At 37.9% G+C, this 142,636-nt stretch overlaps 12 protein-coding genes and 1 long non-coding RNA gene across 25 annotated transcripts in view; 3 read left to right on the forward strand and 10 right to left on the reverse strand.

Moving 5' to 3' along the window:
- Positions 1-25,949, reverse strand: part of babam1 (BRISC and BRCA1 A complex member 1) — a 29,214-nt gene extending 3,265 nt beyond the window's left edge. The window contains exons 1-4 of one of the 5 annotated variants that reach the window (XM_077716247.1): positions 25,300-25,949; positions 24,169-24,253; positions 17,610-17,676; positions 450-883 (exon numbers count right to left, since the gene is read on the reverse strand). In XM_077716247.1, coding sequence (XP_077572373.1) covers positions 450-869 — 420 coding nt within the window. In that variant the 5' untranslated portion in view covers positions 870-883; positions 17,610-17,676; positions 24,169-24,253; positions 25,300-25,949. Of the gene's footprint in view, positions 1-449; positions 884-1,614; positions 1,760-17,609; positions 17,677-24,168; positions 24,320-25,299 lie in introns of those variants that run through there. The other 4 variants (XM_077716249.1, XM_077716246.1, XM_077716245.1 and 1 more) reach the window with 4 other exon arrangements.
- On the forward strand, positions 3,187-12,784 carry ushbp1 (Usher syndrome 1C binding protein 1). The gene is made up of 14 exons (XM_077717176.1): positions 3,187-3,358; positions 4,364-4,566; positions 5,495-5,622; positions 6,011-6,174; positions 6,262-6,441; positions 6,518-6,759; positions 8,274-8,414; positions 8,518-8,606; positions 8,709-8,835; positions 8,903-9,140; positions 10,779-10,937; positions 11,362-11,441; positions 11,616-11,726; positions 11,807-12,784. Exons 1-14 carry the CDS (start codon positions 3,353-3,355, stop codon positions 11,970-11,972), a joined length of 2,034 nt encoding a protein of 677 aa, XP_077573302.1. The 5' UTR covers positions 3,187-3,352; the 3' UTR covers positions 11,973-12,784.
- On the forward strand, positions 20,974-28,506 carry nr2f6b (nuclear receptor subfamily 2, group F, member 6b). Its single transcript, XM_077716244.1, has 5 exons — positions 20,974-22,403; positions 23,013-23,107; positions 25,364-25,701; positions 25,780-26,026; positions 26,713-28,506. Exons 1-5 carry the CDS (start codon positions 22,150-22,152, stop codon positions 26,985-26,987), a joined length of 1,209 nt encoding a protein of 402 aa, XP_077572370.1. The 5' UTR covers positions 20,974-22,149; the 3' UTR covers positions 26,988-28,506.
- Positions 28,507-28,796: 290 nt separating this feature from the next.
- LOC144196271 (occludin) lies at positions 28,797-41,329 on the reverse strand. Its single transcript, XM_077716251.1, has 9 exons — positions 41,073-41,329; positions 36,944-37,503; positions 36,227-36,418; positions 35,916-36,083; positions 32,945-33,108; positions 31,579-31,797; positions 30,401-30,572; positions 30,205-30,246; positions 28,797-29,695 (listed from the first exon to the last, which is right to left on the reverse strand). The coding sequence occupies exons 2-9, from the start codon at positions 37,499-37,501 to the stop codon at positions 29,594-29,596; spliced, it is 1,617 nt and encodes a 538-aa protein (XP_077572377.1). The 5' UTR covers positions 37,502-37,503; positions 41,073-41,329; the 3' UTR covers positions 28,797-29,593.
- A 781-nt stretch (positions 41,330-42,110) lies between these two features.
- Positions 42,111-48,830, reverse strand: mfsd12b (major facilitator superfamily domain containing 12b). Its single transcript, XM_077716516.1, has 9 exons — positions 47,816-48,830; positions 47,288-47,498; positions 46,390-46,510; positions 45,763-45,936; positions 44,937-45,029; positions 44,774-44,866; positions 44,384-44,557; positions 43,324-43,418; positions 42,111-42,388 (listed from the first exon to the last, which is right to left on the reverse strand). Exons 1-9 carry the CDS (start codon positions 48,081-48,083, stop codon positions 42,250-42,252), a joined length of 1,368 nt encoding a protein of 455 aa, XP_077572642.1. The 5' UTR covers positions 48,084-48,830; the 3' UTR covers positions 42,111-42,249.
- Positions 48,831-50,100: 1,270 nt separating this feature from the next.
- Positions 50,101-76,760, reverse strand: csnk1g2b (casein kinase 1, gamma 2b). 4 transcript variants are annotated; one of them, XM_077716518.1, is made up of 12 exons: positions 76,594-76,760; positions 72,368-73,109; positions 61,526-61,595; positions 58,108-58,256; positions 57,453-57,687; positions 56,863-56,948; positions 55,449-55,533; positions 55,217-55,362; positions 54,586-54,669; positions 52,950-53,051; positions 52,169-52,275; positions 50,101-51,272 (listed from the first exon to the last, which is right to left on the reverse strand). In XM_077716518.1, the coding sequence occupies exons 2-12, from the start codon at positions 72,593-72,595 to the stop codon at positions 51,218-51,220; spliced, it is 1,347 nt and encodes a 448-aa protein (XP_077572644.1). In that variant the 5' UTR covers positions 72,596-73,109; positions 76,594-76,760; the 3' UTR covers positions 50,101-51,217. The 4 variants fall into 4 exon arrangements, with proteins under 4 accessions (XP_077572644.1, XP_077572643.1, XP_077572646.1 ...); XM_077716517.1 differs by having other exon boundaries at positions 55,217-55,365; XM_077716520.1 differs by lacking the exon at positions 52,950-53,051.
- A 671-nt stretch (positions 76,761-77,431) lies between these two features.
- On the reverse strand, positions 77,432-87,984 carry dmbx2 (diencephalon/mesencephalon homeobox 2). Of its 3 annotated transcripts, XM_077717529.1 has the most exons (5): positions 87,041-87,984; positions 86,813-86,956; positions 79,594-79,765; positions 78,759-78,934; positions 77,432-77,896 (listed from the first exon to the last, which is right to left on the reverse strand). In XM_077717529.1, the coding sequence occupies exons 3-5, from the start codon at positions 79,724-79,726 to the stop codon at positions 77,444-77,446; spliced, it is 762 nt and encodes a 253-aa protein (XP_077573655.1). In that variant the 5' UTR covers positions 79,727-79,765; positions 86,813-86,956; positions 87,041-87,984; the 3' UTR covers positions 77,432-77,443. The 3 variants fall into 3 exon arrangements, with proteins under 3 accessions (XP_077573655.1, XP_077573657.1, XP_077573656.1); XM_077717531.1 differs by lacking the exons at positions 86,813-86,956; positions 87,041-87,984 and adding an exon at positions 81,564-81,607; XM_077717530.1 differs by lacking the exons at positions 86,813-86,956; positions 87,041-87,984 and adding an exon at positions 80,639-81,180.
- A 152-nt stretch (positions 87,985-88,136) lies between these two features.
- rexo1 (REX1, RNA exonuclease 1 homolog) lies at positions 88,137-98,896 on the reverse strand. 3 transcript variants are annotated; one of them, XR_013326452.1, is made up of 17 exons: positions 98,592-98,896; positions 96,249-98,020; positions 96,043-96,141; positions 94,462-94,675; positions 93,724-93,845; positions 93,015-93,152; positions 92,786-92,906; positions 92,452-92,577; positions 92,029-92,169; positions 91,323-91,436; positions 90,981-91,054; positions 90,753-90,863; positions 90,223-90,338; positions 89,985-90,123; positions 89,744-89,864; positions 88,609-88,888; positions 88,137-88,509 (listed from the first exon to the last, which is right to left on the reverse strand). XR_013326452.1 is itself a non-coding variant. In XM_077717528.1 (16 exons), the coding sequence occupies exons 1-16, from the start codon at positions 98,764-98,766 to the stop codon at positions 88,800-88,802; spliced, it is 3,669 nt and encodes a 1,222-aa protein (XP_077573654.1). In that variant the 5' UTR covers positions 98,767-98,896; the 3' UTR covers positions 88,137-88,799. The 3 variants fall into 3 exon arrangements, 2 of the variants coding, with proteins under 2 accessions (XP_077573654.1, XP_077573653.1); XM_077717528.1 differs by having other exon boundaries at positions 88,137-88,888; positions 96,249-98,017; XM_077717527.1 differs by having other exon boundaries at positions 88,137-88,888.
- Positions 98,897-99,415: 519 nt separating this feature from the next.
- On the reverse strand, positions 99,416-100,503 carry LOC144197168 (uncharacterized). The gene is made up of 3 exons (XR_013326477.1): positions 100,307-100,503; positions 100,107-100,143; positions 99,416-99,558 (listed from the first exon to the last, which is right to left on the reverse strand). It is a non-coding gene; the product is annotated as an uncharacterized LOC144197168 (long non-coding RNA).
- A 1,269-nt stretch (positions 100,504-101,772) lies between these two features.
- On the reverse strand, positions 101,773-112,039 carry mknk2b (MAPK interacting serine/threonine kinase 2b). Its single transcript, XM_077716684.1, has 14 exons — positions 111,898-112,039; positions 111,205-111,411; positions 110,862-110,952; positions 110,637-110,738; positions 110,468-110,565; positions 108,802-108,881; positions 108,588-108,661; positions 108,360-108,464; positions 108,185-108,240; positions 107,969-108,064; positions 105,011-105,205; positions 104,763-104,927; positions 104,635-104,675; positions 101,773-104,546 (listed from the first exon to the last, which is right to left on the reverse strand). The coding sequence occupies exons 2-14, from the start codon at positions 111,253-111,255 to the stop codon at positions 104,270-104,272; spliced, it is 1,431 nt and encodes a 476-aa protein (XP_077572810.1). The 5' UTR covers positions 111,256-111,411; positions 111,898-112,039; the 3' UTR covers positions 101,773-104,269.
- Positions 112,040-120,232: 8,193 nt separating this feature from the next.
- On the reverse strand, positions 120,233-124,829 carry mob3a (MOB kinase activator 3A). 2 transcript variants are annotated; one of them, XM_077717786.1, is made up of 4 exons: positions 124,604-124,829; positions 122,298-122,831; positions 121,305-121,507; positions 120,233-120,633 (listed from the first exon to the last, which is right to left on the reverse strand). In XM_077717786.1, the coding sequence occupies exons 2-4, from the start codon at positions 122,713-122,715 to the stop codon at positions 120,604-120,606; spliced, it is 651 nt and encodes a 216-aa protein (XP_077573912.1). In that variant the 5' UTR covers positions 122,716-122,831; positions 124,604-124,829; the 3' UTR covers positions 120,233-120,603. The 2 variants fall into 2 exon arrangements, with proteins under 2 accessions (XP_077573912.1, XP_077573913.1); XM_077717787.1 differs by lacking the exon at positions 124,604-124,829 and adding an exon at positions 124,434-124,586.
- A 1,406-nt stretch (positions 124,830-126,235) lies between these two features.
- On the reverse strand, positions 126,236-132,186 carry zap70 (zeta chain of T cell receptor associated protein kinase 70). Its single transcript, XM_077717158.1, has 12 exons — positions 131,651-132,186; positions 130,767-130,927; positions 130,559-130,697; positions 130,399-130,477; positions 130,180-130,202; positions 130,067-130,106; positions 129,085-129,271; positions 128,786-128,992; positions 128,137-128,329; positions 126,961-127,101; positions 126,769-126,881; positions 126,236-126,696 (listed from the first exon to the last, which is right to left on the reverse strand). Exons 1-12 carry the CDS (start codon positions 132,053-132,055, stop codon positions 126,585-126,587), a joined length of 1,800 nt encoding a protein of 599 aa, XP_077573284.1. The 5' UTR covers positions 132,056-132,186; the 3' UTR covers positions 126,236-126,584.
- Positions 132,187-136,236: 4,050 nt separating this feature from the next.
- The window catches only part of adamts10 (ADAM metallopeptidase with thrombospondin type 1 motif, 10), a 34,301-nt gene continuing 27,901 nt past the window's right edge, over positions 136,237-142,636 (forward strand). Inside the window, exons 1-2 of the mRNA XM_077717118.1 lie at positions 136,237-136,376; positions 141,161-141,552. Of these exons, the coding sequence (XP_077573244.1) occupies positions 141,450-141,552 (103 nt within the window). The 5' untranslated portion in view covers positions 136,237-136,376; positions 141,161-141,449. The remainder of the gene's footprint in view (positions 136,377-141,160; positions 141,553-142,636) is intronic.

Consider the following 142,636-nt stretch of genomic DNA (forward strand, 5'->3'; position numbering starts at 1 on the left):
TCTCTAAAACTGTGTTACGTGTGTGTCATCATCTATCTTCAACCTACACAACAGACTAAAGATGGAAATAAGCCATCAGATACAATCTTACATATTTACATATACTACATGCTCATTAAGATGAGTATAAATATGTTCATTAATAAGTGTTGTCCCTTATCAAAACAATCAATCAATCAATACGAGCCTATCTAAGCCTGTCAAAATGTCATTCTCCTGCGATCTACCAATAGTTCCTTGGCAATTTACCGGTAGATCGTGATCCATGTAATGGTCACCCTTGAATTAAGCGGTCAGTCCTTAAGAAATTCTGTCGTTAATTATTATTATTAGTATCGTGCTAATCATAAATATAGGGATTTATTGATTTATTTCTCTCAATTCTGCTGGGAAGTGGCTGATATTTAATATATTCCTGCAATTCTGTAGACTAATATATGTGAGCCTACCACTTTTTCTGGACAGTTGACACGAGGAACTCGAACTTGGTATTCTGCTGGTGGAGGGACAGGTGCCGTCAGTGCAGATGGCTTTGGCGTGGGTTTAGGCCTCTCCTTGGAAGCATTAGCCAGAGCAAGTTGTACACTTGAAGTGACAGTAGCTGGGGTGATGGGGGTGGCAGCCTGGGCCGCAGCTCCGGATATGGTTGCGGTTGTGGAAGACAGAGGGCTCTCAGTGGTGGAAGCTTCGCCCTCACCTTCGACACGGTTACCCACGGCCGGTTGCGGCAAACCGGGATTACTTCCGCCTCCAAGGCTACCCGTGCTGCTTCGACGGTCTTCTGCGCCTTCGGGATTGGAGCGGGTTCTCGGCCGCAGCTCCACCAGGCGCTCCTCGCCGTCTGCTGGGCCAGGATCCAGCGTCTCCATGGATGCACAGGCTTCTGTTAAAAAAATTAGTTTAATGAAGGGGGGTATTAAAATCACCCACATCTTTTGTTGAGGTCGCAGATGACAACGCATCACCTCAGATTTATCGGGCAATCAAAGTACAAATACATTCCAATTTTCCTTATTCACATTTTGAAGAGGCAGAACTACTGGTTCTAGTAGGTTTCCTCCTAAATATTAATGACACCTAATTAAGATATATACAAATGGCATTTTAAGATTATTCTCAGTTTAAAATGTGCTTAGTATTGCTCATAGTATGCACTGAATGAAACAGAAGAGAATTGCAAAAAAAAAGTACTGTCTTACCAAACAATACCTTATATGAGCATTTGAGTGATGGGGCTGTATAACACTAATTTTACAACATTCGGTCATCAAAGTTTTATTTCATTAATTTTCTGAACCGCTGATCCTCACAAGGGTTTGTATTTTTATCAGAAAAGATTAAATACATCGCAATCAAGGCTTTTGTGAGTATGATGTTCAAGTTATTCATGTTACCCAACTGTATAATATTGTGCACAGTCCACAAATCTTGACATATAAAAGAAAAATCGCAAAAAAATGAGTAATCAAACAAAGAACGCGTTGGGAAATGTTTGTTGATGGAGGAGTAGCAAAAGTGACGAGCAGTTAGCATGAGCAAGCTTTCATAGGAATTTTAAAGAGTACCCGGTTAAGTGGAGAGGTTGCAAGACACAGAATTAGTACGGAGACCTACCTGATTACTGGCTTTTATTGATCTCAGATGCAAATATCTTAAAACTCATAGAAAGTCACCCGATGAGTCCATGAACCGCGAACCTATTTTTTTTAAACTTCCGTGTAGGAAATGACAAGGAGTTGGGTCGCTAAGCATTGTGGGTAATGGAGTTTAGAACGTGTAAACAGAGAAATTATGGCAACAGTAAATAAATTGATAACACAAAAAAGGTGTGTATGTATATATGTATATATATATATATATATATATATATATGTATATATATATATATATATATATATATATATATATATATATATATATATATATATATATATATATATATATATATATATATATATATATATATATATATATATATATATATATATATATATATATATATATATATATATATATATATATATATATATATATATATATATATATATATATATATATATATATATATATATATATATATATATATATATATATATATATATATATATATATATATATATATATATATATATATATATATATATATATATATATATATATATATATATATATATATATATATATATATATATATATATATATATATATATATATATATATATATATATATATATATATATATATATATATATATATATATATATATATATATATATATATATATATATATATATATATATATATATATATATATATATATATATATATATATATATATATATATATATATATATATATATATATATATATATATATATATATATATATATATATATATATATATATATATATATATATATATATATATATATATATATATATATATATATATATATATATATATATATATATATATATATATATATATATATATATATATATATATATATATATATATATATATATATATATATATATATATATATATATATATATATATATATATATATATATATATATATATATATATATATATATATATATATATATATATATATATATATATATATATATATATATATATATATATATATATATATATATATATATATATATATATATATATATATATATATATATATATATATATATATATATATATATATATATATATATATATATATATATATATATATATATATATATATATATATATATATATATATATATATATATATATATATATATATATATATATATATATATATATATATATATATATATATATATATATATATATATATATATATATATATATATATATATATATATATATATATATATATATATATATATATATATATATATATATATATATATATGAGTAAGATGTTCAATTGTATGTAAGATGACAAAAACACACTTAAAATGTTAAAATCCAATTTAATGCGAGTATGGGCATTAGACAAAAGTATATTGTAAAGATTAATCCCTAAATTTTTCGCACCCAGCATTTACACCAGTGTAAAATTTCAAGGACAAAACAGGAAGGGACACGAAGGGACAGAAAGTGACGAGGAATGGGTGGGGATGACTTTCCACTTACATCATTCATCTGACTAAACACTGGTGGGTAGACATGAGGAGAGTGGCTAACATTCTAATGGACATGAAGCACCATGTAAAAACTTTAGTTACAATGTAGTATTTTTTTTTTTACTGTTAATTCACAGAGGGAAGGGACTATATTGCAGAAATTTCATCGCGGCTGTCAACTTCTCAATTGTCAAGTATGGAGGTAAGTCACATTAAAAATGATTCCCTACTTATTTTCAAGCTATATGTTTTAATACGTTGAAAAAACCTTGGAAATAATGACATCACAATACTTTTCAATTAAGCACTGAGCTAAAATGTTGTTGAAATGACAAATGCATTGACAAGCAAAATAAATCCCAATGTAATCATGTCATGCATGAGCAGAAACTTCTATAATTGTGCATTATCTTAATATTTCTTTTTGCATGCTTTGTTAAATACATTCCATATATCCAGTGTGTGCTTTCATGAAAACATGTCAGGTATTGGAATTCCATCTCGTGGATGTTTGGAATAGTCGTGCAGAACAGGAATGTAACCTTATTGTTCTCTCTCTGGATGCATTTTAATAGAGGAATTCAAGGATCTTTCCAAAACAAGTATAGTAGATGTGCTTAAACCTGGAGCTTCACTGTATTGGCTTTAAAAAAAAATCATATAAGTAACAGTGTTGCTATAATACTGTATAGTTTGTACAATTTTGTTTGATGCACAAATATTTTTACAGGCAGGAAGTTGGATCCAGGATGTTTTAGTTCCCCCCCCTTTCCGTTACTCAAAAACAATAGGTGCAAATAAGAAATCTTAGACATTTGAGAGCGCGGGAGATTTCACCTCTAAAGATCTTTAAAGACATGAACAGTAAATTGGTTAAACAAGTCACAACACTCCATTATCCTTAGTTACAAGTGTGAGTGTGAGGTTTGTCTCATATCACCTAATTCATAGTTTACCCCACCTATTGCCTGTTTTTTTGGCTCCAACAACCCCCGGCCGACCCTTGTGAGGATAAGCAGCTCGGAAAATGAATGAAAAATCACAGCGCCATTCAAAAAAAATCAGGGGCACACTTCTTTAAAACAAAAATATGGGATACTTTGCTTAACACTTTGGGTATTCTCTCTCAGCATGTCATGTATTTGTTTAATTTGAGTGGAGCATGTAAATTAGTACTAAGTTAAAATTAAAGCGCATGTTTTTGCAGGAGTTCAGCTTGGTCCGATGTGACAGCTTGGATAGAGGACCTTGCAGTGACAAGGAGCTGATGACCCCCTCGGACCACAGACCTTTTTACCCACAAGTGGAGCCTTCGCCAGCTGAGTTGGCTCAGTGTGAAGCTGAAGTGGGCACACTTCTCAGTATCATCGCTGAAGTCAGCAAAAAAATGGGCTCACTCAAGGCACCCAGGTAGTGTGAATAAGACACTGTTGTTTTAGAAACAAAAAAATTCAAATGAATTTGATTCGTGCCCTGCGATTGGCTGGCCACCAATTCTCCCTGAAGTCAGCTGGCAAAGGCTTCATCACCCCCCACGACCGTTGCAGTTCAGAAAACGAATGAATGAATTTTAATAAGATGAAATAGAAGGTTAACCTTTCGTTCTCATTGCTGTGGACAGTCATTCAAAATATTGCATATGGCTATTTATGTTTATGAAATATATATATATATATATATATATATATATATATATATATATATATATATATATATATATATATATATATATATATATATATATATATATATATATATATATATATATATATATATATATATATATATATATATATATATATATATATATATATATATATATATATATATATATATATATATATATATATATATATATATATATATATATATATGAACAATAATTATTGTAAATTATAAAAAAAATCTATATATATTTAAATGAATATTCACTATGGGTTTTGTCTCCCTTTTTCCACATCATTAGAAATACATTTAACAATTAATAATGTGTTAATAAAAGCTAAATTACAGGAATTACATTAAATAAATCCAAATTGCCTTTCGCCCAAAGTCAGCTGGAATAGGCTACAGCGACCCCTGCAAACCTTATGAGGATCCAGTCTGGTTGTGACACTAAAGTATACTTTGTTTCTCACAGTATTTAGCTCATTGCATGCCATTGACAACGACAGATGTCCAATTCATTTAAATGCATACATCAATTTTCCACCCAATACCACAACAGTAAACCACTGCTTAAAAAATACCCCAATCATAAAATTCATTGATTAATACAGTTGCTTGCTTCACAATAATCCCTGTTGTCATAACCTCCTCCCACCTTGCTCTTTTGCAGTGAAGCAGGTGATTTAAGACCACCCAGCCCTCTCTTTCCTGATCTGCTTTCGCACCGGCTAGTGAGAAGTAGACCAGAAAAGAACAGTGCTACTGATGTTAACTATCAACTTTCACGGCTTTACCAAGGTTTTGCACTTTATATTTGTCTTTTCACCTTTTTTTAAATTCCTATCCTATTCTACTCATTGGTTAAATCTGGGGTGTCTAAATTATGCGGATCAACTACATAAGCAGATTTTTGTCTTTATTATTCAATCAAAAACTTTCGCTATATGGATGAATAATAATAGTCCAAATGAATAATAAAGACACAACTCTACCTCAATTAAAAAAAAAACAGATTTGGGAATTTTTTTAAACCCCCTTTCAACCTTCCGTATAAAAAAATGAAAGTGGAACGAATTTTTCTAAATACTGCCTTTGGAGAAAAAAAAATTGAACACCCCTGGGTTAAATAAACAGCACGATTGAAGCATGACTATATGAAATTGCACCTCAACACATATCCCACTAGGAGGCAGTAATCTTATGTGGACGGAACTCAAGGGTGCGTTGACCGCCGTGGAGGACTCCATCCATTGCAGGAGGTCCTGGGCAGCCCCCATTGCCTTCTCTGACCGAGAAAAACCCAAAGAGCATCTGAGAGCAGCCCAAGACAGCTGGGCCAAAGCTTCCAAAGTATTGAAATAGCAACCAATGAACATTTCAATGCTCCTATGTGATCGCACATGCTTGTCAGTCATTTTAGGCCTTTGGTTCATTCAGGTTTTGGAGGAGATGGAAAAGGAATTTGGGATTTCTTTTCCATCAGATGCGGCGAAAGAAACTTTTCAGGAGATGGTCACGGAAAAGCATTTTGGCACTTCTCCCTTACAGGCTCAACGGGGAGAACTCCAAAGAGCACACAGTGTCAGTCACGTAGAGGAGGACAAGAGCAAGGTTGCTGTTTGAGAAACTTGTTTGATATGGGTTGGTCAATGTTGCACTTTTCAAAAGTCATACCCTTCTCTTTCAATAGGAGGGTCAGCACAGAGGATGGAGGTCTGCCATTTGCTCTCCTTCAGCCAGATCTTCGAGCATCACGGGGCCTCTTAATGCAGAAAGGGCCTGCTCTTCCTTTCCAAATTCTCCTTTACTTCTCAGAAGAGCTACAGGTGGATCATTATCGTCAGGAGGTGAGAGCTCCCCTCTGAGCTTTGTCATGTTTGGAAGTCCTTGCCAAAGCCCAGTTAGCATGGAGACTGAGGTGGAACGGCTCAACAGGTTAGTAGCATCGTCAATGTTGACAACTTCCAATTACTACTACTACTGCTGCTACTACTTCTACTAATTCTATGACTAGTACTACTTCTACTAATTCTATGACTACTACTACTTCTACTAATTCTATGACTAATACTATTACTACTACTACCACTACTACTACTACTCATTCTACTACTACCACCACTACTACTACTCATTCTACTACTACCACCACTACTACTACTACTCCTTCTACTACTCCTTCTACTACTACCACTACTACTACCACTAATAAAATGTAATAGGAGCAGCAGTACTACTGTAGTAGTAGTACTGCTGCTCCTATTACTACTAGTACTACTACTACCGCTACTACTACTACTACTACCGCTACTACTACTACTACTACTACTACTACTACCGCTACTACTACTACTACTACTACTACTACCGCTACTACTACTACTACTACCGCTACTACTACTACTACTACCGCTACTACTACAACTACCGCTACTACTACTACTACCGCTACTATTACTACTACTACCGCTACTATTACTACTACTACTACCGCTACTACTACAACTACCGCTACTACTACTACTACTACTACTACTACTATGACAACTTCTACTATGAGGACGATTACTACTACGACGACTACAACTAAATTACATGTTATAGGTGTTTTTATTATATTATTCTTTTCTATTAATAGAGGTCCAAGAAATTTACTATTTGCATATCAAAGTACTTTGAACAACCATCTTTTACACAAATTAGTTATACTAGGTGTTGCTGGTCCCTTTAAAGACAACAATCATGTCAATGATCTCTCCCAATAATGAGGAATCTGCTATATATGGAAGACTTTGCATCTGTAAATCTTTGTTTATATTTTGATTGGCTTTCGAGAAAATCAGATCCCATCAACATTGAGTTAAATTTACAAGAGCTACCTGGTGACCTCTGCCTTGCCAAATGGATATATTGACTAATTCCTGTCACTATTTTAATGAAAATGTCAGTCATATGGATCAAAGTAATGGTATGCATGGAACAGTCAATCAATTTGCCGCAACGGCTGAGTTGGGAGTCAGGATGTTTTATAACTAAATTTGGGAACAAGTTGGGAGATTTAATGTAGTAAACCCAAATACGAAAAGAAAATAAGTCAAAGCTACGAGACCCCCCCCCCCCCCCTCTTCAACTTGCACCTGGCCCTCAAGAATTTATCTTAAATAAGGTCATTTAAACTTAATATTTTTCTTTACAAAACAACAAGTTTTTCCGACCTTGTAAAACCATTCAAATCATGATTTCTCACAACATAAGTAGCATAAATTACATATGTACCCATTTTCAAATGCAAGGCACAAAAGTCTAAGCCCATCAGAACAAAACATACTCATGTAAAGACTATATACACCTGCGGCATTTACAGCAATGATATCTTTCCATATCTTGTAATTTCTCACTACACCTGGTGCACCATAAAAGTAGCCAATCATCCCTCTGGTGTTTTACAGACAAATTGAGGGTCTGAAGGCCAGGAATGATCACCTGACTGTTGCTTTGGAACAAAAGACGATGGAGTGCGAGCAGATCAGCGTGACGCTAAAGCGGCTAGAGGCTGACTGCTCTGCTATGCACCTGGCGCTCAGATACTGGTATACAAATAAAACACGCTTGAAACATAATATAACATAACCCTTTCCCTGTCTGGAACACAAAATCATGTCACATTATGCTTTGTTTTGTTCTTTTCACCAGTGATGAGTGTGAAGGTGCCTACAGTGAACTTTTGTCTCTTTATGACACTCAAAGTCAAAAAAGCCTTCTTCTGCAGACCGCCAGAGCAGGTTTTCGGACAATTTTAATTGTTTACTACCTATGTAAAAGCAATGAGGGTGTGCTTGCTGTCCATAAACAACAACTGTTGTTGATTTTTTTGTCCTTGGCAGGTGTAGATGACTCGCAGCAATTTGGAAATCCATTACCCCAACATAGGAAAATGGTTAGCGAGGAGTTGTCGACCTCTTTCACAAGAGGAGACGTGAACGAAGAGGTGGAAACGCATACAACCTGGAGGTGATGTTTTCAAGGAATCCATGGCACGTCAAGGTAATAATAAAAGCAATGGCATTTGTAACTGCAGAACCCCTGAACTGACTGATCGAGAGGTCGCACTCCGTCAGTTAATTGAGAGGCTGAAAGTTGACCGGACAGCCATCGGCCTCGCGAGGCCACGTCCACATCAAGCAGAAGTCAAAATGACCCTGGATGCCGTTTACCCTGCTGGGCTGAAAGTGGGACACTTATCAAAAGAGAGCAGCAAGCCTGCTGAAAGAAAGCGAGATAAGAATTATCTGTTCCATGAGCTGATCACAGCCAGGGTAAGAGTGTCCACTTCAGGGACATCTGTAATCATGGCAAAAAACAAAGTTTTGCTTGCAAACACATCCAGATTAACCTGTTTTTCTTAGCAAAATAAATAAAATGCCATTTATTTTCTAGATTATGCAGGTGTATATGTAGTTGGATGACATTTTATCTCCCAACCAATTCATCCCTATGCAGGACACTACAAAATGCAGTTAGTTGATTAGAGTAAGTTACCTCTTTTAAAATTAAATAAATAAGAATGATTGAAAATATTTTGGGGCGCCTGGTGAACGAGTGGTTACGGTGTCGGCCTTGCAATTCTGGGGTCAAGGGTTTGATGCCAGGTGGGTTCTCCCTGGGCTTGCATTGGTTTTCACTGGGTACTCCGGTTTTCTCCCAAATCCCAAAAACTTGCAGAGATGGCTGGTTAAACACTACATTGCACAAACACTAGGTATGAGTGTGATCATGAATAGATGTCCATCTCTAAGTGCCCTGTGATTGGCTGGGCACTGATTGAGGGTGCCTGGTGCCCATTGTTAGCTAGGATAGGCTCCAGCACCCCTGTGACCATTGTGAGGATAAGTGATTCGGAAAATTAATGACTAAATGAATGAAAATATCAAAAATACAGAATCTGGAGAGAGTCAAAAGCTTGAAAATAATTTCCCTCTGCAGTAAAATGTATATAAAAACAATAAAACTGAGTTTGAGTAAAAAAATGGATATTTGAAGATACATTTACTGAAGTAATGAACCGCCAGGGCCAGTAAAACCTTGTCTTCTAACCTGACATAACCAGTAACCACAATCATATTTATGTTATAAATATTGAAAAATACATTTTATGGGTAAAACTGAATTATATATGGTTGAACACTCTACATTCTCCATCAGTGTGAATTAAGGTCATTTGGTTCAATATTCTACAGGTACAATGATACTTATTAAAACAAAGTCAATTCAAAAGATTAGTTCATTTATTTAGTTCCCTACAGAATTAGCTGATTAAAAGCCACCAGAATGTGTAGTTACCTGTCTTTGGCAATTACAGGACAATTTAGAACAGGGGTGGGCAAACCAGTCCTAAAGGGCCGCTGTGGGTGCGAGTTTTTAGTCCAACCAATCCAGCACAGACAGTTAAAAACAAGAAGCACCTGCAGGCCTTTTGTGGAATACTTTGCCCACCCCTGATTTAGAACCTGTTCTAATCATTCATTTGCCTGGCCGCCCTTTCAAAATATTCTATATGCGAAATATTAAAACATATAGCTCATAAGAGTAAATGTACTTGTCCTTGGACCAAATTTTCAACATACCAAATGCGTCAAGACTAATTATGAAGATACTGAATAATCCAGCAGTACAAAAATGGGCAACAGTTTTACTGTTTCTAAAAAGCCATTTTAGTATCAATTCAAATAAATGTGATGTTGGAGCTGGAAACATTTATTTGGGATGGCATTGATTTTGTATTTTCATGTATTTTAGGCCATTTGTTAACCAGTTGCTTATAAATATAAACTCATTCTACCTCTGGTCAATGCGCACCTTCCCACTATGTTTTATGAACGAGTCACCGTCTTTGAATAAAACCGGAAAGACAGTTGTTGATTATCATTGTGAACGTATTTTCTTGCTTAATCCAGGAGGAAATGTCAGATCTGCGTGCTCTTATTCGTCTGAAGGAGAAAGAGCTGAGATGTCTAGAGTGGAGTGTGGCCACCCAAAAATCCCAAGAAGGTTCCGGAGCATGCGTTTCCGAAAACCTCCAAGAAGAGCCAGGAGAGCTCAAGACTGAACAACAGGTAGATAGTACAAACAGCAGCACATTTTGCCTGTACTTTTTCGAAGTTACACAAAGTCAAGGTGAAATGTACAAGAGGGAGCAGGACATTAGTCTTCGGTGACAGACCCGATTCAAATCTGGCTTTCCCACATGGGAAATTATACATTCAGCGAGTAAAGCAGAGAATCCCTTCAGGCTGAAAAGGATATTTTGGTTAAACAAGGTCTTTAGATTAGTGCTGCTCTTCACACCTCTGCCACGGTCAAAGGACAAGGACATAACACAACATATCTTCGTGCAGTTCACTCTTGTTAAAACAGTCTCAAATAGCGTATCAGTTGGCCATTAAACGCTCAGCGTACGACAAAAAAAACGCTGAATTATATTTATACAATCTGTGCAATGTTGTTAACCGAGACTGTGTATTTTCCTCAATGTTTCAGAGTAAATTGTGCAGTGATGACGACGTGATCGGGCTGAGGACGAGGCCTATTTTGAAAGAGCTGCAGGCGCTTCTTCATAGGTGAGCTGGTCAGTAATAAGCATACGGTTTCTTAGTAGTTGTCATAAGCAAGCTTGGACTCTTGTTAACTAGCTTAGAGGAAATAAAACGCGGTCCAAGCCATCAGTCCTGTTGAGAATGACTATTTGCCTCAGGAATGAACATTCTAAAATTCATCTCCTCTTTTGCTTTAAGGGAACAAGCCCTAAAGAAGAGATTGTCTTTAGTTTATGACTCAATGAATGCAACGTTTACAGACAGCAGGGATAGTGACGAACATGTTGCTTGGATCGCACAGGCTCACAGGTACAAAATCTACCTTATCCTGTCATTCCAGAAATGATGTGCTAGTGAAACTGAGTCGCATTGCAATGTTTCCATTTCAGTAAGGCCTTGAGTTCCTACAGAAACATTCGAAGAAAATACAGAGAGCAGGTGTGGAAGCTGGAGCAGAAACTGGCTGCCATGATGGAGAGTCAGCAAATCCAGAGAGAAACATCAAGGGAGACAGGGGAAGATTCCGATTGGAAGAGGGAAGAGACTATTCTGTGATGTTATTGCACTTTCGCAGAGTCAACTCATCTAACACCTTAAAATTGTTGCTTTGAAATAGTGACTATGTCAACAATTTCAAATTATGCACTAATGTAATTTTGAAAACAAATGTATCTGATTTTTTTAACCATTTCATCATTATTCCACCTAAAACTATGCACTGAAGATTGCCCACTTTTTCCCACTAATTCTGGTTGTGATGTCACAACCAGAATTGGTGTTAATATATAGATTTCTTGTGCTAAACTACCTAAAACATGTTGAAAGAATGACAGTATGATCACATGGCAAAAACAAAAATAGAAAGCCGACAGATAGCATGCTAACAAACTACAAACATTCTAAAGCTTATTCTGGGTGTAACATCATCTTCTCTTTAAAGTAGGAGGAGCCAAGGCATCTTGGAAAGGAGACTAATTAGAATTTTTTTCGATATTTGGTCTTTTTTGGACATTTCTGATATATTTGTGTTTACATTTTTGTCTGCTATAATTTTAAAGTCACTTGGTATGGTATTTCATAGCACCATTATGCTGTCAGGCTTACTTCTTTTAAAGGAAAATACTAGAAATGACCTATTACATTATATAGTATACATAAGACCAGTGTAATGTATATGTTTAAAGAAAATAGTGGGCAGGTGGTTTGGCAGCAGCGACCCATTTGTTTTTTAATGTGCATACAAATGCAAAGCACTTTGTGACGCCTCCTCTGGGAAAGGCGCAAAGTAAAAATATTTTGTATGCATGATTATGAGACATAACCTCCAAAAATGAAAATTTGGATAATAAACCTAACCAACGGCCAATAATATATTAGTATTTATTAAGGCAGACTTTTGTACCATTCCAGCCAGGGGGCAACAATACAGCACAGAAGTAGAAGTCCCAATATTAGTCATTTTTACTGACATGCTGTGTTTTGAAGTTTCTCTTATTTATGAGCATTTTTTTTAATTCGTATGATAGTTCTCCAATGTTAGTCTTCCCCACATTCAATATCCCCGAGTCATCTTTCGTTCATCTCATCCCCTCGGGCTGACCCAGTGCCCTGCCCCACCCAAACAGGTCAAATTCAGCTGTGAATGGCGGTCAGGAGGTTAAGGCAAAGGTTGGGTGTCACGCCCACAGGGTCAGGGTGATGCCTGGCTGTTGTGTAGGGCTGTGAATTGAAGCTTGACAGTGGCAGACGAGTCGGCCGGTCCCTGGCGCCCTGACTCTTGGTCGGGGCGCCGTTTCCTGAACAAAGGTCGGCGCAAAAGGCCACGTCCTTGCCGCTCCCCCATTGCGTCCAGGTCATAGCCACTATTGTTGCAATTGCTACCATTAGAGCAGATGATACAATTATCTTTCCTCTTTGTGTGCCTGCTCTTTAGGTTCTATGTCTAACGTTTGAGTGAGTCAAAGGTTCTTTTTTTTTTTTTTTTTTTTTAAGATTACACCATGGTCACAACCTCTGCTCAACTCTTGTTGTATCAAACAGACAATGTCGTGTGCAAACATGCTGTTGACCTTTAAGATAGAGCGAATGGTGAGTGCAGATTTAATGATGTCATACTAACTCATTTTTTTGACGCTAGTCTGGATTACCATCAATGAGGACTGATTAGTATCATTGCACCTGTAGACCCCATCTGTGTGGAGTTTGCATGTTCTCCCTGTGTGGGTTTTCTCAGGGTACTCTGGTTTCCTCCCACATTCCAAAGAAATACATGGTAGGCTGATTGGACACTCTAAATTGCCCTTAGGGTGCCCTCTGATTGGCTAGCCACCAATTCAGGGTGTCCCCCACCTTTGGCCCAAAGTCAACTGGGATAGGCTCCAGCACCCCCCGCAACCCTAGTGAGGATAAGCAGATCGGAAAATGTATGAATTGTTAAAGATGTAGGTATACATAATATCACTGTCAAGAGTAGCAGCTGATGAAATGAGCTAACGAGGTTACTCGTGGCTGCTAGATTACGCCACTAAGGTGTTTAACGAAGAAAGATTGTAAGGGGCGGGGTTTTCTCCTAATCACGTTAGAGCATTTGAGTCATCTTTACTGAGCAGATTAGGTTGATAGTCTTAAGAACCCTTATTTGACCTTTAGCGCATGTCTGGGGCACACTAACAGAGCAGATTGGGCAAAGATTTACAAAAGCGAGAGGTCAGAAGCTTGACAAAAAATGTTGTGGCTGCAATGAGTGTTATGCTAATACGTAGGCTGTAAAGCCCTTACATGGAGACAGTCGTCCAACTGGATTATACACTGAGAACATATTGACAGCCTGACAGCAGTAATCATTTTGGATTCAAGAGTTAAACATTAAATAAAAGCTGGTTGGCCTTAATTCTCCTAAAAAAATAAAAAAATAAAATGATTTGGATGCCCATTGTCCCAGCATAATCTGCGATAGTAATGGGAATTTTGGTTAACATTTTGTGAAGTTTAAAATCCAAATATTGGTGTTTTTTGGTAGTGTTTTGGTTCTTATTTGGGTGTGTAACTATAAGATGTAAAATTGAACTTTTTTGAAGTACTGAATGTAAATTTGGCTATATTTTTTTTTCCTTTCGTGATCATTCAGTGATATAATTAACTATATTACAAGAAACAAAAGATTGGAATATTTCTATTTTTTATGAATGATGAAAAGCATTTGTATTTCATATTATAGACGGCAAATATTCATCTACAATATAATATTGTCTGCAATATTACTTTATGCTGTTTTTGACATTTCTGAGCTTGTATTATTTTACTTTTACTGGACTTCAGAAGTTTAATAAGTACTTTTACTTTGTACACTTACACTGATGTTGCACCGATACCATTTTTGGCTCCTGATACCGACGCCCAGCTGTGTGCTATTGGCCAATGCCACTAATATAAAGATATTTTTTAGTAATAAATGCCTGCATACTCACTTAAATGTAAAACAATTTCTACCACGGCTTGATCAGACCTCACTTAACACATTGCCTGCTATTTACGGCGCAAGACATCCAATTAATTTGAAGTGGGAGGGTTTGCAGTGAATACTCATTCAGTGCCACCCTCCCACTTCAAATGAATTAGATGTCTACTACTGTTGAACTCATTCAAATTTTCATCAGAAAAATGATTTGATGCCAATTGATTGGACATCTATCATTATCTTGGGATTTTTTTTAAACGGTGGTGTGCATAACTAGCAGCCATCTTGGGTAGGGCGACCACCAATTAGAAACTACAATTGGAATCTCAAAAAAAATAGTACATATTACACAGTGTCGGCATGTAACGTCATGTTACTCAAGAATCGGCACTAATACCAACACTAATAGCCATATTGGATAATAAAATCTTAAAAAATGAATATGATATATCAAGTATTTGATTGTTTTGTATATACTCGATTGTTCATATAACTATAATGTGGTTTCGTAATGAATAAAAGGTGGATTTGGTTCAGTGAGTACACTTGTTATCAACAGATGTGCATGAATGTGAAAGTTTGTTTGCCTATGGACAAAATTTAACTGGGCTAAGGTCCATCTCAACCCAAAGCGCCACTAAAAAAGTGCACGTTAGAGAAAATAGGGGAAAATTAATTAACTTTTATGTTCCATTATTAACTATTTTTAACTTAATCTAAAAGATCACATTTTTGCGTGTGCTATTATTTTTCATTAAATGTGCACAAGAATAAATACAGTGGATCTGACATGAAAAATTAAGTTAAATCTACAACAAGGACAGCAAATTCCGCCAACCCTCGACAATGACTTTGTTGACAGTGGTCTTGAAGCAGTTGATTTGAATGACAACGACACACACCAAATGGGAACTTTCCCACCACTTGCAGCAGATTCTAAGCGTGGAGCAGGCGGACTATTGATTGGACGCTGTGTGGTGCTCAGTGCTCACCCAAGCAGATGTTTTTCTTTGGCAGGTTCCTTTGCCCTGTTTATTCTCAATTGCTCTATCATTGCCTCCAGGTCAAAGGCCTCTGTGTGGAGGGTGTTACGAGGGAATGAGAGAGCATGATGTAAAACAGAGAAAGAGAGAGAGAGATTTAGAGAGAGTGAGAGAGAGAGTAAAAGCTGGCTCTTTGGGGCAAAGGGTGTCTGTGTCTAATAAGGAAGGAACAGGGAGTCATGTGCTCTAACTATAAAATTACTTTTCCAAGTTAAAGCCTCATTAAACTGATCCCAAATCAATAGTCCAGGCATTACAGATGTTTTAAATACACAAAATGTGAATGGACAGTTATTGTACTCTGTTGAAACTATAGAAAACTTCATATAATATATAGCAACATCACAAGTTTTATGCAAGTTGTGATCATTATCATCACATCTTTCAAGCCCTCAAAGAACTGCACTCAAACCACAAAACATGCGCTTCCTGCTGCACCGCGTCATTGCCACATGTTGACCCCTGCTCTCTTAACCTTGCTCACCATACACGTGCACGCACACGCAAAGAAAGCAAGCATGTGCAAATGTTTTCAGACACCTCATTATCAAAAGGCTTTTGTTTTCTTTTGTCAAGATGATAGAAGTGGCCACAGCATGGCATTGCGCAGGGCTTCAACTCATTAAACCCTTACAGGGTTATTTGTTATATATTCTATTCTATTTTTTTACCATTTAAATTACCAAAGAGCCATGATAGTAATGACCCCACAGATATTGCCTATCATTGTGGGAATGTATATCATTAAAAAATATAATGCGAAAGGACTAGCAAATACTATGAAAGGATGAAATGTGTGTACTATAATAGAATATTCTATGGCAGGGGTCGGGAACTTTTTTGACAAAGAGAGCCATAAACAATTCATATTTTCAAACATTATTCATTGAGAGCCATACTCACAATTTAAAAGTAAAAATACAGGAAAATGTGAGCATTAATATTTATTTCACCACTTTGAAAGTTTAAAAAAGACGGAATTATTTGGAGAACATTATTTCACTGTTGCTAATCAATAAGAGTAGGCATGCAGCAGAGTCTAATAAAGAAAAATGATGATTTAAAAAGAGGAGAGCCGTATACACCCATCAAAAGAGCCACATATGGCTCTCGAGCCATAGGTTCCCTACCCCTGTTCTATGGTATGAAATTTAATTTCATGTTATTGTACGTAGCACAGCAAAAATATAAGGATGCCTTTCAAGTGCAATACAGTATCACATTCTCCATTTGAATACCCATTATTACCTGTTCTATGTACTACTAAACTTCTAATGCCATAACCTCTATGCTAATTTACATCAACATATCTTTAAAATTTTGAAGATGTCACTATACCTATTAAAAGAATACATGAACTTATTTACTTGAACATTTCCATTTCATACAGTGTTTAAATTTGAGGTGTTATCTTAGTAAATTTCAGATGAAGTATTTTTATAGAGTACGCAATTTAGTGTGAAGTACTCAAGTGGCGCTCTGCTACTGTTTTGTGAACTCCTGACTGCAAGAAGAATGTGACGACTCGGCTGAAGTTAACTTCATGCTGAGAGCAACCACATTCCTGACCTGCAGTTCAAAGAGCACAAGTCACTCTTACATAGTAGTACTTTATTTTTCTTCACCAGCAAATGAAGGCAAAGTGATACTTATTTGCCTGTTGTAACTCATTTACAAAACCCAAAGGCTTACCTGAAGGGTTGGTGAATGATCATGTTGCACATCCAATCCATTTCAAAGGGGAGTTTGACAGCAATCACTATAATAATAATAATAAAAAATCATTATAAATTATTATTATTATATGTTTTAGACACAACAGTAGTAAATACGAACTCTATAAACTTATCAACAGTGACAAAATTTGACAATATGACCTACAGGTCATTCTAAGTTCTTGGTAACAGCGTATTGACATTTGATCTAAACAGAGCATTTTGCAATGAAAGTCAAGAAAGGCCAGATTCTTAGAAGTGGCGATAAGATTATCTTGGTAGATTATCGTGTGGTGTAGAATTGTAAGGGAGCGATTTCCCCTCCCCTAATCTGCTGGGAATTGTTTATTCTGGTGGTGTAAGTGGTAGCAACCATCGTTTACGGAACCTACAGAGTTGTAGACAAAGACAAAGTAATGAGCGCGTAATTGACTGATTGGTGGAGGGCAGGACATCCGTTGTAAACAAAGATTCCAAATAATAAGCTTTTATACGCTGAAACTAATAGACCTTTCAAATGAAAACATTTCAGTTTAACCAATAAGAACTACTGTATTTTCACGACTATAAGGCGCACTTAAGTCTTAAATTTTCTCCAAAATAGACAGTGCGCCTTATAATCCAGTGCGCCTTATAATCCAGTGCGCCTTATATATGGAAAAAACAGAAAACCAAAAATGAAAAACCACCACTGTAGGATATTATTTCAAAAACACAAACGCCTGAACTGAAACAATACTGTTAAATATGCAGATGCCATCTTAGTTTAAGAAATCTTCCATCATATAGCTCCACCCCCACTGCAAGATTTTATACAAAAAAAATCCAAAACCTCAACAATGGCTGGCTCTAGAGGTGACTGTGTAGTGAGTGCTTCATACCTGGAAGTCAATAGCAATTACCGTATTATCACAACTATAAGGCACAATTTTCTCCAAAATAGACAGTGCGCCTTATAATACAGTGCGCCTTATATATGGAAAAATGTCATTCATTGAGGGTGCGCCTTATAATGCAGTGCGCCTTATAGTCGTGAAAATACGGTATGTCCGAAAAAAAAAACCTGTTTCTCTCATGTTTGTTGAAATGTTAGGGCCAAATGGTGAACTTTGAAGTCAGAGGTCAAAGTTGGTAATGTAGAACACTTTCTGGGGCCATCGCTTGTTTTAAACTTTTTGTTTTTGGCAAAGGAGTTAAACAACAACGTTTCTGGACCATTGTTCTTTTGGCTTAGAAATAGAAAGAGACAACTTTCATATGTGAATGCCTGAATGTAAACAGTCTTGATGAGTCTGGTCAACAAACTTGTTACCTCCTTTACCAAAAGTGGAAGCAGCAACTTGGTGATTACATAGCCTGATGTCTCTTATCCCTGAAGTCTTCCTGGTGTTGTACAGCATGAATAATCTCATTTCCTATTTTGTCTTGAAAGGTGAAAATGAGCCACAGTTCACGATGCCTGCTTTTGCAGCAAGCAGCTTAAAAGGCAGCACTAATTCAGCTCACAGCTTAGCTCAACTGATAACCTCTTCACTAAACAAAAGGTCCATCCATGCACAATGAGTCTGGCTGTGACAGATGTATAGGCTTAAGTTACCTTATGTTCATTGTCTAAAGCCTCAATCAAGTTTACCAGTAGTTTTGTTGGGGAATTGAATATAAGGCTATAGTCTCACTGGAGATCTATTCCGCTTTCTTTGCCTCCGATTTTTTTGTTATGCAATGTGCACACTCCATTTCGGATCCTTACCAAGTCAGATCTGGGGTCCATTCATATGTCAATATAGATCTGATCTCTAATTAATACATCTCTAGTATGAATACAATCTGTATGCATGCGACCTATATTTCAACAGGTAAAAAATGTCAACAAACCAAATGACAAATTCGAATATTGGCAGACAAAGGCGCACAATAAACCATTTTTCTTTTTAATACCACACATGAAGCTATCAATTTTAGTTCAAAATTGACTCTTTCATTCATTTTCTATTCCACTTATCCTCTCAAAGGTTGCGGGGGTGCCGGAGCCCATCCCACAATAAACCTTTTTTTTTTAATACCACACATGAAGTTGTCAACTTTTATTTTAAATTGACTCATTCATTGATTTTCTGTACCACTTATCCTCACAAGGGTCGCGGGGGTGCCAGAGCCCATCCCACTCTAAACCTTTTTTTTTAATACCACACATGAAGCTGTCAATTTTTGTTTTAAATTGACACATTCATTCATTTTCTGTACCACTTATCCTCACATGGGTCGCGGGGGTGCCGGAGCCATCCCACAATAAACCCATTTTTTATATATCAGATAATGTAGACTAGACATGGACGTGATTAACAAAAATTATTATTGATGTTGTTCTCTAGTATTAATTGTCCAAACATGAAATTCAGGTTTTTTTTATGTTAATATGTTCAACAAAATTCTTTCCAGTGCGACAGAATAGGACATAATGAATTACAATATAGTGGCTATAGTAGTTGCTATGGTAATTCACTATAATATGTAAGAACAACAAATGACTTCTTACCCTTGCATATAAATAAAAAAAAAAACTGTGTGGGCACTTTGAACCTTTTCAAATTTCTTCAACATTGAGCGCCCTCGTGACCAGCGCGTGCAAGCCGGGTGTTGCGAGGGGGATTTGGGACCCCCCCCTCAAGTGAGTGTGAGCAGCAGGTGTGAAAGGAGCCCCGTCCTTATCGCCTCGCCTTTTCACAAGTCGTGCTACAATAACAACAGACCCTCTCTGATATTATTGGGTCAACAATGTCGCAGGAAGTCTTGAGGATTAGAGCCAAGTGGGCAAGACGAGCATGGCGTCCAACGGCTCACTGTGACCGTTACACCCCTTTTTTGTCTTGCGGCAGTGTTGGGGTTAACTCCTCCCGCGCTCTCTGTGGCCTGAGGTCAGGGGGGGGTGAGGGGGGGGGGGGCAAGCAGCTAGTCAGGCATTCTTTCTCTAGGACTGTGTTCTGCATTTGTGTGTGTATGTGTGTGTGTGCGCCATAGCTGTGGCCCACTCTGTGCTCTTTGACTCCGCTGGCCTTATAAGGCATCCGGCGCCATGGCAACGGTGGGGCTTGAATAGCAGTGTCAAATCCCTGAGCACACAGACGCACGCTTTACTTAGGGGGAGACCGAGCCGGCCGGGCAGAAGCAGAGAGGGGCCGACTAAGGCCGAGAGGAGGCTGGCTTGCTCTTGACGGAACAGTCCGCCTTCCACTAGAGCTCCGTGACCTGCTTTTTCCTGCTTGATTGACTCATTTATTCCTATCGAAGGAGGAGGAAGAGGAGGAGGAGGAGGGCTGGGGTGGGGGGGTGGGGGAGAGGACGACAGAGTGCAACAGTACACCCTGACTCCCTGGCAGGGAATGTGGAAAGGTTCTGGCCTCTGCTTGTAACCGCCTGGATGGACAGTGACTTAACAAGACAGGGAAGAAATAAGCGTCTCAGGGGAGGTCGACTTTGTTTTGGTCTTTCTCTTTATTTGTCCTGTGACATTTGAGCCTTTCCAGCAGAGTTGGAGGCACTCTGAGAAAACAGAAGTCAACTACAGACAAGAGGACTAATGAATTTAGTTGCCGCAGAAACCGCAGAGGCATTTTAGCAGGAGAAAGAGGGGGTGTGTTGTCTTTCTCAGACCGCTCTCCTTTTAATATAATGCCTGCAGCTAGTGTCGGCATTCTACGCATTTTTTCCTTCACTTTTGGGTCACGGATGCGTTGTTTGCTCCAAAGTTCAAGCTTGCCACTCATCTTCGTTGGGTTCCATCGGAGGACCTCCCGAGCCGGTACAAATTTCCAGGTGTCTTCGCCCCCTTTCTTCGTCAATGTCATCTCTGCCTCGACAAGTCAAGAGTGAGTCTGGACTCGAACTGGCCCAGATCGTCGGATAACGCGGCGACGCTACGCAGAAACTGGTTGGACGGGTTTAGAAGTGGGAGCAGAGGGCAGGGTAGTTTAACCCTGCCTGAAGGCAAACTCACTTAATTTTCCTCCCACGTGTCCTTTTGGGTGAAAGCGCTCTCACACAGAAGGCCATAGTGACTGTTTTCTTTCTTTGCCACTAGGCTGAGAGGTAGCCCAGTTTGCTCTTCTTCTTCTCCCAGGGACGGAGTCTGAATGAAAGAAAGTAAGAGGGAGGGAGAGACCAGAGTGGGAGACAAAGTATAATTTATTGTTTCCTGGGTTAAAGCAAGCTGCACCCTTTTTTTTCTTCTCCTGCCTGAACTCTGAACCACTCAGTGCTTGTGTAAAGTTTTCTCAGGAGTCATTGAGTGGAGGTCAGGGCAACCAACGGAAGGGCAAAAGAGGCAAGAACAGAGCGAGAAGCCAAATTACACGCAATCCAACGGGAAGGATCAATCCAAGCCGACAACCAGGAGGGGAAAGGTCATCACAGAGACGACTTTCCATCCCAACTCGACTCGGAACTTTGAGAGAACCCTGCATCCCTCGACTTTGAGCGTACTACTTTAAAGCCAGAGTCCGGTCAGTGTATGATCGAATATGGCCATGGTAAGCGGGGGATGGGGCAACCCCAACGGACTGGAGGAGAAGGTGTACCTACGCAGGGAAGAGGATGGCTCGCCTCACGCCGGAAGCAGCGATGTGGATGTCGCGGACGAAGACAAGGCCTGCGTCCTGGATTGCGTGGTGTGCGGGGATAAGTCTAGCGGGAAGCATTACGGCGTTTTCACCTGTGAGGGCTGCAAGAGCTTCTTTAAAAGGAGCATCCGACGCAATCTCAACTACTCCTGCAGGTAATATTGCTTTTATTTCGAGCACATTTAGCAAACGGAACTCAAATGTATATTTCTCTATTCTTCTTTTATCAAACTTGCTGTAAGTTTGTCATTTCCTCGCCACTATATGCCTTACGCACATGTCACAATCAACCTTGGCAAAAAGGAAAAACATGATCACCCGGAAGGTCAGGATTGCTTTACAAGGTCACCGTTGCCATTATTTTTGCAGCACAACTGTTACTAGCTCATTCCTTTGCATTCAGCCCGCCTGCGTAGCCTCTAAACAACATATAATGTGGTTATATATCGCTTTTTTTGCCTAATAATACACTAACCCTGAAAGGAATGTATCTTTTTAATCTGCGTGTCACATTCAGGGTTGAAAGGAATGTTGCCAGAGCTCGTCTCGCTGTAAAAGGCGACACAAGGGCGTGTAGGGCTGATGATTTACAAAGGTCACAGCCTTGGAGAGCTATTCAGTCACGCCAGCTCACACTTTTCACTCATCGTAGAGGTCCGTGAGACCGGAGGGGGGGTGCAAGAGGGAAACGTGAATGCAAAGTGATTATCGGAAAAGCAACATGTTAGGTTTTCACAACTTTACATTCTTTTTTGTCATTGCAGATCAAACCAAGAATGCCAAATTGACCAACACCATCGTAACCAGTGTCAGTACTGCCGACTAAAGAAATGTTTCCGAGTTGGCATGCGCAAAGAAGGTCAGTCAAACACAATTGCCGTCAGATTAAAACATCAGTTTTAGCGAGGCGGCCTTCGAGCAGATACAAAAAAAATACAATACAGAAAGATATTTGGAATGTGAAATTCTTTCTTTTTACTGAAAAGTGGCCCTAAAAACACGAAAAAACATGTTTAACTCAATTATCTGCTTATGGAACAGGATTGTTAGATCTAGAACAGTGTTTTCCAACCTTTTTGGAGTTGTGGTACAATTTTTGTATTTAAAAATACTCAAGGCACACCACTAGCTGAAAATTTTCTCATTTAGAATTTTAGTGCCTATATTAACATTATAAAGTCATTCTAGTCAAAGCTTTATAGCATTTTGTATGGTAAAAACGAGTTAAAAATGAGTTAAATCTCGTAATATTACGACTTGTTTACCTCCCCATATTACTTCAACCACCTAAAATTACAAGAGCCAGTTTACTTTACATAAAAAGAAGCAACAAAATGACTTTAATCTCATGATATTACAGTTATATGATTTCATATTTCAATTTTGACCTCATGATAGTTCAATTTTAACACTGATCTAGAACAAGTAAAATATATATAGTCTCAAAAAAAGCCTCTAACCACAAAGTTTTATAACCTGAAACCTGTTTTCACTACTAGAATTAAGGTATTCTAAATTTTAAAAAATAATAAACCCATTCAGCACGCATGTGATATGTTTTGGGACTTTTTAGTACACCATTCAGTTGCAGGATATATTCTAAAAACTTTTGACATTTGCCAGTGACCCAAATAATATTTATACTGTCAACGTAAGGCATGTTTTCGGCACATTGTTCAAGTACAGCAGCTGTTTACGATTGATGATAAGCAGGCAATTGAGTGCAATGAGCCCATCTGAAAAACTAGGGGAAAAGTGGCTGCTCTCACAATTACTTTCAATTCAAGTAAACAATGATTACAAAACACCAAATCCAGCCATTCTTTCCTGAGGGATTTAACAATCCTATTAGGAATGCTTTCATCAGATGAATCTTTTCTTCTCCAGCCTTTAATATTTAATTTTAAGAACTTTACTCACATTCATGTTGACGTGTTGATGTAGAGCAGGGGTTGCCAAATCCAGTCCTCCAGTCTGTTTTCCATATCTCCCTCCTCTACCACACCTGAATCAAATGATCAACTCATCAGCAAGCTGTTCAGAAAGAAGCTTGATATCGATCCTAATTATTCTATTCAGGTGTGTTGGTAGAGGGAGACATGGAAAAAAGACTGGATTGGGGCTCTCTAGGATTTGATTTGGCCACCCCTGCTGTAGAGTAGTGACCTATGGTCCCCACACCTTAATGCACAAAGAAGAGTGACATGTCACGGAGTTTATATTGGGCCAGGTCAGTAATGACTTCCTGTGGCTGTGACGCACGTTGTTGCCCTTTCCAAATTACCTGGAAGTGTGCAGCTCAACTTGGCCCAGTGAAAGAAGCATTAAATTTGATGAGATTAAGGTATATATTCTACAGCAGGGGGAAATTAAATGTGCTATATGTGGAAATGAGTTTTCGTTTAACAACATTTTTGGCAGTAGATGTGTTTTTTTAAGAAAAAACTGAAAAGGCATGGTATATGATGGTACTTTATGATTATGGTATATGATTATGTTCGAATCATAGACATTTTTCCCCAGGATCATAAATAAAAAAGTGGTGCAGTTATGAATGTCTGCATGGGAGACTTATTACATAGAATAAATAAGTATACTTTTGTTGCCATTTATCTATATTTAAAGCAGGGGTGGTGAACAAGTTAGACACAAAGAGCCAGATTTTTAAACTGTGAGAGTCAAAGCATCATTAAAAAATCTAATCTGCCATATAATTTTTCATAATATAATTATTTGTTTTTAATGGGACATAATGAATTTGAGTGTATTGTAAAATAAGAGAAACATGAAAAGAGAAAAAGAGACACAGTATACACAAAATATGATAGGAAGCAAAGAGCTGCATGTGGCTCGCGAGCCACAACAATCTTGCTATCATTTACCTTGTCTGATTGAAACCTCCTCAAAGAAACTATTCTTGAATTCATTTAAAATGAGCCCTATCATGTAAATATGTTTAAACAATCAAAATAGTTTTATGTTGGCCCTTAATCAAAGAATGTCGCTATAATTTTTCCAAATATGGATATCAAGTACGTACCAGCAACATACCTTGCATATTTACACGTATGTTTGCGACCTGTGACAGCCTCCACTCGTTCCTGTGTCCTTGCAGCTGTCCAAAGGGGTCGAATCCCACCTTCCCACTCAGGTATCAGTCCCATCTCCCAAAGGCCCGGTGGAGTGGGAAGCGTGTTGTCGGGTCACCTCGGGGCGGAATACTTCAACGGCCAGCCGGTGTCGGAGCTTATCTCTCAGCTGCTTCGGGCCGAGCCGTACCCCAACAGTCGATACGGGACACCGTACGGACAGGCGCAAATGGGGGCTACAGCTACCGGAGCCTCCGTCATGGGCATCGATAGCATCTGCGAGCTTGCCGCTCGGTTGCTCTTCAGCACCATCGAGTGGGCCAGAAACATCCCTTACTTCCCAGAGTTGCCAGTTTCGGAACAAGTCAGTCAAATTCAATTTTTCTAATAGTTGTCAAAACTGGGATGGAGTTTTTAGTACTAATAACTTTTTCCTTTGCAGGTGGCGCTGCTGAGGTTGAGCTGGAGCGAACTTTTCATTCTTAACGCGGCCCAGTCTGCTTTACCTCTGCACATGGCCCCCCTGCTGGCAGCGGCTGGCTTTCACTCGTCCCCCATGTCTGCTGAGAGGGTGGTGTCCTTCATGGACCAGGTCAGGGTGTTCCAAGACCAAGTGGACAAACTCAACAGACTGCAAGTTGACACTGCTGAATACAGCTGCCTGAAAGCCATTGCTCTATTTTCTCCAGGTATGTCCACAGGGTTGCCAGATTGAGTGAATAATAGCTGCAATTTTTTTGCATCAAGTTCTGATACATTTCAGAGGATGTTGAGATGATTGAAAATGTCTAACTTATTACTAACCGCTTATTGAAACAAGGGGAACGTGGGGGTGCTGGAGCCTATCCCAGCCAACTATGAGCACCAAGGGGGGGAGACAACAAACTATTGAAATTATACAATGAAAATAATTAATGTGTTTGCCTCTGCATAGTTGAAACCGAGTCAAAAACTGGGACTCTGGGAGAGGCTGTATGACTCAAACAGTAGTCAAAAATCAGGAAAATAAGAGGCCTATGTCAGCTGTGTTTATGTTAGAGCAATTTCCCATGCTATTAAACCATAAAAAGATTGAATTTCTTGTAAAAGACAAAACAAAACAACTAAAAGTGCGGGCCTGCACACCAATGAAACTCTGCAGATTAAAAAAAAGACCACCTTCTGCTAATTGATACCAGCAAGGGAACCTGGCTGACCGCAAAATAGGATTAAAAGTTTTTCCTCTTTTTTTGTTAATTTCTTTCATAGGAACGGCATGAAAACCCCAATCATACCAGGAAGGGGGACGGACTGTATTATGAATAATGAATGCCGATAAAAGGCAGCACTTGAATGACAGAATATTACATTTTGGTTTCATGCATGTCTTTTTCAGACGCGTGCGGTCTGACTGATCCGGCGCACGTGGAATCCCTACAGGAGAAGGCCCAGGTGGCCCTGACTGAATACGAGAGGTTGCAGTACCCCAACCAACCACAGCGCTTCGGCCGTCTGCTCTTGCGCCTGCCGGCTCTCCGCGCCGTCCCTGCCAACCTCATCTCGCAGCTCTTCTTCATGCGCCTGGTGGGCAAGACGCCTATTGAGACGCTCATCCGAGACATGCAGCTGTCGGGGAGCTCCATCAGTTGGCCCTACGCCCCCGGGCAGTAGGGTGGGACGCATTGAGATCTGCTGGAAAGATACGGAGAAAACATCCAAATGCTGAATGCTAGGTCAATTTAACTGCAGCACTTGAGTGTTGAGCCTATGATCTCATTTTGGACTACCACAAAAAAAAACTTGTGAAACAAAAGGCTTATTAAATAGCACATACTACCTCCACCAATAACTCCCTTAATGTGACACTTAAACTGTTTGTTAGTGTTTTCTCTGCTTTGAGTGCAAGCAAAACCATTGTGACACTGCATTTAATCACACAAAAATACACATCATGAGCAGTCGATATGAAAGCTTTTACCATTTGTATTAGATATCTGGAGTCATGTTCTTATATTATTTTTCTGTCGGTGGCCGTCCGATCATTCATTTTTACCTTCGTCTTGATCAGTTTTCCATATAATATTCACTACTTCATTTTAATTCAATGACTGCCAATGATGGTGATAGCCATCCAATCCATTTTAATTGGGATGACTGAAAACTGCCATTAAAAATGAATTGGACGCCAGTTGTTGTCAATGGCGGTCAATCCGTTAAGGCTCTGTCACCCTCTGAACTATAAGCATATTTTATTCGGGATTTGCTGCCCCCAGATGGCCAGATCGTTTTGCACAGACAAATATAGTGGCTTTAATGTACAGTAAGTAGTTTTCAGGTTGCATGTAGTTCATCAGAAAGAGTTGGACTTTATTACCTCATGTTTTATTCTCTTAAAAACAAAGCTTCTACAGTGAACACTTAATAAATGCACCTTGCGAACTATAAATTTAAAGGGTTCAAAGGCCACCATTGTCAGAAAGCATGAGTTGTATTCTCCCAAAGACAGACATGCAGTGATTTTTGAAAATTGATTTGTATTTGGAAATGTCATTTTGAGCCATGATGTAGTGGTTTGTTCACCTGACTTGGTGGAAGGCAGTGGGGGATCAATTCCCACTTAGTGGCGGTACGATTGTGAGTGGAAATGGTTGTCTCTCTCTGTGTGTCCTACGACTGAGTGGCGACCAGTCTCTGGTTTTGTCTGCTTGACCTGAAGTCATCTGGGATAGGCTCCAGCACCCCATACCCAGTGTTGAGAATGAATGAATGATATTCAGATGTTGCCCCAAAGTTGTGCAGTCCCTACATGAAAAAGTACGACATTTTATTGTTATTATTTTTTTGTAAAGCAAATGTACATGGCCTTAATGACAGTTGCAAATTATGGTTGGGGTCACGCAAAGCCCGCATCGGTACTACTAAAACTCTTGTTGAGAGCATGACCATATACTACTCATTTGCCAAATTTCAATGCTTTTAAAAGGAGAACTTTATATTTCTATGTTTTGTATGATCTATCAGATTTGCAGAAGATTACAACTTCAAAAACTCCAAATGACTTTGGTTGTTAAAATCCAATTATTTGGCTGCTTGGCTTAGTTGGATTCGTGTAGTATCACTTCAAAAATATACAGATGAATGTTTGACTAGCTTTGTTTGCAATACTTGAAATAAAATTATTGTATGCACACAGAGATGTCAGTTCTATGAAGAGCAATTTCAGAGATGGTTTTTTTAAAATAAAAATAAAAAATATACCTCATGGTGGATGTTTTTGGGAGGTGGGAGGTAACTGGAGCACCATGGGAAAACCCACACAAACACCAGAAGAACACTGGGGAAAAAAAGACAATGTTTCATTTCTAATCCGAATCATTTTACATTTGCAATAAGGCCATTTATTGATAATAATCTGCAGATTGATCAAACTTAAATGTTTAATCTCCTTTTCTGAATTTAGGAAAAATAACAATTTCTTTTTAGAGAATTAGAAATGTTTATTTTAGGAATGCAGTATACTTTTTTTTAGACCATCGGTTACAAAGGTTTGTAATATCTTAAAAAATTCATAAAAAAATAAATGGCTCACAAATGTATATATCATAACAATATTTTGCGATCGCACTTGTGTCAATTTAAAAATGTACAATCGATTGTAACATCCTGCAGTAAATTGATCGAGAAAACATTACCGAATATAATCGTCTTCATTGGCCTTGAATTACTTATAAAAATATTTGCATAGATGATCAGACAATGTTCTATTGACTAATTAGCATAGACTAGTGACTGCAATGGTGGTCTTAATAAACAAAAACAACACAAAGTACAAACATTAGAAATGTTCCTTTGACTCCTGCAGTGCATCAAAACATAAATCACTAAAATGTCCACTGAGATTAAACCGAACATGAGATTATTTACAGTATGAGTGATAAAAATGTCCCATTTTACGTCTCGCTGAATCTGGTAATCAGCGATGATTTAAAGTTGGATGAAATATACAAAGTGAAAAAAAACGTTATTGCCTCAATAACATCAGGTGACATTGATGCCATACTATTGTGTACTTACTTGTTCCCTCAATGTACAAATGCCTTTCATATAAAGTAAATGGCAAGGGAAGGTATAAAAAAAATCAACAATTCATTCCCTGCCTGCACGCGAGTCCTTTGAACATTGGCAGTCTCGATCCTGGTTAGCCAGTAAATGTGATCCTAGCAAAACAGAGCACGAGTGAAGCTTTTTGGAGTGTTTGCGTATCATTGAAAAGATGGCTAAGAGTTGTTCTTGTCATAATTCTTCACCATCCGTTTGATATGGAACAGTTTGTGCCTCAGCCTGCGACACTCAGTCTTCTTTGACTGGTATTCCGTCGTCTAAAAAAGTAACAGGAAAGTTTAGATGACTGAACACGCAAATGTTAATTCTAAGAAGCTTAAAATTAACATGATTTCCCCTGGCCATATTTTGGGTTATGACGTCTAGAGAGATGCTCATTTTTAATAGCTTCATGATGGTTTAGCTGGGTTATGGAACAAAATGGTGATCAAATTATTTATGTTCTGTGAATGATTATGCGTGAAGAAACCAAATTAAAAACAGTGCATGAAAAAAGTCAGTGTATAAATAAAATATTTGAATCAAATGTATTAGGATTAAACAAATGACTAAAAAAAAGACTAAAACATATCCACATTGTAAAATAATAACTAAAATAAACACTTCCTGACCCGCTTTAATGTCTTTCAGTATATTATGTTTACGTATTGAAAGACAATTAAAAACAGCACATGAAAAAAGTCAGTGTATCAATAAAACATTTGAATCTCCTGCATTAGAATTAAAACCAAAACATATAATAAAATAATAACAAAAAATTACTGACCCGTTTATAGTCTTTCAGCCGATTATATTCTTCTGCTACACCCTAGGAGGATAAAAACAAACATTTATTTTTATTGTTTTTTTTGGAATCGGATGCATACAGCTGTTATATTAAGCAGTCTATAGTAAAATGTTACAAATATTGCTAACATGTTTTTTTGTGTATTGTATGAACTAGCAATGTGTTCCTGTCTAACCTGGTATTTAATGGAGGATTCATCGAGTGTGTCCAACTGCCTGCTGAGTTTGTTGATCTGATCATTGATGTCGTCCATGTCTGCACACATTCGCTTGTACCTCTTTAGGTCGCCATCAAACTCAGATTTATAAACATGGCGTTGTTCATCAGATGCTATCTGAGGGTACATGCTGGGAGGGAAAGCAGGACATATTATTCTCATAAATATGTGCGTACTGTATTTTGTTACTGTAAACTACACTAGCCCAAAAATACACAATGTAGAGGAGAATAAGTGGCTTTTTGGAAAGGGCAAAATTTTGTTGAATCAGATAGAGAGAACAAACATTCGTTAAAAGTTTAAAAAAAAGGAAAACAACAGATGAAATAATGTTAAATATGTACTATATGTTGCACTGGACTATTATTTGCAGAACAAGGCCAAATTATGAAAAAGTGCAATTTATAGTCCAGAAAATACAGCGTGTCATTTCAACTCATCTGATTTTCTAAACTGCTTTATTATCACTAGGGTCGCGGGGGGTGCTGAAGCCTATCCCAGTTGACTTCAGGCCAGCTGTGGGGGACACCCTGAATTGGTGGCCAGCCAATCGCAGGCCACAAGGACACGGACAACCATGCACACTCACATCCACACCCAGGGGCAATTTAGAGTGTCCAGTCAGCCTATAATGCATGTTTTAGTAATGTGGGAGAAAACCGGAGTACCCAGAGGAAACCCACGCAGGCCAGGGGAGACCATGCAAACTGCACAGAGGTTAACGTGACCTGCATTTGAACCCAGGACCCCAGAGCCGTGAGACCGAAACGCTAACCACTTTCCCCACCGGGCCACCCTATATCATTTTTGCAAAGATAAAAAAAAAGTTTGCGTCACAAGATTAACTACTAATACTCCAAACAAAATGAAAAACATATAGCAGCATCTTTTAAGTGAAAAAGTCATCTGCTGCGTGGCCATCTGCTCCACCTCAAATAAATATTTTGTCTGGAGTCAGCTGTAAACAGAGGTTCCTTCTCTAATCCCACATTCATCTATTCAAATCAGAGAATTAAGGTCTGGTCCTGCGAGAACAGCAAAATCTGTAATCTACGTGATGTGCTCTTGGCAAAAGGTCATCTGCACCTCTCTAATCCTCCCTGCGTGACGGGTGGTGTGGTGGGTTTACATCTCACCTCTCCCACTCTTCCATGTCGAGCTCGTTGCCCGTCTCGCCTCCTGTGGTGTACTCAGTCTCATACTGAGACTCGTCCATGTCTGGATTTCGTCTTCGTCGTTTGCCCCTGTTGGCGGAGGGTTTGCGGAGCGCGCTGGTTTCTTCGGAAGGGCTGGAGCTGTTCCTCCCTTGGTGAGAGAGAGCTTCTGATGGTCGAGAGGGAGTCCGGTCTGAGTATCTATTGTATAACCCCCCAAAAAGTAGAAGAAAAATTAAATGGGAGAATTATTGATTAGGCCAGAAAATGGCAAATTACAGACAAATAATGTTACAGTAATCTTGAATGATTACTTGCTACAAAATGACTTGATCCATAAGTACCGTATTTTCACGACTATAAGGCGCACTTAAGTCCTAAATTTTCTCCAAAATAGACAGTGCGCCTTATAATCCAGTGCGCCTTATATGTGGAAAAAACTGAAAACCAAAAACGAAAAACCACCACTGTCGGATATTAAAAAAACACAAACGCCTGAACTGAAACAATACTGTTAAATATGCAGATGCCATATTACTTTACAACATATTCCATCATATAGCTCCTCCCCCACTGCAAGATTTTATACAAAAAAAATCTGAAACATCAACAATGGATGGCTCTAGAGGTGACTGTGTAGTGAGTGCTTCATACCTGGAAGTCAATAGCAATTACCGTATTTTCACGACTATAAGGCTCCCTTAAAAGTCTTAAATTTTCTCCAAAATAGACAGTGCACCTTATATATGGAAAAAAATGTCAGTCATTGAAGGTGCGCCTTATAATGCGGTGCACCTTATAGTCGTGAAAATACGGTACACTTTTAGTTGTCATGAATTAAGAGATGTTATAATAGGAAGGAATTGAATAAGCTAATAAAGTTTACATTTAGGTTTATGGCTCATTCAAACAGGTCAGCTTTTTTGCCCTGTGGGGTTTGTCCGTGAAGGGAAGTAGTAGCCGTTATTTTAATAACATAAACAGGAAATATGTCCAATTTTGTGGGCTTGCAAGAGATTTGTAAAAGAATCCAAAGTCAAAAGTAGAATTATATCAATAACCCCAAGTTTCTTTCATGTGAAGAAATCGCCAACTGTTTTCACAATTTTGCAATTATATGCTTTTTTTGTCAAACCCTTTGTCAGCATTGAGACCAAAAAACACAACGCCTAACCTGAAATGCAAACTAGAAGAAAAATCAACACGGGGGAAACAAGGAAAAAGATAATCCTTCATTGGCTCAAAGGTCAGAGGCACGGCTCATTCTGCGGGTAGGGCAATATGTTTTGCTCTAACAGAGTAGGTCTAGTCACATGTCTAAAGGAGCAATGTTAAGCAATACACCCACTCATTGTTGTCGTAGTGGTCCCCATCTGCAGAATGGCGCTCCCCCTGGGTTGGCGGAAAGGATATGACACTGTTTGCCGAGGCGTTGAGCAGGCCTCCTCCTTTCTCGGACACCAGTAGGGTAGGAGCGTCCTGAATGCTACGGTTTTCCTCCACATTGTTCACCTACAAAGAAAGAGGTAAAAAAAAGGTCCAACAAAATAAACAACACAGTCCTAAACATGGTACACCCAATTCCCTTTCAACTGACATCCTCCCTAAAAAATGTATTCATCACATTGCGGTACTTTACTTACTACTTGCTAACAACACTATGCTTTATTTTTGGACTGTGTACTGCAAGCGCCAATTTTGTATTTGTTTCTTATATAGAACAAAATACTCATCGAGCCCAAGAAATCCAAGTAGAATAATTAATGTTCCATGTTTAAAAGAGCAAATCAGTCATTTAAGAGAAGTCAACCAACGTTCACTCATTCAAATTTACCCTTACGCCAAAGCAGAAGCAGGTATCTGTACCAACACAACAAAAAAATTAAATTAAATTGATCGCAGTGTGTGTAGTAGTGAGGTTCAGCTGTATTAGAATTGTATTTGAAGGGTGCAGCTCATGCAAAAATCCCAAAAATGCCCTCCGACTGAGCACAACTAAACAAGAGCTTCCACGGCCGTAATTCTGAAAATATGATAGTTCAAACAAAATAAGGTGTAAACGTCACTTATTTGAACCAAAGCACATAAAGGAAAAATTCAAAAATAAAATTTTACATGGAAAAAATACAGAGGGAAGGTGCTAACGTTAGTGATGACGGGAAAAAGTGGAATATATATATGTATATATATATTTTTTTAAATGTAAATAACTGGATAGTATTTCCAACCCTACTCTGGGCAATAAACAGGAGAGACTCTGAATTAGTTGTGTGAAAAATCAGATGGAAAAAAATTGAATAAATAAAAATATAAAAAAATAAATACAAATAAAAAACATGGTACAATTGGCCTAAACGATATGACAAAAATAGATTTTTTTGTCGATACCTATAATTATTATGATGACTAACATATTTGAAACTTAAATACTTAGATACATAAATTACCTTCCTTATGCAATTATGAAAGTAATTATGTTACCTTAATTTAAAAGAAAATATAAAATATTATCATTTTAAAAATTAGTTTTGTTGTGAAATAAAGTAATTGTCTGTGTCTACTGAACATTGGTCCGGAAATAGCGTTCACATCGCAGCAGCACCCCTGTTGTTTGTGATTGTCCGGGTGCTGTCATTGCAGTTTTTACATTTATTGAAAGTTTTAAATATAATTGTTGAGGAAAAAAAAATTGCTTGACAATAACTATCGTTTTATCACCCAGGTCAAGGACAAATAGTATTGCGTTATACTTGTTGTGACAGTTTATATCGAAATTTACTGTTAATATTACCCAGCTCTGTTATATCAGACATATTTCCTCAATATGCAAATATACAACCCAGTCCCATTTTTAGCATGCAATACTTTTGTCTTAGTAGCACACTGACACCACTAATGACCTCATAAATTAAACACAATGGAGCCCAAGCTGAGCAGAATGAGACCAGTGTGTGAGGTCATTGTCAGTCACTTGGTCCAATGTCAAATCATGTCCAATGACTCATAGTGTGACACTGCATTGCACGTGGTGCAATAACTATGAAAAAAAGATATAGCGGCATAAAAATAAATACTTTTTAGTACCACACCTTTGTGCTTTGTAAATATTTGGCAATCATTGCCGAGGTAATAATATTGTTTCAACATTTAAGGCCAGGCCATAGGAATGTCTAAGCAGGGGAAAGTTGGATTTTGCTTGCTTTGAACTTTTATGTATTAGTAATTGTTCATTTTCCATCTTTTAGGTACAATATGAATCTGTAAAACACGTGGATATTAAAAGTTAAATATATGCGGTAAATATGGAAAATGTATAAGGAAAATGTCAAGTTAAAAAAAAAAAAGAGTAGTTATCGAAACTGTATTATTTTATCACCTTACATTTAAAAAAATGTGTTCCAAAAATAAAAACATCTGCGTTGGTGTAGTATTATCTGATTGTTTTTCTTTTCCCCCGCTTTTTTTCTTTACAATCTGAAAGAAGAACGTGATAATGATTTTATTTAATTCAAAATCATTATGAGTTTTTTTCCTTCATTTCACCTACCCCTACATGTACTCATTATATTTTTTATTGATTCAGATTTGTCAGGCTTGTACAGTGTTTTCCTTTGCGCAATCCAACAAATGATTAGTTTTTACTTTGAGTCAACAGCACCTTTAAACTTGCATGAAATTATCCAAAAAGACCGTTACCGTTGGCTTTCATTGTATCTAAAGCTAGGAAACGCATTACCTAAATAGAAGCCGAAAAAGTAAATCATCAATCCTCATTTAAGGTGCGAGCCTCATTTGAGTGATGTTTACGTTTATGAAACCCCGTAGAAACCACCTGCTTGCCTACTACTATGCACGTATGTTCTAGGGTAGTTAATGATCAGTCTGAGTGAAACCGAGTAGTAGACCATGAGCAAACATCCACTAGGCGCAATCAACCATGAGATTCCGGGCAAACATTGTAACACTGGCACAACAATCTGCATTTGAAAAGAAAAAGGTTATGAAAGCATGTAGCAAATGAAGGCTGCTACAATTAGAAATAATGACAACTTTGAACAAATGAATAAAATAAGGCGCTTGCTCCTGTGTCACATACAACAAAAGAACCATTTTTTGTTCTCATTGGGAAGCAAAAATAATTCAATTGTTGTGACCTCATCTACTAGTCAGAATAAAACAAGCAATGAAAGATTTCATCAAGGCTGGATGGATTAAGAAACTAACCCAATCCCTTTGCTAAAAAAGTTAAGAACTCTGCGTCATTTGTGATTTCTATTCATCAGTGCAACATTATGCAACAGTGGGTGCCAGGCTCTTACCCACTCCTCCACATCTCTGCCTTCTGATGCCTTCCCTCCAACCAGTGGCTGATCCCAGAAAATATTAGGTTTGCCATAGCGCCAGATCTTGCCCCTGGTTTTGTGTGCGAAGAAAGTCGCGACAGCCAAGGCGATGACAATCAGGAATCCACACCCCATCGCGATTCCCTATAAAAGCCAAGGACACGAGAGTCAAAGATAAGAAACCACAAAGACAGTTTGTTCTGGTATAAGAACACAAATAAATACAAAGTATCAGATTGCGCAAAATGTTTTGCGACCTGAAAACAAAACAAAAAAACACCACAAACCTCTTGAGGGTCAACAAAGCAGTAATGGTAGAGGTACTGGTTGTATATGGGGAAGCCCCCAACCCCTCCCATTTGGGAATAGCTTGTCTGATAGAGGCTTTGGCACATCATGAGCATGGGGTTGTACATGACATTGGCCGTTCCCTGGGCCATTGGATTCACTCCAACTATATACAATATATTGATGATGCCCTGTAACACACAAAATTGTTGTTTACTGTATGATTAACACTCATGGATTGATCTCAAACAACACCACATGAAACTTTCAATTGCTTTCTAGCATTTTTATATTATAATATAAACAAGAACAAGAAAACTAGGACATACTGAACACTTTAGTGGAACTATAAGAATAGTAAAACTCTTAATACTATACAAAACTTGGTTGGTTGAACAAGGCCATGCCAAGTCTTTTTTTTTTAAACCTTCCATACGGTTTTAGTGCAGAACTGAACTTGTCATGATCAAAAAAAATTAATGAAAAGCACCATATGACCCATTAAAGAAGTAACCATGCTTGTGTAGTAAAATTGTTTGTTTTGACATAATTTTCCTTGGTGTATTATTTTTCGAATGAAAAAACAAACAGCATTTCATGACAGCTCACATGATTTTCCACGGCCCGTGAAAGCAACTCATGGGAATCAACTTGATATTTCTTGCTAAAATACCATAATCATCCCTACTAAAACATTACGAGTGTCTGACTCTTACCTGCAGAACGGCCATGATGATACTTGCGATAAGGAGGGCCAGAAAGTACTTTCTGCTGCGGACGGCGGGCGTCTTTGAGAAACTGGCAATGAAGAAAGCCAGTGCCCCAACAAAGTTAATAGCAACCATAGCAATCATAGCTGTTTTGGCCGAGGAAGGGGAAACGTAGGAGCCCTGGTAGCCTCCGTAACCGCCATAGCCGCTGTATCCCGAACCATAGCTGCCTGAGCCATATCCGCCACCGTAGCCAGATCCGTAACCATAACCCAATCCCATTCCATTGGCATACTGCATGTCCCACATGAGAGTGGAGGCAACGCAAGCAAATATGACCACACACAGAAGGATGACAACGCCCATCATGGCCTTCACAATCCCCGGAGGCGACGACCATTTGTAGAAGAGCTGCGGTTTGTCCTCGATGTAGTATGATCCTGGTGGAGGTGGGTAAGCGTTGTAATCACTGAGAGGAGCACTGAAGCTGCCTGGTGCTCCATAACCATTATTGGACGGCGGTGTGTACACAGGTGGGCTATCGTAAGGCTGTTTTTCAAACATCTCTGTAAGTGAGAAGAAACAGACCAAAGATGAAATACAAGAACTGAGAGACACCTTAAATGTGCCTGTGAGTTTCAGAAAGCAAATATGAGTGATATATTCCAGTTCAGGCTTGATATGGGAAAGAAGGGCGTGACTGTCCTTCGTTGTGAGGCTTAGTAACTCAACGGCGTAAATAATTGACCCTTTGCGAGGGCTGATTACTTGGTGGAATCTGTTAACAAAGTGTGATTGCTCAGCATACCCAGATAATGGAATGATGAAACAGAATTATTAAAACTACACGTCAGCCTCTTCATTGTAACACACAACACAAAAGTGGGATTATGTCAACAGAAACTCGGGATGGATGCATCATGCAGGTGTAATTTACAGCACATTCTAAAGTTTCAAATATTGTTGTTAAGATACTAAGAATTTTGAACACAATATTGATTTTCAAAAAGTGCTCATACCATAGTTAATGCTACATGAATTGGGAAGCTTTGATAATTTTTAAAGGGTTTGGTTGTTGTTGTTTTTTAGGACCGTAGAAAGGATTACAGAATTTATACATAAAATACTACTTTACTTAGTTACAATCGAAGTTACGAAACAATCTGAAACCCATTAATTTTGTAAGTAGAGGTACCACTGTAAATGCAAACAAATGAGGGCACAAAGACCTATATATGCTGTAATCAGTATATATCTGTGTTTTATTGGGGTCAGGACGTTCTTTTATGACCTCGTAATGAACTAGCTCACACCTGTTTTTGAATTATCAGGAGAAAAAAAAGAACTATGAGTGGAATGATCTCAGCTTTGAAAGCTTTTCACTGAGCAAAATCCAAACCAGCGCGGTGATGTCTGTACCAGGGCAGACAGGGAGCTGGGCCAAACAATACTTTCATTTTTTGAGTCTTCCCAGGCAGTCAGAGCCTTTCTCCTGCCCACGCAAAGTCCAGGCCTTGAAGCGTTCTAATTTTCCGCCTTCACTACATTTTTTTCTTCAAAAAAAAAGAAAAAAATCTTACAATGGGGTAAGACCCAACTCAACAATAGCCATTCTTTTACAGCAACAACTGTGCAGTCAAAAAGAGAATGTTTGTGCTTTTGCCAAACGTAATCTCAGCCAATTTAGACTTTAGTCCCAGAGGAAAAACTTGCAGTATTGGAGTAGAAAATCTAAAGTAGCGTGCCTTTGTTGACCACTATAAACACGCAAACCCATTCTTTAGCCGAGACATACTGTAGATGTGCTCTATACCTCCATAACTCTTTACTGTCTATGGGACAGTGCATGTCTCGCCTCATAGCCTTCGTCCCAGACACCCTACTATCGCGCGTCAATGTTCTTACAACCTCCTGCATTCCCCCTGTCCTTAATGCCTCCCTTTGTTTAGGGAGCTGGAGGGGGAAAAGTTACGGCTTCTCCTCACAGGAAGAGTGTTGTCATGGAGTCGGGGGCTTGGAAAAAAAGAAAATTGAGGCACTGTCCTGGGAGTAAGAAACAACAGTACCTCTCTCTGTTTGTCTTTATGAAAAGAGACAAGAAGCCAATGCAGGTGAGGTAACCTATGGTACAGTGTTCTTTGGCATTTGGAACACAATTGAGTAGTACATGGTCCTCCCTTCATTTATTTTTTGCTCTTCAATAAATGCATTTTGCAGGATAGTATTCAGCAACAGAGGTCCAGTCCATCTCAACTGAAGAATGGTGTATTTATAAAGTTTATCTCTAAACTCCTCAGCTTCCTCTAGTGGACACGGATTTGTGTTTTACTTAAAAGATGTTTAAGGGGGATGTTTCAGTTGTTCAGTCTGCTTGAACAGATAGATGGATGCACAAACCCCCAGAATGCAGATATGAAACGGATACCTGCATTCCATAAACATTAATTCTTAGGTATTTCTCTGCAATGTGAGTCATCCCAACGATAACATCGTCCTGAGCTCCAGTAGCATTTGGGTTACATGGTCAGGTCTACAAAGCCACTTGGTTCAGCCTGGGTGACACTACAAAAGCAAGACTATCATTTGGGGCCACTTGTGGAATTTCACTCATATGGTCGGTCACATGTCTCCAGTTTGTCAAAAGCAGTTAGGCCCATGCCTCTTGTGGACTGGGAAACACTGGATTAACAACAGGACTCACCTGAAACGTCCAACCGAAGGACAGAACAATCAAAAGCCATCGGGTGCCACATATGTACACACTCATCCATTCATTTTCTGAACCATTTATCCTCAGAAGGGTTGCAAAGGGCGCTGAAGCCTTTCTAAGCTAACCAGAGGCACCAGGCAGGGGCCACCCTGAATTGGTAGCCAGCCAATCGCAGGGCACATAGAGACAGACAACAATTCACGCTCAAACTCATATCTAGGGGCAATTCAGAGTGTTCAGCCAGCCGACCCTGGACGTTTTTGGGATGTGGAAGTACCCAGACAAAACCCACACAAGCCCAGAGAGAACATGCAAACTCCACGCAGTGAGAAGCCACCTGGGATCGAACCCTCAACCCCAGAACTATGAAGGTGAAATGCAAACCCCTCTTTCGCTGAGTGAGAATCAATCCCACGCTTCCCACATCAAAGTCAGGCAAATGTACCATCAGCAAATTACAATTTATTATTATTTATTTATTATTTTCAATTATTTTGAAAAGGCTAAAAAAAACGACTCAAATCAATAACGTTCAATAGATTAGTAAACTAAAATAAGAGCTTACTTTTCAGCCATGTCACCCAGTTCTGATACAATACATAAACTAAATATTATGATCTTGTATACATATTTGCCTATCACTTGTATTTTAAGTTAAAAGTTATAACTTGTCATCCGTCCTATGAATCGCGAAGGAAGGAACTGAGGGAAAAAATGGGAAAAGGCTTCAACAGGTGTTTCATCACATATAATGTATCAATAGACTCCAGCATTTCATTTCTGTTGACCAATACTGTGGTTAATAATTCATTCCTAGGGTTTTGAAAATTGCACGGACTTCCTGTTCATCACTGAAGTAGTATCAGAAAATGTATTTTATGAGGATTAGACTGTGCCTGGGAAATAAATATAGGTCAAGTGCACCTTGGGCGTTATTAGCCACACTGTGATATACTGTTATTCTGCAAAATAAATAATGAATACAATATCATTAGAACACAATCAGACGCGTCACTTAATTTTATTTCGAGAAAACGATGAGTCCTTTGCGTGTTTTCATAAAAGGAGTAGAATTGTAAGAAATAATAAACGAGCAACCATCAAGTTTCAGGATTGTTGCGCTGAATTACCAGCGTTATGTTTTAGCTGCAGGTATATTTTTGAGTGAATGTTAAATAACTGTAATAATAACTAAGAGCCACTCGGTTGGTTACGAATTAAAATGCAAATTGATGTACATAGCCATTTTAACGCTTCAGTCGATAGGAATTAAACATTGAAATCAGAGTTCATGGCAAAAGGACAATCATCAATTCAATTGTAAACTTAATAGCTGAAGAAAGTCACTTTTAAAAAGTTGCATGATGTCATAAAATGGATAATGAAAGTGCCGTTTTGCATCTTTGCATGGTTTTGTATATTTACCTGAAGACTGTTGGAAGGCAAAGTAGTCGTCGTTGTTTCCAGCTCCTCCAACTTGAAGTAGTGGCTTTAAAAAAATCAGACACTCATGTTCAGTTATTATAGGAAAAGACTTTTGAATTTAAAGCCGTTAAAATAATAATTAAATAAAAAGATTAGAAACGTTATTTCTTTTGTGGTGCTGGAATGCGTCTAACTCAGCAGGCTGGAGCCAAATGCCACTTGAAGGTACAGCAAGTGCGCGGTGATGAGGTCGGACCGCACAACACCCACAACATGGCATGTGTTCTAGCGCCCGAGTTCAGCCTTGGTGCAATAATCGTTGACACTGAAGGAACTTCCCTGAATTGATCAGCCACAGTTGACAGTGGTATGATTGACACTATGTTGACATAAAATCTATAATAATAATAATAATAATAATCCAAAATAAAATTTTACCCCCAAAGCAAATGATACATTGAAAAGACCCATTATTAAGATTGCTTCAACAAAAATAGAAAACCAGTGTAGTAATTCCTTCAATGTTTTTTTTTCACTTCTGCATATGTACAGAAAATTAATGATAATATTGTATATTTGATGTAAATTTCCTGTGTTTTCCTATGAATTTCAGAGGATACAAAGCCAGAAAAACTAAAATTTGAGTCACTTACCACAATTGTTTATTTTTATTCCCATTGTTCTCTGTGCAGATTTCTGTAATTTAAGGGAATATCATATAATTTAATCCTTGAATGGATGTCACATCTCTCTAAAACTGTTCAATCATATAATTTCACTAAGCCACCTGAGAAAAAAGACTGACAACATAAAGTTACTAAAACAAACAAAAAACACCTGTACTGCATTACCACAAGGTTGTGTTAAGTATTACAACATTAATAGTTAAAGTTGTATTAGTGTTGGATTAGCGTTAAATTTTAATTTAATTAAAAAAAGAGAATTGATATCTAACAATTATGTTGGAGTTTGATCTAATTATACATTTAAAATGGAATATATATTTAAAAAACAAGAACAACAAAAAAGCAAGGTGAATTGTGCACAAATATCATTTAGTATGAGAACACATCCCAAAAGATGTCAAGCAAACAATGAATGCATTGAGCATCTATTGGATATTTCTTTCTCTCTTGCAATCTCAAAATAACATTTCAGGAATTACGCCAATAATCCATCATTGGTTTTTCCTCGTCCTGAGTGGCCAGATGAGAATTGTTATTAGGCCAAATGTTGCCGCCAACGCCACGCCGCCAGTTACGGTTGCCATGACGTCACGATAAAACCAAATACACGCTGGGCAGCATGCCTCGGTGCTGTGGAGGGGGGGGGGGGGGGGGAGATAAAATAGACATTAAGGGTGTTATGCATCTGTAAGGAAGCTAGCATTATCATTATGATTAGTGAATACCCTATAAAGCCAGATATTTAGGCATTTTTTATCCACCACTGGTTAGGATTGTATAACAAATTTAAAAGGAAAAAAACTCTAATAAACTGTAAAATGTTAAGCATAAAAAGAAGGTAAAATAGAGAAGTGGTAAAAAATAACTACTTTGGGGTGTTTTATGCACAATATTGTTGTGTACACTTTAGCCAGACGGGAGCAGTAGTGTAACACAAGTGGATCAATTGGATGAGTCAGAAAAAACATAAAAAATTCTAATAAAATCTGAAAAATGCGTTTAGGAACAACACAATAGCTATTAATTTTAGCCTAATGCCATCAGCTGTCGTCACACGTCAGCCCTTTTAATGTAAATGAAACGGTTTTAAGACTCGTCGATTTTATGTTATTCTTAAGAGAAATACTTTTGGAAAACAGAAAAAAATGTCACGTACTGTACACTGAAGCTTTTGAGCCAACATTTGTTCTGTTCATTACAAAGTATAACATTTACAAAGCTGAGTCACTACAGCAACATTTAGATAATAGATATTAAGTCAAAGTTGCTGTAACTATCTACTGTATCATTACACAGTAATACTGCATATCTAGAGGATGAATGAAATTGGAAACGAATGTACTATAGGATTACTATTGATGGGAACTCAAAAACACAATTTGTGAAATCTACATTATTCACGGAAACCATTAAATGTAAATAAGGCACATTCTTTCTTTCTGTAAATTTCTACATCACTCATTTTTTTGCATGTCTGAAATTAAACAATTCAAAGGATGTATGAATTTTCTGAAAACCCTTTGCCTTTTGATTTTTAATAACGTGATTGGAGGAGAGATGCTTACCTGCACGGTCTGATGCTCTGGATGATGACGACCCCAACACCATTGGCCACCTTGTCCGTGAGGCTCATTGAGCCATAAACAAAAGCTCCACTTTTCTGTCAAACAAGACACACACATACTAAATATGGGGCAAATAGTCTCCTCTTTTCAGGTCTTTTAATCACTGTAGAAATTTGGCAGACATGGCAAAGTTAATCAGAGCAGACATGTCAGAGACTGATTGTTATATATAAAAAGCAACCATGAAATTGACAAATTACCCAGAGAAAATCAACCCAAGCATGAGGAGAATGTGCAAATTCCACAAATGTATACTGGAACTCCAATTCCAAGCAGATGTTTTTTTTTTACTATGTAGGGTAATCAGTACACATTTAGATAAATTGTAAATAAAATACTACTCTAGATGTGGTCTCAAATAAAGCTGTAAAAGCATTAATGTTTGGCGTTGGCGCCACCCAATGGTGTAGTGGTTCATCCACCTGACTTCGGTGCAGTCAGCATTGCATTGAATCGAAGGATAATGTGTGCTTAACCACCTCACAGTTCTGGGGTTCTGGGTTCAAATCCAGGTCGGTCCTGCTGTGTGGAGTTTGCATGTTTTCTCTCCAGGCTTGCATGGGTTTCCTCCAGGTACTCTGGTTTCCTCCCACATTGCAAAAACATGCATAGTAGGCATGTTGGACACTAAATTGTCCCCAGGTATGAGCGCTGGTGTAAATGATTGCCCATCTCCTCGTGGCCTGCAATCGGATGACCAGCCGCCTCTGACTTGAAGTCAGCGGGGATAGGCTTCAGAACCCCCCACGGCCCTTGTGAGGATAAGGGGTTCAGAAAATGAATAAATGAAGGACAACTATGAGCCTTGATAACTGCTAATTTCTGTTCTGGTGAAAAAGGTCAAATTCCTAATTTGGGTCTAACGCTGTCAATGTTCATTAATCGACTCTATCAATGGGGTAACGTCCGATGCATGACTCAGCAGGACAAATTCTCCTTATCTTTAAGCTCAAGCTGACTGTTATGTCAGGGTGCTGGGTGTGCCCTCCCCGAAACTTACGGTCTGCTCCCCGATGAGTTTGGCGGTCATGGAGAGAGACATAACCAGGATGATAGCTGAGCCAGCTCCCAGTAAGACGGCTGCACCGTAGATACTTTCTCCTCCCATCTTCTTGTCAAAAATGACCCAGAGGGAAAAGCCAATGACCAAAAGCAGGCCGAAAAAATACATCACCTGAAAAAGTACAGTGTCTCTCAGTAAAGCCTTGCACTGATCACCACCATATACTGTATTTATTGGATTTTTACCCCCCTTATTTGCATCAAAATATAAAATCTAATTATTCTCCATGAGGTCAGTTATAAAAAACAACAGATTGTTGTATAGCAAACAGACATTGTATGGAAACATTCAGTATAATAGTTTTTTGTTTGTTTTGTTTTTACTCACACTGATGCCTACAAGTTTGCTGATGGGCTTCATGGTCAGTGAGCTAACGAATCCGCTGACATACATGACCAATGGAATTACGGCAATGTAGTTCTGTCATACAAGGGAAAACGTTAGAGTGCAAACAACATACGTCTTAACCCGATGCGGTGCAATCTATTACCTTTGGTAGCAAAAGTGAGTTGGTGAGGTAAACAGAGATGTATGACTGGGACAGGTTGACTATCAGTCTTGTGCACATGTAGACAAAGGCCAGCTTGATGAATAAAAAGGAACATCTGAAAATCGTTTTTCGTGAAATGGATTTCCTTTCAAATATTTCCAACACTTGCAACTTCAGCTTTTGCCTGCGCCCCACCCGGATGAGGCAGTAGCACTAAAAGCACCAGAGTGTGCTGATAAAAATCATTTAATAGGATCATTTGACCTTGTGACAGCGGCACGGCCGGGGATTTAGGACCCCCAGGAAACAAATCACTTTGGATCCCTACACGTCATTGCTGCATATTGAAAAGATTTTTTTCTAGGTCAGTGATTCTTAACAAAGGTGCCATGTCACACTCAAGTGCCATTACAGATCACCAAGGGGGAGATGATCCAGTTTCACTTTATATCATTATATATACACAATGGCATACTATACATAGAGTAGGTTATCAATCAATACAAGCATGTATTTATTCCAACAACAGTGACGGACCAAAAAAACATTATGAGCGCTCACTGCTGTCAATGTTTTGGATTTTATGATTACTTTATCCAGATGTCATTTAGTTGTGAATTTTTTTTATGTTCTAATAGTCGTGAAATGTATTGTATTTTTTGGCCAACTGTTTTAAGAGTTGCTCACATTAAGAGGAAAAACATACAGCTCCGGATCCAGTTAATAAAACCGGAAATCACGTTACATACGCAAAAACATCGCACTGCAAAGATGGGTAAAATGAATTGTTAATTGTAATGGGGATAAATAGTGAATTGGCAGTCACCTGATAGAAAGAAGGCTCTTTTAGCCAGTCCTTCCACTGCAAAACTCGAGCAGGTGTTCCTTCCTCATCAGGGGAATCTGGGAGAAGCTGTTCTTCTCCCGATGGCTCCTTTGTGCCGATGTGAAAGATCAGCGAGAACACTGCTCCGACGCCTAGAACAATGAGTGCCAGCATCTGTTGCATAAGGAACAGCTCAAGTAAACATTCTCACCAAGGTAGTGTGTTTGTATTAGAAAATATCTATGGGCCAATTTCCAAATTCTGATATGACTGTCATATTTACATTACACATCCGATCACTCACTTGGCACACAGAATTGATAGCCACGGGGATAGATGAAAGATTTAAATGTCAAGTTTGACTAATGACAAATTAAATTTAAGTGAAAAAAAACAGATGGGATTTAACAGCACACTGTAGTTCAACTATATTGATATTAGGATTATATAGGTTTTCTCAGAAAATAAAACAACAGCAAGGAGATGGTCATTTTTTTCCAATCAAATTTAAACTGCTTATCCATTGAAATGCTCTGAATAGCTCAGAAATATTTAGAGATAATCACCATTATTTCTAAGGGAACAATATTTTATCTCTTTTGCAGTCAAATAAATCAAGATAATTACCCGAAAAAGAGGAACATCTGCCTGGCCCAAGTTGTCTGTCATGTCTTCTTGTGCAAAGAAATGAAAGAGCAGCCATGCTACCGCGTACACTGTGATGTTTGCCACCACTGTGAATGCATACCTGCCAGAGAATGCACTCAAGTCAGATTCAAAGCAAATATAGATATCTGAACCAACGTGTTAAATCACAATGAACAATATTATCAAAAGCCAAATGGAGAGATGAATTTATCACATGTCAAAAAAAAAGCTGCAGTGAATTTAGGTAAACAGCATGACTAAAAGTCACTGGATTATTTTTCATCACATGTTGATGACACTTACACAAATGACCAAAGTCGACGAAAAAGAGAAACTAAGAAATGGGAAACAATGTGTGGTGAGCGATTACTCATTGGAAGCAGATATCAGGTTAGCATGCAATACATTTGTAAACATTGGCAGAAAATGAAAAAAAATCTTAAAATATTCATTTGTGAGATTTTTAGCTAATTTGGCTACATAATCTGAAAGAACAAGCATGCTTATTTTAAAATCCCATTCAAATAAGTAAAAAGCTTATTTAAAGCAAGCATTCACAACCGCCAAAGTTCCACCAAAATACTTTTTGGTGCTCAAACAACAACACAATGCAGTTGGTTCATTCATGCAAACTTTTCATCATCAGTATTGCACTTAGTATAGTTGACATTTTACACATTACACACTTCATATGAATTGTGCCCATGGATCGGAGGAAAAGAACCAAATACACAGACTGGTGTTATAGAGAAAAAATAAAAATAAAAAAAAAATAAAAAAGTGGGGCAAAAATGTGTTTCAACTAAATTCTTGCTCTCCTTTTTAAATGATCGCATATGTGGTGGTAATACCAGAAAGGCACGCATCATCAGCTTACCTGTACGCAGTGAGCTCTACCTTGGCATTTTCAGTAGATACCAGCTCTGGAATGAGGGAGAGATGTGAGATCTGAGTGGCAGCCCAGCCAAACTGGAAGATGATGATGAAGGGGGAAAAGTAGACGATCTTTGCCCATTGGGGGGTGTTTTCCGAGCAGGCCAGACAGGGGTTGAAAATAAAGGGGAAAGAAATAATCACACAGATGGTTCCTGGAAGGGAGAAAAGAAGAATTGGTGTTGCTAGTTTCAGCTGTTACGATGCTGAATTCTATACATATTTGGGGGGGGGGGGGGGTGAAATGCTGTTTCAGCAATTTACTTCATTAATAAAGGATTATATTTAGGATATCATGGGTTCCACAAAGATTAGTCATTTGACCATTATGCTTTACTTAAAGACAGTTTTCCAGGAAACCCTTTCTGAGATTGTCATAACTCATGCAATAAAGAAAATAATTCAACATGTTGACTTCAATCTTGGAAGTGTCAATTTAATGAGCAAGAAAAAAAATGTTTGGACGACTTACCCAACAAATGCCAACCTTTCCTCTTCCCGTGCGTTCTGTCAGCTTCGTACCCAATGAGAGGCGTGCAAACACCGTCTGCTACTTGTCCGATGAGTAGCAAAACACCTGCTAATGTGCTTTGGAGCCCCAGGACTGAATGCAGGTAAACCAACAGGTAGGTGAACCACATCGAGGCGCATAAATCATTAAGAAAATGCCCGACTGCGTAGCACAATCGCCGGCATACTGACAAGGTCCTCTCCCCTCCAATGGGAACATACGGCTCCATAATGACTAAATTGTCCGATTTAGAGTCTTGTCCTTGTCTTATTTATACATCCACGATATACTTCCAACTCAGCACGCCCAAATCTGATGCATTAGGCATATGATTAATTCCGAATTAAGGATTATGACACAAAAGGGTCTCAAACCGTGAAGGTACACCAGTGTACCTTTGGATGAAATATAAGAGTAAATGAAATTTCTCTGGTGTTCCTTTACTATAAACGGAGGCGTTTTTGAGTCAATGTTACGATGTAATCCTCCTCGATATTGAAATGAACAACGCAAAAGTTTGCTTTTAAATGCCCGCAGAGTAATGCAGATGTACGACCACTCCAACGATAAGGAGTGCCTTTCAACCGTGATCCAAAACCCCCAAAAAACGACTTCCTTTCTCCCCACAAAGCGCGGAAGACAATTGCGCTTACTCAAGGGGAAACTGAAAACACCAGGTTGACCTTGTAACTGCAGTTTGATAACATGTCCCCAAATGTGTTTTTTATATTCACCGCTGGCTCCAAACTTCCGTTTTCGTGTCTTTCGCTGGCACGCGCGTCCCGGGTCTACTTCTCCATTCGAGCCCCGACGGCGTTCCAAAACCGGGTTCTCTCATTTCGAACCCGAGGAAAATACACCAAAAATCCTGTCAAGTCGAGTCAAGTCCACGTTTATCCAAACAATGTCGAGTTCCTAAAAAAAAAGTGCAAGCCAAGTGTTTTAAAGATGACGTCCAGTTGAATGATGGGAAATGAAGTCCAACGCTCGCCACTGAAGCAGTGCGTCAATAGGGAATACTTTAATAAAAGGAAGCCGTTATTGGCATATAACACCGTGGAAATAGCGATTGGACAATTCAATTTAAAACAACAAAAGTCCTGACGTAGACTTGAGTGAACAGCAACAAAAAATATCCCCACAAACCTGTTAAAAACTTTGGAAATGTACACATTCGCATTTCACTGCACTTCCTGCTGTCGGGCTATTAAATTAACAAATTAAAATATCACCATACTACAATTTGCAAATGTGCCGTAATTCCTCCAATAGTTTCCCCTTTTTCCTTCTGTCTAACCTTATATGACATTTTTGGCTGCCATGGACAATGAAAGACGTCCAATCCATACGAACTGGGACGCTTGGCAGCGAATGAAGACTTTTACTAATGCCAAAACAAATTTTAATTTACAGAAGAATGAAAAAGTCACATAATTGTTCATCTAATTATATTAGTAATACTAATGTAAATGGAATGGTGTTTTTTTTAAACCACTTTGAAAAGTGTACAACACCTGTGTCTATCCAAATCGAGATATAATCACCTTTATAACAGAAAACATTATGCCATAGAGCTCTTTACTTTTAGATTTATGTCACTGTTTCGTTAACAACATAGTGGAAAATTACTATTTTGTAGGTACAAAGTCTCGCCTTAAAGTGATAACTCAAATGAGATCAGGTGATGAACACACGCGCACAAACACACCCCCCTCATAACAAATATTTTACAATTACAACTATCCGGTTTGGCCAGCTAGATTCTCATCCTTTTCCACCTTATTCATGCCCAATTTCCCACGAATTGTTACACCCATGTATATTTAGCAAAAACGTGAAAGAACTCATCTCATCTGAACCGCTTTATCCTCACTAGGGTCGCGGGGGGTGCTGGAGCCAACCTCAAGAGGAAGGTGACACCTTGAATCAGTGGCCAGTCGATCACAGTGACAGAACTTGGAGGGGGTAATAATTCCCAAAAGTGCAATGGCATTATTCCTAATATTAAAAAAGAAATATTTTTGTTATTTAAGTAATTTGTGAATTGAACCCAAGGAAGCATTATGGCTGACTTAAAACTTACAAGCCGTGCAAATTAATTTCCTATCCTGACTTCCTGAATAACAGCATGCAAGAATAGACACACACTTACTCATTCACTCATTCATTCATTCACACATTGACAGAGTAATCTTGTAAACATTTTTTGGAGGAATTATAGATAAAATGTCATGGCGGGACACTCGTTGAGCTTTAAACATTTTACTTAGAAAGGCACAAACTATGATTTCCTGGTAAATTATTCTGATGTAAGAAATAAAAGTTGAAAGACATCATTCCCCATGTAAATCAACATTTTCTGCCATAACTCAAGATATAAGCGTCGTAAAGGACTCTTCCTAGATCAGTCTTTATTAAGTTTTGTTTTCGTAATTGTTAATTCCAAACCTAAAGTTTCCACTGTAATTGTTTTCTGTTTTTTTTCCCAAAAGTGCAATAATAGTATGAGAGCTTAATATCTGTTTCTCTCGATCTTCCACAGTACCTGAGGCCAGTGACTGTGCTACAAAGTCCACGTTGACAGACAAAAAGAAAGCCAGAGGAAGGAAACAACGGAACTCCAGAACACTACAACATAAAAATAAGTCTTCAATGCAGGGAGTTGACTTTGAAAACTGAGGATTCAATTACAAAAAAAAAAAAGAAAATACATAAAAATCCTCCAAATTCTGTTATAGATGAAAATCTTCCTGCGTCACTCGAATTTAAACATCATCATATTTTACCTTTCCTCTTTGATCCCAAAACGCACACCAAAGGAAGAAAAGGAAAGCGATAAACAAATTCTTAAGGAGTAGAATTCTGATGGTTCCCCCTGATCAACAGCTCACTGTTGGAACAACAAACCTTCTTTATGGAATCTAGAATACAACAACTGTTTCAAACAGTATCTTTTTTTTTTCATATTCACGCCACAGTTTCATTGTTACAGCTTTTTAAAACTTTTTCTCCATCCCAAGCCGAACCCCCCCACCCTCCCCCCTCCTTGCAATGCAGGTAAGTTTTTTTTCTGCTGATAAAGGAATCAAAGTCTGTCGTGAGTCAGTATGACTGCAACATTCCTTTATACGCCAGCAGCCAAGGGAGCGCTGGTAACGAAAAAAGATAGAAGCAGGAATTGGTGGGAGGGAAGTGGAGGGTGAGAAGGAAGTAAAGTGATGGGGGGGTGGGGGGTTTAGGGAGGTAAAGAGGTGAGAGGGAAGCTGGGCAGAGAATAGAACAGGGAGGAGGGTTCTGTGTAGTTGCTTCCATTTAAAACTTGACAGTGACAACAAGGTTTCAAGTTCTCTCCCATCGTTTCATTCACTTGTGCCTCTGGAGGGCTTTCCTCTTTCTCCTTTTGAAGAAACAACAGCACCTGGGGGGGAAACATGAAATATTTTAAAGACAAACCTTACAGCGAAAAAAAATGAAAATAATAATGATATAAAGCACAATCAGAGTAACCCCTGACCAGAAATTTAAGAGCATGTAACCCTTTTAGGGCAAGGGTGTTAAACTCAGGGATTGGATTTCGGGCTACATTAACAACAACAACAACTCAATTTAATGTGGGCCGGACCATTTGAATATAATATAGATTTTTTTTAATTGGATTAAAAGAAATGTATCAAGCGCCCCAACTTTTGATTTAAAAATGTTGTTTGATAAGAAATGGCCCAAATTCAGTTTTTTATATTTCTAAAATTATGATTATTTGACCTTTTTTCTTAATAAGGTAAAACATATTTTAATCATTGGTTTTTCATTTAAAAAGGAAACAAAATATTTGTTTAATTATGTTCAATAACAAAGTAGAAAACTGAAAATATTTGTATATATTCATTTTAAGATTTGACAAAATGCTTTTTGAACTAAAGAAAAAGAATGGATTAAAATAGTTGCAATTATTGATTTAAAAAGGGGAAACCAGGAAATATAACGCATATCTATAATATTCATTTGAATTTGATCCGAAAACAGTGTGCACCCATCATTCACTTTCTCGGGCCGTACAAAAAAATGTGGCGGGCCAGATTTGTCCCCCAGCCCGCCACTTTAACACCGGGTGCAAATGGATTCATGTTCACTAAATAACTGATAAAGACTTAAACAGCTTAAGTGCAAGGAAGAATGATTACAAAAATAAAATCAGCAATCAGTAACATATTAGAATAGAGGTCATGAAAATGATCCTTTAACTTTGTTGGGCAGCATAACAAGTAATATTGTCCATTTCTTATCGTTAAAAGACAGCCACGTGTGATTGCGTACTTGGTTTCGTCAGCCACTTCAACCTCGGTGGGAGCAGTGATGGGAGCATTGGAGTGTCCAGCTGTGGGGTCGTCAGTGTTTAGCTCACCATTTGTGGAGCTCATCACCTGCATGAGTAAAGAGACCAGAGAGCTCAAAAAAATAAAAGGAAAACAGACACCCCTGCCAGCCCACGCACAGACACAGAGCCCACTGGTTCTAGGCTAACAATCCTCAGAGTAATATTCATATCATCAGTTGGCAGGCATATGTCAGCACATATTTGTGAGCAGTAACTTGGGAGCGCTCCAACTAAAGCAACTTCATAAAAGCTTAAAAGCTGCAGTTCTATCGGACAATCACTAGGTGGTAGAATTGAGTTCCAGCATTAACAATTAAAAGGCCTTTGATTTTAGGAGCTTTACTAAATTGCCTATTCCTAATAAATATGCGAAATGGCAATGAATATAATTTTTGGGGACGGGATAGAACTGCTTTACTGTAAATAATTATGGAGGTCCTGCATTTGGCTAACCATTCAACAAAAAATAAATAAATAAAAGTCACGATAGCTGCTGCTAAATATCATCTGCATAACAGGCAATTTAGCAGATGAGGCAATTGCTGCTTTGATAGACAGACGTACAGGGATTCAGACGATTGAATGTATGCACCAAGCTGGAGGTTTGGATAGAGTGCAAGCAGAGTGAGGTGAGTGTGACGGATGGCCGCATACACATACACATAACCATACAGCTTCATGCACTAGCCATCCAAGCAGCAGCAGTAGCAGCAGCAGTACCTGGACAGAGCCCCCCAGCCGCTCAGCTGTGAGGTGCGACCCCAAAGTCTCCTTATTGGTCACGGGGGTGGGCTGAGACTCACTTCCTTTTGGCTCAGGCGACTTGTTGCAATAGCAAAAAAGGTTGAAGTCGCAGGTGGTGGTGTGAAAGGGGGCAAGGAAGTGAGGGTATCAATGTGGAGGGAGTAGGGGGTGAGGGCAGAGATGTGAGGGAGAAAGGGGACAAGGAAGAGGTAGGGGGGGAGGTGAGTAAAAACAAAAGAAAGAAAAAACAAAAAGAAACAAAACAATTACAGAAGACATCTCCCAAGCAGAAGCAGGCTTGTTAAGACATACTATGTTAATAGAGGAGAAGAGGGAAGCAAAATTTATATGAAGCACAGATTAACACACTTACAAAAGTCATGCAGGATTAAAAGAAAAACTTACTAGCACTGAATATTCAACAGACAGCCATGTACAATGAGGTTTTTTGGGTCAACACTATTGTTTGAAAATTTACAGTACTTCCTCTCCCCTTATTTAGTATGATACAGGTCAATGTGTATCCCAGTGGAGGCGTAGTGGCAACTATTCATCAATTTGGATGGTAAGAAGCCAATCATAAAATCTGAACCGAATGAAAAATACAGCCTGTCTCATTCAGTATAGTGATTAATTTATCTAGGTTAAGCTGAAATATATTTGCTATAAAAGTGTAAATGATTGATTTTGCATTAAGGCTAACAAGACAAGGCTTGGACAAAACTTAAAATGGGACAAAACAGCCCAGGCCTTGTTACACACTAAGCATGTATAGTAATCCCTCGATTATCGTGTCTTCACTTATTGCAAATTCAATACAATTTTTTCCGCTATTATTGTAAATATGTATATATCAATTTAAAAAAAATGATAATAAAATAAAATATATATATATATATATATATACATGTATGTATGTATGTGTGTGTGTATATATATATATATACACACACACACACACACACACACACACACACACACACATATACATATATATATATATATATATATATATATATATATATATATATATATATAGACACATTTTAAGTTCATAAAAATGTGAAAATGCACGCTGAAACTCGTAAGCGGGAGCCACTTTTGATACTACGACTCAACACTGAAGAAGAAAAAAAGTTATAATGGGGATGACCCTACTTTTACGATTTTTCGATTATCACGGCCTTGTCTGGTCTACATTAACCGCGATATTCGAGGGATTACTGTATTGTCATTACGTGAATGAATAATGCAGTATGCATTTTCACCTCAGGCATGCAATGACCCAAACAGAGTGGAGGTGAAGTAAAGTCAACACCCAAATAGTGATTGGTTGACTCATGACTGCGCAGGTAGAAGTATATTATTTTTTGGCAGCAACATTGAAAAAAAATAACTCACTTTATAACATCACTGCTAGACTGTCACCTCATTACTACGTGGCGTACAAGTGGGAATGAATGGCAGCCATTTTCTCAAGGAAGTTGCTTACAGTTGGAAACAGCAAAAACAATCAGGCAGAGCAACTTGAGGTTGTGTTCTGTCAGTCAATCAGTCAGCTAGCGATCTAAAAGCGGGTGTGTTGATTATGCAACATGGCTAACGTCCTAACCTGGTTTTTGGTTTGCTGTTGTGCTTTGTCCCTGCTGCTGGGTTGCAGGGGCGCATCACTGGGAATCGGGCCTATTGGTGTGGGCTGTAACAAACACGACAAGAGTCAAAAAGAGCAACAGAGCATGAAATAAATTAAAGTAGTATTTACAGTAAGTTAGGGCTGGGCGATCTGGGCCCCCGATAAATGAATAAACCATTAATTAACCATTAAAATCCTCCGACCGAAATTATTTTCCCAGTGATTTTTCAAAACTGCTACTATGTTTGTAATTTTTTTCTTTTATACACACAGAAGTTTTCATTCAATGCCATAGCATTACCATTAAGATAGCGGGTGTTGTTAAAAATAAACATATTTTGCATTTTAGTGCACAGTTCTGTGTAATTTTCTTGTCAAGTGTGTAATAAAGTACTTGACAGCCATTGACATTGGACTGTGTTTAAGGGATTTTTCCAAATCTGCTGAATGAGTCAGTTTCTAACTGCATATGCAAATTGTCGAATAAATAGTACACAAGCAATCAATCTAAAAAAAAATTGTCTCAATCTTAAAATCACCCAGTTGATAGATAAGTTTTAACAAAGGCAGCCCAGTGTGATGCATTATTTCTAGATTCAAGGGGACTCACCAGGGATTTGCCGACCCAGTCGTATTCGTAGTCAAAGACGTAACCATTTCTATCAAAGAGATCAGTGAAGAGTTTCCGCAAGTAGTCGTAGTCAGGCTTCTCAAAAAAGTCCAGCCTCCTCACATATCGCAGGTAGGTGGCCATCTCTTCTGTTTCAAACTCCAAGTTAGAATCAAAACAACTACAGACAAATAAATACATTCATGAAAATGAACTGGTTGGTTCTACTGACCAGGGAAGCTTTCACAAAGCACTTCTATCGGGGTCGCCCGTTTAGTGTCCCCGATTTTTTGATACCTCTCCTTCAAAGTTTCCGCCTAGAAAGGAAAGAGGAAAAAAATACATAATTGGCATAATGAAGGCTGTTGTGGTAAATGACAGTTTTCACAAATAATTGGCATTTTCATAGGGCTGTCCAGTGGCAGTGGAATAATTTCAGTTGTTGTATTTTGGTGGGTTCTTTAATATCATTTCAAATTCACCCTGTCTCTTCTAAAAGTGGAAAGATTAAATTAGTATACCAGTGACTTGATCATTTCCAGTAGTTAATGCATAACATCTAATAACAGTAATCAGACAAAATAAACTAACTACAAATGTTTAACAAAACAAAAGGCTGAGTGTTAAGACCTACCATATGTACACATGTAAATCTGTGTATCTATTTATATACATATATATATATATATATATATATATATATATATATATATATATATATATATATATATATATATATATATATATATATATATATATATATATATATATATATATATATATATATATATATATATATATATATATATATATATATATATATATATATATATATATATATATATATATATATATATATATATATATATATATATATATATATATATATATATATATATATATATATATATATATATATATATATATATATATATATATATATATATATATATATATATATATGTGTGTGTGTGTGTGTGTGTGTGTGTGTGTGTGTGTATATGTGTATATAAATATATTTCAGCAACATGCTTATTTATTTATATATTTATTCATGTATTTATTTATGTATTAACTACTTATTACCTATCTATTTATGTCTAAAATGCCTTTCTTGTATCTGCATTCTCACCCTCTTGCTACTGTGAAAATGAAATTTCCTGATTACGGGATGAATAAAGTTATCCAATCCAAACCTGACTAAATATAAAAAACAGCTGTGGGATTGTCCTAATTAGAAATTAAAAGGAAGATATTAGATTTGTTGCATTGAATGAATTTCAGCATATTACTACCTAACTGTAAACAAAGCAACTTGAGTGTTTAGACACTGGATGCTAGAACTGGTAACATTAACCTGTCGTTGTATTTTATAATTGTTGCTATGTTACATATTGATGAAAACGTGGCTTGGCTCGAGCCATGCAGCAACCCCCACAGTCATCCATTCCTCAGATTCATCAACAACAGGCTTCCTCCCACATAACAAATGTTCGGATGTCTCACTTTAGGCTTATTATTTGCGAGAGGGACTATCAAGATTTTACTTTAATTAAATATGTCATCGTGCATTGAGAATTCCAGTCAGGGTGAAAATCGAAGCGAGTTACAGATGAAAACATTGTGGTGCATACAATATACTTTACCTTTAAACCTTGCCAAGGGAGGCTACCTCGAAGGAAGTACATGAACATGTGACCCAAGGCTTCCAAATCGTCCCGCCTACTCTGTTCTGAAAACAGCAATAGGACGAAAATGACACATCATTCAGCAAAAGGTTTTTATATCACAGAGCTGTTATTGCTTGGACAGTGATGAGCAGGCATTCAGTTTGCCAGTGCAAGATATGCATAGAGTTAAGAGATTATCTCACTGCACTGGAGACTAACTATCATCCTGACTGAACAGGAATCACTGGGAGCAAACCATACTTGTAAGGCAAAGTATGGGGAATTTCTTTTTGGGTTTTTTTTCCTGGAAGAGTATGTCATGCTCGCCTCATGTACAGTCACTGTGTCCCAGTGAGAGCACAAATAATATGTTGCTCTTCCCAGTCGCTGCCACTTCTGCATCAGTGAGACAAGACCTTAAGGACTTAAAAGGACAACAACGACTTGGTTTACCAGGCCAATTCATTATTCATTCTAAACTGGACTACCATGTCCATTTAAAAGCTCAGCTTTACAACTGAAAATGGACTATAAATAACTACAAATGAGATGGTAGGATAGCTCACCTTTTCCCAGGTGTGTGTTGATGCTCATGTAGCGTGCTGTTCCAGTCAAACTCTTGTGCTCCCGGTACGGGATGTGTTTTTTGGTCTCGGGGTCTATGTACTCTTTGGCCAGACCAAAATCGATGATGTGAATGGTGTGCTGCCGTTTGCTTCCTGGTCGCCCGACTAAGAAGTTTTCTGGCTTCACATCTCTGTATATCAGACTCTTTGTGTGGACATACTCCATCCGCGTTATCTATTGGAGAAGCCAAAATTCAGTGAGTGTTTTAGAAACTTTAGTCACTTAGATTTCATATGCTGATAGAGTGTAGAGACAAAATTCACAATATTGTTACACTTAGCATATGTATTTTAATCGGTAATGACTATATTTTAATGTTAACAGAGCAGATTCACTTAAATCTTGCCATTAATCCTCCCACATAGGCAATTATTTAAAAGTTTCATGGTACTAATATGAATTTTTATTATTATCGTGCCTAAAATGTTATATATTATAGGAAGTTCAATACAACATTAGTTATATACATAAATGCCAGACTATGGGACATAAAGACATTTTTAGTTTTTTTTGCTAATGTTATAAATGAAAAAAAAAATCATAAAATAGATAATCCTCAAATTTATTGAGGTGCCACATAGTCTTTATCCTTACCAGCTGTATGGCTATCATCAGGACGGTCTTAAGGGAAAAGGTGCGGTCACAAAGATCGAACAGGTCTTCAAGACTGGGCCCAAGTAGCTCTAACACCATAGCATTGTATTTCCCACAAGGACCAAAGTAGTACACCTGTGGAATTCCCTCTGTTGAAAGAAGCACATATGACACATTTCATATTAACTAAATTAACAACTGAAAAAAAAAAACATGACACAAATGTCCTAAATGATAAAGTTTTAAAAGACATTATTCCAATGAGGTCTTAGTATCCAATTTTTCACCTATGCCCCTTCACTGATAAGAAAAATACAGGCTGCCTCCATAAAAAGCGGCAATAATAAAAGCCTGTTCACTTCCTTCAAACAGTGTGCAAGGAAAGGAGTGGCTGACTTCTCTTAAGTGGAAATAGAAGAAAAGTGTCAAACTTCAGTAGAGGTCAAAAACGTGTCACATACTGAAACATTTGCCACTTGACAGAGCCGCACCCAATAATGTGACATGTGATATTATTACTGATAATATAACAAAACTGAAGTATTGTCTTTTAAAAATCAGTGCAAAAAAATGATACCACCTAATAACATTTTCTAGGTTTGTACTCTAGAGTAATGTAGGGCACCGTAGTGTCTATATAACAGCAAATTGCGAGCATGAGGTATTCTATAAATGATTAAGCGGCAATGAAGCATTGTATCAATCAATGTTGCAATGACCCATTTTTAACAAACATTGTTTCTGCGAAATTTTGTTCAGTGGTGTATTAAATGTGTAGCATAAGGGGACAGAGTAGACTGATTAGTACCCTTTATTTTTTGGGGCCCCTTTGTTGAGGTACCATACCAACTGCAGTGGCGGATTGCTAGACGAGTACACAGTTGCCGTTCTTTTTCTTATCTAGCCAGAAACCCTATAGATAAAAAATAATTTAACTACACCTAGCTACACCCTTAAAAAAATATCTACAGCAATAGTATTTGTGTGAATGGGACAAATATAAGCCTAAGGTCTTGTGTAGGACACGCATTGGTGTTTTATAAGAGAAAAAATATATCTGAAATGATGACGCACTCAAAAACAACAATTTCTCCGATAAGATCTTTACATTTTGTTTGTCAGTCACGTAGAAGTAATTTTGCAACGAAAAGGAAAATGAATCACCAGCTTTCCTGTGCTTTAGTCTAACATTTTCCAGGTAATGAAGCCCATGACATAAGAGGTCAGTGGGAGGCTGACTCATGAAAGCTTGCCCGAATCTAGAGGGCATTCGAAGCATAGTCATCACAAAGAGTACGTAATGAATGAAAACTGAGCTGGTAAATGTGAGCAGCTCAATGATTGCCTAACACAAACTACAGTAACAATACATTTGCCCAGAGGACTATCTTTTTAAAACATATCGCCTCACAACAATAAAAGGGACATTCTCTTAGCCATATCAAGATTCATGATGACTAAAGAAGCAGCACTACAATTCTCACATGAAATACATTTAAAAAGGATACATGAATTTAAAAAGCAATGAATTAACTTTTTTTTTTATTCTAAGTCATCTTTTAGTTGTGAAGAACAGACTGTATTTCGTGCCAAACACATCGTCAGCGGTACTCTGCTCCTCTTGCCATAATTGGAGACAATCTACCTATTGTAACTACGGCATGCCTTATCAGGCTTCATCGGGGCGGCTGAAGACAATGTTGCTGTACAGTGAAATGTCAGAGTTGAGGGTCAGAGACGAGAGAGACTAGGAAAAGAGGCCATAGCCGAGAAGAAGAGAAGTTGAAGGGAGTGAATGCATATTAAACATTTAAAGCATGGAGAGGGGAAGAGGATGAAGATAAGTGATTTCCATTAGGCCAAATGCTCAAGAGATGTCCTCCCCACATTGAAATAAGATCAATGGGAAGGCTTCTCTGGGTTGAGGGTAGACGGACAAAATGAAAGATACACAAGAAAGCTATTTCTAGCTAAACTGATGTAGCTAATTTTAGACAAACTTAATGGCAAAAGTTCTTTTTTATCTGCCTTAAACCACACTCTTTATCCAAGCACGCAAGCCAGGCAGCAACAAGGACAGTGAAGACACTGGAACATGATTATAGACATTCACAGATCATCTCTTTAGGGGTATTAAAAAAAAAAAAGCTAGAGTTGATTTTATGCTTGTTTTCTGGTGTGTTTAGTGTGCTTTCCTTTTAGCCAGAGACAGATCATCTGAAATTTGAACTGAACTATTGTTTCTTGTCATTTCACTCTTTTTTTTTTTCTTCTACTTTTTACTCCGCTTTGTAAAATTTGTTAATACCAGGCTTTCCAAGAGAAGAGCTGGACTAATGTAATTACTTTACTGTGTTGCAAAAATAAATACAACTTTGTTGATTGAGGTATATTTATCTGTAAAATACAAGAGTAGCAATTTTAAGTCTGCAAATGATCCATAAAGTCCTAGGACAAAAAAATTGTCAGAAAAAACAAGACTTGATACATATAAATAGTAAGTATCTATCTACCTAGTTTAATTTTGGTCTGTCCGCGAATAATAGACGAGGAACAGTTTTTATTGGTGCCCTCCCAAAGAAGAACAAGAAGAAAAAAACAGGCGAGTTTTTGAGACCTCCCTCAGGGCTGTCTGAATTAGTCTAAAGGGAAATTTGTGTGGGCATTTGTCATCCAAGATTAACATAATCAGTGACAATATTGGTAAAAACAAAAAAAAAGGCAAGGAAAACTGGGCCATGCATTATTAAATGCATTATTGAGAGTTTCCTCTGTAATCTATGCTTGCGGCACAATCAGTAACCCACAGGACAGTGACTGGGGAAGTTATCCAAGTAAACACACTATAATGGCCCACACAGTTTGTAAAGGGACATCTATAAATAGCCAAAGAATACCCTTGTGCACTAATACCTTTCAAAACTTTTGTTTTGATACAAGAAACAATGAAGCTTGTAAGTATCACTAAATAAACACTAGAGTACACTTATTTATCAATGTAACTAACATAAAAATGTGCAAAAAAATGAATTAAGTGAGCTTTCCTCCCTTCACGATTATAGCCAAAATCATAATCACAATTATTTTGATCAATATTGTAAAGAGAATAATTATTCAGAGCTATTCATTTGTTTGGGGAAAATACCTGTATTTTTACTGCATGCATTACAACAACTTTCAGTGCAAACTATGTTTGAAAATGAGTGCATTAACATTTTCTAATAGATATGGCCAATACATTATATATTTCAAAAATTACAGAAACATCTCTAAAAACATGTGAATTTAACCATGTCTACAAAACCGTGACCAAGATTAAAATGGTATTATTATTGTGCAGCAAACACTTCAAGACATTTCCTTGAGAACAATGTTGTCTGGCTAGTGACAATAATTGATGAACATGTACTTTTCTTACCTGAATTTCCCAACTGTTTGTAAAATCTATATTCCAAATGCAGCTGTGGTGCCCTGGATTTAATTGGCTCCTGCAAGAAAAACATGGAAGAAACCTTTTAATGAAAATTGGCACAACGCCACCACATAAATAACGTTGAATAAAGCAATTTGGAAATAGACATTTGCAGAACAATATAAATCAAGTTATTATTTTGCATAACTTTATTACAATTCCGTTATATGTATTAACTGCTATAAATGACTTGGGAGTTTGAAGTTCTCATTGTTAGAGGATAAAGAGCAATTCCAGCTGGTGACAAGCAGGTTTATTTGTTGGCATGGCTTAGAAGACAATCTACCCACACATACTGCTCATTGTGTTTAGTTAGCTGTAGATTTACAACTTAAAAATATAATCTGATTAACTCCACCAGCAAAATGACAAGGGCATTATAGACAAACGTGAGCGACAGAACAAACACGCACTCACTCAAATTAACTGCTTTTTAAATCCTCACTACCAGTAAACCCAAATATTCTAAACACAAATAATCTATGAACTGCAGAGCCAAACAGATGCACGTTATATAAGAAATTAAAAGAATAATAATTATTTATTAAAACAAATATTCATGTACATAAAAATCATTCATCTATGTTTTCAATGGGAGAAAAGGGAAACAGAAGGCTGTAAAGTTCTCGCTTAATTCATCATTCAATTACATCCTAATCAAATCAGGAGCATTTTCTTTTTTGCTGTCTTGCAGACACTTGAGGAAGGTCAAAATGCTTGTGTATTCAAATTGAATCCCAGATGTCAGTCACATGTATTTTTTTTAATATCATTTAAAAAAACATCTAGGGAACATAATCTACAAAATTAATGGTTGATACAAGAAAAACACTTGTTCCTAGTGCATCATGGCAACAAGAGAAATGCCCAGAGAGTTTCTGCCCATGCATACATGTCCCAAAAGGGCCACGAGAAACTGCGAGCAGGACAGCGCAAGTAATGAAGAAGAGCACAAGCCTGTGGGATGAAGACATGTGACAAGCCGGAGAGACATAGGAAGCAACTGCTCTGCTAGTGTGACCCCCCCATCTCCAAACACACATGCAAACACTATGATGGACAACAAATATATAAATGATGGGTCAAACCAGATGGCGGTATACACTGTAGAACCATTTAAAACAGCTTACAATAGGAAACAGAGGCTTATGGCAGCTTTATGTAGCCTACTTAGGAGTCATCTCTATTTCCAGCAGATGGACTAAGCTATGGCTGTGTAAATGACTAGAGCGATGTTGTGAACATCTGATGTAACAACTTTGCATTTGATAAGGATTTTTCTCAAATCTCATAGGATGAAAAGAAAGGAAATCAGGGCCATACTTTGACATTGCAACTAAAAGCTTCTAAGTGATTTTAATTGAGACAATTAGAACTCGGCTGGAAGGCGACCGTGAGCTTTTCTTTTCCAAAGTTTCACAAGCCATTCAATCAATTTTAGACAACATTCAGATGCCAAATTCATATTTTTCGGTAAATACGATCTTTTTATGCATTAGGTTTGCAGAGAAAGGAAGCACATCCCCGAAGGTGAATTGAAACAAACAAAGCTGCTATATAATAATTTTTATTTAAAAAAGAAAAAAAATCTAAGTGTATTTTCAATTTTAATGTCATAGCATTTTTTTTATAGAGGGAATACAAATCTAGGAGCTTAAGTAAAGGCCAAATCTTCGCAAGCAAATCTGTCATTAGAGTTTGGCAGTACAATATAGCCGGATCAATGTGACTTGATGCATAGAAAGTTACACATTACCAAAAGAATGTGTGGCTCACGTGAGTAATTTCCTTGTTCAGTCTGAATGCAGCAATTATGTAGCAATGATCTGAGATACAAAAGCGCACAGATTTCTCTGATGTCATCTGAATATTACTGAAAGCCCACCCAGGCAATTGTCTGTGTTGCTATGAAATACATTGATGTATTAAACAACAATTTAAACTTTGCCGACTTTGGAATAGTCATTTTTAGATCATTGAGCAATTTGGTGAAACTCCCTTTAACATTATCCTACACCAGAGTTTTTAGTTCAAAAATCATTTTGTAAAATCTAAAACTAATTTAAAAAAAAAGCTAAAATAAACATTGTTTTAGATCTATAAAAAATGGCATATTCAGGCCCTTTAATCCAGTTCATTTAGTCCGTTTATTAAAAAAATATATAAAAATATTATATCTAAAATGGTCCGGCCCAAGTGAAATCAAGTTGCCGTTAAAGTGGCCCGCGAACCAACCAGAGTCTGACACCCTTGGTCTAAGGCATGTGCTGTTTCTGAAATGATTTATTGAAAGTTAATTGAATAAACCTATCAGAAATGGAAAAAAAATGAAAGCAATATTTCTCCAAGAATGCTGGCCTGTGTCCTAGGCAGCTGACCAACAGGCCAGAAGTGCTCTTCCCTGTCTGACCTGCTGCTGTACTAACCTTTCCAGCTCAGCTGTTCCATACCAATGCAGCTTTACATATAGTATATTTGTATTAGTGTGTTTTTTTTTTTTTTGACAGAATAAGACTTCCACCATGACACCAACATAGTTTGCCTCTCTGATGGGTTGTGGATCAAAGGTAGATTCACCCTTCAAAGTTTTTGGAGAATGTTTTGTTTAATGGATGATTAGGTCCCTGTTTACAATGCTCCTAAGGCAACAATTAATACAAATGTGATCATATCCCAAGGTTTATTTTTGTTTTTTGTATACTGAAACAGCTTAGTTGGGAGCCAAGTCTGTCACAAATGGACCATACAGAAAATAGTAAAAGCAGACTAACCCTGGCTGATGTTCATAGTTAAAAAGCTTACTGATTTGTTGGTATTAGTCGTGCCGGAAACGTTGCTCTGGAAGGATAAAAGCTTGTACAACAGCTCTGGGATGATGTGTTCTACGCCACGTTATACACCATTTCAAGGATTCCTCTCACAGTGAACACTTGAAGCTTGTAAAAATACATGATTATGTCATCAGGGATTACGGTGCATTTTCAGCATGTCAATCCTCGCTCAGAATTTATGAACGGGGAAAACTACATATCAACGTGGAATTCAATCAAATATTTGCTTATTTAGCTAGAAAATAAATCATGCTGGGCCTTCATGCAATTTTAAAAGTACAAAACAGGAACACCCGATGTCAGAGTAGCAATAACTTTCCATAATGACAACTTTGAATATTTGTCATAAATCTGCCTAACATGATCATCTAACATGTATTACTTAGTAATGTGTTGTGTATTTTGAATGATCAAGCAGTAAATTGTCATATTGAAAAATAATACCTGGGTAGATATATTGTTTGAAGAAGAAATACAAAGAAAAACATGTACACATGAACGCGGATCTAGCAGTAAATTATTACGTTTCAGTGTCATTGAGAGCGATAAACATTCCATCCATTACAAATGATTAGCTACAGTCCTGGGCTGAGCAATTGCCACCACCAGCTGGCTTGCCTGACATGAACGAGCTGTGACAAGCGTTTCGTGTCTTGATTCTTAGGCACTTCAAACATAGTACAGTGAGGTACTATGCATCAATTTGGCCCCAATCGGTGGTCCATGCGTTGCCAATTGGACAGAAATAGGCATGCGAGTTCGCCTTCAGAAACTTTTGAGAGCCGACAGAGAAATTAACAGTTTGATAACTCGCCTCCGACACAGCTAGGACTATTGAATTGGTCCCACATTGAGGGTATCATGGATCTCCAAATGGCAGCAGCCCATGCGGCTCCTTCTGTCTCAGCCACTTTTACGTACACATACCCCCATGATTGTGGATTCAACTTCCCGAACAACAATGCGGTAAATAAGTGTGACATTCAGAGGGTGTAAAAATATGCCAATGTGAGACACGTGTGTAATAGAACCAATCTTGTGTATTAACCCCAAAATAGACCAACCTTTGCATGACTCCCTGTAAACCATTCCACAACACTCAATTCACAATGTGACTCATCTGAAGAGAAAAGTCAAATGTAAACAAAGAGCATCTGTAATCAGAAGCCTTAACACAAGTATGAATGGTTTGCTGAATGGACAAATATGCATGTGTTGATTTCCAGTGTGGCAGGTTTTTCCTCTGAGAAGACGAGTGTCTCCAGTTTAGAGAGAATGGTGTCATAGAACAACAGCTGAACAGTGTTTAGTGTGTCTCCTGTTTCATAGTAGATTTAACACACATAGTAATGAAGGATCTGCAATGATACAAGGTGATACCGGGCAACACCTAAGCTTCATCAAACTGGTTCTTTAGTTGAGATTGGGCCTGTGCCATTTATCAAATTGGTCATTTCAAACGTGCTACAAGTAAACCTGAGTTAAAAAGTCATGCAATGAAACACTATATACGAGGGGGGGGAAATGACCCCAACCCTATCATGATGAATGTAGGTATTGGTCAGTCAAGCAATCTAGGGTTAAGTGTGCCAAGATTAAGAGATCATAAGAGAAGTTTTAGCAGGAGGTTCATTGTTCATCTGTATTAAATTAAGTTTAATAAAAAGATTAAATCTTTTTTTCCAATTCAATTACACATCATAAGTTTCAGATTGTGAATTTTGAATTTTTTTCCCCCTCAAATTAGCAATAGCAGCTCACTCTGTCATTCACAAATGATGAATGAATTCCAAGAATAGCAATTAAATTCACACAATTGCGCTAGTGTTCACACTTAAGCATTAATGTGTTAACTGCTGAGTTGTTTCAAATTCCAATCCTAACTGTACCAAATAAACAAAGCCTGTAAAATGCTTCAATTAATTTAGGAGTAACCACTTAGCATTTCAAAACCAGACTTGTGCTGAGCCCATTTCACGGGTGCTGAATTCTTACTGAATTCCTACAACAATACTCCAACACTTTGGCTCAGGCATCGACAATTCAATCCAAATCTCCACATAACTCGTGCGACACTGCCTGCCAGTCTTTGTGTGGAACTATGTTTGCCACATGGACATCTATTACTCCCAAGCCGTTTGCAATGCTGATTCTCTCTGCTGTTCTTTCGTGTTCGATCCATGGCTTGAATCCATCTTCCAAGCTTTCACATACACATTAATAGCGGATGCACAGGGAAGTCAACTGTCGCACCACTCGTCTGGGATGTTTTGAATGGATCTACCGTAATGCTTCGAGTATGCGGGAAGACTATTTTTAGGGTCTGCTCATTTGACCAAGAGAACATCAACGTCTGCTGCCTTGACCCCATTAAGTCGTGTGTCGGCAAGTAATGAAACCAGCCAGCAAAGCGGTCATGGTCATACAAAAGTTTGAATTTAGTGAAAACACAAGGTGCACACCGACTGATTGGGCACAGTGTCAGTTTTAGAGAAAACTCTAGACTTTTAAGTGCGCCCTATAGGCCTGAAAATACGGTACTTGAGCTTAAAAATGATTGTCACCTTTAGGGCTCTCAAGTCACCAAGAGTTCCCTTCAGATGTAATGGCTGCAACTAAATCAATGTCAAAGCAACAACATCGCTATGTATACCCAAGGCAGGTTACTGTTAGCCACAGATTCATTAGTGGATTAGCTAGATGGCAAAAGGTGTACTTTTACAAGACAGTATATATTCCTTCAACTTTGCCAGATTGCTCTGGAAAGCTCAAGCAAAATAGGGAAGACCTTAAATTGTCAAAATGTCACTCTAAATTGTGCCCAGCATGCTGATGGAGCTTTTATGTCTTTACAGTTCTGCGACAACTGCCTCATGGCAGGCTGATGTAAGCTGCTGACCTGGACTGAAACAAGAGCTGTTTATCACGCTTCAGTGGGAGGCAGACAGAAGAGTGAGATTAAATAAACTCTGTCCACAATCATGTTCCAAAAAATAAATCGAAAAGGTCAGTGCCTGGTAGCGGTAACAATTAATCGATTGTAGATTGGTTAAGAAGAATTGAAAACTAAAGAAGAATGTTTTTGGTTTGATTGTTGGAAATGATTCAGCAAGACAATTAATAAACTTTATATAATAGTAATTCATTAATAATAATTGTATATGATCCCTCAATTTTCTATTGCCTGGGATGGACTCAGACTTAATCTCAGCCAAACTCCGATGAAAAGCAGCAACTTAATGATCTTCAGGTCTTGTTTCAAACATTTCTCATATGCAAATACACTTAATTTGGAATTCATTCATTCATTTTCCACTTATCCTCACAAGGGTGGCAGGGGTTGCTGGAACATATTCCAGCTAACTTCAGGCACAAGGTGGGGGCCACCCTGAATCGGTGGCCAACAAATCACAGGGCACAAGGAAACAGAAAACCATTCAAGGTAACACTCATGCCGAGGGGCAATTTAGAGTGTTCCAACCACCCTACCATTCATGTTTTTGGAATGTGGGAGGAAACCTGAGTACCGAAGAATACCCACCCAACCCTGGGGAGAACATGCAAATTCCACACAGTGAGGAATTTGTAATTTAATTAATTTTTAGGTAATTTAGAACACAAATATATGAAACATTATATACAGTCTTGGAAAAGCTCCATGAGTTCCATCCTAGAAATTACTCCCCAAGTAAGTCAGGGCAAAACTGCTTTAAAGTAAAATGGACAAGAAGTCAGATTTGTTGTGTTTTCCTCAAAACGTTATTTATCCCCAAACCAAAACAAGGTGAAACATACTCCTTTCAATAATCTACATCACAGGGTTTGTCATTAACAGTGCCCTGCAATTAATGCCCATAGATAGACATAGTAACTTTTGTCAGGATAAGCAATTTGGAAGCTGAATGAGTACTTTTCATTGTTTGATACCTTCAAGTTATTAATCTCACAGTACAATAATTATTGCGAGAGTGACAAATCTCATGGTTTTATGTAAAAGTCAACCTATTTATTTATTACATTAAAACGGGACACTGGTCACTAACAATGATTATCTTTTCCCAAAAAAATCAGGATGTTTTGAAATGCACGCAAGGTCACATGGGTTATGTGAACAATCAGGTAATGTTCATACTGCATGAAGGACCCGAACAGAGAGCTTTTACAACCATTCATACTTTTTAAAAAGGCAATTTGATGGAAATCACCAATGCCTAAGACCATTTAGATATTTATAGTTGAGCTGTAGGTTCTAGCGCCCATGACAGCGGATATTAGATGTTGGTGTTTTCTTTAAAAGGACTGGGATCTCCCTGTGAGTAAAGCCTCTAGTGCACATACGTAAATAGCTATACAGTCCTGTCACTATTACACAGGCATTCAGTCAGTGTAAGAAAGCACCCAGCAAAACCACAAACTGACCCTCTGTGTGCAACTAGGTCTGCTAACAAAGACAACCTTTCAGAACACAGCAGTTTCCACTTGTCTCTCGCTTTTCATTTCAACATTAACACAGACTCAGAAGGGTTTGCTCTATTCCTCACTTTTGCAATAAAGTGGTAAACGGAGGCCATTTTGGCATTTGTGTCTTTTTACATCAACGCATTTATTGCAATAGTGTCACAACAGGGGAGTCAAAAGATTGCTGTCAATTGGGTGGTTAACAAATGTCACGTCCTTACAACAACAATAATGGAAGAAACATTAACTGTTTCATTTTTAAGGGTATTTTGGAGATAAAGTATGGAGAATCTAAAGAAAATATGTTCCTGGAGCAGAAAACTTGCACTCCATTCCCATTTTGTAACATTAATACATCTTGTCATACATTGATGCAACCCACTATGTACTATCAACCTGCCTACACAGCAGTGTAAATGGAAGCCAGATCACGGTTTTCAGTGGTTCATTGGTATTACAATAGTTCTCAGTTCAACACAAGGCCTTTTTACACTGCCTAGTAAAGCTAGTTTTTCCCATATCTATTACATTGCTCAAGGAGGACAAATTATTTGATCGTAGGATAGCATTTCACCTTGAAACAGCAACATATTTGTAGAAATATCAAGCCTTAACTGACTTGTCTAAATTGCGAAGACAGACGCCAGATGGTAAGGCTCTAATGAACCAAATCGGTGTAGAACCAGCTAAACAATAAGAAAAGCAGTGTTACACTTCAAAAATTGAAAACAAAGATTCAAATGATTACCACAAATTAAAAACGAAAGGCATTCAGAACAAAGAGCTACTCTACTAATTAGTTGATGGACAGTCAAGTAATCAAATAGCTGATACATTTAATTCAATAAAAAAATGCAAGCTCTATTTGCAACTAGATTTTACAACTTCCATCTTGTTAAAAACACCTTAAGTCACCAATGTTATTGTACATGTGTCAGTTTGAGACAAATTGTGATCCTAAAGTTCTACAGCCCGCACTAATGCTACCCAAAAAAGCTGGTGAAACATTTTTACACCATTGCCTGTATTGGAACATTTTCATCATGACCAGGTGATCTTATTCAAACTACCATAATTTCATTGACTAAAGAAAACATGCTTATATGATAAGAGATGAAAAATACTAAATAGGTTATCATAAACTCATTTGTTGTAAGGCAATATTTGCATTTAAAGTTGGGGGAAAAAATTGAAAACTACTGTCATGGAGCTCTTAGTTATTCAGATCCGTGGAAAAGTGTTGGCTGAGATAGATACCGACTTGATCAGTAATGGCACTTGGACTAGTGAGGTCAGGGGTAGATACCACCATGTGAAATGACAACTATTCAGGAGTGGGTGGCAACTTTTCTTTCATGCTCAGCATTATTATGTTCATTTTCCTATCTCCGGTAAATTCTGAAAATGTATGTGTTTAACTTCCCAATACCCCTTCACTGTCTTATATGCATGAATTAGTTCCAGCGGCCATAAGAAATCCTGGAGCAATATTATTGCTTCAATGCCATACCCAGATATAGCAGGACACCATGGGGATAAAAATACCCCAACAGATGGGAGGGTTCACAGGCAAGGATAGAAGCAGTGTGCACAACGTAAGAACTCAGAAGAGAGAACTGCAATTACAGACGTTTTTTTTTTAAACTCTGCCTTCTATGTGGTTCAGAAAGCCTTCAGTGGATGCCCATTCAGAGATAATGACCTCCCTCGAATACACAAATGTAAGACTAATCATATGGATACCAGCAGAGCTGTGGTACAAATGATGCTAAGGTTCCAACGTCTTCTGTAATGATAACTTGAGTCAGGCGTGGTTTCATTTTTCATTAATGTGCTGGATTATCTGTATTGGTAATATTAGCCTGCCAGTGTCAGCTGACTTTCAATACAATATAAGGAATGAGGGCAAAGAGAGACCCAAGGAAATCCCTGATCCAGTAGGATAGCACTGATGTAGGCAGTGGCAGGGCAGCAATTTAGCAATGAAAGCCAATGAAAATACTGTCTAAGAAATGTTGGGTTTATTATATATGTGCTTTGCTTTCTTTAAGTTTATACATTATTATATATTGAAAATGCTTTGTTTAACATACCAATATAATGAGCGTTGTTAGACATTGCAGACATTTTATGGTATATTACAGTACTTTAAGATGTTATGGGACTTTTATTAGCATGTATTTTTCAGATTGACAATGAAAAAGCAAGATGTTTTGAGTCAAGGACGGATTTTGTCCCAATCCCATTAAGCACTTAACACTAAACGTGCGTATTGTGTGGCCTTGGTGCATATAACTGCACATCAATAAAGTGCAATAAATGTCCCGTTAATCCTTCATTCTACACATTTATGTTTGTATATTTTGAATATTTTATTGTTCTGTTTACATGTGTCTGTACATGCGTGTATGTTTGGATATGGGCGTCAAGAACGGCTTTTATGCCAATCCCATTAAGCACTTAACACTAAACGTGTGTATCCTGTGGCCTTGGTGCATATAACTGCACATCAATTAAGTGCAATATAGGTAATGTCTACCCATTTATTTTTGTATATTTTAATTATTTTATTGTTCTGCTTACATTTGTGTCTGTACATGCGCGTATGTTTGGATATGTGCGTATTTTGTAGGTGTCCACATATGTCACATGAATATGCAATTGTAAATACATACACTTGGCATATGACAGTACATTTCAAATTGTGGTACCTGTGCAATAATAAGTCATTCTATTCTAATACATGCATTACACTAAACTCAATCAATTTCCCTCATGAAACAATTTATTTGTTTTGTTATGGTTAAAAAAGTACCTACTATGCGAGAAGAGTCATTATTGACACTGTCAATGGAGCATGGCATAAACCAGTATTAGGTTAAAGCTTGAAAAGCATTGTGATTGAAAGTGAGAAAATGTGTTAGAAATGTGAAACAAAAATTGACAACCAAAACATGGCACCTATTTTTAGGCAATAAGAGTTTAACAAGCTAGAATATTGCTTGTTAACAGCTAACCTACTGGCAAATCAGCATGCAATTAATTGATCATCTCTGATACAAAAAAAATCAGACAGGGCATTGTACATAGCTACCAAGTTTCAAAATGATGAAGTAGCGACTTAAGGTTAGTTTCCACAAGAAGAAAAACAACCACTACTTAAATTGATGGCGACTTCCCAGGCCTTCAGTCTGTGTAAGTTCTAGAGAGACAGTTAGCTACATGTCTCTTAGGTTCTATAAGAATAACTGCAACCCACTCCCCAGAACAGCAATTCCTTCTTCATATCACAATGACAATTGTTCATAATGGAATAAAGTGGGAGACCAATGCAAAGAACTGCTTTGTTCACAGTCCCAGATTATCCCTTTAAGCATTTATCCAATTGAGTTCTCACTATTAGATAACCAGAAAACGTGCCTTGTTAATTAGGTTTCACAAATACTTAAAAAGGAAGAGCCACCGCTTTGAGCTGTGTTAAATGAGAGTGTGCGCTTACCAATTTGATCGCCACATATTCGTTGGTATACAGATTCTTTCCCAGGCGTAGCTCTCCAAAGTTCCCACACCCAATCTTTTTACCAACACGGAAGTTTGGGCCAACCATAAGAACTCCAGAATTGGTCCCAGAACTCCGGCCCGCATGTCCAGTCCTGCTACCTGCCGTCTTCGACATTTTTTTCCCTTCCTCTGTCTCTCCCTTTCCCCCTCTCTTCTCAAAATCCATAAGCTTGTGATACCCTGGCCTCTCCACGGTTATTCTCCAGCCATGCAAACCATAGAAGATCCAGTAATAATGGCTGGGGTGGGGGGCTTTAGGAAGGAGGGAGGGAGACAAAACTCATAGGACAGAGGAAAGGGGTTGTTGCTGTTAAAACTGTAGTAGGGAGTAAACGTATCTACATCTAATGCGTCCTCCCGTTTAGTCTTCTTAATTCTTCGTCAAGCCAGGTCCAGTCAAACAGAAAACCGGTCCCAACAGGAGACGAGGCAGGTGGTGTTATACTATGGCCACAAGCTGGCACATACAGTACATAATCATAAAAAAAGCACTCCAAAGCGAACTAGTGCATCCACAAGGCCACTCGGGAACATCCCTCGGGGTTCCTCATTCCTTTTGGTCAGCCCTCAGTGTTATGGTGAATGCTATCCATGTTGGAGGGTCACGGCATAAAGAGACCCTGACCGCAAACAGTAATGAGGTGAATTGGTAACAGATTGATCTCAAGTCACCTTGACACCTGCAAAAGAATCAAAAGAGAAAAATCAGTATGTCATGTCTCAGTACACGACAGGAACAATTAAAAAAGGCTCCGATTGTAAAATTCTGTAGGCCCTTTATTTATTCTTGACAAACTTATACAAACTTATATTTTGTGAAACTACACTATTTTTGTCACTTCATAATTCAACAATAGATTTTGATGAAAATCTCCCACCACAGTACAAACTCATAACCTAAATTTAACTCTCACTTCAATCACCACTCAGCCATAAGAAATACAGATGAATGTGTTAAATATTAAAGTTCAATGTAACATGTGAATTTAAAATCAATATTCTAATAACTCATTTACAATGTTATTCTGGAACAACTAAAGCAAACAATACAAACCTGTGATTTAGAAACTGGATGACAGGGTAATTACCAAATTCATGAACATTGTGTATAAATCCATCAGCAACTGATGATTTTAAACCATTTTATTGGTTAAATTGCACCTTTTTTCATTATTATATTGCATCTATTAAGCAAGATGCTATTAGTATAAAAATCAATCAGTTCCAGGCACAACTGTCAATACCTAGCATGATTCCAATTTTAATTGCCAGTGTAACCTAAAACATTCCAAATCAGCTCTAATGAACAATATACGTCCAAGCTAAGAGGTCTGGATGAGTAGAAGAGAGAAGGTCAGCTACTCTTACCAATGGAAAGGCACTTACGTGGATCAATACGGAGTATATGTTACGGTTTCAAAATGCCTGGGGTAAAGTAACACAAAATAAATATACAACTCTGTGAAAAGGAGTGTGCTCAACATGAAACACATTCAGACAATTGACATTTTGATATGATCGGGAGAGATCGTCTTTAAGCGCCAGTCAAGTTAATTCCCCAGGAACCACAGCATTAAAAATTCATTTTGCCAGAAATCACTGGGGATTGAACCCTCGATCTGAGAACTGTGAGGTGGACATGCTTACCACTTGTACTGCCTCACGGTATAATTTAACTAAAATTAACAAGGCATAAGTGAAAGAAACTCTGCTTTAAAAAAAAGACAATCTCTTAACTCTGCGATAATGTCCCAAACCTGTTTTACTGTAATGCCCTGCTTATTGTGTGGGTTATGTGCTCAAAAAATAGGCAAAAACCACAGATTAGTCATCTTAATATATTTTTAAATAATTATTTTAAATCTTTTAGTACCATAGAAAACCCTCAACACACACTAAACTTGTTTTGTTTTTAAAAGGCATCAACAGTTTGTCATATTTCTCTTGTTTAAAAACTCAAAAGTTGAATTCTAGTCTCAGAACGCACAAAAAAAAAGCATACAAAATTGCACTTTAAAGGAAAAAAAATGTGAAAAACGGTGAGGCCACAAATGGTGAACCACTTTATTATTTGGAATGACACTGTACAAGATATGCGGTTAGTCAGCTAATATTATCTGCAGTGAGATTTTTTTGTGATACCTTCTGAAAGAAATGAAAAGTGAGAACCCACCTGGTCAGGAAAGCAGAAGTATAATATACAAAGCGCCTAAATACCATTAGTGCATCCTTGTGAAATCATTGCAATTGTGTAATGTTGCTTAAACTTCACACTCTAGAGGCAAATAAGTAAGAGTCAGATAGCATTGGAAATGTCACTTAAGTACAACACACAGATAATATTTCCTTACATTCCACATAACTAAAACGTTGCTTCTATTTTGGTATGTAGACAGTTACATATATAGGGAGAATTCACTTTTTTGGGCTCCAAGCACCACCTGATGAATTACAACAGTTTATTTACCATGTATGCAGACCAAGTGAAACATGCTCAATTAGTTTCATGTTTGGTGATTGGCTTGACTTTCTTCTTCGTCTAAATAAAAATGCTCCAAAGTATACTTTTGGTCATTGTCCTTAGTTTCTTTCAAGTGCCATCCAATTAATCCTAAAGCACATGGTTTAATATGAACAGATGTTGCCCAGAATGTGTCAGAATTCATCCTGCTAGCTTTACCAGCAGTCATATGATCAAAAATTACAAGGGTTCCAATTGCATTGGCAGCCCTGGAACAGCTGAGCAGCCAATTGTCCTATGACTTTTGATCCGTTAAAACATTGGTGGCGTATATATTCTACTCTCAATCCGATACTGTATATTTGAATTGAATGCAAATGACTGCAAATTAAACAAGACTGTAAAATGTAGGCAAGCGTTATTGCAGTGGTCTTTTGAACCTACACGATATTTGTGCCCATTTGTACGCCTGTCAGTATGTGGATAATTTCAAGTGGGCTTTTTGTTATCACTTCCTTTTAACTTTATCACCTTATAGATAAGGCCTGTGTTTGGAGGTGGTTGAACCTCAATAAATAACCATATCTAAGTCAAGGTTGGGGATTTTTTTCCGTCAGTTCTCTTGGTTTAGACGTGGTGACTAGCTTTGACACTTGGAAAAAATGATCAATTCAGCGTCATTTGTATCCCCACGAGAAATTGAAAGCCTAAACATTAATATTAATCAATACCTCCCGGATCGATGGCTAGATTTACCAAATGTGTGCCTTTTCCTAGTTGCTTAATGCTCACTACCAAGTAGCCAGTTAGCACTAGCTGTCATATATCGTTACTTTTGTGCAGAAAAATATTTCTCCAATTGGATAATATCACAACACTGGCTTTCACGGGGATGTTGTCGACATTACCTACATAGAAGAGCGATTATTTTCTTTTTTTTTTTACACGAACTTGCTAGTTGGAAGGACAAGGCCAGACACTCACGACACCCATTGAGCCAGTTAGCATAATAGCTTCATTCTTTTAGTGATTTTATATATTCATATTATCAGTATGTTTTATAAAACATAAGTAGCGTGTACAACTAGCTTCCGATGCCGCAAGAATGTATACTAGTTGTTTGTAAATACCACACAGATGATACATGCTAACATAGTTAGCACATCTTTTTAAAAAAAAACACCGCTCCTCTGGCCCTACGCCTAATAAAAACAGCTAATGTTAGCCGGCGCTAATTTGGCAACAGAAATATTCAAATATGAACACAGAATTAAAAAAAATAAGGTAAGAAAAAATGAGAAAAGGGGAAATCACAACTGATTCATTGATTGGCAAACCCAAAACGACGCTAATATGTCCAGTAAATGACTAATAACAAATGAATAACACTGTCACTTCCTACGTTGCCATTGTATCGACTCCTGTCTACATCCGAGTCCGATCGACCCCCTTTTCATTTGACATTTTCCATGTAAATACATTTTGCAGTTATTGGCAAGGTGCCGATCACTGCCGGGCAACTCCTTAATCCTAACAAGCGAGTGGTAGCCAGGGCTCTCTTTAGCTCATATGCTAACATTAGCGGTTGCCAAACTAGCTCGCAAACAGAGCGAGAACGTTCACGTACGGCGAGGCGCTTTCTTCCTCGAGAAACAACAATCGGCTGGGGACTTAAACGACCACCGTAGAGCGTGCAGAATTACCTTAATACTAAGCTATCGACGACTGATCCAAGTCATGGCTCTCCGTTCGTGGGAATCTTTTCTTTTTTCCCCTCTTGTCCTCCAGTTGCTATGATGTCTCTTTAAGCCTCCCTCGACTGCCGATACCCTGACACAGCGTCACACTGCCTCACGCCACCAGTACGTAGGGGAAATATGGTCGTAACTATTTTCAGGAATACGGAAAAGAAAGTGCGCAGTTTACGCGGTTTGTGTAAATGTTTCATTTTACAAAAAAAGTAAAGCTCTACATTTTAAAAATGCCTGAACCATCAAATCCTAACTAGGTTTTTAAAGAGATATTTGTGCACTTCCCTACTTATTTATGTTGTTGACAACTTATCTATTTATTATTAATTGTCATTATTTATTATTTATTTATTTGCTCATTTGTTGTTGTTATTTGTGCACTTCATGGTCAATTTTTAAATCTCATTATACCTGTATAACGACAATAAAAGCATTAAATTCAATGCCGTTGTTTATTCTATTTTATTCATTCATATATATATGATATAAGGACTATATCACTGATGTATTTTATATACTCATATTCATATCCCAGGGCTGATGACCCTTAATATGAAGAGAAGGACCAACATTTTTATAACAAATAATTTCAATTTGAAATGTATTTTCTTCATAATTCATTGATTGATAATAGTAAGGAGTCATCAGTTTCAACTCGATAAATACTAAAAAAATGGATCTCAAACAGTTAACGGATAAGTTTAGATGTTAAAGGATGTAAGGATTAGTAAATATGAAGTGACACAAATGCACACTGGCTCATGGAAATCCACAGTTAACAAGCTCAAGTTAGGAAACATCTTTATTGGAACAAGGCACAAGGAGTCTGAAGAGATAGGCTACAGTTTTTAGTCATGGCTGATGAAATAGCCCTCAGGCCGGGGCTCTGCTGCTGTACCAAAGGCCAAAACTCTGCAGGGGTGACAAACTCAGTGGAAAGCATCCCAAAAAGTGGCTGGTGAAGTGGGTGGCTATAATTCTGGCCTGGGATGAAAGGGAAAAGCGGGGGCGAGGGTAGTCGTGGGGGGCACCTTGAAACGAGATGAGAGTCTGTACTAGGGTAAAGATCTCTTCTTTTTTGCTGCTGCTGCACCGGATTGGCTGGTAGACGTCGCCTAAGAGGGATGTTGCTTTCAGTGGGTGATGTTTCCGTGTCTTGACTGTCATGCCGTGTCTCTTCGGTATCTTTGTCTTTGGGGAGGGTCACACATCTTTGACCTTTGCGGAACTTTGCTCTCCTGTTCTTAAACCACACCTGTGGGGATTGGGGAAAATATATTTTTTTCCATTTCTGAACCTACTTATCATCACAAGGGGGGGAGGGGGGGGGGGGTGCTGGAGCCTATTCCAGTAAACTACAGGCACCAGGCGAGGGATGGCTTGAGTTGGTGGACAGCCAATCGCAAGGCAAGAGGATATATACAACCATTTATGCCTACACTCATACCTAGGAGCAATTTAGAGTGTTCAATCAGCCTACTCTGCAAGTTTTTGGGATATGGAAGGAAATCGGAGTACCCAGGAAAAACTCACTCAACCCTGGGGAAATCATGTAAACAAATTCCACATTGAGATGGAAAGCTCAATCTCAGAACTATGAGGCCAATGCGCTAAATTGGTGTGAGGTAAAAGATGGCAATATAAATTAAAACACAAGGCTATGAGAAGTGGTGAAGTGTTGTGACCTGACAATGCAATGCTTATTAATATTAATATACTTGATGGCCAAAATGGCTATTTTTGGAGTACTGGATAGTATCAGATTTGGTCACAAGATCGTGCTTTTCGTCTGCTGTAAATTAAACACGATTGGGACAACCTTGTTTTGGAACTGATAGTGGCACAGAATTATGGAATATTTTTAAATAGAGCATTCTATGAGAAGGTGCTGGGAGGTCTTTTTGGTCAATTCCTTCAATTTACGATCCTAAAATGTGATTTTCGGATTTGCAAACACCTCTTGAAGAAAAAAAATCAGATCAGAAGTCCAAAAGTCTCTCTTAGGACATCCTCAGTGTGGGGTGTGTGGGAAATTCCCTGTTCTGTGTTGGTGGGTGTTGTTAAAAAGATCATAAAGAGTACTTATTAAATCCATATAGTGTTGTGTGGAAGCTGACCTGAATGCGAGCCTCGGGCAGGTTGATGCAAATGGCGAGTCTCTCTCGCATGCTTACATCGGGGTATTGAGTCTGCTCAAAGGCTTTCTCCAAGGCTTGCAGCTGCGACACCGTGAAGGCCGTGCGGCTGCGGCGCTGCTTTTGCTGGTTTCCATAGCGTGCTTCCAGGATAAGTTCTAGTGCCATGGAAAGAAAAACAGAAAAATGGGAACCAGTTACACACCAATGTTCAGATTATGGGTGTTAATCTGAAACATAACAATGAATTTTGACTCTTTTTGACAATGCAACAATATTTTGCAGACAGTTGTTAAAAATACAAATTTGAAAAATATTGTTACACTTGAATGCAAACTATTCTTTTTAACAAAAATGATCCAAGAAATTATGGTGTGGAGCGAGGTTTTGCTTTTCATTTCATTTTTCGATTTAGTCGGTTTGCCATTTGAACAATTAAAATCAATCATTATAGCAAAGGTGGTTTACTGGTTTGTAAAAAGAGAGGTGGAAAATTGATAGTCATTGTTTTTACTAAATGATACATGTATGTATATATTATTACAGTGAAAAATAATGATAAAAAATGTCATAACTACTATGTACATCAAAAAATGGTCAAAACACCCACGTTGGTGAGTTTAAGTTAAATGATTGTGTTAAATTTAGAGATAATATCATATTAAATTGATTATTTTCATCTCACAATCATATAAATGAATTTCATCTGGAATAGCTCGGATAAAATCTGAGCATTATCTTTGCAACTGGAACGAAATGTAGTGTTTCTTATGTGTATACAGCACAAAAACTATGTCTGACAGACAAGATTGAGTACCTGCAAGTCTCTCATCCACCGACAGGGTGCGCGCTGCAGGGCCAGCTGTGGCGAAGACGCTGTTGTACTGTGGTGCCATCTGCTGGTAGAGTTCCAGCAACATCGCCGAGTTGACGCCAGGCAGATGGAACATGCCGCACAAACCGATTGGCCGATGTCCAAACCTTTTTCACTAAGAACCACATAAAGACAATATTAATGTTGACTTTCATTCCCTTTTTTTTCTTGTTTCCATATTTTTTTATTCTTATAAGGACTGCGGAGGGTGCAGGAGCCTCTCCCATACAAACTAAGGACAGCAAATAATTTACTATTTGAGGTTTTGCAAATTATAATATGTTTAGCATTTTCAATTGATTAAAATAATGGTAAAATTAAAATCCACTCAAAATGTGTCGGATGATTATGCCAATGAGTTATGAAAAAATATCAAATTATTAATAAAATTATTATTATTATTGGTACTATATTATATTAGATATGATGTGTTACCTCGGACTATAAATTGCACCATCCAAATAATGCACAACAAAGAGGAAATAATTCTACATAAATCACACTGGAGCAAGTCTCATTTTATAGAGGGAAATGTCTTATTTGATCAGAAACCAAGAACAAACATACTTTAAAGGTAAAAATACTTAAATGAAGCGCAATAAGCTAAATAAGCACCCGTTAAAGTACCATTTTAACTATAGTGGAACAAAAACAATCTTTCAGTGGTCAGAGAGAAAACTAAAACACCACACAAGCCAAAGTATGAAAAAAGTGCGACTTATAGTCCGGAAAATACAGTAAATATAATACAACATTAACAAACAAAACCAAATAATCCACCTATTGAGACTCAGACCTGACTTTTAACAGTGAACACCCACACTAAAACAACACACTGATGGTCAGGCCCCAAACATAGAAATTTGAACAACCATGCATAATCAAAGTAAACAACATTCCTTACTGAAACGCATAAAATTTCTGATTAAGCATGCATATAAATCAATTACTATAACATATATGGTTGAAAAATTTGAGGTGTTATTACCTGTGTTGATATATATATATATTTTTGGCGGGGGAGAATATTTCAGTAGCGTTTTTAGAGTATATCCCCGCTGGCACAGAAGCTCCCAAATTCTCATCTGCCTGCAAACATTGTCAAGGCTCACTATTTAACAAGCATTTAGCCAGGCTCCCTTCAACCATTAGCCAATAGAAAGAAAGGTATTAGCTGGGATTAGGTAGGATGAGGAGGGGGATGTGGAGTTGCACAGGGCTCAAGTTTTTGAAACTATTGAATTTGAAGGGATTTATGCCAAGGATCCCCCTACAAGCGAGCGTTAAAACAATTAAAACAATGTGGTGGGCTAATCTCTGAGGCAACCCAGATTAAAACAGCGGTCTTCTCCTTAGTCGGCCCTCTATTCTTTCTCCCATCATGCCGCTGCCTTTGACGGCCCCCCCGACACAAACCCCTCCTTACCTCTTCTCTTCCCAGGAGGGTTTGTTTTGCTAACACACACAATATTTCGCCTGGTAAACTGTCACCGTGTGAAGGTAATCCTAATTCAAACCTGTTGAGAACTTCTTCAAAGTATAGTCAATTAGGAAAAGTTCCCAGAGAGCTCAAAACTTCAATCCACTGACTACATAGTCATTTTTTTTAAATCCATATTTTTGTAGTTATGGTTTTCTATCTCTATGTCCATCCATTTTTATCCATAAAAGGTGTGGTTTGGTGTTCTACCAATTGAGAAAAGTTGTTAATTTGCACTGTGAATTTGACTTAATTAGGCATATCAGCATACTGTATCAAAATAATCTATCTTCAGGGTAATATTTATGGCATTTTATTCGCTATATAAATGTAATCAATAACCCTTGGGACCATTTTTGGGGGGAAAATCAGCTTTTTAATCTGATTGAAAATAAAATGATTAAGTATTATATCATATCATCATTTATCTCACCTTATCTCTCCTTTTCTGAACTGCTTTATCCTCACTGGGGTCGTGGAGGGTGCTGGAGCATTTCCTCACAGTGCCTTGTACTAATGGAGATTGCAGATTTTCAAAGAGAAAGGAATAGAAATGATTATTTTGGGATTTATAAAAATAAAAATCAATTTCACTGAAATATGAGAATTCACAGCCAGTCTTCTCATTTTAAATGAATTGGGTGTCCATTGTTGTCAGTGGTAGGCATTGAGTTGATTTTGACACTCTTGTTGATTTTGGGGTACTTGGGGGTCATTTCTTATAGATTTCGGGTTGCTTCCTGCATATTTTTGGGGGACTTGGGGTACATTTTGTACATTTTTGAGCCATTTTCTTCTTCCTGTTGATTTCAGGGTACTTTATGATGGTTTTGACAAGAAAGAGTTATTTTTTTCTTTTGGTCTGAGTTCTGGGAATTGAATGTGCCATTAGAAATAATAGGGCCATTAACTAATATGTATATCAGAAAGTTTCAGTCAAATTTTGGAGCAGGTGTTTTTGCCAAAAACGGGCTAATTGTGTTTTTGGAAATCAAGCTTGTATTTTTTTTCATATGTAAATTATGTGAATCAGACAACCCTGTTTGAACAAATAACATTTTCCAAATTTGAAATGTTGGGTTTTTGTCATTAGAAATAAATGTGGTTGTTTTTTTTGGGCCCCCAAAAAACGTGTGAATTTGGAAAATAGGCTGTGAGCTAAACTGTAAAAGTGGATGTGAAAAATACTCATAATAAATATTTGGGTAACTTTATACAAGTTGCTGCTGGATCAGGATAATTTTAAACATAAAACTAATTGCACTCAATTTTCACTAATTTTCACCACATCAACATTGAATCCAACACGACTGTCTTAAAAAATGTGCAATCAAACTCTAACCCTAACCCGAACAGTCAAAAAATGTGGGTAATATTCGAAAAAGGGAAAGTAATAACCCTCCCATGTTATTGACTTAGAGGTTGAACTAATACTTGGACTTTACTTATTCAACTCCTTCACATAAGCGACTACTTCAGACTATGAAAATATGTGAAAATGTTTGTGCACACTCCCCTTTTCCCAACTTGGCCTTTTTGTCTTGCTCCTTTCACTGTTCCTGGCTGTCAAGCTATATTAGTGTCCGATAGAAATAAGTCATTTAGAAGAGGCTCTGTCGGCCAGCCCCTCGGCCCCACTAAAAGCTCCAGGATTAGGTCCCAGAGGCCTTTGTCTCGGCAGCCTGTAGGATTAGGAGAGATTTAGCGCGAGGAGAGGGGGGGAAAAAAAAGTAGTTATTTCATGGCACTTTCATGATGAAACCTGGCCAAAGCTGTGTTGGCTGGGGGGATTAAAAGCACACAAAGAGTGGGCTTGTGTGTGACCCTCCCCATCTCAGAGCCACCACTGCTGACTCACTCCCTGTCACCGGCGTAACCCTTCCCTTTGCCGTCGTTTCCCCTTCGGGAGGCCACCAAGGTCTTGGCCGAGTTTACCTCGTGGCCATCAAGTTGCTTCTCAATTTCCTCGTTTGCTGAAGTTCCCACATGAGGAAATGAAAACTACACTGATGTACAATTTAGAGGCTAATTATCGGACTATGAGGTCACTATAAAAGGCTTAAAAGGTCATGTTAAGTTGCTATGCGTCAAGTTCATTAAATACTTCACTCTTAGTGAAGGATTTCCCAACCTCCATCAAGTCGAGACACATTTTAATACATTCATTACAGGGATATATTAAATAGACTTAAGTTTTGCACTATTTGTTGATCTGTCCCTAAATAGTTTTGTGCCAAGTTGACAAATATTCTGATCCAGTGAGCAATAAAAATGAATTGTACCCAAGGAAAAAGAGGTTGGCATGTTGGCCTCTGGGTTCTTGATGTTCAAATCCAGGTGAGCCCACCTATGTGGAGTTTGCATGTTCTCCCTGAGCCAATGTTGGTTGCCTTCGGGTACTCCGGTTTCCTCCCACATTGCAAAGACATGCATGGTAGGCTGGTTGGACACTCTAAATTGCACCTAGGTATGAGTGTGAGCATAAATGGTTGTTTGTTACCTTGTGCCCTGCGATTGGCTGGCCACCAATTCAGGGTGTCCCCCACCTATGGCCCAAAGTCAACTGGGATAGGCTCCAGCAACCCCTGCAACCCTAGTGAGGAAAAAGTGGTTCAGAAAATGAGATGAGAAGTAGCACTGGAGCATCAGTCATATTTTTCTTAGGAAACTTATTTTATCAGACACCATGAACCAAACCTATAGTTATATCAAGTAATTCGGGAACAGCAGGCTAAATAGGCATTTGTTATCATAACATATTGACAGTTATAAGCCTATCAAACTTTGGAAGTTGAAATTCCAAACTATGACAAACATTTCTGGCATATAGTAATCTGGAAAATACAGCAGGTTAGGTGAATTATATTCATTGTATCGTCTGTCACTATGGCGCTTTCAGACAAAAATACTGCAACATTACCATGCAATTTACATATGTAGTTTCTTTTCAGACATAGTGCCATGTGCTTGATCTTTCTACAGATCGCTGGCATTCACAGGGGGTGAACCTCTTATGAAATGAACCTCTTAAACGAGGTTCATTTGGAAAAACAAATTGTAGTAATACCTCCTCACTATGTGAATTAACTATCGCAAATTCACCACATTATCGTATGGATCTGCCAAATATATAGAAAATGTTGGTAGTTTAGGAACAATAATACAAATATGAAATTTCAAATCTCAATAGGATGGTATTTCACATTCCACTAATACTAGAGATGGTTTTAAAAGTCATAATAATATTAAATAGACACCATAAAAACACAATCCCTACAGTTGCGGTTATTCATTGGAGGCTATTAACTGGAATAAACAAGGTATTACTGCACTATATGCATAAATCCACATAAAACACTATAAATACACATAATTTTACCACGCTGCTCTTTGCCAACTGTTTGTCAAAAGTTGATATTTAAAAAAAAAAAGTTATTCTCGTTGTGAGGCGGAATAATATAGAATTGACCTCAACTACGTTAGTTATTCCAGTAGGTCATCAACTTGCGTACACGTACTGCAAGTGACTGGGTCACTGCACGGTAAATTACCGTGTAATGTCAGAGTAAAATGAGCCGGCAGATTCTGTTCAAGCATAAGCCGCTTAAACACCGTCGCATTACCGGACTTCAGGGCATTCCCGAGAGGGGCTTATTTGTTACAGGTGGGGAAAAAAGATACTTGTATATTAATTGTGGTAACATTAGAACTTTGAGCTTAAATAAGTGTAATTCCATGGGGTTTTGTAGTAACTCTAATGTTAAACCATTTGATTTGGTGCAGTACTTTTAATCACCAGCATTATAAGTAGTTTGCTTTGAAGACTGAAAAGTAAGAAAATGAGTAGTTAGTGGATTTCAGCAAATGTTGGGTTAAAACAGCTCAAAAGTAGAGAAACTCTTCCTAGGAGGATCCGCTTACACATGCATGGATTACAGTGAATGAAAGACAAAAGGCTAGTCACATTAATGAGCAGGTGATGACATACTACAATAACACCACTGCTTATTAGTCAAAATGCCATCCTGATGACATAAAACCTTAAACCTTTGCCGTTATGAGTTACTTTTAAAGTAAAATTGGCAATAAGTGCAAGAGCAAATGGGCCAGCCTGCCAAAAACAGGCTACTGAAAAATACATACAATTGTTGTGGGGTTTTTAAGATCAAAAACACTGTTCAGAATACTAAAAAAAAACTACTAAAATTAATACAACCCTTTTTTTCCACACAAAAAAATTCTCTTTCTGGGTTAATTTAATATTGTTTAATTTGTATATACGTATACGGTAATTTAATAATAGTACAGTTTTATGAGTTTAGTATTAGCGCATTGACCTGACGGTTCTGAGGTCCTGGGTTCGATACCAGGTTGGTCCTTACTGTGTGGACTTAGCATGTTCTCCCTAGGCTTGCGTGGATTTTCTCCGGGCACTTCGGTTTGCTCCTACATTCCCAAAATTTGAATTATAGGCTGCTTGAACACACTAAATTGCCCCTTAAGAGTGTGAACTTGAATGCTGCCCGTAGTTAGCTGGGTTAGGCTCCAGCACCCCCGTAGCTGTTGTGAGGATAAGCAGTTTGGAAAACGAATGAATTATTATTCTATTGAAAATAAGTTACTTGTAGTAATTCATAAATAATATCTGAGTTTATTATTTTGTACTAAATAAAGTACACAGTAGTATTTACTTTTTTGTTATATATATATTTCATCCCTCGATCTATTTTGGCTACCATTTTTTTTTTGTTAACGACTGTTTAACAGATGTTTCCAAAGCAAGGCCCCTTGTGTTGCAGTCTTCTTTAATGAGTTGTCAATAGTGGACTTTTCTTTTATTGACAATCTCTGTCAAGAGAGGACCTTTGTAGTCATCAGGTCTGAATGGAAGCCTCCCTTCTGAACAGCGACCGGATCAATCGGCATACTTAACACAATTGGAAAGCCTTTGGGAACGGCAATGTTTGTACAGGAACATGTGGACCGAAGAGCGGCAGAGGGGCTAAAGCGTCCTTCATAGAGGGAATCGATAGGGCTGGCTAACCTTTGACCTGAGACGGACGGAGTGGGCGAGCAGGCGGTTGGTCAGTGTTTTTTCTTAAGCCCACCCCCCGCTGTGAGCTCTGACACTAGTTGAGACGCACTCTGGGTTTAGGCTGACATTGACCACCAAGCGCACACACATAAATGTATCTGATTGGGTTTCAGATGGCAAGCTTAGCAAAGTACATTTTTTAATTCGAAGCAGCCTAAATAAACTAACGTGAATACAAGACATTTTGCAAAGCCGCCCTCTAATATTCAATGAAATGACATTAAACTATGAAGGTTATCAAAATGTTCTTTTGGGATAACGATCCAAAAATTCGGCAAGCCTATAGTTTCATTGCTACATTGCATAATAGCAAAAAGTTGAGTCAAGCGTTCCCTTCCTTAGGCTCATGCAGAGATAATTGAGCTCTCCATCCCTCAGCATGGGGTCAATTTCAGAGCCCACACCAGTCAAAGGTGATCATTGGAGAGAGAAAGGCGAGCATTGATCGAATTTGATAATGAAGACGACCCCTCTAAGCTGCTTTGCTCCACACGTTTAAGAAATCCTCTGCAACACTAGGAAGCCGCCCTCCCTGTCACTGCAACATTGTGTGGCTATTGATCCCGACTATCTGGCTCTTTTCATACCTGGGCTCTCTGGCCTGGCCGGGGGAAATGCATCCTGACATGCAACGTGAGGAGCTTAATAGGCAAAAGATGGGCCTCTCACTTTACCCCTTTCACTCCCATTTATCACATCTGCTGGAGTGAGGTTCACAGCCGCTGCACCTGCTGTTGGATGGACACACTGTACTTGCAGAGAGCAGCCTAACTAACTATAATTCCATGAAATATAAAAGACAACAAAAGACTGACCTTTTCAAGTAATGACATGCCACACAAACTGCTCTCCTCCCACAAGGCACTGCATCCAGTCTGGCCAACACAGGTTTTTAAAGTTAGACTTTTTCAAAGTGGAATTGCACAATATTTTACGGTTTGACAAAAGTAAAACTGTCTGTAAAACACTGAATTGAATTTGAAAGTGGTTGAAATGCATCAAGTGACATTAATTGATAACAGTCCATATTTTGGACACAATTTAAAAAAAAAAAGCTCAATAAAGAAATTTTATCTGAATAAGTGTTCCTTTAATAGTTGCTTTAGCAATGCACACTAAAAAAAAGTTACAGCCAGAATGAGCAGCACTTTTTTTTAAAATTGCAACTATGCTATCCATTGGGTCTCTTCTTTTTACCATTTGACCAAATTGTCAGTCTGTCAACATATACAAGCTAGCGCAGCACTAAAAAACCAAGACACGATGAACTATTTGGGTTGTGACATCACAACCAGAATTACTGCAAAAAAAGTGTTCCCGTATGTTGTTTTGGGTGTAATCATTATAAAACTTAAGTGCCCACTTCGTTTTCAAACTATAAAATGACATGCATATAGTCATTTTCATTTTGTAACACGGTCACAGGCGGACCAGTGGGTAAGTGGTTAGCGCATCAGCCTAACAGTTCGGGGATCGGGGTTTAGATCCCAGGTCTGGACCAAAGTTTGCATGTTCGGCTGGTTAAACATACTAAATTACCCCTAATTTGTTTATCATTTGATGATCAGTCACATTAAATACAACACAGTAAGCCAAAGCATATCCATAGACATACCCTTAAGAATTTTTGACAGTTTTCTACGGGCTAGTTTATCACAACAATAAAATAATACTCTGAGATTTTGGCTTTTAAGTTTGGTGTGCCATACCTAAGATTTACGTGTCCCATCCTATCACCGCTGTGAAAACAACTTCAGAAGCCACTGGCAATACCTTTTTTTAATAGAAAAGATAAACAACCGAAAATACAAAAGAAAACATTGCGCTTATATACAACAATTCATGTGGCCGCCTTCAACAGACAATAGAGTAAATTAAATAATAGTGCAGCCCAATGATAAGCCTATAAAGTCCCATTTCCTGACATTTTATTTCAATGCAGAGCATAGGACAAAGATGGTACTAAAAAGTACAGCGATATACTGTAAATACGTACATTTATCAGTTTCCTTAGAGAAATCAAAAATCTGTCATGTTTTTTCTAGCTAAATAAGGGACAATTAGCCAAGAACATGGATGGGCAGGGAGAGAAATGGCATGTGCACTTACTTCTATGTCAATGTTCCAAAAGGCTAAAGCACTCATGTATATAACAAGTAAAGTCCTTACCTTTGTGAAGTAAATGCATGTTAAAACAGATAAAGAACTTGCACTTGAGACAATTCAAGAGTTTTCTTCTCATAGTACAATGCAGTCTGCCATTATGATAATATTCCTTCTCACCCTGTGAAAACAAATTTTAAATTCTAATTGTTGTTAAGAAATTGGTTTTAAAACCAACTTGAGATATCCAACAACAAACAATTCATTTTGATGGACTTACAAATGAGGATTGGTTCATCCCAACAAGTAATACTGATAATTAGGGCTTCTATCATCTCCGAAATGTGCGCAATGAAGCCAAAAAATAATAGATGCTTCTGGCCTGTACTGCTCAAAAGTGAGCGGAGCCATCCCAACATCTTGATAGATACTTCCTAGGCATGAAGTGAGGCCTAAAGGTGTGGCGTGAGGTCATCTTTTGAGTTTAGCATCCTCCTTTAGCCTCCATATCATTAGTTCCATGCAGGCAGAGGCATCTTCACTTGAGTCATGGCCATCGACTGTCAACACACCCAGAAATGCAAAATGTCACAAAAAGATGAATGACAACAAAAAGAACAGATTTAATAAGTTGAATGACAAAATTAAATCATTTGTGGTTAAAAAAATGCCTGCACTGTTGGCATCTACTGGCAACATGGAGGTACAGCAGTTTAAATGGAGTCAACAAAATGAAAACTATCCACAACATGGTTTCATAGTGTACAGATAGCGAACCAGGCGCAATTCCACTTAAGTAGATTGTGAGGGACTTTTATGGCAGCTCAAAGATTGTGTTCTTCCCTATTTCCTGGATAGAGCCTTAATGCAGTAAAGAGTCTTACATATGTGAATGCCAAATCCCATTTGTCTTTATATCCTTTTTCATTAATAATCATTATTTTGTTCATATATACAAAATAATAGAAGTATTACAATTAAAACTAGAAATGCACTGTTATGGCACCAAATAACACAGTTGATTTTTTTTTAAATTATAATTAATTTCATAGTGTTTAACTCAGGCCCGGTGGGTAATACATTGGCCTCACAGTTGTGGGGTCGAAGGTTCGATCCTATGGTCGGTCCTCTTTATGTGGAGTTTGCATATTCTCTGGTTACTCCAAAAAACAGGCAAGATAGGCTAGTTGAACACTCTAAAGAATAAATGAGTGTCTAACTCATTTCCTGCCATTAACCATGAGATACATTCAATTATTTGAAACTTTCAGGATTGGGTCTTAATGCTATGTTTTCCAATGGCTTTGATGATGCCGGAATTCTAATCCATTTTGAATGGGTGGGGTGGCAGTGACCACCCTCCAGCATGCTATATAAATAAACCTAAGTTGTCCAGCTGTACTTAATTCTCTTACCGCTGTCCTGAATGATGCGTTTAAGGTGGTCTGCCATTAGGTTCCTCAAGGCACGTTTGTAGGGTAGACCTAGTCGGTGAGGGAACACAATGGCTGTGTCTACCACTGAATTATGAATAAGCTGAAATAAAAAAGGCAGAAAAAATATCACATTATAATTTATTAAACGACAGACTGCACTCTGGACTGGTGGGCAATCACTGGTGCTCATATATGTTGCTGGAAATTAGGAGGTGTCTACCTTGAGCGCCAGGAGGTCACTCTCCAAGCTGTGACCCACCAGGATGGACTCAGCACTGAACATACTGAGGAGCACAGCCTGAACATCTCTCAAAGTGATTGTGGCACCATCCAAATCTTCTGGTGTCACACCAGAAAATCTGTTCACAGACCAAAAACCCATCATGTACTGTTTCCACTGAAAGACCCATTACCACTCTGCTAGCAGCTAATTTCAGAATGTAGAAGACAAAACGTACCGTGTGTTGAAATCAACCACTTTGCTGTCAGGTTTGACAAATGTGTCGTAGATGACTTTTAAGTCCGAGTTTATGACTGTTATTCTTGTCAGGTCCAACCCTTGCTTGGTATAACACTGGTTTCCAGGACATAATAGAGGTGAAAGAAATATTTTGGATGAGAAAAACATGCCGCTGTGTACAAACTGGATTTCCAAAAAGGGTGGCACACTATTAGAGGCGGAGCTAGCAAATAGGTCAAAATGTAGTTGCTTAGGGCTCCGGCCTTTAAAGAGGCCTCTGAGGGTTGCCAAAAAGTATTCCGCAGATACTACAAGAACTGTCAAGAGTTCTGACAATAACTTGACTTGTCCATTCGTTTTTGACCGGATGACATGGCATCCCATTTGTCCATAAAGAAATTAGAAGAGAGGTTTCCGCTTCTCAACGACCGATAAACTTAAACTAAACCTGTCCCAGAGAACCATGTTGACGATCTTAATCTAATATCATCATATCACACAGCGCAAGGACAAATTGATTGACCTTACCATCTCACAATCCAAAGCAAACACTCCTCCATTGCCATCATGTGGGAGAGCTTTGCTGAAAGTTGTCACATAGCCGTCTAATGACTCCGTGCGCCCATCTTGAACATGTTGCTGTGGCAAATGTGAAGATTTATCACATAGATGCATATTAATTTACACAGTGAAAAATACATTGACTGTCTATTTGAATTGTCTTTGAGATGTCAGTGTTCAAATGTTAGAAAATACCTGTGCCGTTTGGCAGCCTAGAGAGCCCACGGAACCAGCGCAGCAACTGTACATAGTCTCCCAGCCTCCAGCCACTGTGACAGTAGGAGAAATATTGACATTAGATGTGTGCTTAAGAAAAAAAAATCTGATTCTGATTTAAAAAAAATAATAAAACATCACATTCATGAAACATGTTTCTATTTTTACTACCGCTATAGACAATTAAACAATATTTTGGGTTCATGAGATTGTCAAAGTGTTAATGTCCTTAATTAGGTATTATTGTGTAGCCCACTACTAGTTGATATGAACAGGAGTAACTCTTTACTATTACAATTGGATGATTAACAAATATCCTACCCTTCTGCCTGCGCAAACGCCCCCAGTGAAAAGAGCATTCTTCTTTGCGGACACAGCTACCCTTGATGTTCACTTTATACTCGGCACCGCATCTGCAGCATATCTTGGTGAATGCTAAAAACACAAAAGTAGTACTAATTTGGCTGATAGCGTATGGGAAGAAAAAGCAGGAGAAAAGGTGCACATTAAACTTTGTGCAAAATACAAGGGAAGAAAAGATGGCGTTAAAACATCTTCAGAGATCACTATTTTTAAAAATGTGGCACATTGCTTTGTTCTGTGGAGCAGTCATGCAGAAAGAGAAAATGCTAAAATAATTGCCTCAGTTGGAAGCAGAAGTCTTGTCAAGGTTAAAAAAAAAAAAATGCAAAGAGAGATTCCAAAATGACAATGTCAAAGTTAATATTTACGATTTTTAACAAAAGGGCTTTTAACACTGTCTAACACCTCTAAAAAAAACTGTATGCGAATCTATTATTAGGCTAAAAAATGCTTTTATAGTGCAAAACCTTGGGCTTTAAGAGCCTTAGTTTTCATTTAATGTAAAAATTCTGAATAGGGATGTTTAGACCTATTATATAGTCAACACAAACGACAATGGGGCTGTAATTTAATAAAACTTTTCAGAGCATGTCCCCTTCTTTATGTTGAGGACTGGACAAGATGTTACTGATTAGTGCATATCAGCGTGAGTATCTCTACTTACGGTCCATGATAACTTTTTTCTCGGGGAGGTTATATATAACAGCCTTTCCTATAGCGTCGGGGTTTATTCGGGGGTATCGATGCTCCTGCAGCTGCTCTTCTGTCATCAGGTAAGCCTTCAACTTTCTGTAAAGTGCAGCACCTATAGTGTTGAACAGAAACATGTTCAAATATAAAATAACAGTTGGTGTTGTTGTTTTTTTTAACATTTATTGAACAAGTAGAAAACAAAATTAAACCAAGGTAAGTATACAAAATGTAGTGATGTTAAAACCTGATACTCCGTATCGGTGCTTGATATGATTATATTTGAAGTAATGGACAGTATCATATATCATATCATATTCTCGGCTCTGAATAAATTGAGACTGAGATATGATGCTTAAGTCAAATTGACAATGACAAATGAGAATGTAAGCCTCACCTTTGAGATCCTCTTCCTGCTGTTTCCCCATCCTGTTGACAGTGAAACTAGTCGTTGCTGCAAGACGGCCTCCCAGAACATCCTGATGAGACTGTGGCTTCCTCGATGGAGGTAAACTCACATCCCCTGTAAAGCAGCGCCCATACAAAGTTTACATGAGAAACAGATATATACATATAGGTACATTTTACATGGCATCTTACTTACAACCTGTTAGGACGTCGTGTTAAACGTTTGTAAATCATTGTATTGTGTTTAGATTTAACATAACATCCCAACTTCACTGGGGGGGGGGGGGGGGGGTGTATTGGGTTTTAATGTATGATGCACATACTAATAACTAAGGAGCACGAGCTGCTCTTGTTGCGGAGCTTCTTCAGCGTGTTGACAGCAACATTGAGATAGATTTTCTTGGTGTTACTGCGCTCATACACCAGCTTCTCCTCATCCAGGCCCTGAATCAAAAAAATAACACATTTCAATTAAAAACACAGTGTCATCAAATAGCACAATACAAGTAAATCAAAGGTGGAGACATCTTCAAATCTAAAAGACATTCTCACCATCTGGAAGGCGACGTTCTCTGATGGGCAAAATTTGCAGCACTCATCTATGAAAATGTTGAGGTAGCGTTGGCGGATAATGGTTGGGATTTTGGCTCCAAATTCAATAGGGATGATGGGACGCTTCATGGAAGAACTCTGATGAAGTTAGAACAGAATATAGTTAGCTCAATCACATGGTAAAACAGACCTCCTGAGGCAATATTTCCAATGGTTGCTTTTACTGTAGAATCTATTATCAATACAGTAATCCCTCGAATATCGCGGTTAATGTACACCAGATATGCCCGCAAGAATCAAAAAATTGCAAAGTAGGGTCACCCCTATTGATATATGTTTAGATTTATTTATTTATTTTAACTTCAGTGCTGAGCGGCTTCTGCTTACAAGTTTCAGCCTGGATTTTCATATTTTTATGAACTAAAAGAATATATAATTACAAATAAGTAAATGAAGCATTACTGTATGTGTACTGATCAAATTTGATATTAAAATTAATTTGGAATTCCTTAATTTGACTTGCAGTGTAAATCCCACCTGACTAAAACACACTGCCTCAGAAATACTAGCACCATGTGATATGGGTCAATTGCACCAAAGAGAAGAAAAGTGATTTTAGAGAGGGAATAGTAACGGTACGAGTTGTCAGTTGTTTGTCCAGAATTTTAAATTTCGAATGAGAAATACAAGATATTCTAGTGGCAAATACCTTCATGGTGGGTGTGTGAGCAACACGTTTCTGTGCAACAGTGGATGTGGTCTTCGACAAGATCCCAGCTGTGGTTTGAGTCTTAACAGGCAGGCCAATGGCTGATTTAGCATCAGAAGAACCTGCCCAAATATTCAAACCGAAAAATTTCAGAAAAAAATCATGGTAACCCCCTCAAAAACATTACTTTTGCGTTTCATTTTAGTCCTATTAATATGATATAGAGCAAAGCCAATGAACATTTTTATATGATGGTAGTTAATTTTGTGTCATTAACAATGGCACTATACTCATGTCAATATAATGCTGTAAGTGCAAAATTCAGTGTATAAAATTATAAAATATTTTTCATAATTAAAGGTTTTTTTTGCCTATTCTACGTTTAACAACAAGGTAGCTTTTCGGTAAATACAAATGCAAAAAATGTCGACATTTCTCTTAATTCAGTAATCAATTTACTGACTGCACTTTTAGAAATCCTAATAACAAAACAAACAATGTTAGTTCAGATAGAAATAGCAACCTATAATAATAATATTTCACATTAGCTTGGTCCTAAAGATGTTTCTAATAATGTGCACTTGATTCTAAGGAGACCCAATTATCATTAAGAGAAAAATATTTTTAAAATAAAAATAAGCACTTTGAGATGTATTTTTGCAAAGGCTACATTTTTAATGAAATTTGCGTTTTGAGGTATGAGCATTGACGAAAAAGGTTTCTACAACTGATTCCTACTTGTATTTTGGGATACTGTCAATGGATTGGGACGGTGTGCAATCCGCTTCTTCTCTCCTGAAGAGCTGGTGCTGGGTGTGCTTTGTGCAGGTTTTTTGACTGAAGCCGAAAGCTGAGCAGCTTGTTGTTGGGCCATCTGCATCCGCTGATAGCAAACCTCCTGTGCCGTGGGTCTCCTGTACGGCCGGACCACATTCTTGGAAGGTGAGTCATTCTGGCAAACAGGGAGATGATTTTTTTTTTTTTTTTTTAAAGAAACTCAATGGGTGGTGTAAAAACTAATTATATTTAATATCTTAAATGCAATGGTATAATCATTGGGCGTTTTGATCGCCAAATTCTGGTTGATATCCCAAAAACTGATGGGCTGAGTTATATTTCAGAACTCAAATGAAGTTTATTGAACTCACAGGATTCATTTATCAAAACAAAAATCATACAGGTGCAGAGATTTGGGCACCCAAAGAGAAAAAAATACAAAACAATATTAGGTAGATATTTATTTTAGCAACATCTGGACTTTTCTTATGGCTTTGAATGTGTTATTTTCAAGATTATGTGTACAGGTATTTTTATCTACTCATCTTTATATTAAAAAAAAAACCAAAACATCCATTTCAGCTAAATTTGATGTTGTCAAACAACGCCAGCCAGCTCCAGATCACATCCAAGACATTCATACCTGGGGACTGAGATGGCCGTCCTAGAACATTGTACTTGCTCCATTATATAAATGCAAGAGTACATTTTTAGTAATGTGGTGGGTGGTTTTGTTGTTTGAATATACAGCCCTAGTGTAGTTTAAATTTTGTGACTGTTTGTTGTCATTTGCTGTTATCATCAAATAACACTATCTTACCTTCTTCCAGAATGAATTTTAGTAAATGGGTCAAATTCTGTATCTTTGCATGTGTGTAGAGACAAAATTATCATTTAAAGTGCATTTTTACATTTGAAACAATTGGATTGTTTCCAATCAAAATGAACCCATTTCTTCTCAATGAAGACCACAACAGTTTTCTACATTTAAATACATTTTTCGACTCAACCATGGTTTAATTCTTGGGCAGTAAAAATGTAGATTTTTTTTTGTCACATTATGAAAGATTGTTTAATTTAATTTGTCTGATATGATTTTAATTGTGTATAGATTAAAAGATGCTAATATGTAATCAACTGTATAAGAATGTGTGAGTATTTTGTTGCAAAAAAATATATATATTGCCGGAAATCTTGTGGCTTTTTGACAAATCTGTGTGTAATTACCAAAAAAAATGATGACTCTTGAAACAAAAAAATCCCATGGTGCAAAGCTACCAAATTTTAAGATTATCTGTTGACGAATGAGGGAAGGCGTAGGACTACAAAGTTAGTGTCCACAAGAAGAACAACAACAACCTGCATGGTAGTTTGACAGGGATTCAACCTGTAATATAAAATGTGGCCAGGCAGATGTTCATACTTCATTTGGAAATAATAATCCCGAAATTTGGAGTAAACCATTTTTCTGAACCCCAAAATTTAATTCAAATAATAGACAGACCCAACGGAAAACACAAGAGATGAGCTCTATGTACTTACATTTCCTTTGGAAACAAAGTGTGAGACTCTCTTTTTCTGACCAGGGAGGAAAGTAGTTAAAGTGCTTTCAGTGGTATCGTCCTCTGAATCTCTGGATGGCTGGGGGAGCACATACAAACATAAACACGTGACACTACCCGTTTTCAAAACAAAACCAATCAAAAGACCAACAGTATTAGATGGAGAGGTATGGAAAAAGGGGCTACCTGCTTTGCTTGCCGTCCCCTATCTTCCTTTTTGACATCAGTGGATTCATTGAAGATCCGCAAACACTCCTCCATGGGATCTGTGTCAAAGTCAAACTCATCCTGAAAAATGGACAAGTCAATCTCAACATCTTTATCTGGCCCCTCCTGGACTCTGTCATTGTCTTCCTCAGAGGAAGACAGGGTCAACTCAGAAGCTTTCCTCTTATTTATTTGCCCTCTCTTCAAAGCGTCAGCCGATTTTCTCACGAGTACTTCTTCAGGCTCGTCATCGCTGTCATCTATCGGCATCGGTTCTGCCTCCTCTGCGCTATCGTCCCCAAAAAGGTCGACGTGACTTAGATTTCTTTCTTTTTGTCCCATGCTTTTGCCAGGTTTAGAGGTGGTGCTGTGTTTTGACTTATTTTTGCTGATTGCGGAACTAGATTTGGTCTTAGAGCTAGTGCTGGAGGAGCTACTTTTGTTGAGTTTCTTTCCATCCTTGTCTCTTTTACTACTGTCATGTTGACCATTTTTGTGTTTTTCCTCCTTCTTCTTCTTGCTTTGTTCCCTGTCTGAAGTTTTGGAACTCCTGCTTTCTCCCGCAACGTTTTCCACATCTTTACCTTGTTTGCTAGTGTAACTATTTTTCGAATTCATCTTTTCTTCATCTTTTTTGTGATCCTTATTGACTTTATCAGCAGTCTTGGTTTTAACAATGTTCTTTTTATCACTGTTCTTCCCATGACTTTTGTTTTCCTTTTTAGTAGAGTCATGCTGAATCTTCTTTAGTGACTCTTGGCTCTTTTCCTTGCTACTTTTTTTCACAAGAGATTTTTGTCCTTCTTTTGCTTTCTCTGACTTATCAATTTTTTGTTTCTTCTTTTCTGGGCCAATCTTTTGCTGTAGAGGTTTTTGTGACTTGATGTCCTGTTTGTTTTTCAGTGTCAAGGCCTGTAAGGCACCCTTGGATCTATTTTTACTCTCCTTCTCCACACTGTCCACAGATTTTATCATACTATTGGCTTTTCTCTGCTGAAGACAACTGAGTGAAGTAGGTCTGTACTCAGTCCCAGAGCTTTCCCCACCAGAGTCAGAGAATGTGTATTTGTTCATGTCCACGCTCTCATGCTGTGCTTTTCTTCCAGACGGTACAGCCAAGTCATCCAACATAGGAAGTCCCTGTGTCTTTTTGGTGGCATCAACGCCAATAACACACACACCGGCACCCCTCTTGCGCTTTACCGTAATGCCTGCAGAGTAGTTGGAGAGCGGATCGTATTCCATGTCTGTAGATGGCCTTGAAGTATCTAAAGTGTATTTACATTTTGACAGAGATGTGCCGGTAGAGTATTTTGGAATTGGAGAAAATGGGACTTTGTGAGTTTGTGTTCGACACGTATTCTTTTTTACCGAAGTGGGAACGTACTCCATGGAGTTGCTATTGCTACCTCGATTGTCCGAATCCAAAGTATATTTGGTGCTTGGGGTGGGGCTATACCCCCCTGACGTCATTTGGTAACTGTCAGGATCGTACGCCAAGTATGGAGTAGCTGCTTTACCGTGAACACCTTCTGAGAGAGACGCAACTGTTTTTACGTCGGAAGTATACGGTTCGTCACCGAGCCGAGACAGTTTCTTCTTCTCCCTCTCCACTTCATTGCGGACCTCCTCGATAGCCCTGTTGACCATCTCCAGAGCACCGGTGAAGTCCCCCGAAGGTTGCGATGTTCCATTCTGATGTTCTTGAGGCCTCACAACTTCAGGTTTGAAAGGGTCATAAGCTTGTTCTGCTGAAAGTCAATACAGACTGTCACAATTGAATGGAACTATTCAAATGATCCACACTTGACATTGCAATTCTAAAATTCAGCTTTATTGTGGAAAATTAGGTTCACTGAAAAAGTATTCATTTGACCCACATGAGAGAACAGAATGCCTTCATCGTTCCAGAGTTCAACATTTTGAAGAAAATGTTCAAAACGTAGGTTCGCGTGCCAAACATTAACAATATGAGGGAATTTGGCCGGTCACAATTTTAAAACATGGCCCCAATGAGCAACAAAAACAGTTGACTATTTGTTCTCATGTTTTTAAGTCTTTTCACAGGAAGAAATAAACGAATGTCAAAGTGTTCAGAGTGAATACTAACATTTAAGGCAAGATTGGCTGTATGGCTGCCATTGACGGCGATAACACGGCTTATGTTTCTTTCTATAACTGCTAATCATTGCACAAAAGGAAGCGGCTTTGTTTCCATTTGTTCACCCTCTTCCGAACCGATCCCCGAAGCCGAATAATTAGGCAGCCGTCACTTGGACTCAAAAGCTATTTATTAAATCTGTGTCATTAGAAATAAAGTACCTTTCGGCGTTGTTTGGGGCTTCTTAGTTTCGACGGGAGCGCCGTAGTGCTGTCGTCTCTGTTGGCTGTGCCTGAAATGACAGTAGGGTCTGTTGCACCCATTGCCTTTTCCCTCGGTGTATTCCGTGAAAAATGGACAATCAAGCCCACGGAAGAAGTCAGTTGATCTGAGCATTATCCCCAGATATTCCTGTCATACCCCCGCCAATCTTTATTCGCTCATACGTGGGGCGATACACGAAACCTTAAGTGAGCGCTAGGACAATAACAACAGCGCCATGTTGGATCGTTGGCGGAAATGATATCTCGCGTCACCTCACACGTTTGGATGACGTCACACGTGTCACGTGATCAACGATTGACGGGCAAAATTTGTAGTACTACTACGCAACGTAGTATTAGTAATATCTTGAATAAGAAGATGTAGCGTACATTTATAACAATGTGTTCTAATTCACGTCTTTAAATGCACAACTGTGTTAAAAGGATACATAGTAGTACTAGCGAAAAATAATCATAGCACCTATACAGCATTGTGTCTGTGTTTTGGTACAAAATAATAGTGTATCTAAGAAAATTCGCCAGGGAATCATATCTTTACTCTACCCTTTAAGTGAAATTGGGAATCGTTTATAAATCAATTGTAAGGAACAAGATATACTGACTACATGTATGATGTATATTTGTCCTACACGTTTAAAGAATCAACAACTGGTTTGACACATTTATTTCACAGCAAATGGAATCCTCTGATCTTCATGTCTGGAAATTAATATGAATATCACTAATATTTTACCCAATCTTAATTTCAATGTAAATTTAAAAAATGTTATAATTTCCACGCAAATGTCATTGCACATAGCACACAATCCTTTGCACATTTTGCTCTGTTGAGCTGTCAGATTTTCTTTTTCCTTTGGAAAGACATTTCTCCACCTTTATTCTTCCTGATGACAGTCTTTGTAACCTGGAAAAACAAATCATACCGGAGCAAGCTGAAATTGAAGTTTTCCATACAACCTTCACTAATGTGGGAAATAAACCATGTTAAAAGCAACAGAATCTTTACAAGCTTGAAGAGACTTCCATCAGAACATGCACATAAAAATTATCACTAGCATTACTGAAATCAATTATAGATACTAAAATGGCAATTATAACAAAAAAAGTGTCATCGATAAAATGCATGACAGACAGGTAAACTAAACTAGAAATTCTATGAAATGCTTGCAGTCTGATTTGATGTTAGAAGAAAATTGTGGTTAAATTCATGTGTCCTTTGCCTTGTCATGAAATACTTCATTTCCCCACGGCCAAAAAACATTTTCCAATCAAGGTTAAAGAATAGTGGCTTTAGAAATTGAGTAAACATGCATACATATGACCAGCCATTTTTGAAAACAGTTTAAAATGCACAAGGTCTCATGGTGACAAAATGTGAATTCAGCTTGAGAAAGTTTAAATGTCGATTTTAAAATAAACAAGAAATATAATTTCAAATAATAGTTAAGATACCTGTTCAGAATCCATCCTTTCCTGTTAAAACAGCATGCTGTGAAAACACAAAATTGTTAGACATGGGTATTCAAAAGGATTCATAGGTAAAATGACATTTTACTGCAAATGTTAAAATTCTAATTAAGGCATAATCAAACTCCCCCATCAAGTTAAACTTAATTTTTAAACTAATGCTTGAATAAACTCAATCTACTCACAGCCTAGAGGAAACCATTTTACATACTTTTGGAATAAGGACATAGTTGTCTAATAATAAAAATCATCTTTGACTATCCCAAACAGTTTAGAAGCGACATTTGTGAATAGAAAATAATTCAATTTGAACTACCATATGCTAAACTATTGTTAGAAAAACATAAAAATTAAAAAATAAATGTTACATCCCCCCTGTGATAAGCCATCATGAAACTTTCTTTAAAAGCTTTGCCACACCAGGTGTGCTTTTTTTAACACTCATTCTTAATGACCTCATTAGCCACAGGAGTGTTACCTGTGTCATGTGATACAGGTATTTAATACTTTATCATTTATCTAATAAAACACTTTCATGGTGTAGATTGTGGAATTTTCACATTATAATTATAAATAGATGCAATATAAGTCTACCATACCCAAAGGTCAAAGTTGGTTATACTATAGTGGAATATATTTAGTACACGTAAAAAAAATACGCGTATATACGTATATATTCCACAAGAGGGCGACAAGTACTACATAAGGATAGTTTGGAGCCAGCCGCGCCTCATATTGAGTGGACAAAAGTCACACTGCAGTTGCGTCAGGTTAATTCCTCTATTTTATGCTGCCAAAGCTGAAAACATGTTGTGTAATGAAGAACTTATTCTGTATGGAATCAAAATGAGCTGCAATTCAACTTGCAACATACAATGTGCAATACTGCAATGTCCCCATGTTTTGTTAGAACCCTTTTTTGTTTATCTATCTAATTGTCTGTGTTTTGGGATAAAAAAAATACTCACACAATTTAATAGTATGCAAAATATTAAACTTTGTGATTTTTTTAATATGTTGTATTGGTTTTAATTCAAATATGTTAAATATATCATCAACAAAATCATAAAAAATTAGGAAATATTGCATAGTAATTTGTATGTTGGTATATTATGAAATCAACCACATTTTCTATTAATACACGCTCTGTTTTTACAGTTTAGCATGAGACATTTTCCCTTTAGGGTGAAATCTTAGACAATATAGGCATTCCATTCAATTAATTTTGGAGCATTTGATTTCCTATTTGTACCTTTGTGAACTTCTATTTGTAAAACTCACAGTAGCATTCCACATTTCTAATTTTGAAAGGTGTTCAACTTCCAGATAACTCAAGATGGCATTCCAAAGTTATTTCTTCTGCCCAGGGTGAATTGACAGCTCTTGCAGGAAGTTGCATCACTTGGGGAAAAACCCTCCAGCCAAGTCAAACCACTTACATGTCACATTTCAGTGACAAGTGAGCCCATATTTATCAACACATCACACCACTCAAATATCAGGGAGTGTGACTGATACGATTTACTGCTCCCTTAAGCCGTGGTCAACAGATAATGCTAGTTAATGTGAAACTAGTGCGGGAAGTGAACTCATGCCAGTATCAGATATCCAGCAAACCCCTTTAAACTTTACAGTAATCCAAGCAGACACGTGAGTTTTTAAAAGCATTTTATTGCCTTTTTTTTTTTTTTAGAAAACAATAGAAAATTCTGGAACAACTGTTTTTTAAGTGTTGCCTTGAGTGAACTGCACTCATTCACATGGTACAGTAAAGTGCTTATCTTAAACCCAAAACTGTTTTTGTGCATTTCAGGGTGATTTGTTTTTCTGAACTTAATTACCTGAGGTTTTTAAGAGGATGCTAAAAATCAGCCTTTTGCTCTGAAATTTCAGATTAAGGATTTTCTCCACCTCAGGCATGATTGTTAAATTCAGACTGTTGGGAAGTTTTTGATCAGTGTTTATGGATTCTAAATTTGTTCAAATATGGGGTTTCCACTGTTCCACGTGAATGAATTGAACACTTTACATCAAAATGACAAAAACAAAAGTCAAAGGCTTAGAATTGAACTTTTCCCCCATAACAGTGTTGAAACTGCCATTTTACAAAATCAAAGTAGAAATGCTTCATGACACAGAACTTATTTAGACCAATAAAGATCTCTTCCTTTAGTCTCTTTGCGTGCCTGAACACAACTTTCAATCTTAAGTCTACTATAGTCGATACTTGGGGAGACAAAAAAAAAATACTGAACTGTATTAGGAGTTTTACAAGCCACCCCAATTGCCTTAATCATTAGCTTAATGCATTAAGATTTTCCAAAGTATTTCCCCAAAGAGAGAAGAAACCTGCATAATTCAAGTCTTATTATAAGACAGAAAAAATCCCATGATGTTGCATTTAAAAAGGTGGTTTTGAGAGTTAGTACAGTGTCCTATTATCAGCAGAGTGCATCTTTTAAGGTAATCATTTCCAGAGTACCATTAATGCAGGGCTGGACAGTGGTTCATCAGCACCTGCCTGCTATGTTAAGACCTGTACTTCAATGTGCCAGTCATGACTTGAACCCGATTTCTCAAAACAGGTATCATTTCATTGCCAAGACCTATGAGTCACATAATTAACTTTTAACTCAATCAGAAAGAAGTGGATTATTGCCAAATCATGACTATTAATACAACATTTCTGTCAGGACACCTACAGTCCAGTCCAACTTAAACTTTCACTGACTCTCATAAAGAACATAACTCAAGGAAACCAAATATGGCTCCACCTGAACTCAAGAGCACCTCCATGACAACCACTGAGTAGAAACTAAAGCCATACAAAAATGAAAAAGTGGCACATTCACATGGAGTTTTAAACGTGAACAAAAAAAAAAACAAGGTAAACATAATACAGCTACATGTTGGTGGAACACTTTTTTTTGTTTTATGGAATGTTTTTCCTTTTTTTTGTCTAAAGAAAAAAAAATAACCTTCATTTTAGTCATTGGCATCTCATCGAAAAGATAATGCATAACAACGCTGATGGTCTGAATAAGTGTATTCAATTAAATGACGAGGTCCCATCGTCAAAATGTGCTTTTTCAAACCCTAACAATCAAGGGATATTTAACCTTCATGGCCAAAAATGAAAGGTTAGAACTAATGCATACATCGATTTGCATATTTTATAAAAAGAAAAAATATATATACATACAAAAATGAAAAACTGTAAGCGCTTGGTGTGGCTATGGGACATCATAAATTCTTTACAAAAAAAAAAAAAAAAAGTAATTACTCTGAGCAACATACCAGACATTGTTCAAGGATGTCAAGCCATATTTTAGGGGGTAGCTTTAGAAGTGTGACACTGGACAGTATGACAAATGATCATTGTGCATAACCATATAAATCAGCCCATTAATTACATGATGGCTGGCAGTGTACAGACATTCTAAGCTCTTGGAGCTTCAACTGCATGGCCACTGAACCTAGTTGATTCCAAATTGTTAATGTAATTTAGCTAAACCCCACCCCCCAGAAAGAAAAAAATAATAATAATCAAGCCTTAACGAATCCTCAGCCACACAATAACTGCACCAGGCACAGACAGCATTGGCTTACAGCTATTCCAACCCCATATGTACACCTTCATCTTGGCATATTGCATAAGCTTGTATGTATGTGCAGATTGACTGTTCATGCAGATACATACAGGCAAAAAGAACATTCCAGACAACTTTAATTCACAGTGGATCCAGTTGTAACATGGGAGCAGCACGACAGGTTGTCCTTTGGTGTCTGAGCTAAGTTTAAAACAAATGTCGAGAAAAGGGGTGGGAGGGGGAAACATAACTTAGAAAAAAAAAAAAGAAAAAAAAACATTTCTCCTAAACCGCCTGCCCCAAAAAACCTGGACGTGCATCTGAATTGGCAGGCCCTAGGCTTATTTACTTTAGAAGTGCTGCGGAGGGTCAAAAGGCATTTAGAAAAAGAGCTGCGGTCTCCTCTTACAGCGAGGCAGAAAGAGCCTGAATGGCGAGGGACCAAGGCTAGCTAGAGTCAGACAGACAAGGAGAGGAGCAGGTCTTTGATCTTCGCAGAAGGTCTGAGGTCAACGTTGACAAAAAAACTAAAAAGAAAAAAAAAGACAATAATAATATTCAGGCACAGTCCCCTACAATCACAAGAGGGGCCAGGAGCTGACGGAGTTCAGCAGCAGAGACGGGGCCGCCTTTAAGTTGGCTGTTGCCCTGCCTTCGCCTGGCCAGCTTTGACTTGGAAGGAGGAGACAGGCGCATGGAAGTACCGGCAGCATTGACCACAAAAGGGGTCTCCAGCTGCTGCTGCTGTTCTTCCATGCCATCCTGTTCGGCCAGCTGCCGATTCACCGCCATGGCCTTGTCGGCAAAGAATGTAAGATCCCTCGCATTGCTGTTTCTGATGAGAGGAGGAGAAAAAGGGCATGAGTTTCATAGGACAGAAAAAGGTGCCGTTTATAGGAAGTAATCAATGCACATGGCCTTACCTCTGGTGAAAAACCAGTGTTTGCAAAATGTCAGATGCATCCTGAAAAAGACAATTACATTACAACATTAATCATGTAACTCATTACTAGAACATAATTGCAGAGTAGCATGCTGGTTGGGCACTCACCCCATGCACCCAAGGATGCCGTAGCACCTGGCTAGCACTAAGGCGATTTTTGGCATCCCGAACCAGTAGTCTGGATATCAGGTCTTTGGCACTTGAGGCAATATGAGCCCAATCTTTGTCAGGAAACTCATACTTTGCTTCCTGAATACTTTCAAAAAGGGTGTTCTAAGAGAGAAAGAAAATATATCTTTCAATAAATATTCAAACATTTCCCACTAAAGACCTGCATGATCATTTCTCATTCTTACCTGACATCTGTGGCAGGGTTCCCCCAACTCCCAGCCACAGTCACCCCCACAGTGGCCTACAAAAGGCGGGTAACCACTTAGCATGATGTACAAGATGACTCCCAGGCTCCAGAGGTCACATCTCTTATCATAAATGGTGGCCTCCTCGCTGAAAGCCTCCACCACTTCAGGTGCCATGTATTCTGCAGAGCCGCACTGATGGGGAAAAAAAACGTGTGGGTTAACCGCAGGCAGGCTAAAAGGCAAAGTAGGAAGAGTGGAGTGTTTTCTTTAGCTGCTGCTCCTCAAATTCCTCAGTTCAGCTGGCACCTCTGTTTCATGCTAGAGGCCTACACTGGGCAAGCTTTGAGAGTCACATGCTTATTGGGAAGGATAGGCCATATAAAAAAGACACTGTTTGGTTTTTCTCCGTGTGGCAAGTAATAACATGTTGTGCAATGCCCCTGCCCTACATCAAAATGAGGTAGGCTTGGGGGAAAATTGAGTCATAACTTGGACCGACCAGATGTACACAGTGGACCGAGGGAAAAGGGAGGTAGAGATCTAACTTGTTATGTATCCAAGACAGGAAATAGGCCAAACACTGAGCCCAGCAAAGAGGATTGGCCATCTTGCAGAACCACAGACTGGCCCGACCATAACCCGTTACATAATTTGTAAAGCAGAGAAACTCGGGTGAATTAATGGAACAAAGGGGAGCAGGTCAGTCCATTCAGAAATTCTACTGCTGTGATAGATGGTATTTCCTATATCTTATTCCATCTTTGGCCAACCTAGTCATATGTTAGCCGTTAAACTAAAAATAAGTGCAGTTTTGTTAGGTAACTGAAAACACGCCTCCCTTTTCATTTGCATGAGGCCATGTTTACATTGAGCAACACTATTACACAACATCCGGGCAGTTCCCTCCTCCATATTTATGACACGAAATGTACTGCACAGGAATCTGAGATCAGACAAAGCTGCTTCTGTCGCATTGGGAAAATCCCAACCCCCACATTTCTCCCATCAACAAGTCTGGACAGCCTGCCCCCACAGACAAAAAGCACAGAGAATGTGCCCCCCCTAAAAATGCAATGCAGGGCACTTCCATGTAAACCACTTCCAAAAGGGGGCTAACAACAAAGTTTGTTTGTGCCACATGCTTTCCGATGAATCTGCCAGAGAAATAAGAGTATCGAGGCTAGCGCTGAACCTGATCCTCCAGTTCGATCCACACGCAGTGCACATCCAACACTCACTTTAAACATCTTTGCACACTCCATGCATGAAGCATATTCAGGACTTCATGATCATGAGACTACAGAACCCATAAGGAAACCACTTAATCTGCACTCTGCTGATGTTTATTAACAAAATTATTTGGTGAGACTTTAGAAGGACTAAGTCATGGGACAGTGGTCATAAACAGCTTGAATTTTGGATGATTCAAACTGCTTCAATGTAACATCCATTTTTTTATTCTGGCCACGGCAAACACTTGCATTGTTCCTTCTTGGTATTTACTAATATCAACCCTTCACTCAGAAAGGGTCCCCCAACCCATATTGTTCATCAGTCAAAAATACAAAATGGCAGAAAGGCCTTGCAAAAAAAAAAAGGCACATAAAAAATGCAATTTATTGAGACAGTGTTGTGCAAATGCAACTGCACAATTGTAGCAAGGAGGCAGCAGAACTTCAAATCAGATAAATGCCGAGACCAAGGCAAAGAGGAAAAACACAAGCGAGCAGGCTGATGGTTTGCCCCTCCTAGTGACATCCCCTCCCAGCCTTCTCGCCAATCACATATCAGTTGCTAGGTATGGGAGGGGCAGGGTAAAATCATCTAGAATAAACCTTGTTGATCTCCTTTGTATGAAAAAGCATAACAAAAACACAGGGTTGGGGGGCCATTGAGCCTTTAAAAAAGCAGCGTTGTGTCAATGTTTCCATCATACTTCACAGGGCTTTTGTGTGTTGTTTTGTAAGGACTCTACACAACACAAATGGGCTCAAAGTTCCTCTCCCATCCTGCCTTCCAAGGGCTTTTTTATCCCAACTAAAAATCTTTAGAGTCAATCACAATTCTATGTAGTTGAAACAACATCTGATAGGCCAAAAATCAAGTAACTTGCAGTCCTGTTTGGAGCTCTCCATTCATTAGATTCTCAACGGGGTGATGAAGTTTAACAACTGTGATCACCACCCCAACACACAACATTCCTGCAATCTAAACTAACTCGCCTTTCACCTGCTCTTGTCCATTGGCCCAGCTAACTCAGACTGCAAACATTGCAACTGTGTCAACAGATGGCAAAGGCCAGAACCAATAGCTGGCAAGCATCCTACTTTTTTGGGCACATTTGCGTCGCATTGTGCCAAGTTGGACAATCATAACCTCAAAGTCAATGGTGTGATTATTTACAACTGATAAGTGGGACGTGTACCTTACACTCGGGTATATCTAGGAGGGAACTGCTGACACCGAGATGTGATAAGGTTAACCGAATAGTGCCAGGCTGGGACAATGAAATACTGATTAGTAAGCACTGCCTGACACCACCATGTGTGACCAATAGGCCCTCAGACTCTATATGATAAAGGCAGTTTACAGCTTTAAAAACAACACTTATCTGCCTGGAAAAGACAACTGCACAGAGGAAAGGTTCAAAACAACTACTGAAACCAGACTCAACACTTTATTTTCACAATACCACAAGTCAGTCAAAGTTTTGTTTTAAATCCAGAGAAAAGTAGTTTTTTTTGGGTAGTTTTAGTATTCAACTGATTTTCCTTTAATTTATAGTCCAGAATTACTATTCCTTCAAAATTCAAGAATTGTGGATGCACTTTTATTTTATTTTTTAATCTCTTACAGGTTTGGGAATTTCACTCTCTAGTATCGCTTCATGTAAGAGTTCTTCAGGCAAACAACCACAGTTTATAGAGAGTTAGAAAAATATAATCACAAACTTACAGGTGTCAGAAGCTCAGGGGTGGAGATAGGTGAACTGTCACTGTTCAGTTTGATACCACTTCCCAGGTCAAAGTCACAAATCTTCACAGGTGAAATCTAAGAGAGGGATACTTAAAATCTTAACATGATCCTGTTAAACCCCTAAGTGCCAATCTAGCTATTAATTGCAATATTAGTTTACATTAGTTGAACAAAACATTCTATATCCTGACTCACCTTGTCTGCACTTTCACAAAGGATGTTTTCAGGTTTGAGATCTCTGTGTGCCATTCCTGGAAATGAACAAGGCAGAGTTGCTGTTTTAGTTGGTATATTAGAATCAAAACGACCAGTCAAATGTAAAAATGTGGGTAATTCTGTTACTTTTAACAGTATTTGTAAACATGCTCACCTTTGTTATGCAGGAAATCCAAGGCTTTGGCAATATCCTGCACGACAACTCTAGCTTCTTGTTCACTGAAGTGCTGCCTCTTGTGAATGTGTGCCAAAATTGACCCTAAAGGGAGGGGGCGACATGAGAAAGTCAGCTATTTAAACAAAACGAATGAAAAACAAGGCGTTCCGTGTGTTTTTCATGGTAAAACAAACATTGCTGGGAAACAAGTAGCAATCCACTGACCTCCTCTAAGCTTTTCAAACACCAGGTAGAATTTGTCCTCCTCTTCAAAGAACTCCACCAATTCAAGGATGTTACTGTGAAAAGACACATATTTAGTAAGCATAGTACTTTGTGACAAGATAGTATTAAAAGTCTATATACTAGGACATTAACAAGTAAAGGGTCAAAATTGATGAAGTTGAATTTTTCCTGAATTACTGATCAAATATGCTACCTGTGGCCCTGGCATTGGTAGAGCATTTCGACCTCCCGAAACACACGGCTGCGGCTGTGGCCTGGCCTTTTCTCAATTATCTGCAGAGGAGAAAAGATCATATTTCAGTTGGTTAAGACAGAAACAAGTCATATGAAATAGTGATAAATATAGTGCCATGTTTAACTATTTCTGCACCACAAATAAGCGCACCAAGACTAGATTACATGTTCCATATGTGGTGCCAAGTTAAGCACAGTCCTCCGTCCCCCCCACCCTTCCCAAAATGCACCCCACCCTGTGACACACTTGCAAAGCTACTTTAACCTACTTTCAGTGCATCCATCCAACCCATGATAATAAGTCACACAGCATCTCTATTTTTAGTGTCACATGTCCGTTATATTTAAATCCCAACTGCTCTTAAGGATTCTTTCAAGCATTCCATGATATAATCACAAACTGTTTAGGGCAAAAACAAAACATGTTCTGTAAATAGAACCGTGTTCTGCCCCTGGGGGAGCTTAACTGCTGAGGGGCCATCAGTTAAGGGTTATGCCAAGAGAACGATAGACTGCTGACACCAATGCAAAAGTCCTGAATGTTCCAGTCCTGAACTGTTATTGTTTGCTTGGATGTTATGCATGTTTCTCTTCCTGGTAGCTGGATTACAGTGGGCTATTGAGGCCCAGTATTGCCATGCCTCTGGGATTAATGCACAGACAAGAGCACTGTGAGCACTCCAAAGCCCCTTGCGTTCACCCAGTCTGAGTCAGCAGCGCAAACGAGCACAAGAGTTCAGACAACAGGGTCACCCATATGTCTAAATGATATACAGAATAAAAACCCCAGCCAGGTCACCATTATACAACCACAGGCTGCTGCTTGCATTTTGGTGGCTAGGCTTTGTTACAACTGCAACACAAGGAACTCACACACGGACCGCGTCCGTCGGGGGGGATGGTAGACGGGACATCTGGCAGGAGGAGTCTGAGCCCCCTCCGAAAAGCAAATGACCCGTTCCACACGCTTTCTACACTCGACTGGCAAACTCCCGTGGGGGATCTTCCATCCCGTGTCATGGTAAACGGCAACAGATCGTTGTCATACAACCAAATGCCCTTTTGTCTTTAATCATTTGGGTCATATGGATGTGGTATATAAAGTCCAACTGTGAGACTTTGCTTTGATAAACATACAAAGGCTGCTAGTGCAATAATAACTAAAATTTTGCATCCATATGAAAGTATCTACAGTTTTAAGAGAAGGAAGACTTCCTAACAAGGCGTGTCTTCCCAAGTGAAGAAATGTAAAATGCAGAATAAAAGTGTGTAAACAACCTGGGTCACAATGTTCAACTTGCGCCGCCCACACCCCTCCTCTATTTGTGGGTTTTGTTTTGGCAGCACACAATGTTCTCTCTCTCTCTCTCAGAGCATCAACTGTGCATGCAATAGGAATCAAGCAAATGGGTGGGTATAGACATCCTTCTTCTCTGATAGGCTGCATGTAAAAACAGCGAGAGGCGTGTCTGCTGACTGCAGCTAATTCCAGAGCAGCAATAGCACACAAAGAGTCATGCGCTTGCCAATGTAAAGCGTTAAATATCCGCCTTTTGAACCAAAACATCCTTCAATGGAACACTTGAATAAACATGGTACAAACAACGGAGCAAATAATGGCTTACCTTGACCGCGTATTCTTTGTTGGTAATAAGGTTTATGCAAGTCTGCACCCTGGCATAGGCACCCTCTCCCAGCACTTCATCCTGTAATCTGTAGACATCTGAAAGAGGTTGAAAAAGTTCAATTGTGAACATTTTGATGCACGAAGCAAATCTTTGACAATTATGTTACCTTCAAAACGTCCTGAGAAACTATCTGTTGCCCTGCAACGCTTCTTCTTCTTGTTTCTCTTCTTGGCATCAGGGATGTCAATTGGCTGGCTGGAAGGTAAATCTGTCAAAAGACAACAACCAAATTATTATAAAGTGAAATATTTAGATGTAAACACTGGAAATCAGCCATTTTGCATGGCCCAATCTAGCACTAAAGCATTATCAATCAAATACTATTACCCACCATGCCTTGGGGAAGACTCAAAATCAAATGTTGAATCAATAAGATGAGATCCATTTTTGGTGAAGTCATCTGCTTCAAAAGGATTTTGGCCCTAGTAAGTGAAGATATTGTAATAAGTAAACCATGAATAGATTAAAAAAAAATTCAATGCTGGCCATTATACTATTTTTCCCCCAAAGAAAACAAAAACTACAATACAGATGTTTAAGACTCATGCTCAACTTCATATACAGTATAGATTGGCACCCACCCACCCACTCACAACAAATGTGTTGAAGAATGTTAGCAGTTCTCTGACACCAGAGTGCCAAAAAAAGCCCCTAAAAACATACAGAACACAAACCTTAAAAGAGCGATGGAATCCAGTGACTTCGCTGATCTTGTTTTGCACCATTTTGCTTCGGTTTGGGCGATTTGTTTTGGGAGATCGCGATTGTTTGTGTGGTCTATCCGACTGCACTTTCTCCGAAACGAGATGTTTCAGAGATAGTTTCGAGAGATCACAATGGTGCAGGATGGTAAGCTTTCTGCGGCGCTTTAAACCGGAGCCCTGAAGACAAAGCAATGATGCAATGCTTTTTACTTCAAAAATACGCTGCAAAATGTCACCACTAGATTAAAATAAATAAATAAAACCAAATTACCCCTTATGCGCAACAATAACGATGTAGTAAAGTATTACAAATACCTATGCATGACACATACTTGGCACAAGAAGCGCATATTTTCAACTATTTAAAACTACTGAATTTAAAAATACGCCTGAACACTAAGCAAACGCGTGCCTACTAATAAGCTAGCCGTGTAGCAGCTGCCATAAAGTTGTTTTTAAGTAATCATCACAAAACAACAACAAAATCTGCTTGCTTATATTTCAACATTGCCAGGACTCGCATTCAAAGACATAAATCACATACATGTAGTTTCTACCATTTGTAGCGCACGATGGAATGAACCATTCGATGACGAAATAACATCCAAGGTTCTGCTTAAAGACTCCTAAAAAGCACAAATATAAAGGAAAAATGTAACTTACCGGGGTGATAATTTACAGCTCCAGTGTTAGCTTCGTGATGGGAGCCGCGGAGGACAGTGGAAGGGGGAGAAAGCCGATTGAAAGGACGTGGAAGGTGCCCGAATGACGCCTGCTGCAGCGTTTTTATAACCTCATGGCTGATAGGCTCCTCCCTTTCCACGCCCCTTACTTCTTCAGGTTGCGTCAGCATGCTAGAAGCATCACGTGTTCTCTAGAAACGGGCCTTGTTATCTGCGCCTCATTTTGCCCAGAATTAACAATTTTAATGGGAAAAAAAGGGTCAACACAAAGTGATCATTTGAAATAATATCAACATATATAGTTTTTTCCCAGCCTGGACGTCTAAAACAGGATATTTGAAGCACAAACTGGCACGTGATGTCGGCGTTGTGATTTTGTTTTTATTATTGGGCGGAGCATGAGCAGGCTGGTGCAACATGTCGACAGACATGATCCACCAGTTTTGACAATGCAGTCACTAATCTCACTGGACTTTTTTTTGTCAGATGACGCAAGGGTGACAGAGCAACACAGGAATATGCTTGTAATTCTGCTGTTTTGGCTATAAATTGCTTTTAGAATAGTCAGCCCATGCATTGAATGGCCTTGGCCATGTGGACATTGAACCACCCTGCCTTGACTTTTCACCTTACCATATTACACATGTGCATAAACTCCCATGAAATCATCACACAGCCAGTCAACATGAGGCCCTTTGGCCTATTTTAGTAATATTAGAAGCAATGCAACATTAACAGACAAACCCCACTGTCAATTGCCAAAGACAAGTGGCATTTTTGGTAAATTGGGCGTTAATCATTCAATTCGTAAACTATTTAATAACAAGTTGAGAGAAAATAAGGAGTATTAGTGTGATGATTATTATTTAATTAATGGCCAAAATAGATATTTGGAACAAAAAGGAGCAAGTAGAAAAGGCACAGCGAGTGGGCATTGTGTCCCATTGGGCCTTAATATCTTATCAACTTTAAACCTATTAATAACAAGTCAAAGGGAATAAGGAATCAAATAGAATAGCCCTTTATTTTATTATACATCTATATTATGTATTTATTAGGGCATCAAATACATTTTCCTTTGAAGAAACTCTATGACTTTTGGGGTTAGAGAAAAGTCAGACGATGTATTTGATTTTTTTATATATAATTTTATAATTGTTCATGCTAGTTAAAACTGGATGAGGAAAGTATTTGCCAGCCTCTTCTATCTTAACCAACCAATTTATACACAAGATAAAGAGGACTCCAAGATAAATAATTGTCTTGTAATTTTGCCCAAATGGAGTCGATGGTGCAATACAACCAATACGATGGTGCAACTACCCCCCCCCCCCCCCGCACACATCTACAATACATATCACATTAAAAAATGTATTTTTTTCTAATTGTTACATTATCCCATAAACATATATAGATGCATTTGGTACATACATATATACATACATTCTTCACATAGATACACACCTACATGTACTTGTGCTTTATTTAATTTCCTGCTATTCATATAACGTGTGCTAAGGTAGGGAGTTTTCCACAGATACTGCACGTGCAACGAGCGTTGGGTGAATTCCATTTTTTTGTCCTTATTTATTATATATATGTATTTCCGCCTTAGTTTTTATCCTTCCTAAATATTTTTTCACATTGTCACTTGAGGGTTTGCTCACACAGTATGTCTCCCGCTTGTATGTTGTGTGAGCATGTATGATGCACGGAAAGCCAGTTAATACTACCTGTAAAGATTGACAATAAGAGGGTCACTGCCATCTACTGTAGTAGATGTGTAATTAAACTTTATTTTAGTGTTCCAATGGTCACACACACAGGCTCAAGCGGGGCTGTTCCACTATTTGACCAAGAGTGAACTAGGGCAAAGGAACTAGAAACTAGAAAATGTACAATTTGAGAGTTTTCCGCGACTAAAATCTCTCTGAGAACAAAACTGTGAGGTGAGGGTTATGAACAGTCTTTAAAAGTCACTTGTTTTATGACAGTGGACACGTGGCACATTTTGGAGCCCAGTGATGAGGTCGTTTGAGGCCCAGGTGGAAAATTTGTCTCATGCTTGTGTTAATGAAAGAAATACAAGAACCCTAATAAACGTGAAACAAGCATCCTCTCGGCACATCCAGTCTTTGTGACATGACAGCAAAATAACACACTCATGCTATCTTCAGTTATTAAAAGAAAAACTCATTTGACCAAGGCACATGTAGGATAGTATTTTTTTTCAAGTGCTTATATAAATGATTTGCTGCAAATGTTCAGCAAAAATGAAGCTCATACATTTCTAATTATTATTGTTCATAAATAATGCTTTTCTTTGCCATTTTAATGTCATGCTTAACAGGAAAGCCTCCTTTAGCCCAGGGAGGAAGTGTCATAAACCCTGAAGTTACGAGAGATTGACACTGGAGACTTAATTCAAAACAAAGCAAAAGTATACAAAATATATCCGCTGGAAAATGTCAATGATTCGTGTTGGCGTAATTCTTTATCTAATAAATTGATGAAGAAGAAAACACTTGAGGGTTATGAAGAATGAGATTCAGCAATTTGTTTAACAATGACAAATGAGCCATTATGTTACATTTGATTAAAAACATGTACATAGAGCTGGAGCTTAACTATAGTGTAACTTCGTGGAAGTGACTAAAACTCAAATATCCCATATATTTAGGTTTCACTCATGCAGAGATTAAACATGGCTGCTGTCATGGTGACACCAAAAAAAGAAAGAAGTCGGGACCAAGTGAACACTTTGCTTGACTTCACTAAGGATTATTTTCATTACTTTATTGCATGACTTGACTTCGATGCAATACAATAAGGAACTGCCATGAGGGCTTTCATGATAATAGTAATATTTATAAAGGTGAATCTATAGGTGAATAGGTCAGGTTTAATTCTGTGATTTAAGATGTTTTACAAAGGTAAGTTTCTTTATGTTCTTTATAATAAGGAATAGTATTATATAATTGTGTATTACTTTGACCCAGTTGTGTAGTATTTCTGTTCTGAAATGCAATGTGCAATGCCCTTTGTCTGAACTTTTGTCCTGGCCTGTTATGTACAATACAATGTAATGTGTTTATCAAAGGAGTCTCAGCTAAATCCATGTACGGTTGTTTTTCAGTAGTCTGCTGTCTTGTGACTGGAGGTTTCCTGCCTCTCCTCTCCATTTCAGCTTCCACCCCTCTAACATCCACCCGTTTAGTAGCAAACATTACGCAAGCATATGGTCGACCGTCCCTCCCTCTTTTTCTGGCAGCACATGTTGCAACTGAAAGTTTTAGTAGAGACGCAGATCACATGGTGATGATCAGGGAGCAACACAGTGTTATTCTAGGTCAAAAGGAAGCAGGATCATAAATAGAATCAGGTGACCACAATGTTATCCCATAAGACACTGACTTTTAACTTGAAAAGTACACTTGTAAAATAGGCACAAGGGGTGTGTTGCTGTTGTTGTTTTCCATATTATGTTTGGATGTTGTTTGTGAAGTAACCTTGGTAGTGACCAGCATCAAAATATCAGGATAGACACCAAGCCATATTAGCTCACCATCTCAAAGAACTAACACGCAGTTTGCCTCACAGGCAAATTACGCAAGTCACGTATTGGGAAGAGGATTTTTTTGTATTTGCCAACAATTAGGAGATGTGTTTCTTGTACTATTTCACTGAGTGTAGCCCCTGGGTTCAACTAGGCAATTCTTGGGTGATGTATTGACTACATCTCAAGGATTAGTCATGGTATACAAGGAACTTGACAATGAGGTTTACCCAAAGTTGCATCATTCCTGACTAAAATGCAGTTAAACCACAGGTTTTAGCACAGAAAATACAATCAATGGCATATATACAGCCTGTCTATGAGTTTTTTGTAGGCAGGGATCTTCTTCCATTAAGGATGTCATCTCATTTTCTGAACCACTTTATTCTCATTAGGGTCGTAGGGGGTGCTGGAGCATATCTCTGCTGACTCCAGGCCAGAGGCCCTGAATTGGTGGCCATCCAATCACAGGACATGAGGAGACATGAGGAGACAAACAACCATTCATGCTCACTGTGGGTCAATTTAGAGTGTCCAATCAGACTACCATGGATATTTTTGGAATGTGGGAAGAAACCGGAGTACCCAGAGGAAACCCAAGCAGAGAACATGCAAACTCCACACAGATGGACATGAGCTGGATTTGAACCCAGGACCCCAGAGCGGTGAGGCCGACACACTAACCACTCGCTCCAATGGGCCAAATGTGTTTGTGATGAAGTAAATTAAATAGTGGTGAGCATCACTGTGTATATTTGAAATCAGACTTTGGAACTATTGCAGCCTTTTGTGGGTTTTCTGTGAATATGTCTCTTTTAGATACTTTACTAAATACAACATTTTGGCATCAAAAGAGCCTTATGTGCATGTGCAAATGTGTTTTCATGTTTCAGAAACATAGTAAGCCAAATAAAACTGCCCTGTAGAGATGAGCAAGCTAAAAGCAGGGAGTAGTTATGTATCAGATTAAAGTGCATACCTTCCTCGAGTAGTAGGAAGGTCAGAGTGCTCTAAGGTGTGTGTGTTCTTAGAAGTCATTCCTAGTGGTTGCTTCTTCGAAAAACTTTCCACTGTGGAAAAGTTTTTTTTATTATTGATTTAGGCTATCTTAAGTGCTTGTTTTGCTTGTAAACAAATTAAATGTATTTTTGTTATATCGGGCAGCCGGACGGCTTGAGAGATTAGCACGTCAGCCTCATAACTCTGGGGTCCTGGGTTCAAATCCAAGTCGGTTCAACTGTGTGGCGTTTACATATTCTCTCTGGGTATGCGTGGGTTTTCCCCTGGGTACTCCGGTTTCCTCCCACATTCCAAAAACATGGGAAAACATGCATGGTAGGCTGATTTAACACCCTAAATTGGCCATAGGTTTAAGTGTGAAAGTGAATGGTTGACCCTGATTCTTGGCAAAATGCTGAATTAGGCCGTACACTGGACACTTGGTCAATAACAGATGTGCAAACAATGTTTTAGCTCCAATTGAACTGTGTAATTTAACTGTATTATTAAGAATCCTGTTTGTTTTTCTATTCGGTTTTAACGTTCTATATAACCACGTTCACACATAATATTTTTCTAGTTTGTTTTTAGATCAATCCTGTATATTTAAATTCCTGGGAGGTCTCTAACGAAAGGCATAAACAACACGCCCCTCTGCTTTCGAAAAAAAATTCACCCCACCCTTTTTGCTCTTTGCACAGCATTTCATTGGCTTTCCAAGAATGAAACGGTTGGGGTGTGTGTACTCTTTCGACACTCTTTACCAAATCAAAGAACCGACCAAAGACTTTTTCTTACATGCAAATACTGACACTGTGCCACCAAAACATTAACTGGCAGAGGAACTGGAAATCTACGGCCTGATTGGTAGCTACAAGTTCTTCCCACTCGTCCGTTGGCTCTGGTTAGCACTTGCACTCATGTCTTGCGAAATTTACAGCCCAGTCCGGGGTGGAATAACACAACAAGCCCACGTCAAGCAGGGGGCGGAGTCATGCCGCCCAAAACACAAACAGCTCATCTCGCACGTAGCATGGGTGACCTGGCAGATCTCCATTTAAAAGAACACAGGCTCTGAGTTCCACAGAACAAAATGGGGTCAGAAGGCTATCTCTGAGGCGCGAGTGGTTTACAGCTCTGGGGTCCTGGGTTCAAGTCCAGATCGGTCCACTTGTATGGATGTTTGCATGTTCTCCCCGGGCTTGCGTGGGTTTCTTCTAGGTACTCTAGTTTCCTCCCACATTTCAAAAACATGCATGGTACGCTGATTGGACAATCTAAATTACCCCTAGGTATGAGTGTGAGCGTGAATGGTTGTACGTCTCCATTCGGGGTGTCAGGCAGTCAGCAGGGATAGGCTCCAACACCCCCTGTGACCTTAATGGGGATGAAGGGGTTCAGAAAATGAGATGAGATGAGGCTATCTTCGTTTTTCTGTGTCCTGCAACTTGCCAGTCAATTAAATAAATTACAATTATTATCCTATATATGTCAGAGTATATACATTTATCCTGTGCATTGTAGCAGGAAGAATATTTCTTATTTTCATTCATTCATTTTATTAACCGCTTTATCCTCACAAAGGTTTTTATGATTGGTGATCTTTAAATTGCTGGGTTTTTGTTTGAAATTTTCATTCAACAAAACCTTTCTTTAAATTTTATGTAAAGGGGACCTTTTGGATTATAACAATATATTTTTGATGGTGTAGTATTTCACCTGACTTCAGCGTGGGATGAATACTTGTTCAGTGAGGGAGTGATTATGATTGAAAATGGTCTCCCTGCATTTCCTTCGACTGATGGGGACTGAATGGAACATTTTGGGTCAGGAGCATGTGAATTAGAGTTATAAATTAGCACAATTTAAATTCACATTGTTACCTATTGCAAAAACTTGTGTTTGGTTGCTTTATCAGCTTCTAAAATGCCTAAAATACCTTAAATATCTTCTGAACCCTCAACCTCACAGGGTCCATATTAGTCTAATCCTTTCTTTGAAGTTCATGGCCTTTCACAAGCATCACCTTCTATTAACTCTGCTTTACAGCATGGACATCGTTTTTTGCTTTCTACTTGTACTTGGCGCCTTTGTGAGTTGGCTTCAAGATTCTGTCTCATTATTGACATCACCTGCATCTAAATCCAGCTCAAATCCACAAAGTGGTCCTCCAGCACATTCCCAGGAGACTTGTTGTCAACAGTCCTACAAGACCTTGTCCATTCACAAGCAACAAGCCCCCCCCTCCCTGAATGTTCACCACAACGGATACAGACTGGCCTGGTTATTACATAAGCCCTTGAGTCGACTCATTAACCTGATTCAAACAAGCCCCAACCCCCCTTGTTTCTTGCTTTCAGTGGATGGATGTCAGCCAGCGTTAGGCTTTGATGCTGACTCGTGGAAAGTGTTGTCAAATGGAGGGTTTCTTGCCCAACTGAGCTATTTTCAGAGACTTGGAGCAGGTGGGTAAAAATTGGGTGTTTTGGGCTTTAAACAAAATCTGTTTTCGGAGCAGACATTTTTGGTTTGTTTTAAAAGCTAAACGTAACACATGATAGTTCAGTTTTGTTTCTGAAGTAGCATTTTTGCACAACGCGTGAATTTTCTGATATGTGGGGAGTCAAATTTGAGAGAATTACGTCACTCCTTAAATGACATAAGATACAAATTTGCTTTTCTTTCTTTTTGGGGTATTTTGTGTATTTTTCCCCTCATGACAGGTGGATTTGCTTCTGGACCAATCTCAATAAAAATACTATCTCAGGATACTCTTCAGAATTGGCTGTGGAAATAAAATTGTTGTATACTTGGACATTGATTTCTACTGCCAAACATAATTATGTTTGATAATGAATAAGTATATGGTTGATTGTTAATTAGTTGGTTTATTGAAACAAAAATCAAATAGTTTTCATCTTTTCTAGGAAGAAGTAAGAACTATATTTGCTGATTGGGCTGGACATATCTTTACGATCTGGCAACCCTGCTCGTGCACTGTACTTTACAGCTCAATGATATTCGAACTGTGCATTTCAGCATATGGTGCCACCTGGTGTTCTCAAGAACAAAAAAAAAACACTATTGTCGTCTCATGCTTGGCAGCAGCTTTTGTCACGTGAAGCTCGAGTCTCGTGTAGGAGGAGTTTGGTATGTGCAACATGTGCCTGCAGATCTGACATCGGAGAAGCTGCCCGCTGTTGCAAGCCAAACGTGTACAATAACCCTAACTTGATAAGGTTAGAGGCACTTGCCAGCTACTACTATATTTTTACTTCTTTTAATAGAGGCCGCTTTTCATCCAGGTTGTAAATTGCGATATCTATCAATGATACTTTCCAGGAAATGAACTGGAAGTAAAGAGAATGGAAATAAACCAACCTACATAATTCAATGTGTATGACTAAGAGAACAAAAACAACTAGCAGTGGAGACTTGACGGCTTATTAGCTGGTAAAATAGGTTGACAATACTACTACAGGCTGACTTCTACTGGCTCACTTGTATTCTATAGGCAACACTGGCACCAATAGGTCCATATGCTGTGAATTAATGTGTTGAGACTGGCAAAATAATAACCTCCAGTAGACAGCTCTTTAACTATAATTCCATAAATAACCAATTAGCAACAATACAAAAAAATCTGCAGAAATATAATATTGCCCCTTTGCAAGACCTTTAAAATTTAGGAACAACAAACCCACCCTCGTGTTAAGTCATTAAAATGTGCCATTTTTAAAAGTAAAAAAACTAAGAAAAGTATGATAGAGAAAGTACTTTTAATGAAACAACAAACTGATCATTCAGCTGTACAGTAACAAATCGCACATTTTAATTTTGGACGAAAAAAAATAAAATCCAAATCATGTTGGAATGATCCCCCAAAACATAAAATAAACATCAACGTTGACCTCTTTTAGCATGTTTTCTATTTTTTTCTTACAAGTTGAGCTCCTTTGTTAAAATCTACTGTCTTTAGCTAAAATAGATTACAGTACTTAAATATAAAAATAGACTCTTTTGTGAATGTATTTACCATTCCAGATCTCAACTGCACCCTTCCCCCAAACCAACCCTGATGGACGGATGTGATTGTCCGGCATGTGCATCAACGGATCAGCTTAGAATTCCTTAGTGGCACATCCGAGAGGTCATCTCTTTCTGCAGAGAGCACAAAGCAAAAACACAAATTCAAATTTTCATTATTGTGCCATAAGAAAAGGGAAAAGAAACAAGATTAAAAAAACAGTGCATCCAAAGTATTCAAATCACTTGACTTATTTTCCACATTCTCAATTGAAAATGCAATCAATTAATTTTTTCATCATCAAAGCCCAAAGGATGATCACATAAATAATATCCTAATGAAAATCGTGAAGAGCAGCACTCATAAATATAAAGACTATGGTTTGGTTTAGTCAAACAAATATCAAGCAGCACACTGGCCTCTACAATATTGTACAAATATAAAGAATTGTCATTAATAATACACAAAAGATATGACTATTATTTAATAATGGAATTTTAGGTAACTTAAAAAAAAAAAACTGATGAAGTAGCCCTAACTAGCAGGAATCTGTTGGACTAAATACTGTCGCTCTTGATAAAATCATTTTGACTGAACCCTAAAGCTAACCCTAAACTTTACCCTAAAGCTAACCCTGAACCTAACCCTAAACCTAACCCAAACCCTAACGCTAACCCTAACGCTAACCCCTTTACATTTGCCTTTCAATCACCTAACCCATTTACACTACCGAAGCCTAACCCTAACTGTAAATCTAAACCCCAACACCCTTGTCATGTGACTGGTGACCATGCTTCCAACTTACCAGAGGCTCCAACTCTTTATGATCCGTGAGGTTGAACTCTGTAACAAAGTAATAGAAATGCTTGTAGCAGGTGTTGACGTGAGCCTCGGCCCCCATCTGGCTCACGCGGTCAAAGTGGTGGATGTAGACGTGGACAAACACCCGGAACAGGCGGGACAAAATCTTCTTTGCCACCTGCATGAAGCTCTTAGGGAAGGGAGTACCTTTGGGTTCAGAGAAATTGGAGCTATTAATCCACAGCATGTGACTAACAATATTTATCAGAAGATTTCTGTTTTCTGGCAACACGTCACAGTATGCAAGAACATTTGGTCTAACAAGCCATTGTGATTCATTTTGGACATACTTCTCTGGAAATCTTTCCAATGGGAAACATTGTGTGACCTACTAAATGGTTTCCTTGCACTTTCTATGAGGATTCAAATGTGAATCCACAACAATACTCACATTTCACAAATAGAGAATGGGAATACCATAGCAACAGGAGAGCAGCAGCGAGAAAATGAATGTAACCTTGAAGATTTATCTAACAGTTGGGTTTATTTAGAGAGGACTTCATCCTCCAACATTTTTCCTGAAATATTTAATCAATATTATTTTACCCACTGTAAATTTATTGCATGATGGGGATAAAATATGTGATTAAAAAAAAATCAAAATGCAAGGAAAAGAAGGCCATACCTTTATATACTATGGATATATATATGTATAAATATGACATATATAAATATATGCTAACAATTTTTTTCCTTTATTTGATGTTAATTTTGCCCCAAGAGTATCACAACTTTAATTTTCAATTATTACTGGAAAATTGTTTGAATTGTGAAAATATACATTGTCGCTTAAAAATAATATCCTATTTAACAGCGTTAAACGTCAAAAACTTACAGCACATTACAGCTTAGGAGTGATAAGCTATTTTAAGATAAGACCAGTAAAATGTAGAATTCTGGACTTTTAACACCTCTGCAGTTGTTTTTCCACACTTACCGACATTAGTGGGGAAGATGTTTTCATTGTTGATCTGTACCTCTATCCAGTCCATGAGCAGGCTCATGTATTTGGGCGCCGACAACGCCGTGGGCCTCTTGTACTTGTGTTCGTCCTGCCAGCGATATTCGTACTTGGGACCTCCAGACATTACGGGGCAGCTCTTATCTGTGCACGAGTCGCTGATGGTGCCATAGATGAGGTTGATACGGTTGAAGAAGTCGACGACATGGACAGCGACCCAGTCGTTGAGGTCCTCCCCGTGGGGGAGCTGAACGGCTTGCTTCAGGTCCAAGCCGGCATTCAGGGAGGCCTGGGCCTTCTTGTGCAGGTCAAAGCGCTGTGTGCCAGGTTCAAACTTGCGCTTGGGTCGGAATGTCCTGTCTTTGTTAAAAACTTGTTTCAGGGCCATCGACATGGTGGTGGTGTGCGCAGATCTTGGAATATAGCTTCCAAGTGCGGGGTAAATTAGTTACGGTTATGATAGATGCAGTCAAAAGATGGTTATTGAATGGGGCAGGTTTTTTTAATGTTCTGTAAGGAGGGAAAAGTGAAAGAAAGGGGTATTGGTTAGCAAAGCATACTTCAAAGTGCGATAAGTGTACCAAATGGCGTAGAAGAGCGCCCTCAAGTGGTACGCAAAAGTCTAACTAAATTCAATACAAATTCCAAGGAAATGCATAGATTTAGTATCATCACATTTGTAAGAATGAGTTGAAATCGATGTCATAAAAAATGAACAGGTCTTTTAATACGTTAGAATTATTTATATAATATATATTTAAGATAGTAAAAGGACACAATCGTGAAAGCAGACTATGTGGAGTTATATTTTTAATTTAAGGGCCTCAGATATGCCAGCAAGATGTGATTACATTCAATTTTGCTTGGAAGGTTTATTATTAATAATAATAAATAATAATATATTTTTACTTTGACTACTTATCTATTACTGGTTAATTGATTATTTATCTGTTTGTTGTTTATATTTGTGCACTTGCCTACTTATTTATGTTATTGACTATTTATTTATTATTTAGTACTTATTGATTAGTTATTATGGGTGGGCCAACGGCGGAGTGGTTAGCGTGTCGGCCTCACAATGGGGGAACTGGGTTCAAATCCAGGCGATCTACCTGTGTGGCGGTTGCATGTTTTCCCCGGGCTCGCATGTATTTTTTTTTGCGTACTCGAGTTTCCTCCCACATTCCAAAGACATGCACGGGAAGCTGATTGGACACTCTAAATACCCCCAGGTGTGAGTGTGAACGTGAATGGTTGTTTGTCTCTTTGTGCCCTGCAATTGGCTGGCCACCAATTCAGCCAATCCTGCAATTGGCTGGCCCAATTCAGGTGGGATAGGCTCCAGCACCCCCTGACCTTAGTGAGAATAAAGCGGTTCAGAAAATACGATGAGATGATTAGTTATTATCATTCCTTGATTATTTATTTGTTGTTCTTATTTGTGCACCTATGCACAGGTGAAGCTTTAAATCTCATACTCAAATCTGAAAACAAGATCAATATTTCAACATTCATACTTTTTTCCCCCTTGCTTTTATGTTAGATTTGATTGATTTAAAATGGACGCCTTGGCTCAAGATAGAGTGGGTGACACTGGGGGAGAGTAGATTACAAAACATCAGCATCTGTGTCCCACTTTTGACACTGACAAGACTAATCTTACAAGCATGCTTAATGGATGTAAAGTACAGTATTTTAATCGGGCAACGGGACAAATACAGGAGATGCTCTGATGTAGTTAGAACGCCTCAATGATTGGAAGGAAGTCTAAAACGTAAAATAAAATTCATAAACCTTACAAATCCCTTGAGATCATAGTAAAAGTTGAAAGCTTGCGTTTACAACGTTGGCCACAATGACTCATTTCCTATTTCTAGCGCTAATCTCACCGTAACACTAAAGAATGCACGGAATGACAATAAAACCACGCGAAACTGCTTGTCGACGATTATATGAAAAACGAAACAGGTTTGTTCGAATTTCACGTTTGCCAATTTTAATTAATTTGCCTACGAGTCCAAATCTTCACGATTGTTTCCGACATGAAAACAGGAGATTAAAAACAGAAGCGCATAAAGACCGTACCAACTTTGTATAACGATGCTAGCTAACCTGTTTCAACTTGTTGCTTCTGATACACCAACAAAAAAGGAATACCCCGATTTATCATACAAATGAAAGTCATATTGGTTACATTATTTGAAAGAAAACAGTTGAATTATCAAAAGCAAGATCACACAATGACGAAATCGCCGAGTGGAAAGCTACTTTTCCGAACTTACTTGTTCCGCCTTCCTCTTCCGCCAATTGCCTTTGATACTTTGTCCAAAGTTGCCACCGTCTTATTTACACCGTTTTATCGATAACATACAAATTTTACAATGCGAATTTATAAAGCCGCTCATGCTGTAAATATGCTGTAAATCCCCAAAACATGACAGTTCAGTAAATGAAAGCAGCTAACGCCAGACTCCTCCCTTCTCAAATAAAAAGTAATGTTAAGAAGTTATGGTTACGGTGCTTTGGGCTTCCGGTATTCACATTCAAAATAATGGCTGTAGAACTCGGGTTTGCCAAATTGACTCAAACAAAAAAAATACCCTTGAATTTTGTGCGGTTTCAACTCAATTTGTGCCCCGTTCCACGCAAAAGGCTGTGAAAACAGCTACATATTTATTTTAACTTGAATTTTAGATCACAGGGACCTTTTAGCGCCACATTTTGATCTTGGTGTTGTTCTTGGGGTGGACACAAACTAAAACTGATATTCCACTGATATTTTTTGATAGATTGATCTTATGGTCATTGTTTTTCATTATATGTTTGTTTCGGAGCTGATTAATTGCATTAAATAATTGCGTGTCGGCCCAGCATGTGGGTTTTTCCTGGGTACTCCGGTTTCCCCAAAACCTGCAGGGTAGGCTGGTTGAACACTCTAAATTGCCCCTAGGTATCGGTGTGAGCGTGAATTGTTGTCCGTCTCCTCGTGCCTTGTGATTGGCTGGCCACCGATTCAGGGTGTCCCCTGCCTCTGGCCTGGAGTCAGCTGGCATAGGCTCCAGAACACCTCATGACCCTTATGAGGATAAGCGGTATGATTTTTTTTTTTTAGCAAGACTGTCTCTCTGTTCGAAGACCAGGGATTGAATGGTTAGCACATCTGGCTCACAGCTATGAAAGTTTGCATGTTCTCCCCGTGACTTTGTGGGTTTTACCCGGATACACCGGTTTCCTGTCATGTCCCATAACCTTGTATGGTAGCCTTATTGAACACTCTATATGGTCTGTGGGTATGAATGTGTGCTTGAATAGTCGCCCTGCGATTGGCTGGCCACTAATAGTTATTTGGGATAGGCTCCAGCACCCCGACGATGGTAGGCGGAATGGAAAACAAATTATTATTTTTGTGGTCTTTATGCATCATGCAGGGCTGATTAATTTCATGAATTAATTGGATTTAGATAATAGAAACTGTGCTTTTAAAGTATCAGGGTTGATATGATATTAAAGTCACAATTTTGTGGTCATAATTCATTTTTAACTTGTTTCTAATAAATAAATAAAAAAGTATATATCCTACAATAAACATTCTCTGGGAACTTGTTTTTACTTTAGGATTGTCGTTGCCTCACAGACCGTAGGGACGTCTCAGAATTTATTCATGTTGACTATTTATTTATGCCACATATTATGTGACTACTAATTTATTTATTGATTATTTATTTGTCTATTTGTTGTTGTTATTTGAGCACTTTGTGGTATAAAGCTTGAAATCTCATTATACTTGCATAATGACAATAAAAACATTCAATTCCATTCAATTCAATAAACAAATAATGATAAAGCTATCAATGTTTATTTATGAAATGTTAAAGAGAAAATTCTGCACAAATTCTCCAGCTGGAAAAGAAGATGTATACTCTGTTTCACACCCATAAAAAAGTAACCCATTTAACCCTTTCCCTGCCAAAGAAATGCTCTATTTGCAGTAAATATTCTACAAGTTGCACATATTTTTTAGTTCTTTCATCAATGTAAACACACAGATATTCAGAAGACAGAATCTCATGCATTTCTAAAAGAAACCCTCATGTTCCAAATACTTTTTAAGACCATGGTGGCCTTTTTAGCTGTATCAACGGTGGCGTTAAGACCGATCAAGTGTGTACGGCTCATAAATAGCTCTTTGTTTTGCTTGTTTAATGACGCACTGAATGGATACATTGTGTAGCCATGGGACAAACTGGGCTTTGTTTTTTATTTCTACATGTTAGGCTCTGCAGCAGCACCCAATGGCTTAACCTTTTTTGAAATGGAATAATGGTAAAATCTCATGGTCTCTTCCACTTTTTTGAAGTCAGGACGGTTCTCTTGCCTGGAGAGAGAAAACATTGTGAAATGTGAAGTAAAAAGAAAAAAATAACCTTCATCATTTTGTGTTTCTTACTTGTATTTCCAACAATCTAGCATCACTGCATACATTCTATCTGGACACTTTGCTGGACATGCCAAGCGTTTCTCACTTTCAATGAAACGGTTCACTTCGGTTTGTTTCATTCTCTGGACAGATTTGAACAGAAGGAAACTATGTATAATTATTTCTATTTTTTTAATGGGGTTTGCATGTATGGAATCCTACCTTGTACGGTTTTGCTCCATATGAGAAAGCTTCCCACATGGTGATGCCAAAACTCCAGACGTCACTTTTGCTGGAAAATTTGTGGTAAGCAATACATTCAGGAGCATACCACTTCAATGGCCATAGTCCTGTTGAACTAGCCTGTTGAGGGTGTCATATGGCAGAATTAAATGTGTAAACCTAACCCTTAGTAATGCTTTTGGATCACCTATTGATCAAGAGTAATGATTTGGCATAAACTGATCATCTTGCTTTTGTTTTTGTCTTGCAATTTAAAGTTCACCAATCATAAAAAACCTTGTGAGGATAAAGCGGTTCATAAAATGAATGAATGAAACTGAAAAATATTCTTCCTGCTAGAATGCATAGGATAAATGTATATACTATGAAGTATAAGATAATAATTGTAAATTATGTCATTGACTGGCAAGTTGCAGGTCACAGAAAAACGAAGGTAGCCTCATCTCATCTCATTTTCTGAACCGATTTATCCTCACGAGGGTTGTGGGGGGTGCTGGAGCCTATCCCAGATGACTTCGGGCCAAAGGCCAGCCAATCAGAGGGCTCAAGGAGACAAAGAACCATGAACACTCACACTCATACCTAGGGGGAATTTAGAGTGTCCAATCAACCTACTATGCATGTCTTTGGAATGTGGGAGGAAACCAGGAGTACCCTGAGAAAACCCACACCTGGGAGAGCATGAAAACTCCACTGAGGTGGACCGACCTTGATTTGAACCCAGGTCTCCCACTGTAAGGCCGACGTGCTAACCACTCAGCCAATCGGCTCCCGTTTGTTTTTATTACAGTAAAAAATAATTCAACAAATTGCTGGCGAAAACTGCCTGTAGCAAGAAATGTTGCAATGATTTAATAACATTTTTTTTATATCACTCTCTGTATGTGTGACACCAGGTTTCTTTATGTTATGCAACACAAAATAAACCCTGGTTTATATAGAAGAGAATAGAATAGTGTATCTAAAATACACTTAATTTTCAATGCAACAGCAATTCCTCTCATTCTACAATCCTGGCATGCAATTCCCACATTCTGTTCGGATGTAGCTTCAGGCTAAAGAAACACGTTTAATATTTACCTTAGAAAGATAAGGCATTACGTTTTGATAAGCTATTGGAGGTCAAAATTCCTCATAACAATTGGACCACAGTACCTTGTAGTACTCACTGTCTGCTCCCAAGGCCTTGGACAAACCAAAGTCACTTATTTTAGCAAACTGTCGTTTGACCAGCAGGACATTACGAGCTGCCAAGTCCCTGTGCACAAAGTTTTTCTCTTCCAAATATTTCATTCCCATCGACACCTGGTGCATCAAGTTGATGATTTCATCCACTGTCACGTTATCTCTGTGGTGAGGGCAACAGTAGAATGTGATCTTTAGGCTCCGCCCAGTGACGAAAACGTAAATAAATACATAATAATCCATTGTTTCAGAAACTAGAAAACAGGTCCAGTAAAAACTAAACCAAAGTATTCAACACATTTGTAAAAAAACAAACTAATTTTAAATAATTTCCCGAATTATTTGCTGCTAGATTCCGACTAAATATCTATTGCCACATTTAAAAAAAAATAATAATAAACAAACCTGTTCCAATGGGCACAATTCACACACAAACTTAAATGTTATTCAACCAAGGCAGAAATATTATAAAAAGGATAAATTTCTGGAACGACAATAAAAGTCTTGAGACAATTTAGATTGCGACTGGTAAGCTGTTTCAGACGTGGTTTAAATGAATCATTTTCAACCATTTACAAAAATTAACGTGAAGGTCTACCATTTATAAATATAAACCTACTTGTTAGAGGAAAGAAATTTGTGTAGAGGGCCGCAGGCAGCCATTTCCATGACCAGCATCAGACTCTCAGCATTGCATAACCCCAACATCCGAACAATAAAGGGATTGCTCAACTGGTGCATGATCTCTGCCTCCCTCATCATCTCCTCCTTCATTAGTTTCTCATTGTCACTCTTTAGCACTTTGATTGCTACATCTAACTGGCCCCTGGGATAAAAAAAACAAACATCTGCCATAAACATCTCCTCCAAATATCTTTATCTGTCACTTTATTTGTATTTTAATTGAAGTTTTCTCACAGTTCAGTTTCAAGGACGCCCCTTTTTACACAACCAAAGTTGCCAGAGCCCAGCTCTAAATCACCAATGAACAGTTTATTCCTTTTGATATTAAACTTCCTAATTTCATTTGGGTTGTGGTATGGGTTAAAACCAATGCAGTCCATTGGAAGAACATGATCCGCTGGGACAGGTCTGACTCGTGCAACTATTGAGAAAGAAAATGCATAGGTTAGCTTAGAAATCATCCCGAATTGGGAACATTTCTTGGTTGTAATAGCAAGACTGACATAAGACACATAAGACATGGTAGACCTACGTGAAACAACAAAAAATGCAATATTATTAATAACATTAATTAATAAAGGTAACATAGTAAGCATAATCGACTGGAGGCAGTCAATCAGGTTTTTTATTTTATTTTTGTGACTATTTTCGTATGCTTTTTTGTGGGAAAATCGCGTAGAATTACGTAGACAAATATTTTTGTAACTATTTTTTTGTAAATCTGCAATACTAAAAATATATTGTTGTACCCCCGTGATTAAGATTCCAAATTCCAAATTCCTAAAAATAACCATAAACCACTAAAAATGAACCAACTGAAAGAATCATTCATGAATTTTACGACGCAGACGGGGCGCAGACACTTAGACGCTTAATCCTAGCAATGTAAGAGTTCTGTTGATCGTCGAAGCAATACCGTAGTGACGCAGCAGGGGATACGGACAATTTCGCGACATTCGTCATTTAGTGAACAGCCAATCATGAATTTTACGACGCGCAGACGGGGAGCAGACACTTACAGAATCCTGCCAATCAACAACCTCTGGTCGAATAATATATCCATATTAGGGTAAGGCAGCTCAAAATGTGATCAGAAGAAATATTGTAGATTTCTATTGTTCTATTGAGAAGAATGATAAAAAAATCAATGATGATTTAGTTAAAAAAATTGATATTGTTTAGCATTCTACAGTGTACTGTGTGTTCTGCAACTGACCTCGTGGTGCTGGTGTGTAGCCATTTGGGCCTGTTCGTCTCTGGAAACATGACAATAGAAGGAAATCATTAAGAATATATACATGATGTCTTTATCGTGGTGACAGTACTCACTGTTGTGGGGAGACTAGGGAGTCCTTTTTTTGATGGAGAGATGCAGTTTTTGTGGAAAGATGAAAAGGAAGTAAATCAAATAAATTAGATCACAGTGGAGTGAAAGTAATGCACCTTAAATTATAGATTTGAAAAAGTAAATAATGCTCGTTGGTTGAATATAAACAGCAGAATCGTTTTTTTTTTTTCATATAAAATAAAAAACATGAAAAATAGTACTTCCAGGAGCTTTACAGACACATGCGTCACCCAGAACTGTCACTGTGCCATCAGTTTTTAGCTTCAGGAACTCCACCAGCTAGTAAAATGAATGGAAAGGTATTTACCAATGCCTGAAATAGAATAAATGACAAAATGCAAATGTAACAGAGGCATACACCTGCCAAATCGTGTCAAAGTTCTTTCCTTGCGGTATGGCATATTTTCCAGACTTGTCTTGCAAGATCTGATAGTGATAAACTTTCTTCCCATACATTAAAGAGAGTGCAAAAGTGCCCAACTCTTCTCGATCTCGAATTCTGAAAAAAAAAATCGTTTAAGGAAAGGTGCCTCAAATGAGTTGTAAACTTGAATTTTCTGCTACTTACAGAAACTTGCCATCTGGTTGTTTGCCACAGTAAAGCAGTCTCTCACTTTCCTGTCGGGTTATTTTGCCGTGATACCATGACATCTTTTCGTGAGCCATAGTCACAATCAGCTTTTCCAATTGAGGGGCTTGATTAATGATGGCCTGATCCATGGCTTCACCCTTAGTAAAAAAAAAAATCTTAATAAGTCATAGGCAAAACCTCTTAAGTGTTACCACAAATGATTCATTTACACTGATATTATGATTGTTTTGATTCTCCTAAATTTAGAACTGCACGATCATTAAAACCATGCCTACATATCATTCATTCGTTCATTTTCCGTACCGCTTATCGTCACAAGGGTCGTGGGTGGTGCTTGGTTTGTTCTTCCTTCTCTGACCCACTTTCAATTATATATTCCGATAATGAGTCTTAACTACTGTTTTACATTGAGTTATCTGCTCCTTGTTGGAATTCTAGTCTTCAACTACAACTACTTCATCGGTTTCATCTATGCAGTGGCAAACTCTTACATACATCTTTTTAATTGCCCAATTTACATAGTTGTCTTGATAATTTATTTTGTAATACTCTTTGACAAGATTCTATCATTTAATTGGTGTGTACAACTCATAATAGTGGTATAAACATAGATATACATTTAATAATTCCCATTGCTTGGGTTAAATGTGGCTTCCAAAATTACAATTAGAATTAACTGTGTATCCTTATGTATACTTTAATCAATTGGTATTACCTTAATTGGCAAATGTGCTTATTATTGTGTTAGTAATTTGCAGTGATGTGGAACAATGATGAATTTTTCATATATACCGTGAACTTTAACCACAATAAAACACATTGCTTTGAATTGCAAAAATCTACAAGCATGAACCACCAACCTCAAGATTCCAAGTCTGTTTTACGTACTCCCTCAGCATTTTTTCTTTCAGGGTGTCAAACAGACTTAGTCGAATTGGCGTGTTTAGGGAACGTAGGCAAGGTTTCTTTAAAGCATACCCAAGTTCCTCATGGTCCTTACTGTAAAATTCACACAGCTCAGAAGGCCCACAATGTGGTATGCCTCCCATGATACAATAAGTGTCATTAATCTGTTTTTCTATAGAGTAATGGTGGAACTCCAGCTTCCACACAGTTGAGAGGACATATCCACCCAGGTTTCGCAGACACTGCCTTAACAAAAAGAGTCCGTCGGTTAAACCGGCTAGTTTTAAATAATGCTCAGCTTCTGATCGACTGATGCTCCCATAGAAAAAAGGCAGTTCTGCTGCAGGGTCTGTTGACATGTTAAAACTTCAGCGTTGGCGGTCAATTGAGTCTTGGAATCACGGGAATGTAGAGGTCAAATCAACTGAAATGGAAAGATTTGTCAAATTAATGAATAATGAAACTTTTTTTCAAGCAATGTTGTTATTAGAGCTTCATTTTTAACCGAAATGAGGACATCCTGACTTTAGGTTAGCCTATTCAAATGATCAGTTTGTTTTTTCTGTCAGCCTCACACAGAGCAAGGCACATCTTGATGCCATTTTTAAACAATAAAACCCCCACAGTGCTAAACTGCAACCTACTCATGACTACAGCTGCAACAGGATGTTGTGGTCTAGTCTCACATTCTCCTTTTTCTAACATATAACTCTTCAGTTGAACAGGTGCCTTTAGTTGAGAAAAAAAGCAACGTTAAGTAAAAACATGTTAAACCAAAACACATTATAAATCATATTCTTTAACTTAGATGGACAGTGTCATCTACACAACTTACTATCTGGTGTAAATCCATATTAAAAAGACAATACTTGATAATTAGGGCATATTTATGCTCTTTAACTGGATTTTTTTTTCTCTACATGAAAACGTTTAGAATTAAAGATTTAAACATTATACATACTATGTGATTTTACTCTCTGAGATGCCTCAAAGAGCAAAAACCTTAGTTTCCTAGCAACACTCACAATCTGTGCCAATAACCCACAATGGACAACTACAAAGTGGACACAAGATGGAATTTCCTGTGACCTGAACTCTATTTCACCACAACAAATGCCGTCAATGCCACAACATGGACAAACGAAAGCAAAGACTGCATAATAATAATAATATTTTACATAAGTCAAGTTTAAATCCACTTTCACTCCCATGACAGCCATGTTGTTCAGGTCTTTTTCTTAAATGATCAACAATCAACAACATTTATATCACAAAATTATCTATGATCTTAATTTCAATGAATTTTTTTGTATTTTGAAGCAAAAATTGTAAATTAAAAATAACATGTCCATGAATATGGGTAGACAACTGAAATTCATATTTAATCATAATTGGACTGTTGTTTTGATTTATTTAAAAAACAATGAAATTGACATTTGATAAAATAAATAATAATAATAATAAAATGCCTATTTTAGGTATAATGACTGAACATAAAATAATGTCACAATGCATGAATGTAACATCAGCAGAACTCAGGTCTATGTTACATTACGATATTAAAGATTACAATGCTGAAAGTATATTAGTACTTTATTGGATCATGGAATTCCATTGGGAATAATTTATAAATGACAAAATTTTAGCAGAAAGAAAAATATACTCTAACCGTAATCAGTTGAGCTGATAAACCGATTAGAATTGCAGCGGATTCATTTAGTTTTTCAAAATCTCATATTATCTGACAATCATCATGGCATTTTTTTTCTTAATCCCCACAATAAATGTGTATCACTTTTTCAAAGTCTTACAAAAACAACATTTTGGAACTCAGCGTAATATTCCAGAATCATTTATAATGAGCTAAAATTGGATTCAATTTGTGTTTTCTGCATATCTTAATTATAGCGGTGTGAATAGGAACAATTGAGATGTATGTTTTCCGACATTAATCTCAAAAGATGAAGGTCAAAGCGTTCTACATTTTAATAACCTAAGCTTATACTCACACATAATTTCCATTTTTTTAACATGAATGAACTCGTTTCCTATAGTAGGGTAACAAAAATAATTTGTTTAAAAGCAATAGCCCTCAATCCAACCAATTTTTACGCTACTTTTAACACTATACAACCCTGTTTGCCACTATAGAAAACAGAGACGGATTGCCATATACACTACACTACTATACAATACTATCACACAGTTAAATAAGAATAAATAAAAAACTAAAATACACTACATTACATTAAACATGTGCACACACATACACACACAATTAAATATCAATTTAAACTCAAAGAAAAGTCTAAAAGACAAAAACAGCTATATATATTTTTAAAAAATAGAATATTCTAATATACACTATGTATTGGTATTAATTCCTAATTAAGACTTCTGTTCTGTATTAAAAAATGGACAATTATTGCTCTTAGTGTGACATAGGGTTTCAAAAGTATATATATATATATATATATATATATATATATATATATATATATATATATATATATATATATATATATATATATATATATATATATATATATATATATATATATATATATATATATATATATATATATATATATATATATATATATATATATATATATATATATATATATATATATATATATATATATATATATATATATATATATATATATATATATATATATATATATATATATATATATATATATATATATATATATATATATATATATATATATATATATATATATATATATATATATATATATATATATATATATATATATATATATATATATATATATATATATATATATATATATATATATATATATATATATATATATATATATATATATATATATATATATATATATATAGTGAAATTATTTGAGTGATAAAAGTTAACTTTGCTTCAGAGATAGGATGCATCTGTAGATCTGTGGAGTTTCAGGTGCTGTCACTTCAGTACATTAACCAAAGACACTGTGACGCTACCCAAACCTGTTTACTGTCAACAGTTATTTTGCAGCCACCACTGAGCTACTTATATATGTATATATAAGAAGAAACTGACAATATAAAATAATCATTCATCATAGTGATTAGATGCAGAACCTCTGTTTTATAGTAAAGGCTATTTCAAATCTATAGTGTGTCACATGTCAATGCAGCAATCTTTTTTAAAAAATATCTTAAAAAACGTCAAATCAGTAAGGTATCAACGGTATTATTGCCTTGACTAAGGCCTCATGAAGTAAACAATCCTGCCACCACCACAGTGAAGTGTCAGCATGGGATATTGTAGGTAATGTGTATTGTGTTGTTGATACCGAAATGTTCAACCCTGGTTTCATCGGTCTATGTCATTTTTGGGCGGAAGTTTTATAAATGTATTACCTTAAAAAAATACTTATCTTTGTCTAACATTTTGACATGTATGTATTCTATTTGTATATATATTAGAATCTAAATTGTAGATTTAAAATAGCGTTGCATTTTATTCAGACAGGGTTGTACAGTACTTTTTCTTTACTGCTACGACTACTACTATTACTACTACTACTACTACTACTACTACTACTACTACTACTACTACTACTACTACTACTACTACTACTACTACTACTACTACTACTACTACTACTACTACTACTACTACTACTACTACTACTACTACTACTACTACTACTACTACTACTATAACTACTACTACTAATACTACTACTACTACTTCTACGACTACTACTACTACTACCACTACTACTACTACTACTACTACTACTACTACTACTACTACTACTACTACTACTACTACTACTACTACTACTACTACTACTACTACTACTACTACTATTATTGAAAAATATTGAATGCTTTTATTGTCAAGTATAAAATGATAAAGCTTCACCATGAAGTGGTCACATAAATAATTACTAAATAATAAATAAGTAGTCAATAATGAAAACAATAACAATACAACAATTTGTTGTTTTCATGCAAAAATATTGCAAAAACATTCCAAAGACATGCATCGTAGGCTGATTGGCCACTCTAAATTGCCTTTAGGTATGAGTCCGAGCGTCCATGGTTGTTTGTCGCCTAGTGCCCTATGATTGGCTGGACACCAATTCAGGGTGTCCCCGTCTCTGGCCCGAAGTGAGTTGGGATAAGCTCCAGCACCCCCCAACCCTAGTGAGGATAAAGTGGTTCAGAAAATTAGATGAGATGTGAGGATATAGTTGTGTGCCACTTGATGGCAGCAGCTTCGTGTACAATATAAACTCACTTTGCACTTGGATAAATGTTAGTCAAACATTATAAGTCATGATGTTCCACTTTTGAGGTTCTTGATTTGAATCCTGACTCTTAGTTTACATTGACCAACCACTTGTGTCTGTTTTATATAGATCACATAACTATTAATTAATTAACTAATTCATTCATAAATTGCACCTATCGCTTAGCCCTACGTCACATTTCCTACTATCGTTTTATTTTGGAACAACTCAACCGGAAATAGCCGTGATGCATTATTGTTAATTCTAGAGACTCTTTGGTGTGGAGCTGACGGAGAAGGAGTCAAGTCTCCTCAATTCAGCTCAGTCAAGCGCCGGGCGCCTTTCGTAACCTCCTCTGTCTTGAACTGTGCACCGCGGAAACTTGTGGCGATTTTACGGGGAGGTAAGGTCACCAAGCTCATGTAGAAGGCGGCTTATTCGCCTGACTAATTATGCTTTCTGCACAGTATTTTGTTAAATGATATATATTTTTTAACATGCTAAGGTTGTTTAATAAATCAATTTACTGTGTGTGTGGGTGATAGACAGGGAGGTGATGTGGCGAACAGCTGACATTAAATGCGTGAAAGAGCAACAAAGTTGGGGTGCAGTTTGGAACTTAATAATAATGCTTATTTGATCATTATGTGTCTGAAATGACGTAGATAGATGTTATCTTGTGTTTGAAAATACTTTCCTGGATATTTTTGTGTGTATTTATGTGTGTGTGTGTGTGTGTGTGTGTGTGTATATGTGTGTGTATTTATGTATGTATGTGTGTGTGTGTATATGTGTGTGTCTGTGTATATATATATTTATGTGTGTATGTGTATGTATGTATATGTATGTATGTATGTATGTATGTATGTATGTATGTATGTATATATATATATATATATATATATATATATATATATATATATATATATATATATATATATATATATATATATATATATATATATATATATATATATATATATATATATATATATATATATATATATATATATATATATATATATATATATATATATATATATATATATATATATATATATATATATATATATATATATATATATATATATATATATAATAAATATTTGTGTGTATGTATACATAAAAATATGCAACAACAGCAAGAATAACACCTCACTAGAAAATACATTTGCAATCTGCATTACAGTTCTTAGATTGTAATTTCAAATCTGAGACACATAGATGAAAAAAATGTGTTTCTTGAACTCTAAACACATGCATTATAGTTTCATTTAAATATGTCCTTCATTGTCAATGTCTTTTTGTCTAAATGTGCCCTGTGATTGGCTAGAAAACAATCTTAGGTGCATATTTACTCTTCTCCCAAATGAGCTAGTATAGGCTTCACCTCACCCTTAATGAGGAAAATCAATAGGGAAGAAAGGATGTTGCATGCACAAATTTTCATCACAGAAATACCAGTGTTCTCCACCAGAGGGCACTGACAAGCACTTTACGTCCAATAGATGACCAACCACTATTGAGTCCATTGAGTTCAATTCCATCCGGTGTTCTAGTTTCTTTGTAAATACGAGTCTAGCAGCATTATCGAAGATTCCAGTTGATGATTTTAATAATATTCAATGGAGAACATGAGCTTCTGCTGTGTGTTCAAAGCTGTGGCCTTTTTTGAGTCAGCATTCTCTCCCTGCCTAAATATTGTTTCAGATTTACAAGGCACATTTTCAGTGTGAGGGGTTCACATTGGAAGTTCTCGGGCCTGTTTATGTTCCCACTTTTCATCTGCGCTCTGTTTATTTGGGGAAATGGAAAGAGGAATGTCTGCCCTTATTTGCCTCTGTCTTTATTCCAGACAGACAGAGTGACAGTTTAGTCTAATATAGATCCCCCTCTGCTTTACATTACTCCCATCACCTGTTCAGGGGTTCCATGGTGGGCTCTCTAAGAATATCAGTGTATTTTTTCAAGACAACTACAAGGCAATGTCGTGACATTTTCACGGGCCATTTGATCCTGCAGCCTCAAAGTCATATTGGCCAGTTTAAACCAATAATAAACTGAACCTGAAGCCGATTCATGGGCTCCTTACTAATCAAAGTGGAGACTGTGGGCGAAAGAGATAAGCAAGAAACCGAGAAATTGAAAGAGAGAAAGGGAAAAAGGTGACCGGGTGCTTGACTTGAAGTGAGACTGAGGGACACTTAGCATCTGTTCGCTCCACACTGACTTTCCTCTGAGTCGGTCATATGCTTTAGATTAGCCGGCTAGTTTTCGGATAGCTGCACACGATCTGGCAGCAGTTAAAGACAAACACAGCATAGTTAGTTTCATTTTCCCCCCATAAATACTAACATCACTGTATAACCCATCTCTTCCACTTGGTACTGCATCATCTTGGTAATAACATCATATTCTGCACCGGCTAGCATCATTACATTACAACTTTGGCTCAGCCTTAAATTCCCACCTAATTATACTGAGTGGTCCAACTTTCTGTCTCTCATTACAACAACAAGTCCTTTCTTCTCTCCCTTTTTTTTCCTATTTTTTTAGTGCAAATTGTGATTGCTATAAAAAAAATTGTGTGGGCTGTCTGCTGCTGGGTTCATTTTCTCACTTGTCTTGCTCAAATCTATTCCAAGCTTTGTCAAATGTCGTTATCTCAACAAGAGGCATGCACTCGTGAACATGTTGCACACGAGGGACCGTCCGAGATGTATGACATTGTCAAATGGTTCATGACTCTAAATGAGAAAGTTGTCAAGAAATAATACCTAAATATTCTCATGTTTCCACAAATTGTTTGATGAACCTCCATTTAAACGGCAACTGCATTGGGGAGGTCTCCTTTCTCTCCCTTAGGTCTAAATAAAACAAGATGAAGGTTGAGGTAATAAAAAAATCGCTTGATATCAAGCTGCAAGTTTAATAAGCCTCTTCATAAATCGAGTGTTGGAGCCGAAGTAATGAAATGTAGTGGACTTGGGCTTGAGCAGGAAATGACTGAAAGAAGGCCTGCGGGAGGGGAAGAGAGGCTTTCACTTGTTTCACAAACAATGGCACAAGGAAAAGTTACTGTTTGACTTAATCTCACTTTTACGGGAACCATCCCAATCCTGTTTGAAATTACAATAAGGGTAATGTCATAATAATGTCCACCATGCTGCATTTGGCCAATTCACACCAACAAATGGCTGTCTCATGCTGGCCTAATAGTTCGCACTCTGCTGTCTCCCATCCATTCCCTGTGGCTTTGCTGTGACCCCCCCCTCCCTTTTTCACGAGGAAACTTGCCTCCCTTGCTCTCTCTCGTCACCAAAAGGTTTCCCATCTGCTTCCGATTACCTTTGGCTGCAGTTGGTGAGCTGCCAGCCATCTGGGCCCGTGTGGCGTCTCCGTTCGCTCTTCTTTTCCCCAGACGGCTTTGAGGGAGGAAGGGAAGGGAGGAGCTGAATTTTCGAGGAGTGCAAAGTGTAGAAGTTTAGCTGGCACTGCAATGTTCAGTAGAAAAGGTAAGGGGTACTTATGAAAATGAGACTCCCAATGCAAGTTTTTATTTGACTTGCATTTAAAAAACAAAATGAAAACGCCACATACACATAAAAACAGTACCAAAAAAAACTTGAAACCATGGTAGAAAAACATTCTTAAAGTGTTGTGGGCTATTAGCTCAGTAGTCAGCATGTTCGACTGCTACCAGGTGGACTCCAACCCTGGTTGAAGAAGATGGAAATATCATCTCCACCATCAGGCTGGTTATACACACCAGTTTTTTTTTTACAGTCCTTTGGTATAAAACAAAAGTTAAACTAAATTTCCTTTTTCTAAATTTTCCAGATCCAGCAACTGCACTGATCAGTATTTCACCATAAATTATTTTTTTTGTATATATTTTTCTATTAGTGTATGAAGTTGAGAAAATAAAATCAGAATCTACCGTATAAATCGCACCACGCAAAGAATATGCAACGAAGAAGAAAAAATATGTATGTTGCATTTTTGGATGGCAGGATCGCAGAGACGTTACAAAGAGGTATATTTGCGACCAGAGATATTACACGAGGAGTTTCAGGGGAGAGAGCCAATGCCCCTAATGTTCTTATGAGCAGTCAACAAGTAATATACTATACTGCTCGTATTAGCGATCAGTTTGGCCTTCGCACTCCGTGACAAAAAAACACTGAAAATAATGCAGTGGTCCGCCCAGTGCTCGTAGATATCTGTTATACACGAAAGAGATGCGGCAAAAAAGACAGTGCGCTACAATGATAAACAGCCTCTCATGTCTTGGCCGCCTGGCTTTCTCGTATTTCAAATTTGTTCTCGTATCTAGAGATAATTATTTTCTTGAAATTTTCCTCGTATCTCGAGATGCTCGTATGTTGAGGCGCTCGTATGTTGAGGCGCTCGTATGTAGAGGCGCTCGTATGTAGAGGTGCTCGTATGTAGAGGTGCTCGTATGTAGAGGTGCTCGTATGTAGAGGTGCTCATATGTAGAGGTGCTCGTATGTAGAGATGCTCGTATGTAGAGGTACCACTGTAATTTTTTGGCTATTATATTTTCACCAGTTTGAGGAGGTCTCACATTGGAGCAATGAGCCCCAACCTTTTTCTTTTTTATTAACCTCCCTAACATTTTCCCCCCATCCATTTACAAGTCCTACATTGAGTCTAGTGTCAAGTAACTTAGCAGAATGCCAGCCAATTATGAGCCACACAGTCAAGCATTCAGGCCGTAACTCACTCAGCCATGCAACCAACAGCTCAGCCAGCAAGCATAGCGGTGATGGCAACCTGCTGCTCCTCTCAAATTGGCTCATTTTCTCCCCAGATCTCTGACATAATACCCACTTAAGTCCCTGTTTGGGCATTAAGCACAGCTTTTTTACAACATCAATGCTTCCTTTGTGTTTGAACTCTTTCCGGTGGGCAGGCAGCTTAAGGAGTGAGGCCCACGGGGCCTCAGGTTTGAACTCGCTGTTGTCTTTGACTATCCGTGTGAAAGATAGGGCGTTTGGCCTTTGTCAAATCCAGGATTGATTAGCTTCAGGACATGCAATACTCAGTGTCTAGCTCAAAACCCCAAACATTTTATGCTGGGTTTGTCTCCAACACTCCTGAGCCTACATTTGCCTAGTTTCCCTCTTATTCCCCTCATGAATAGTTTAACCTTTCTTATTCCAGGGCTACAACAAGGAGGACTTTCCTATATTCACCCCGAACTGGTTTCCTTGCAAATCTCCTGCCATCTGGAGAGGTCCTACTTGAACCATCGCTGCTTGCTGAAAGGGAGAGAGGCTCTGAAGAGGTTGCCATGTCTGACCTCACGCTTCCTGAGGCCATGGCCAATCAAACCATTGAGCTATCCCACTGCTAAGTGAGGGGGCGACAGAGAGGAAAGAAGACATGTTGGGACCGAAGCCCGTGGACTACTGCACTGAATTCTGTTTCTATAGCTACTACTGTAGTAACCATGGAAACGCTATGGAGGACTGCTCTGATCTGCACTTTTGTTTTCGTCATGTGTCCCGCAAAGGTCGCAGGAGGTCACAGAGAGGAGTTTGCACAGTCTCAAGGTGAGAGGAGATGGTTACGACTTAGCAGCTATCTGTAAACCCAAACATGAACCCTATGGTTAGATTCACTCACCTAGCATTCACCTCATGAAAACCAAGCATATTAAACTTATTAAAATGCAAAAATACTGAATTGGCAAAACAGTCCCTCAAAATTAAATAGCTACGAAGACCTAATTCTTAGCCTAATGAGTTATACATTTCAACATTGATTCTCTAAAGCTGACATCTTTAGAAATCTCACTAATAAATCAGGGGTATGCCTGAGGGGTTACCCACAAAATTATGACAAAAACACAACCCAATTGGTTATTTACGACTTGGTACTTTTTAAAACGTTCTTGTGCTTATAATGTTCTTGAAATGACAACAAACTCAGACAGAAAACACCACCCTTTAATTACTGGGCCAAATTGAACTTAACTCAGAGAAAGCTTTCAAACTGACAACATATTTCTTTATTCACATATTTTTTGGGGGGAGTTTGTTCTCATTTTGCCAAAATAGATGACAACTGTAACTCTTCTATGCATGAGTTAGCCTTTTTATTTCCTTGACTTATTATTTATTGTGTTATTTCGACCTTGACATAGCACACTGTCATTGACAGGTCAATCCATTTTTTTGGGGAGGGGGATGAATGCATGAGAAATCACAGCGAGGGGCCTTCTAGTTGAAATGAATTGGACGTCTAATGACTTCAATGGCATGCAATGAGTTAAAGATTATTTTCAAAAAATACTCTGCTCCATACTGAGTGTATATATATGTATATAACACATTTTCATTCATGTTTCACTGATTTTTATTCCATTAATTTAGTTTATTGTATTCATTCATTCTTCTTCTGAACTGCTTAAGAGTCATGGGGGTGCTGGAGCCTATCCCAGACAACTGGCCGAAGGAGACCAACAACCATTCATGCTCACAATCATAACTAAGGACAATTTAGATTGTTCAACCAGCCTACCATGCATGTTGCAGAATATTTTTTAAAAATAATTTATACATGCATTGTATTTATACAAATATATTTAAATATAGAATGATTATTAATCATTAATAATAATAATAATAATTGCTA

This window comes from Stigmatopora nigra, chromosome 5, assembly GCF_051989575.1.
Source record: "Stigmatopora nigra isolate UIUO_SnigA chromosome 5, RoL_Snig_1.1, whole genome shotgun sequence".
Taxonomy (NCBI): Eukaryota; Metazoa; Chordata; class Actinopteri; order Syngnathiformes; family Syngnathidae; genus Stigmatopora; species Stigmatopora nigra.

Coding starts and splice junctions, on each gene's coding strand:
- ushbp1 (XM_077717176.1), top strand. Junction 6,442..6,517: donor AGGACAAGAGCAAGGTTGCT/GTTTGAGAAACT, acceptor TTTCAATAGGAG/GGTCAGCACAGAGGATGGAG. Junction 8,415..8,517: donor CACCTGGCGCTCAGATACTG/GTATACAAATAA, acceptor TCTTTTCACCAG/TGATGAGTGTGAAGGTGCCT.
- mfsd12b (XM_077716516.1), bottom strand. CDS start 48,083: ATGGAGCCGTATGTTCCCATTGGAGGGGAGAGGACCTTGTCAGTATGC. Junction 47,499..47,815: donor GAAAGGTTGGCATTTGTTGG/GTAAGTCGTCCA, acceptor TCTCCCTTCCAG/GAACCATCTGTGTGATTATT. Junction 44,558..44,773: donor GCAAACTTGTAGGCATCAGT/GTGAGTAAAAAC, acceptor GTACTTTTTCAG/GTGATGTATTTTTTCGGCCT.
- zap70 (XM_077717158.1), bottom strand. CDS start 132,055: ATGTCAACAGACCCTGCAGCAGAACTGCCTTTTTTCTATGGGAGCATC. Junction 130,698..130,766: donor CAACCAGATGGCAAGTTTCT/GTAAGTAGCAGA, acceptor TTTTTTTTTCAG/AATTCGAGATCGAGAAGAGT. Junction 130,478..130,558: donor ACTTTGACACGATTTGGCAG/GTGTATGCCTCT, acceptor TCATTTTACTAG/CTGGTGGAGTTCCTGAAGCT.
- rexo1 (XM_077717527.1), bottom strand. CDS start 98,766: ATGCTCAGATCAACTGACTTCTTCCGTGGGCTTGATTGTCCATTTTTC. Junction 98,021..98,591: donor GCCCCAAACAACGCCGAAAG/GTACTTTATTTC, acceptor ATTGACTTTCAG/CAGAACAAGCTTATGACCCT. Junction 90,124..90,222: donor GTGGTTGATTTCAACACACG/GTACGTTTTGTC, acceptor GTCTGTGAACAG/ATTTTCTGGTGTGACACCAG.
- mob3a (XM_077717786.1), bottom strand. CDS start 122,715: ATGTCGATGGCCCTGAAACAAGTTTTTAACAAAGACAGGACATTCCGA. Junction 121,508..122,297: donor CATCTTCCCCACTAATGTCG/GTAAGTGTGGAA, acceptor CTGAACCCAAAG/GTACTCCCTTCCCTAAGAGC. Junction 120,634..121,304: donor ATAAAGAGTTGGAGCCTCTG/GTAAGTTGGAAG, acceptor TGCTCTCTGCAG/AAAGAGATGACCTCTCGGAT.
- mknk2b (XM_077716684.1), bottom strand. CDS start 111,255: ATGGTGCAAAACAAGATCAGCGAAGTCACTGGATTCCATCGCTCTTTT. Junction 108,465..108,587: donor GTTTGAAAAGCTTAGAGGAG/GTCAGTGGATTG, acceptor CCCTCCCTTTAG/GGTCAATTTTGGCACACATT. Junction 104,928..105,010: donor AACCCTGCCACAGATGTCAG/GTAAGAATGAGA, acceptor TTTCTCTCTTAG/AACACCCTTTTTGAAAGTAT.
- nr2f6b (XM_077716244.1), top strand. CDS start 22,150: ATGGCCATGGTAAGCGGGGGATGGGGCAACCCCAACGGACTGGAGGAG. Junction 22,404..23,012: donor AATCTCAACTACTCCTGCAG/GTAATATTGCTT, acceptor TTGTCATTGCAG/ATCAAACCAAGAATGCCAAA. Junction 25,702..25,779: donor AGTTGCCAGTTTCGGAACAA/GTCAGTCAAATT, acceptor TTTCCTTTGCAG/GTGGCGCTGCTGAGGTTGAG.
- csnk1g2b (XM_077716517.1), bottom strand. CDS start 72,595: ATGGATTTTGAGAAGAGAGGGGGAAAGGGAGAGACAGAGGAAGGGAAA. Junction 55,534..56,862: donor TCCCTTGGCAAGGTTTAAAG/GTAAAGTATATT, acceptor TTTCCTTTCTAG/GCGGAAACTTTGAAGGAGAG. Junction 54,670..55,216: donor ACTGGGTCGGCAAATCCCTG/GTGAGTCCCCTT, acceptor TGTTTGTTACAG/CCCACACCAATAGGCCCGAT.
- LOC144196271 (XM_077716251.1), bottom strand. CDS start 37,501: ATGTTTGAAAAACAGCCTTACGATAGCCCACCTGTGTACACACCGCCG. Junction 36,084..36,226: donor GCTTTGTTGACCCTCAAGAG/GTTTGTGGTGTT, acceptor TGGCTTTTATAG/GGAATCGCGATGGGGTGTGG. Junction 33,109..35,915: donor GCAGAGATGTGGAGGAGTGG/GTAAGAGCCTGG, acceptor CTTTCTTTGTAG/GTGAACAATGTGGAGGAAAA.
- dmbx2 (XM_077717529.1), bottom strand. CDS start 79,726: ATGTTCCATCTGCCTGGCGTCAACTCGGCGATGTTGCTGGAACTCTAC. Junction 78,935..79,593: donor GGTGGATGAGAGACTTGCAG/GTACTCAATCTT, acceptor CCATGGCACTAG/AACTTATCCTGGAAGCACGC. Junction 77,897..78,758: donor TGCCCGAGGCTCGCATTCAG/GTCAGCTTCCAC, acceptor CAATCCCCACAG/GTGTGGTTTAAGAACAGGAG.